The 144,179-nt window shown below is 45.7% G+C and overlaps 1 protein-coding gene across 1 annotated transcript; it reads right to left on the bottom strand.

Annotated features, from left to right (window-relative positions):
* Nucleotides 1-49,359: 49,359 nt before the first annotated feature.
* On the bottom strand, nucleotides 49,360-125,586 carry ZNF292 (zinc finger protein 292). Its single transcript, XM_044292272.1, is given in 9 exon segments — nucleotides 49,360-52,904; nucleotides 52,906-58,790; nucleotides 68,461-68,602; nucleotides 70,301-70,437; nucleotides 75,278-75,480; nucleotides 77,795-77,930; nucleotides 91,469-91,547; nucleotides 98,185-98,339; nucleotides 125,343-125,586. Coding segments are annotated over 9 exon segments (8,043 nt in total). The 5' UTR covers nucleotides 125,523-125,586; the 3' UTR covers nucleotides 49,360-51,778.
* Nucleotides 125,587-144,179: the final 18,593 nt, after the last annotated feature.

Below are 144,179 nucleotides of genomic sequence, written 5' to 3'. Positions count from 1 at the left end.
GGCACATTTTTACCCTGTGTTCTTATATGAGAACCTGTGTCTTGTCTCAGAAGTTCATAAAATATTGTACATTTTTTTATCATAATTTGGGATGCCAAGCACAATGGCTTCAAGGTGTAAAAGCATCTATTGCTTCTGGAGTGATGGTGAAGGGATTCAACTTGAGGCATGCAAACAAAAGGGGCCATTGTATCAGAGGCATTACGTATCCGGAGGCAATAATACTGTATACTGAGACTTTGGTTATGGCATCAAGTCTGGTCAGTAAGGCTCAGATGTTTAATGCCTAGCGAGTGACCTAAAATAGTGAGTGTTTGACAAAGTTGCAAATTCTCCTTTGAAGCCTTACATCCATTTGCAGCCCAAAAAAAAAAGTGATTAACTTTTCCATCATTGTTTCAAAACCTTCCACTGCTGTTTTCCTTTTCATGCGCTCAATCAATTTACATGCTGGGACGAAAGCGGATACACTAAGATCGCCCACACTTTATCTGGTCCCCAAGACAGATAAGCCTTGCAAGAACAATACTGAGAATACAACAGTTTCACCTACGGAGACCTCCTTTTGCTGGACTCCATTGTCCGCACTTCCTGTAACTCCTAGGACATATGTCTAGCCTTGCAAAAGTTCAAAACAGGGTTTTAAGTACCAAATGTCTCACTTATTGAGACAGACCTAGGCACGTGACACTCGCTAGAAGATTCTTAGTTCAGGGCAATCCTAATACAAGGTATCCCTATAACTGTGCTTTTCTTTTTTTTTTTTTTTTATATATTTTATTAGTTTATAATACAAAAATTCATATCCATATTACAATTATAATATTATAAAATCCTACAGTCCGTGAAATTTGTAATTTGCAACATGATTAAGAACAATTTCATACAAGTATCCATGCTTATGGAGACATCAAGAATACAAATGGAGATCTCCCTTGCTGGGGGAAATGCGGGATACGTCCGTCATCCACAGCCTAATACGGCAAAACAAACACACAAAACATCCCACTTGACATGTTGTTGTCTATACAGGGGGAAAAAAAAAAAAGGTAAGGGGCCCGCAGCCCGGGCGGCCCCCGGGGAGCGAGCATGTGCCCCGCGCTCTCTCCCCCGATCATGGGCAAGAAATTGAAAGGATTGACAGCTATATCACCATTCATCCGATACTCACATTAACCGTACGTAGCGGGCCTACTGCAATCTTTGATCGCAAGCATTTCATGAAACAAGTTTGGGGGTCCAGCAGTCTTCTTTCGCAGTGGAAAAGAAAACTCTTACATATTTTGCTGCCTCATCCCCATATAGTTAGTTTAGGAGTTTAATGCCCGCCTTAACCGTACCACACATATATCCACCTTAGTGTCTCACATGTAAACATGAGCACTACCTAAACCCTGGCTCTGTCCCGCTGAGAAAACACCTCTTGGTGCCCATACAACGTGTGTCATATCCCTGCCTAAAGTCGAGCCGCATGTCTGACAGAGAGAGCCGCGTCCCAGGGCACACCCAGTCGCCGGGCTGCCCAATATCCCGGGCTCCGGGTCCCCACCCATAACCGGCACGGTAGTGTGGTTCGATTAAAAATCATAGTTTAATGCCGGAAGGTACCGCCATCCCCCAGCATTCCTAGAGATACTCCAGTACCCAAATGCAGCTTCACCTCCTTAACCTTTTATGATTCATATAGAAGGGGCCGGACTAATAGGATCATCCCCAGCCCACCCCGCCAAGTGGAGTACAAATAAGTGATGCCTTGACTCCACACCAGCTCCTTATAACTAACCACGTCTTTATAGCCATTCTGCAAAAAAGTGTATACCCAGTCTGTGGGTTTGCTAAATAATCGGACTCCAATACAGTAAAAAAATCCGAAAAACCTGAGTCTTTCACCACTCTGTTGCAGAAATGGCTACTTTCCCAATCATTAAAAAAACAAAGTTGAGAGGCCACGAAATAGCCCTTAAAATAAGGGAGGTTAAGACCTCCCTGATTATAGGGCATAGAAAAATAGAGTGCCTTCAGTCTCACGCGCTTCCTCCCCCATAATAGATCATTAATCATCCGCTCTATCAATCTAAAATACTTGTCCGTGATCCATACAGGCGAGTTGCGCAGGACATAAAGAACCTGGGGCAGCACTACCATTTTTATTAGGGAGATTCTATCCGCTCTTGCGGGCAGGATTTTTTGCCATATCTTAATTTTTAGCCTCAGCTTTTTCAAAAGGGGAATCAAATTGAGTTGTAAGAATTCCTGAGGTTCGGCAGAGACTGAAATCCCCAGGTATTTTATTGAATCGGAAATTGTTAGCTGGTTGTCCCAGTCGCCTCGCAGCTCATCTATAGGGAGGAGAACAGTCTTCTCCCAATTAATCTGCAAACCAGACGGAGCAGAAAAAGAACCCACCAAATCCATTATTCGAGGGAGGGTGGTTTCTGTTTGATGGACAAAAACCAAGATGTCATCTGCGTAGAGGGATACACGATCATGCTTCCCCATTACACCAAAGCCGGACACCTGCAAGTCTTGCCTAATGCTAACTGCTAAGGGTTCAATATAAATGTTAAACAAGAGGGGGGAAAGAGGACATCCTTGACGGGTACCTCTTCCTAGGGAAAAACTCTCAGAGATCGTATCATTGATCCTAATCCTGGCAACTGGAGAGCCATATAATAACTGCACCATTGACATAAATCTCGGACCAAATCCCATTTTTTTCATCACCTCCCAGAGAAAAATCCACTCCACCCTGTCGAAGGCTTTAGTAGCATCCAGCGACAGGATGGAGCGGGAACCGCACCCCGGTGATTGAATATTCATAAATAACCTATGCAAATTATGATGGGTGCCTCTCTTTGGCATAAAGCCGTTTTGATCTGGGTGGATAATAGTGGACATAACCCGCGAAAGCCTCCTAGCCAGAACTTTTGATAGTAGCTTAGCGTCAGTATTTAGTAAAGAAATTGGTCTATAGGAACTCATTTCTATAGGGTCTTTATCCTTTTTGGGAATTAGAACAATAAGAGCTTCCATCATAGAGCAGGGTAAACCCCCTCCCTGTATTGCTTGGGAAAAAACCTCTAGTAGCTGAGGGAGAATCACATCGCTGTATTTGCGGTAAACCTCGTATGGAAGGCCATCCATCCCTGGCGACGAGTTCCCCGAGATAGACCCCAAGGCCTCCTGGAGCTCCGAAAGAGACAACTCCTCTTCCAGATACTCTATTTGGGCTTCTTCTTCAAGAACTGCGTCGCCAGATCAGATGACAAGCCAGGAGAGGAGCTATATATATGAGAGAAATATTTTAAAAAGGCATCTCTAATTCCTTCTGGGTCTGTTATAATTTCCCCCACTGTGTTACGAATCGAGACAATAGATTGATTTTTCTTATCTTGTTGTGTAATTATCCTGGCTAGAAGCTTACCAGGGCGTCCGGACTCCGAAAAATATTTTAAACCCTTAAAGAATACTCTATGGTTTGCTTTCTCTATTATATATTTCTCCAAAGAACAACTGGCCTTCTGCATCTCTTCCCTGTTATACTCGGAAGGTTGGCTGGTAAATCGTTCACTTGTGTCTGCAGCAACCTTGACCAGTTCCTCCTCTTTTTTCTTAAATGTTCTCTTTGCTGCAGCAATCTCACTTATAAACACCCCCCTCAGATATGCTTTCAGGGCGTCCCATACTATATTGATGTCAGCAGAGGGGAAGTTCACCTCCCAAAAGGAGGATATCAATAGTTTAATAGGCTGAGGGTCATTCATAATAGTAAGCCAGTATGGATTCAGCTTAAATCCTAGCCCCCTATTATCCTTATTCTCCCCAATGCAGACCTCAACCAGTACGGGCGAGTGGTCCGAGACTGTTCTTACCCCATATCGTATCTTCCGGATATTACACAAGTTGCTCTCATTAGTAAATGCTAAATCAATCCTAGACATTGCTCTACCACCCCGGCTAACACAAGAGTATACTCTCTTTCCTCCGCCAAGATGTTCCCATATATCCACCACTCCAACCTCTGAGCAAAACTGTGGCAACGGTGAATTACATAAATTCCTCCCTCGATCTACGTCTAATGTGAATCTGTCTCTGTTCGGGTCCATAACCGCATTAAAGTCCCCCATCAGGACTAGCCGGCATTCTGGCCTCCTTTCAGAAAAAAGCATCAACTGGGTCAGTGGGTACATTGAAAAAGGCGGAGGTATATAGAAAAAGGCAAGAATATAACTATGCCCATGCAGCTTACCATACAGAAAGATAAATCTGCCCTGATCATCTATATAAGATTCTATAAGGATAAAGTCCACAGAATTATGAATCAGCACTGAAACGCCCCTAGAGGAGCTGCTAAAAGTGGAATGGTAAGATTGAGAATACCATCCCGTTGTCAAGCGGGACACAGTTTCTTTAGTGAGATGAGTTTCTACTAAACAAATAACTGCTGGAAGGTATCTTTTTAATGCATCCATAATAGCTTGCCTTTTGACCCTTTCCCCAAGCCCTCTAACATTCCAAGTTACAATTCTAGTGGCCATCCTTCAGTACTACGGAAACAGACACGGGACAAACCAAAGAAAAAAGAAAAAAAAAAAAACGCCCCTACCTGCAAGGTGGGTTCCCTTTCCCCCCTCCCCTTTCTCCCCCATCCCCCCTCTCTATTGATCCGCCCAATCAGCGAACCTCTAACCTCTAGCCAATCTCCCCCCCCCCCGCTCCTTCCCCCCTCCAACATTTCAATCATAATAATGCACGATTTCAAATATCCCTTTGCTCCATCCAGTCCAGCGCTTGCTGTGGTGTTTCAAAAAAAAGAGAAGTCCCATTATGGATCACTCTTAATTTCGCTGGATACTGTAGGGAATATTTAATCCCCTTTGATGCCAGGCGTTTCTTTATCTCCATGAAATTTCTTCTTTTATCCTGAGTCTGCCGGGCAAAATCAGGAAAAAAGAGCAACCTAGTGCCCTGGTACTCAACAGGGGTGCATTCTCTTGCTCTTTTCAATATCATATCTCTATCCATGGATGATAATAATTTCATTAAGATTGCTCGCGGCGGCCTCCCTGGAATAGGTTTCCCTCCTGGGATACGATGGACTCTTTCTATCTGAAACATGGAAGAAAAATAGTCACTGCCTAAGTTATGCAAGACCACATCTTTAAGTTGTTCCTCTAAGTGTCGGCCTTCCGCTCCCTCTGGGAAACCAATTATACGGACGTTGTTTCGCCTTGACCTATTTTCAAAGTCCTCTAGCTTATTATGTAGTGCTTGGTTTTCTGAAGCAAGGGACAGAGTTTTGGATTTTAGCATGTTAATATCGGTTTGCAAAGAGTCCACTGTTTTTTCTACATTAAGGACTCGCTCGCGGATCTTTACCAGGTTCTCTCTTATTACAGAAATGTCACTCTGTACAGACCCTAATTGGATAGACATCTCCTGCACTAGAGTGCCATTGTGCTCTACGGCCAAGAGAATTTTATCCAGAACAGAAGGGTCATGTTCAGTTCGCATCTGAGCGGATAGGTCCTCCCCCCCTGCTTCCTGATCTACCTCCGCTAAACCGTCCTCAGAAAATTCGTCAGTTTGGGGAATTTTTGCAGATTTTTTCAGATTAGCAGAGGACTTTGTTTTGGCTAAGTTCTTTTCATTTAGGAAGGGCGACTTCAAGAACTTATCAATTTTATTCTCTGGGGTCTTGGAGCCCAGCTTTGTTACAGTAGAGTCAATCGACCGTCGTTTTGGGGCCATTCTTTTTTCCTTCTCTTTTTTTTTTTTTTCCTTTCCCTTCCCGACTCTCCTCTTTAGCCTCTTTTTACTCTTTTTTTTTTTTTTCCCCTTTGCTTTAATTTACACTCTTCTTTATGTCCCCTTTACTTCTTTCCCCTCTGCTCCTATTCCTCCCTTTTTACTTCTCTTTATTGGCCCTTTCCTTTATACTCTTGTCCCTCTATTCACCCCTTTAACCCTCCCTCTCCACCACCACACAGGGAAGGGGAACACCAGATTTCGGCTCCGTGCAGCCGGAAAACTTAATCAAGTAGCAGTAAAGTTAGTTTCTCACGTGGCCCGACGAGGGAGACGAGGATTCTCAGGATGAAAAAAGGATCCAGATGACAAATGGCCACTTCAGGGAGGAGGAAACTGCAGGCAAACGGTTTTCAGGTGAAAAAATGAAAAAATCCCACCGATCACCAGCAGGGGGAGCCAGCAGCAAGCGAACCAGGGGGCTGGTGAACAGCTGAGCAGAGAACGCCGATCCGAACACACCCACACCGCAGAGGAGAGAAGGCAGCAGAGAAAGGGAGACGGACGATCCGGACGAGGGAAGACCCAGCAGCAGGAACACAGAAGAGGAGACCAGCGTCAGGAACCGGAACCAGAGGCCAGAGAGGAGCAACAGGAGCCAACAACCAGCAGCCAAATCGATAAGTAGATCGCAGGGCCCCCTGCACTCAGAACCGCTAACGGCACTGAAGCATGGCAACACGCTGGGGGCAGTCGGCGCTCAGTCAGCGCCCTGGATCAGACGGAGCCGGGAGCTTGGAGGGGAGGAGGCATGCAGGGGGAGAGCGAAACGTGACGTGTTCACGTCATCACGCTACCCCAATGAACCATAACTGTGCTTTTCTAATCTGACAACATCCAGACAATGTGGATTACATACAAAACTGCACAGCAGACGCTGCTACTTCTTCATGCAGTTTCAACATACCAACCACAATAACCTTCGTCTGACTTTTCCTCCCCCGGCCAGCATGTGCAGTGGCAGGGTTTGGGGTGGTCCCAACGGTACACTGGGTCCCCCGGACACCGTCATGTTGCTGCTCTCCAGAAGGGATGGTAAGGAATGGTGCAATGGGAAATAAGTCCAGAGAGTCAGGGTCTGCAGTTAGCCAGTGTGCATCTTTACTGGAGGAATTCAGGTGCAAAATAATAAAGGGAAGGTATAGGGGTGGCTTCTCCAGTCTCCTGCCTGGCAGAAGAAGGGTTTGATGCTGAGGAAAGGCCTAAGCTAGCGGTCCCTCTTTCTCTCAGAAGTCTGGTACCCTGGTCAAAGGCCCATGGTCTGTAGCTCAGTAGTCCTGGTGGCTCCTTGGTCACAGGGCTTGTGACCCATGGTCTGTGGCTCAGTATCATCTCAGCGTCTTCTTCTGGTCACTCAGGCAGACTGGGTAGGGGGTAGAAGTCTGTTGACTGTCCCGGGTTTCGGCACAATAGACTGTTATAGAAATCCTCTTCTCTGGAATTAGCGAAATCTTCAAATGGTCTCCAATTCCTTTACGATGCATGGGAGACCTAGATACAATCTTTCCAGGTATCTTTCTCTGGGGAACAATGCCCTACAGAGAATTTTATTATCAGCAGACTTAATTAGGCATGATTGCAGTCATCAAATCAGTTTAAAACAAAACCACACATTTACCTGTGTTCTGTATGATGCACCGCATCATACCTGGAAGGAGGAGTAGTACCAGTCAACAGCTTCTCGTTCCACACACTCACACACATTACATTTGCATATATAAACAAGCTACAAAAGTAAGACCTAAAATGTAACCTAAAGTATTCCCGAAATCCAGTGCCCCAAATTTAGATATTTACTAGAACTGGATGTTGGTTGACAACCTTTTGTCTCAGACGTTATATAACACATTATTTAGAGACAGAGTCCTTTGTGGCAGAATGGTCAGTTCCAGCAGGCACACTTTCAGTGGGTGCATCACACTTGATGGGCATGGATAGGGTACAGGAAGCATTATACATATGTCCATACGGAAGTTCTCCTGGCCCCCAATCAGTATGAACTGATCTTGTCCAGTTTGAACCTTCCTATGAACTTTAAATAAGAGACGAAAAGGGATGTGTGAGATGTATGGCAAATGCAGAACTTATCTTTATCAGCACACTAGGAATAAATAAAAAGAGGTCTCTATTCTATTTAAAATATAAATAAAAAAAATAAAAAATAAATAGTGCTGTCTATGTGTAATAACTTAACTGTCAGAAAGAAAAGTTCAGCATTTTTACTTGCTAATAAAAAATAGCTGCCCAACATGTTTGTTCTTTTGTTGCATACTGCCACCTTGTGTGCACCAAACACATTACAATATTGCAGTATTGTAAAGGTTTCTGGCTGCCACTCAAATAGATGGATTTCAATACCTGGACTACTGCACAGCATTATTTTAAAGAGGTACAATCTGCAGGCAGCATATGAGAGCACAGGAAACTAAGAGGGGGCAATAACTTGCTAAAATGTAACATTTAATGATGTTAGTTAAAAATCCCAAGATCGGGAAAATAAACCCCTTACAAACAGACAAAGTAGAGAGGACCTTGAGTGCGTGTACCACACTAGGTCGCCTTTGATTGGGTCCCCAGCACCACCCCTTGTGAACTAAGAGTGGGTCTGACTGGACACATCACAGGTTAGTAAATACAAGACCACAGATATGTACTCACAATTGCTCAGAGCTGCGCACAAGGAGGGGACTCACCGTCAGAGTCCCGTAGTACAGTACTAGGTCTGGTAGCATGCCATACAGGCAAAAAAAGGGGCTGGTCTTACCGGTAGGAGGACAATCTAAACCAGCACACAGGTTCCAAATCAGATGTCCTTTAACGTGAGGAGGTCTTCGGGTCAACGGTCTTAATGGTAAGGGGGGAGGCCTTAGGGAGAAAGATCTATCCCTGTTGTGCCCTAATTGACCTGTTATACCCTTAAATAGCCTCATAACACAGGGTCCTTGCCCCGCCCAGAACCTCACCCTGATCTGGAATCCCTAAATGGCCCTGCCAGGGACTACATCTAGAGGCCAAGGGTAGAACGATGAATCCGGTGATATAAAGTAGATGTGGATAGAATAAACTGCGATATATTCACGTGACCCTACGCTTTTCATATATGAATATATCTAAGGGTAGGTAACTGTACATCTGAAGACCCCATAAATCATTAGGGGACACAGGGCTATAAACTTGGATACACCCACTGCTGAGGAGACTCAAATATAGCTGGGCGGGGGGAAAATTATGTTGGCACAGACCGTGAAAGGCGTATGGCCCTATTCCATAATGTCACCTGTAAACAGAGATACCAAAACAGAACCCTGTCAGGATAGTGGTCTAGCTACAACATAGTTTGTTGACATGCCAGAAAGGTAGTTATACACAGGGCCGGCGCCACCAATAAGCAGAGTAGGCCACTGCGTAGAGCGCACTCTGCCTGGGGGGCGCCGGCGCTCTGGAGTCCGAATCCCGACTAGCCGCCGCCCGCGCCACGCGCCCTACTTGTGATCCATCCTTCTAAGTTCTAACATCTTCTCCTGATTCCTAGCCGCCGCCCGCACCACGCCCCCTACCTGGCTGTCATCCATCTGACTCCTCCTGTTCGGCTGTTCCTGTACTTGCCGGCCGGTCGGATCATGGTGGATTGTGCTGCCCCTGCGAGCCTGCGCGGGCATGCGTTTGTTCAGTCACTTCGGCGCGAGATCGGAGGTCACAGGTCTCACGGGATCTCGCGCCAGTGCCAATACAACACACGATCGTATCCAACGTCATATCCGGGGGACGTCACAACAGGAAGTGACGTGACAACTGAAGGTATTAAAATATTATGGGGTAGGGAAATATCACTAGACAAGACGTACAGACTACAGGAACATCAGCGTCAGCGAGCGAGTATGGGGGGGGGGGTGTTTTGGCGGCAATTTCAAATTCCATAATGGAGCCTGCCTGGCTGGAGTGTGTACAGTGACAGTCTGTGGGGGCACTGGGGGGCAAATTACGTAATGGGCAGTGTGCAGTGAGTTGTGCACTGTCTGTGGGGGCAGTTAGTATTACTTAGTGGGGGCACTGGGGGGAAAATTACGTAATTTGCCCCCCAGTGCCCCAACAAAGTAATACTGCCCCCACAGACAGTGCACAATGCCCCCACTAAGTAATACTGCCCCCACAGACAGTGCACAACTGCACACTGCCCATTACGTAATTTTACCCCCAGTGCCCCCACTAAGTAATACTAACTGCCCCCACAGACAGTGCACAATGCCCTCCATAATGTAATTTGCCCCCCAGTGGCTCACTAAGTAATACTGCCACAACTGTGCACTGTCTGTGGGGGCAGTATTACTTAGTGGGGGCAGTGGGGGGCAAATTACATAATGGGCAGTGTGCAGTTGTGCACTGTCTGTGGGGGCAGTATTACGTAGTGGGCCACTGGGGGGCAAACACAAATACATAATGGAGGGCAGTGTGGGGGTCTGACTGGGCTGATCTGAGGTCTGATCGGGGGCTGTGTGGGCTAATATGAGGTCTGATGGGGGGCTGAGTTGGCTGATATGAGGTGTCTCTGCAGTGGCAGAGAGACTCACTGAGGCCAGCAGCAGCCATTTTAGTCAGATTACAGCCACTCTGCAGCTTTGTCTCTAATTTGAATGAAATGGCTGCTGCTGGCCTCAGTATCTCTGCGACTTCTGCTCTTAGGGTGACCAGACGTCCGGAGAGAGTGCTGGATTGCGCATGCCCACAACAGAACACCGCCATCCACGTTACTATCGGAGCATCATGTGGTGCGGCACGCTCCGTGAAGGTTCACGCAAGTGGCCCAGCAGGTACCCAGACTGACAGTACTGTGCGAAGCCTCAACGACATCACGGCGTAAGGGCGTCCTCGGGGCATTGCGCAACTCAGTACAGTGCTACAGGGAGTGGGAGGAGCTGCTACATCTGGCTGCTACATTCCCACTCCTGCAAGTACTGGGGGGACGTAGTGGCATCACCCTCCAGACTGGAACCAATATGGGGACATTGCAGTGCCAACCTATTGGCCTAGATAGGAAATTAATAATCGTAGACCAAGGAGTAAATACTAACTATTGGCATGGGGATATCTCTAATAGGAGTGAAGAGAAGTCACAGGGAATAGATTAGGGGATAAGTAGTTAGATGGGGCACATGATAAACTGCCCATCATCCTGCTACATAAAACGCCCAATATTGTAATGCAGAGAAGACATATACACATCAGAATGATAACAAATCACAAGAAGTACCCAAACTGTAACTGGTTATTCAGACCGTAGGGGTAGATGGTGTTGAGCTTGAAAATCCACCAACATTCCCTTTGGAGGATCCGTTTGTCCCAATCGCCCCCCCCCCCCCCACTCTTGATTAGTTCAATGCCTAAAAATGTAACTGCTGAGGTCCGGCCGCCATAAGCGGTATGGATTTGTCTCGCCACCGGAGTATCCCTATTATTGCGTATATCACAAATGTGTTCACCCAGCATGTGAGAGCATGAGATGCTATCCCAGTCTTGAGATTCAGTTTAACTAGTTATTAAAGAAAACCTGTCATCACTTTCTAAGCCGATTTATCCACTTACTTTTCTATAAATACATTTTAATACATTAATAATGATATTAAAATCAATTCTGAACGAACTATAAGTTCAGACAAAAACCTAATAAATGTTCCCGCCATATATGTAAATGCACCTTAGATGAGTCCTGTCTCCTCCATGCTTCAGAGATGAGTCCAGCATTCTCTGACTCTTGGCAGTGCAGCCATGCCCACAAACGAATAAGACACACCCTCTATGATTGCTCATCTCCACCCCTTTTCTTCCAAGTCTCGCAGCTGCACAGTATACATTATATGATCAGTGTGAGATGAGGAGTGAGGCGACTGGTTCTGCACATGCACGGGATTTGGGATGTGAGTTCGGGAGGAGGGTAGGCTCTTTAGATTCTGTCACTATTGTAACAGGAGATGGGGTTAAGAATGGGAAGTGATGAGGCAAGCATTTAATTTACATAACTTGAAAAAAGAGAAAGTGGACTATAAAAGAAGTACTTGGAGGTGTTTTAAAAAAAACAACAACCTAGGATGATTAGGGTGAGGGAGAATATCTCACGATGCCGATGATTCTTATGGTTAAAAACCAGTGACAGGTTCCCTTTAATACATTTAAAGATGAGGGATGAGCGGACCAGTGGATTTTCGGGTTCGCCAGCTTCGGCCGAACTCAAAGTTCGGTTTCAGGACCGGAACTTGAACCCGAATCATATTGAAGTCAATGGGGAACCAAACTTTTGTACACTAAAATGGCTGTAAAATAGTCATAGCAAGGGCTAGAGGGCAAAATGGGGGTAAGAGCAGGACAATTGCCCTGCAAACAAATGTGGATAGGGAAATTAATTAAAACAACATAGAATATAATTTTTTTGTAAAAATAATCATCTTGAACTAGGAGGCAGAGATCAAAGTGGAGTAGGAGGTTGAGTAGGCAGTAGATGTGGTGGTGTAGGTGGAAGAGATAGCCAAGACTGTTTTTGTCTTTTCCCCTTTATTTATAAATTTAGGAAGGCCCGAAAACATTGGGAAATGGAAAAGAGAACACAAAAAGAAAGTGTCCTGGAGTATAACAATGGCTGGGTGTGGCCGGTATACTTGTCCGTACCTTGTGCTAAATAGACAAGTCCTGTGGGATCCATGCCTAGTTTATTTTAATGAACGTGAGCTTGTCCACGCTGGCTATGATCACCCTCTCTGCCATGCTAAACACATGTTCGGACAATACACTGGCCACAGGGCAGCACCTCCAAGGCATAAAGGGCAAGCTCAGGCCATGTGCCTAATTTGGAGACGCAGAAGTTGAATGGGGCAGATCCATCAGTCAGTACGTGTAGGCATGTGCACTTGTACTGTTCCACCATGTTGCTGAAATGCTGCCTCCTGCTAAGACAGTCCATATCAGCTGGTGGTGCTGGTTGTTGTGGCAAGCTGACAAAGGTTTTCCACATTTCTGCCAGGCTAACCATCCCTTCTGAGGTGCTGGTGGTGCACCAGCTGCATTGGTGACTTCTTCCTCTTCCTTGTGCTTCCACTGAGCCCCTGCTGTCAGGTGGGAATGCCATCAGCAGTGCTTCTACAAGTGTGCGCTTGTACGCTCGCATCTTTCTATCACGCTCCAGTAACGGAATTAAGGATGGCACGTTGTCCTTGTAGCAGGGTGGCCACCCAGTAATCAGCACTGGTTAGAATGTGGGCAACTCGGCGGTAGTTGCGCAGGCACTGCAGCATGTAGTTGCCCATGTGTGCCAGGCTGCCCCGAGGCAATGACAAGCTGTCCTCTGTGGGAGGTGTATCCTCTGTATCCCCCCAGCCATGCTCCAGTGATGCCGATGAGCTGCTTTGGGTACCAACCTGTCAAACGTCCCAGGGAGCCAGTAGTGGGGTGAGGAACCCACTGGCAGTAAGCAGCTGACAGCCAAGAAATGCGGTACAAGTTTAGGGATAATCCAAGAGGGGTAGTCAATGTCCAATCCGGGTCGAGGCAGGCAGCGAAGGTTCAAGGCGGAAGACAGTCCAAGAGGTCAGTAACCGGGAAGGATACAAAGAAACAACAGGCAAATAGGAGGATCTGTAGGGAGGCTAGGTGTTCACCATAAGGTGGAATAACTCAGCAGTGAGTCAGAGCTCGGGCCAGGTCTTTATAGCCAGGGAAGGTAGGAACCACCCTCTGGTCCCCAAGGCAACCAGGAGGCCTCCCTCCCCGGGAACCAATGGCAGGCAAGGAAGATGGAAGGTGTGTACTGGGAACCTCCCCCAACAAGGCTCACACCTGACAGCCAGATAATGCAGGAATGCTATGCTCCCGGGAATGCGCATGCAGCCTGCGTACTGCGCATGCGCACATGCCGCGCACCCACACCTCGGGCACCAGGTGTTCTACCGAGCTGAAGGGGAACCCGCGCCCTGCCCGCGGTCCCCAGGTAGGGGTAACACCCCCTGCTTCCTGACAGAGCCCCCCACCAAGGAGCGGCCTCCGGACGCGACCCTGGGAAGGCCTCTCTGGGTGAGCGCGATGGAACACCCGCACCTTGGCGGCCGCATGGACATTCCCCGGGGGCTCCCAGGAACGCTCCTCGGGACCGTACCCCTTCCAGTGGATGAGATACTCCAGGACCCCACGCCGGCAGCGGGAGTCCAGGATCTTCTGGACTTCGTACTCATCATTGTTATTCACCTGGATGGGAGGTGGTGGAGCAGGCGCCCGGTCCGGGTTGGCACGGTGTGGTTTCAACAAGGACACGTGGAATACCAGGTGGATTCCCAGGGAAGTAGGCAACCGGAGCTTGGCTGCAACATTGTTTACCATACTCACGATCTCGAAGGGACCAAGATAACAGGGTTCCAGTTTTCGGGAGGGACAGGACAGCTCCAAGATAACGGGGTTCCAGTTTTCGGGAGGGACAGGACAGCTTGAGGTGCTGTGTGGAAAGCCACACCTTGTCCCCGTCTTTGTATTTGAGGAACTCTGTGCGTCTACAGTCTTCCTGCGTCTTGTGCCACTGCTGAGCGGCCTGGAGTTGTTGCGTTAGGGTCCGCCTCAGTTCTTGTAGGAGCCGGAGCCGTTGAGCCACTTCAGGTACCAGGACATCAAGGGGGAGATCCAGGAGAGTTGAGGGATGATAGCCGTAGTTGGCATAGAATGGTGAGAGCCCGGTGGAGGAATGAAGATGATTGTTGAAGGTAAATTCCGCAAAGGGGAGATGGCTCACCCAGTCGTCTTGTAGATGGGATGTGTAACAGTGAAGGAACTGCTTGAGGGTTTGGTTGGTCCTTTCGGTCTGCCCATTGGACTGGGGGTGATAGGCAGAAGACAGGCTGTGAGTGATATGAAGGCTACGGCAAAACTGGGTCCAAAAGCGGGAGGTGAATTGCGAGCCCCGGTCTGAGATGATGGAATCAGGGAGCCCGTGCAACCGGAACACGCGTTGGAGGAACAACTTCGAGGTTTGTTGGGCTGTCGGAAGACTGGAAATCCATGGCCTATGTTGCGCCATGGAAGGGTTGGCACTGGCAGAGGCTGTAATAACCCAACGGGTTTTGAGGTGGGAGTGCATACACGGAACAAGACTCGATGAAGGAGCGTACGTCGGCTGCCAAAGAGGGCCACCAAAACAGACGTAGGATGCATTCCGTGGTGTTGCGCCTACCTCGGTGGCCTGCTGTGGGGTGGTCATGGCGATGCTGTAGTATAGGCAGTCGCTGGGAGACTGGGATATAGATCCACTGTTGGTGGTAACGAAGCCCCTGCTCCATTGGCAGATGGGCTGCCTCCTCTAGAGCTGGTGTGCTGGCCCAGCCCAGGATCGGCTTGGAGGAGCACATACGGGACAAGGCATCAGTTGCCGTTCTTGGATCCCGGTCAATAGGTAATCTGGAGGCAAAAACGGGAGAAAAAGAGAGCCCACCTGGCTTGTCTAGGACGCAGTCGCTTGGCACTGCGGAGATACTCGAGGTTGCGATGGTCGGTGTACACCACCACAGGGTTTTCGGCTCCCTCCAGCAAATGTCTCCATTCCTCCAGGGCGTCCTTGATGGCAAGCAGCTCCCTCTCACCCACATCATAGTTGCGCTCGGCCTCGGTGAGTTTGCGGGAATAAAAGGCAACGGGATGGAGAAGCTGCTTCTCCCCTTGGACCTGGGAGAGAACAGCCCCGATAGCCCCTTCAGAGGCGTCGGTCTCCAGAAAAAACGGGCAAGAGGCGTCCGGTTGTACCAGTATAGGTGCCTGTGTGAACAGCCTCTTGAGGTGCTGGCATGCCTATTGGACTGTTGGGGTCCATTCAAACAGGGTGTTTCTCCTGGTCAGTGCAGTGATGGGAACGCAGATCGCTGAAAAGTTCTGAATGAATCGGCGGTAAAAATTGGCAAAACCAATGAACTGCTGCACCATCCGCCGATTGCGGGGAACAGGCCAATTCTGGACAGCCTGGATCTTCCTGGGGTCCATCTCCTCGGCCTGGGGATAGGATGTAGCCCAGGAACTCGATGGACAAGACTTCGAAGGTGCTTTTTTCAAGCTTGCCATAGAGACTGTGGGTCCGCAGATGCTGGAGCACCGATTTGACATGCCATTCGTGTTGTGGCAGTGATCTGAAAAAGACAAGGATATAGTCCTGATATACCACAACATGGGTATCCAACAAGTCACGGAAGACGTCATTGATGAAGCACTGAAATGTGGCAGGGGCATTACAGAGCCCGAAGGGCATGACAAGGTACTCGTAGGGCCCAAACCATGAGCGGAATGCTGTCTTCCACTCATCCCCCTCCTTGACACAAATCAAATTGTAGGCCCCCGGAGGTCGATCTTGGTGAAGAAATGGGCATCCTTGACTCTGTCCAGCAAGTCGGGAATGAGAGGGAGCGGGTACCAGTTCTTCTTGGTGATGTCGTTAAGGGCCCGGTAATCGACACAGGGCCGGAGAGCCCCATCTTTTTTCCCCACGAAGAAGATGCCGGCCCCGACTGGAGAGGTCGAGGGTTGGATGAACCCCTTTGCTAGGCTCTCCTCTATGTAGTCCTTCAGGGCCCTGGTCTCTGGTTCGGGCAGATTGTACAAACGCCCGTACGGCAGTGGTCAATGGGGCAATCATAGGGCCTGTGTGGCGGCAAGGCGGCTGCTCCTTTTTTTTCAAAAACGTCTGCATAGTCCCGATTTATGTCGGGTAGTTTGTGTTCAACGGTGCCCAGAACCGTAGGAGGGTTTGGAGCCGGAGACGCGTGAACAGGAGAACCGGAGGGGGGGGGGGGAGGTGTGAAGGTGATGGAGCCAGAGGTCCAGTTGATCGTGGGGTTCTGTCTCCTAAGCCAGGGGATGCCTAGAATGACTGGAAACGAGGGGGAAGGCACGATGTCCCACACGATCTTCTCGGAATGGTAAATGCCGATGCGGAGGAACAAGGGATGAGATTCCATAGCGATAGGTCCCGTCTTTAGAGTGCTGCCATCCACCAGATGCAGCTGGGATGGGTTCTTCTTAGGGCGCAATGGAATGCCTAGTTGGGAAGCCAGATCCTTGTCCATAAAACAGCTGCTTGGGCCCGAATCAATGATGGCAGAGAGATCAATATGGTGTTGCCCAGCTGCAGCGAAACAGGGATGGTGAAATGAGACGAGTTGTTATACATAGATAGGTTAATGCATACCGTGGGTGTCTCCGGCCTACCTGTAGGAGGTTTGATGGGACAGTCCTTCAGGAAATGGCCTGGTTTTGCGCAGTATAAACACAAATGCAGGGTTCTTCTCCTGGTTCTCTCCACCGTAGACAGTGGACCCAGAACAGCCCCGATCTGCATCGGCTCCTCCTGGTTACCGTCTGCCACCACAGGAACCGGAAGTAGAGTTGAGCGAACACCTGGATGTTCGGGTTCGAGAAGTTCGGCCGAACATCCCGGAAATGTTCGGGTTCGGGATCCGAACCCGATCCGAACTTCGTCCCGAACCCGAACCCCATTGAAGTCAATGGGGACCCGAACTTTTCGGCACTAAAAAGGCTGTAAAACAGCCCAGGAAAGAGCTAGAGGGCTGCAAAAGGCAGCAACATGTAGGTAAATCCCCTGCAAACAAATGTGGATAGGGAAATGAATTAAAATAAAAATTAAATAAATAAAAATTAACCAAAATCAATTGGAGAGAGGTTCCATAGCAGAGAATCTGGCTTCCCGTCACCCACCACTGGAACAGTCCATTCTCAGATATTTAGGCCCCGGCACCCAGGCAGAGGAGAGAGGTCCCGTAACAGAGAATCTGTCTTCATGTCAGCAGAGAATTAGTCTGCATGTCATAGCAGAGAATGAGGCTTCACGTCAGCCACCACTGCAACAGTCCATTGGCATATATTTAGGCCCAGCACCCAGGCAGAGGAGGGAGGTCCCGTAACAGAGAATCTGTCTTCATGTCAGCAGAGAATTAGTCTGCATGTCATAGCAGAGAATGAGGCTTCACGTCAGCCACCACTGCAACAGTCCATTGGCATATATTTAGGCCCAGCACCCAGGCAGAGGAGGGAGGTCCCGTAACAGAGAATCTGTCTTCATGTCAGCAGAGAATTAGTCTGCATGTCATAGCAGAGAATGAGGCTTCACGTCAGCCACCACTGCAACAGTCCATTGGCATATATTTAGGCCCAGCACACACACAGGCAGAGGAGAGAGGTCCCGTAACAGACAATCTGGCTTCATGTCAGCAGAGAATTAGTCTGCATGTCATAGCAGAGAATGAGGCTTCACGTCAGCCACCACTGCAACAGTCCATTGGCATATATTTAGGCCCAGCACACACACAGGCAGAGGAGAGAGGTCCCGTAACAGAGAATCTGTCTTCATGTCAGCAGAGAATTAGTCTGCATGTCATAGCAGAGAATCAGGCTTCACGTCACCCACCACTGCAACAGTCCATTGGCATATATTTAGGCCCAGCACCCAGGCAGAGGAGGGAGGTCCCGTAACAGAGAATCTGTCTTCATGTCAGCAGAGAATTAGTCTGCATGTCATAGCAGAGAATGAGGCTTCACGTCACCCACCACTGCAACAGTCCATTGGCATATATTTAGGCCTAGCACACAGGCAGAGGAGAGGTTCATTCAACTTTGGGTAGCCTCGCAATATAATGGTAAAATGAAAATAAAAATAGGATTGAATGAGGAAGTGCCCTGGAGTCCAATAATATATGGTTATGGGGAGGTAGTTAATGTCTAATCTGGACAAGGGACGGACAGGTCCTGTGGGATCCATGCCTGGTTCATTTTTATGAACGTCAGCTTGTCCACATTGGCTGTAGACAGGCGGCTGCGTTTGTCTGTAATGACGCCCCCTGCCGTGCTGAATACACGTTCAGACAAAACGCTGGCTGCCGGGCAGGCCAGCACCTCCAAGGCATAAAAGGCTAGCTCTGGCCACGTGGACAATTTAGAGACCCAGAAGTTGAATGGGGCCGAACCATCAGTCAGTACGTGGAGGGGTGTGCACACGTACTGTTCCACCATGTTAGTGAAATGTTGCCTCCTGCTAACACGTTGCGTATCAGGTGGTGGTGCAGTTAGCTGTGGCGTGTTGACAAAAGTTTTCCACATCTCTGCCATGCTAACCCTGCCCTCAGAGGAGCTGGCCGTGACACAGCTGCCTTGGCGACCTCTTGCTCCTCCTCTGCCTTGGCCTTGGGCTTCCACTTGTTCCCCTGTGACATTTGGGAATGCTCTCAGTAGCGCGTCTACCAACGTGCGCTTGTACTCGCGCATCTTCCTATCACGCTCCAGTGCAGGAAGTAAGGTGGGCACATTGTCTTTGTAGCGTGGATCCAGCAGGGTGGCAACCCAGTAGTCCGCACAGGTTAAAATGTGGGCAACTCTGCTGTCGTTGCGCAGGCACTGCAGCATGTAGTCGCTCATGTGTGCCAGGCTGCCCAGGGGTAAGGACAAGCTGTCCTCTGTGGGAGGCGTATCGTCATCGTCCTGCCTTTCCCCCCAGCCACGCACCAGTGATGGACCCGAGCTGCGTTGGGTGCCACCCCGCTGTGACCATGCTTCATCCTCATCCTCCTCCACCTCCTCCTCATCCTCGTCCTCCTCGTCCTCCAGTAGTGGGCCCTGGCTGGCCACATTTGTACCTGGCCTCTGCTGTTGCCAAAAACCTCCCTCTGAGTCACTTCGAAGAGACTGGCCTGAAAGTGCTAAAAATGACCCCTCTTCCTCCTCCTCCTCCTCCTCCTGGGCCACCTCCTCTTCCATCATCGCCCTAAGTGTTTTCTCAAGGAGACATAGAAGTGGTATTGTAACGCTGATAACGGTGTCATCGCCACTGGCCATGTTGGTGGAGTACTCGAAACAGCGCAACAGGGCACACAGGTCTCGCATGGAGGCCCAGTCATTGGTGGTGAAGTGGTGCTGTTCTGTAGTGCGACTGACCCGTGCGTGCTGCAGCTGAAACTCCACTATGGCCTGCTGCTGCTCGCACAGTCTGTCCAGCATGTGCAAGGTGGAGTTCCACCTGGTGGGCACGTCGCATATGAGGCGGTGAGCGGGAAGGCCGAAGTTACGCTGTAGCGCAGACAGGCGAGCAGCAGCAGGATGTGAACGCCGGAAGCGCGAACAGACGGCCCGCACTTTATGCAGCAGCTCTGACATGTCGGGGTAGTTGTGAATGAACTTCTGCACCACCAAATTCAGCACATGCGCCAAGCAAGGGATGTGCGTCAAATTGGCTAGTCCCAGAGCTGCAACGAGATTTCGCCCATTATCACACACCACCAGGCCGGGCTTGAGGCTCACCGGCAGCAACCACTCGTCGGTCTGTTGTTCAATACCCCGCCACAACTCCTGTGCGGTGTGGGGCCTGTCCCCCAAACATATGAGTTTCAGAATGGCCTGCTGACGTTTACCCCGGGCTGTGCTGAAGTTGGTGGTGAAGGTGTGTGGCTGACTGGATGAGCAGGTGGAAGAAGAGGAGGAGGAAGCCGAGAAGGAGGAGGTGGCAACAGGAGGCAAAGAATGTTGCCCTGCGATCCTTGGCGGCGGCAGGACGTGCGCCAAACAGCTCTCCGCCTGGGGCCCAGCTGCCACTACATTTACCCAGTGTGCAGTTAGGGAGATATAGCGTCCCTGGCCGTGCTTACTGGTCCACGTATCTGTGGTTAGGTGGACCTTGCTACAGATGGCGTTGCGCAGTGCACACTTGATTTTATCGGATACTTGGTTGTGCAGGGAAGGCACGGCTCTCTTGGAGAAGTAGTGCCGGCTGGGAACAACATACTGTGGGACAGCAAGCGACATGAGCTGTTTGAAGCTGTCTGTGTCCACCAGCCTAAATGACAGCATTTCATAGGCCAGTAGTTTAGAAATGCTGGCATTCAGGGCCAGGGATCGAGGGTGGCTAGGTGGGAATTTACGCTTTCTATCAAATGTTTGTGAGATGGAGAGCTGAACGCTGGCGTGTGACATGGTTGAGACGCTTGGTGACGGAGGTGGTGGTGGTGGTGTTGGTGGTACATCCCCTGTTTGCTGGGCGGCAGGTGCCAACGTTCCTCCAGAGGCGGAGGAAGAGGCCGAGGCGGCAGCAGCAGAATAGGCCGAGGCGGCAGCAGCAGAAGAGGTAGCAGGGGGAGCCTGAGTGACTTCCTTGGTTTTAAGGTGTTTACTCCACTGCAGTTCATGCTTTGCATGCAGGTGCCTGGTCATGCAGGTTGTGCTCAGGTTCAGAACGTTAATGCCTCGCTTCAGGCTCTGATGGCACAGCGTGCAAACCACTCGGGTCTTGTCGTCAGCACATTGTTTGAAGAAGTGCCATGCCAGGGAACTCCTTGAAGCTGCCTTTGGGGTGCTCGGTCCCAGATGGCGGCGGTCAGTAGCAGGCGGAGTCTCTTGGCGGCGGGTGTTCTGCTTTTGCCCACTGCTCCCTCTTTTGCTACGCTGTTGGCTCGGTCTCACCACTGCCTCTTCCTCCGAACTGTGAAAGTCAGTGGCACGACCTTCATTCCATGTGGGGTCTAGGACCTCATCGTCCCCTGCATCGTCTTCCACCCAGTCTTGATCCCTGACCTCCTGTTCAGTCTGCACACTGCAGAAAGACGCAGCAGTTGGCACCTGTGTTTCGTCATCATCAGAGACATGCTGAGGTGGTATTCCCATGTCCTCATCATCAGGAAACATAAGTGGTTGTGCGTCAGTGCATTCTATGTCTTTCACCGCTGGGGAAGGGCTAGGTGGATGCCCTTGGGAAACCCTGCCAGCGGAGTCTTCAAACAGCATAAGAGACTGCTGCATAACTTGAGGCTGAGACAGTTTCCCTGGTATGCATGGGGGTGATGTGACAGACTGATGGGGTTGGTTTTCAGGCGCCATCTGTGCGCTTTCTGCAGAAGACTGGGTGGGAGATAATGTGAACGTGCTGGATCCACTGTCGGCCACCCAATTGACTAATGCCTGTACCTGCTCAGGCCTTACCATCCTTAGAACGGCATTGGGCCCCACCATATATCGCTGTAAATTCTGGCGGCTACTGGGACCTGAGGTAGTTGGTACACTAGGACGTGTGGATGTGGCAGAACGGCCACGTCCTCTCCCAGCACCAGAGGGTCCACTAACACCACCACGACCATGTCCACGTCCGCGTCCCTTACTAGATGTTTTTCTCATTGTTATGGTTCACCACAACAACAAATATATTATTTGGCCCAATGTATTGTATTCAAATTCAGCGGGATATAAATTTGAGGCCTAGTATTTAGGCGCTGGGTGACCGGTATGGATTTAGTGACAGAATTAGACTTGGAAATGCACAGAAGCGTGTGTGTGAAGTTATTCTGAATGACCCTATGTGCACCTTCAATATGATCTACCCTTTTAGGGATAGATTTCAAATAGCTCTGATATAGCAGAAACGACTAAATTATGAAATTGCTAAATTGGGAATTGTATTTCAACCCAGAACAAAAAATGTGCTTTGACGGACACTAAATAACTTTCCCAGCCACAACAGGACAGCGGTAACGAGAGATTTAGCGGGATATAAATTTGAGGCCTAGTATTTAGGCGCTGGGTGACAGGTATGGGTTTAGTGACAGAATTAGATTTGGAAATGCACAGTAGCGGGTGTGTGAAGTTATTCTGAATGACCCTATGTGCACCTTGAATATTATATACCCTTTTAGGGATAGATTTCAAATAGCTCTGATATAGCAGAAACCACTAAATTATGAAATTGCTAAATTGGGAATTGTATTTCAACCCAGAACAAGAAATGTGCTTGAACGGACACTAAATAACTCGCCCAGCTACAGCACTAGGGACAGATTTAGCGGGATATAAATTTGAGGCCTAGTATTTAGGCGCTGGGTGACAGGTATGGGTTTAGTGCCAGAATTAGACTTGGAAATACACAGTAGCGGGTGTGTGTGAAGTTATTCTGAATGACCCAATGTGCACCTTGAATATTATATACCCTTTTAGGGATAGATTTCAAATAGCTCTGATATAGCAGAAACCACTAAATTATGAAATTGCTAAATTGGGAATTGTATTTCAACCCAGAACAAGAAATGTGCTTGAACGGACACTAAATAACTCGCCCAGCTACAGCACTAGGGACAGATTTAGCGGGATATAAATTTGAGGCCTAGTATTTAGGCGCTGGGTGACAGGTATGGGTTTAGTGCCAGAATTAGACTTGGAAATACACAGTAGCGGGTGTGTGTGAAGTTATTCTGAATGACCCAATGTGCACCTTGAATATTATATACCCTTTTAGGGATAGATTTCAAATAGCTCTGATATAGCAGAAACCACTAAATTATGAAATTGCTAAATTGGGAATTGTATTTCAACCCAGAACAAGAAATGTGCTTGAACGGACACTAAATAACTCGCCCAGCTACAGCACTAGGGACAGATTTAGCGGGATATAAATTTGAGGCCTAGTATTTAGGCGCTGGGTGACAGGTATGGGTTTAGTGCCAGAATTAGACTTGGAAATACACAGTAGCGGGTGTGTGTGAAGTTATTCTGAATGACCCAATGTGCACCTTGAATATTATATACCCTTTTAGGGATAGATTTCAAATAGCTCTGATATAGCAGAAACCACTAAATTATGAAATTGCTAAATTGGGAATTGTATTTCAACCCAGAACAAGAAATGTGCTTGAACGGACACTAAATAACTCGCCCAGCTACAGCACTAGGGACAGATTTAGCGGGATATAAATTTGAGGCCTAGTATTTAGGCGCTGGGTGACAGGTATGGGTTTAGTGCCAGAATTAGACTTGGAAATACACAGTAGCGGGTGTGTGTGAAGTTATTCTGAATGACCCAATGTGCACCTTGAATATTATATACCCTTTTAGGGATAGATTTCAAATAGCTCTGATATAGCAGAAACCACTAAATTATGAAATTGCTAAATTGGGAATTGTATTTCAACCCAGAACAAGAAATGTGCTTGAACGGACACTAAATAACTCGCCCAGCTACAGCACTAGGGACAGATTTAGCGGGATATAAATTTGAGGCCTAGTATTTAGGCGCTGGGTGACAGGTATGGGTTTAGTGCCAGAATTAGACTTGGAAATACACAGTAGCGGGTGTGTGTGAAGTTATTCTGAATGACCCAATGTGCACCTTGAATATTATATACCCTTTTAGGGATAGATTTCAAATAGCTCTGATATAGCAGAAACCACTAAATTATGAAATTGCTAAATTGGGAATTGTATTTCAACCCAGAACAAGAAATGTGCTTGAACGGACACTAAATAACTCGCCCAGCTACAGCACTAGGGACAGATTTAGCGGGATATAAATTTGAGGCCTAGTATTTAGGCGCTGGGTGACAGGTATGGGTTTAGTGCCAGAATTAGACTTGGAAATACACAGTAGCGGGTGTGTGTGAAGTTATTCTGAATGACCCAATGTGCACCTTGAATATTATATACCCTTTTAGGGATAGATTTCAAATAGCTCTGATATAGCAGAAACCACTAAATTATGAAATTGCTAAATTGGGAATTGTATTTCAACCCAGAACAAGAAATGTGCTTGAACGGACACTAAATAACTCGCCCAGCTACAGCACTAGGGACAGATTTAGCGGGATATAAATTTGAGGCCTAGTATTTAGGCGCTGGGTGACAGGTATGGGTTTAGTGCCAGAATTAGACTTGGAAATACACAGTAGCGGGTGTGTGTGAAGTTATTCTGAATGACCCAATGTGCACCTTGAATATTATATACCCTTTTAGGGATAGATTTCAAATAGCTCTGATATAGCAGAAACCACTAAATTATGAAATTGCTAAATTGGGAATTGTATTTCAACCCAGAACAAGAAATGTGCTTGAACGGACACTAAATAACTCGCCCAGCTACAGCACTAGGGACAGATTTAGCGGGATATAAATTTGAGGCCTAGTATTTAGGCGCTGGGTGACAGGTATGGGTTTAGTGCCAGAATTAGACTTGGAAATACACAGTAGCGGGTGTGTGTGAAGTTATTCTGAATGACCCAATGTGCACCTTGAATATTATATACCCTTTTAGGGATAGATTTCAAATAGCTCTGATATAGCAGAAACCACTAAATTATGAAATTGCTAAATTGGGAATTGTATTTCAACCCAGAACAAGAAATGTGCTTGAACGGACACTAAATAACTCGCCCAGCTACAGCACTAGGGACAGATTTAGCGGGATATAAATTTGAGGCCTAGTATTTAGGCGCTGGGTGACAGGTATGGGTTTAGTGCCAGAATTAGACTTGGAAATACACAGTAGCGGGTGTGTGTGAAGTTATTCTGAATGACCCAATGTGCACCTTGAATATTATATACCCTTTTAGGGATAGATTTCAAATAGCTCTGATATAGCAGAAACCACTAAATTATGAAATTGCTAAATTGGGAATTGTATTTCAACCCAGAACAAGAAATGTGCTTGAACGGACACTAAATAACTCGCCCAGCTACAGCACTAGGGACAGATTTAGCGGGATATAAATTTGAGGCCTAGTATTTAGGCGCTGGGTGACAGGTATGGGTTTAGTGCCAGAATTAGACTTGGAAATACACAGTAGCGGGTGTGTGTGAAGTTATTCTGAATGACCCAATGTGCACCTTGAATATTATATACCCTTTTAGGGATAGATTTCAAATAGCTCTGATATAGCAGAAACCACTAAATTATGAAATTGCTAAATTGGGAATTGTATTTCAACCCAGAACAAGAAATGTGCTTGAACGGACACTAAATAACTCGCCCAGCTACAGCACTAAGGACAGATTTAGCGGGATATAAATTTGAGGCCTAGTATTTAGGCGCTGGGTGACCGGTATGGATTTAGTGACAGAATTAGACTGGGATATGGCCAAAAAATAAACAGACTATTGCTGGTTAAATGCACTTGGTGTGACAGCTTCACCCTGATGTAGGCTTTAGCCAAAAAACAACCACACCATTGAGGGTTAAATGCACTTGGTGACAGGCGCAGCTTGCCCCTGATTTAGTATATGGCCAAAAAATGAACAGACTATTGCTGGTTAAATGCACTTGGTGTGACAGCTTCACCCTGATGTAGGCTTTAGCCAAAAAACAACCACACCATTGAGGGTTAAATGCACTTGGTGACAGGCGCAGCTTGCCCCTGATTTTGTATATGGCCAAAAAATGAACAGACTATTGCTGGTTAAATGCACTTGGTGTGACAGCTTCACCCTGATGTAGGCTTTAGCCAAAAAACAACCACACCATTGAGGGTTAAATGCACTTGGTCGCAGCTTGTGCTGGCGCACCACAAGACACAAAATGGCCGCCGATCACCCCAGAAAAATGTGACTGACAAACGGTCTGGGCAGCCTAAAAACAGTGAGCAATTGAGGATCAGCAGCTCAATGATCCACAGCTGCAGATCGATCAGTTAATCAAGTCCTTTGGAGGAGTTAATCTGCCTAATCTCGCCCTACTGTCGCAGCCGCAACCTCTCCCTACGCTAATCAGAGCAGAGTGACGGGCGGCGCTATGTGACTCCAGCTTAAATAGAGGCTGGGTCACATGGTGCTCTGGCCAATCACAGCCATGCCAATAGTAGGCATGGCTGTGATGGCCTCTTGGGGCAAGTAGTATGACGCTTGTTGATTGGCTGCTTTGCAGCCTTTCAAAAAGCGCCAAGAAAGCGTCACAAAAGCGCGAAGAAAGCGACGAACACCGAACCCGAACCCGGACTTTTACGAAAATGTCCGGGTTCGGGTCCGTGTCACGGACACCCCAAAATTCGGTACGAACCCGAACTATACAGTTCGAGTTCGCTCATCCCTAACCGGAAGCTGTAAGGACTCCGACCAGCGCTTCGGTAGAGGCGGGGTCTGTTATCGCTCCTGTCGTCTTTCCCGGAAGCGGCGATCCAGGTGGGTTACTAAGTCCATCAGGCCCCCCAAGGAGCCCAACACCCCAATGCGGACGAGCTCATCCTTGAGCTGCTTGGACAAACCGATGCAGAACTGATCAATCAAGGCCACCTCGTTCAAGCCCGTATCCGGGGCTACCTCACGGAATTCCATGATGTAATCCTCCACCGGACATCTGCCCTGGTGGAGGGTGCTCAAGGTACCCCTGGCGGTTGAAGAATGCAGGGGGTCATCAAAGTCTTTGCATAGCTGCGGCAAAGGACTTCCAAGATGCCAGCACTGGGTCATCGGCTAGTAGGAGTTGGTGAGCCCAGGTCTGGGGAGGCCCTGAGAGCAAGGAAATTGCCATGCGTACCATGATGAAGTCCGTGGCATATGTACGAAGCTTCAAGGAAAACAACAGCTCGCAGGAGATGATGAAGGAGCGGTACTTCCTCCGATCACCCGAAAACCACTCAGGGAGGCTGACTGATGGCTCGTTAGAGACCACTTCCAGGGTGCGGGCCGCTTTTGCGGGTTCCATGGTGTAAGGCTGAGTTATTCTGTCAAACGTCCCAGGGAGCCAGTAGTGGGGTGAGGAACCCACTGGCAGTAAGCAGCTGACAGCCCAGAAACGCGGTACAAGTTTAGGGATAATCCAAGAGGGGTAGTTAATGTCCAATCTGGGTCGAGGCAGGCAGCGAAGGTTCAAGGCGGAAGACAGTCCTAAGGGTCAGTAACCGGTAAGGATACATAGAAACAACAGGCAAATAGGAGGATCCGTAGGGAGGCTAGGTGTTCACCATAAGGTGGAATAACTCAGCAATGAGCCAGAGCTCAGGCCAGGTCTTTATAGCCAGGGAAGGTAGGAACCACCCCCTGGCCCTCAAGGCAACCAGGAGGCCTCCCTCCCCGGGAACCAATGGCAGGCGAGGAAGATGGAAGGTGTGTACTGGGAACCTCCCCCAGCAAGGCTCACACCTGACAGCCGGAAAATGCAGAAATGCTATGCTCCCGGGAAAGCGCGCAGCCTGCGTACTGCGCATGCGCACCCCGGGCATTAGGTGTTCTACCGAGCTGAAGGGGAACCCGTGCCCTGTGCCGCGCCCACCGAGTAGGGGTAACACCCCCTGCTTCCTGACACAACCTGCTATGAACATGGTTCCTCCTCCAGAACTGTGTCCTGGCTGGACAGTTGTGTACCTGGCCTCTGTTGGTGCAGGAACCCACCCTCCAAGCCACTTGTGAATGATGGCCCTGATAACCGTGGAACTGATCCCTCTTTCGCCACATCCTCTTCCATCACCCGAAGCGTTTTTTCAAAGAGACATAGAAGTTGGATAGTAACACTGAGTAGAGTTGAGCAAACACCTGGACGTTCGGGTTCGAGAAGTTCGGCCGAACTTCCCGGAAATGTTTGGGTTCGGGATCCGAACTCGACCCGAACCCCATTGAAGTCAATGGGGACCCGAACTTTTCGGCACTAAAAAGGCTGTAAAACAGCCCAGGAAAGGGCTAGAAGGCTGCAAAAGGCAGCACAATGTAGATAAATCCCCTGCAAACAAATGTGGATATGGAAATGATTCGAAATAAAAATAAAATAAATAAAAATTAACCAATATCAATTGGAGAGAGGTCCCATAGCAGAGAATCAGGCTTCATGTCACCCACCACTGGAACAGGCCACTGTCAGATATTTAGGCCCCGACACCCAGACAGAGGAGAGAGGTCCCATTGCAGAGAATCAGGCTTCATGTCATAGCAGAGAATCAGGCTTCACGTCACCCACCACTAGAACAGGCCATTGTCAGATATTTAGGCCCCGGCACCCAGACAGAAGAGAGAGGTCCCATAGCAGAGAATCAGGCTTCATGTCATAGCAGAGAATCAGGCTTCATGTCACCCACCACTGGAACAGGCCACTGTCAGATATTTTTAGGCCCCGGCACCCAGACAGAGGAGAGAGGTCCCATAGCAGAGAATCAGGCTTCATGTCATAGCAGAGAATCAGGCTTCATGTCACCCAACACTGGAACAGGCCACTGTCAGATATTTAGGCCCCGGCACCCAGACAGAAGAGAGAGGTCCCATAGCAGAGAATCAAGCTTCATGTCATAGCAGAGAATCAGGCTTCATGTCATAGAAGGGAATCAGGCTTCATGTCACCCACCACTGGAACAGGCCACTGTCAGATATTCTTAGGCCCTGGCACCCAGACAGAGGAGAGAGGTCCCATAGCAGAGAATCAGGCTTCATGTCATAGCAGAGAATCAGGCTTCATGTCACCCAACACTGGAACAGGCCACTGTCAGATATCTTTAGGCCCCGGCACCCAGACAGAGGAGAGAGGCCCCATAGCAGAGAATCAGGCTTCATGTCATAGTAGAGAATCAGGTTTCATGTCATAGCAGAGAATCAGGCTTCATGTCACCCACCACTGGAACAGGCCATTGTCAGATATTTTTAGGCCCCGGCACCCAGACAGAGGAGAGAGGTCCCATAGCAGAGATTAAGGCTTCATGTCATAGCAGAGAATCAGGCTTCATGTCACCCAACACTGGAACAGGCCACTGTCAGATATTTTTAGGCCCGGCACCCAGACAGAGGGGAGGTTCATTCAACTTTGGGTTGCCCCGCAATATAATGATAAAATGAAAATAAAAAGAGGATTGAATGAGGAAGTGTCCTGGAGTACAATAATATATGGTTAAGGGGAGGTAGTTATAAATGTCTAATCTGCACAAGGGATGGACAGGTCCTGTGGGATCCATGCCTGGTTCATTTTTATGAACGTCAGCTTGTCCACATTGGCTGTAGACAGGCGGCTGCTTTTGTCTGTAATGACGCCCCCTGCCATGCTGAATACACGTTCAGACAAAACGCTGGCCGCCGGGCAGGCCAGCACCTCCAAGGCATAAAAGGCTAGCTCTGGCCACGTGGACAATTTGGAGACCCAGAAGTTGAATGGGGCCGAACCATCAGTCAGTACATGGAGGGGTGTGCACACGTACTGTTCCACCAGGTTAGTGAAATGTTGCCGTTCCGTATCAGGTAGTGGTGCAGTTAGCTGTGGCGTGTTGACAAAACCTTTCCACATCTCTGCCATGCTAACCCTGCCCTCAGAGGAGCTGGCCATGACACAGCTGCGTTGGCGACCTCTTGCTCCTCCTCTGCCTTCGCTTTGGGCTTCCACTTGTTCCCCTGTGACATTTGGGAATGCTCTCAGTAGCGCGTCTACCAATGTGCGCTTGTACTCGCGCATCTTCCTATCACGCTCCAGTGCAGGAAGTAAGGTGGGCACATTGTCTTTGTACCAGGGATCCAGCAGGGTGGCAACCCAGTAGTCCGCACACGTTAAAATGTGGGCAACTCTGCTGTCATTGCGCAGGCACTGCAGCATGTAGTCGCTCATGTGTGCCAGGCTGCCCAGAGGTAAGGACAAGCTGTCCTCTGTGGGAGGCGTATCGTCATCGTCCTGCGTTTCCCCCCAGCCACGCACCAGTGATGGGCCCGAGCTGCGTTGGGTGCCACCCCGCTGTGAACATGCTTCATCCTCATCCTCCTCCACCTCTTCCTCGTCCTCCAGTAGTGGGCCCTGGCTGGCCACATTTGTACCTGGCCTCTGCTGTTGCAAAAAACCTCCCTCTGAGTCACTTCGAAGAGACTGGCCTGAAAGTGCTAAAAATGACCCCTCTTCCTCCTCCTCCTGGGCCACCTCCTCTTCCATCATCGCCCTAAGTGTTTGCTCAAGGAGACATAGAAGTGGTATTGTAACGCTGATAACTGGCGTCATTGCCGCTGGCCATGTTGGTGGAGTACTCGAAACAGCGCAACAGGGCACACAGGTCTCGCATGGAGGCCCAGTCATTGGTGGTGAAGTGGTGCTGTTCCGCAGTGCGACTGACCCGTGCGTGCTGCAGCTGAAACTCCACTATGGCCTGCTGCTGCTCGCACAGTCTGTCCAGCATGTGCAAGGTGGAGTTCCACCTGGTGGGCACATATGAGGTGGTGAGCGGGAAGGCCGAAGTTACGCTGTAGCGCAGACAGGCGAGCAGCGGCAGGATGTGAACGCCGGAAGCGCGCACAGACGGCCCGCACTTTATGCAGCAGCTCTGACATGTCGGGGTAGTTGTGAATGAAATTCTGCACCACCAAATTCAGCACATGCGCCAGGCAAGGGATGTGCGTCAAACCGGCTAGTCCCAGAGCTGCAACGAGATTTTGCCCATTATCGCACACCACCAGGCCGGGCTTGAGGCTCACCGGCAGCAACCACTCGTCGGTCTGTTGTTCTATACCCCGCCACAACTCCTGTGCGGTGTGGGGCCTGAGTTTCAGAATGGCCTGCTGACGTTTACCCTGGGCTGTGCTGAAGTTGGTGGTGAAGGTGTGTGGCTGACTGGGTGAGCAGGTGGAAGAAGAGGAGGGAGCCGAGTAGGAGGAGGAGGCAAAGAATGTTGCCCTGCGATCCTTGACGGCGGAAGGACGTGCGCCAAACAGCTCTCCGCCTGGGGCCCAGCTGCCACTACATTTACCCAGTGTGCAGTTAGGGAGATATAGTGTCCCTGGCCGTGCTTACTGGTACACGTATCTGTGGTTAGGTGGACCTTGCCACAGATGGCATTGCGCAGTGCACACTTGATTTTATCGGATACTTGGTTGTGCAGGGAAGGCACGGCTCTCTTGGAGAAGTAGTGGTGGCTGGGAACAACATACTGTGGGACAGCAAGCGACATGAGCTGTTTGAAGCTGTCTGTGTCCACCAGCCTGATCATAGGCCAGTAGTTTAGAAATGCTGGCATTCAGGGCCAGGGATCGAGGATGGCTAGGTGGGAATTTACGCTTTCTCTCAAACGTTTGTGAGATGGAGAGCTGAACGCTGCCGTGTGACATGGTTGAGATGCTTGGTGACGGAGGTGGTGGTGTTGGCGGGTGTTCTGCTTTTGCCCACTGCTCCCTCTCTTGCTACACTGTTGGCTCTGTCTCACCTCTGCCTCTTTCTCCGAACTCTGAAAGTCAGTGGCACGACCTTCATTCCATGTGGGGTCTAGGACCTCATCGTCCCCTGCATCGTCTTCCACCCAGTCTTCCTCCCTGACCTCCTGTTCAGTGCTGAGGTGGTATTCCCATGTCCTCATCATCAGGAAACATAAGTGGTTGTGCGTCAGTGCATTCTATGTCTTCCACCGCTGGGGAAGGGCTAGGTGGATGCCCTTGGGAAACCCTGCCAGCAGAGTCTTCAAACAGCATAAGAGACTGCTGCATAACTTGAGGCTCAGAGTTTCCCTGATATGCATGGGGGTGATGTGACAGACTGATGGGCTTGGTTTTCAGGCGCCATCTCTGCGCTTTCTGTGCGTTACGCAGTGCACACTTGATTTTATCGGATACTTGGTTGTGCAGTGAAGGCACGGCTCTCTTGGAGAAGTAGTGGCGGCTGGGAACAACATACTGTGGGACAGCAAGCGACATGAGCTGTTTGAAGCTGTCTCTGTCCACCAGCCTGAATGACAGCATTTCATAGGCCAGTAGTTTAGAAATGCTGGCATTCAGGGCCAGGGCGGCTAGGTGGGAATTTACGCTTTCTCTCAAACGTTTGTGAGATGGAGAGCTGAACGCTGCCGTGTGACATGGTTGAGATGCTTGGTGACGGAGGTGGTGGTGTTGGTGGTACATCCTCTGTTTGCTGGGCGGCAGGTGCCAACGTTTCTCCAGAGGCGGAGGAAGAGGCCGAGGCAGCAGCAGCAGAAGAGGTAGCAGGGGGAGCCTGAGTGACTTCCTTGTTTTTAAGGTGTTTACTCCACTGCAGTTCATGCTTTGCATGCAGGTGCCTGGTCATGCAGGTTGTGCTAAGGTTCAGAACGTTAATGCCTCGCTTCAGGCTCTGATGGCACAGCGTGCAAACCACTCGGGTCTTGTCGTCAGCACATTGTTTGAAGAACTGCCACGCCAGGGAACTCCTTGAAGCTGCCTTTGGGGTGCTCGGTCCCAGATGGCGGTGGCCAGTAGCAGACAGACTCTCTTGGCGGCGGGTGTTCTGCTTTTGCCCACTGCTCCCTCTTTTTCTACGCTGTTGGCTCGGTCTCACCACGGCCTCTTCCTCCAAACTCTGAAAGTCAGTGGCACGACCTTCATTCCATGTGGGGTCTAGGACCTCATCGTCCCCTGTATCGTCTTCCACCCAGTCTTCCTGTTCAGTCTGCACACTGCAGAAAGACGCAGCAGTTGGCACCTGTGTTTCGTCATCATCAGAGACGTGCTGAGGTGGTATTCCCATGTCCTCATCATCAGGAAACATAAGTGGTTGTGCGTCAGTGCATTCTATGTCTTCCACCGCTGGGGAAGGGCTAGGTGGATGCCCTTGGGAAACCCTGCCACCAGAGTCTTCAAACAGCATAAGAGACTGCTGCATAACTTGAGGCTCAGACAGTTTGCCTGATATGCATGGGGGTGATGTGACAGACTGATGGGCTTGGTTTTCAGGCGCCATCTGTGCGCTTTCTGCAGAAGACTGGGTGGGAGATAATGTGAACATGCTGGATCCACTATCGGCCACCCAATTGACTAATGCCTGTACCTGCTCAGGCCTTACCATCCTTAGAACGGCATTGGGCCCCACCAAATATCGCTGTAAATTCTGGCGGCTACTGGGACCTGAGGTAGTTGGTTCACTAGGACGTGTGGCTGTGGCAGAACGGCCACGTCCTCTCCCAGCACCAGAGGGTCCACTAACACCACCACGACCATGTCCGCGTCCTTTACTAGATGTTTTCCTCATTGTTACCGTTCACCACAATAAGAAAAAAATTATTTGGCCCAATGTATTGAATTCAAATTCAGGCCTTTTTTTTTTACAGGCACCTAACACTATCTGGCTATCTATTTAGGTACCGTATTACACTAATACAGGCACAGCAGTAATGACAGATTTAGCTGAATATAAATTGTAGGCCTAGTATTTAGGCCATGGGTGACAGGTATCCCTTTTTTGGACAGAATTAGACTTGGAAATGCATGGTAGCGTGTGAAGTAATTGAGAATGACCCTATCCGCACCTTCAATCTAATATACCCTTTTATGGATAGATTTAAACTTGGCCTGATACAGCAGAAACCACTGATTTAGGGAATTGCTAAGTTGGGAATTGTATTTCAACCCAGAACAAAAACTGTGCTTTGGCGGACACTAAATAAATTGACCAGCCACAGCATTAACAACAGATTTAGCTGAATATAAATTGTAGGCCTATTATTTAGGCGCTGGATGACAGGTATACGTTTATGGACAGAATTAGACTTGGAAATGCACGGTAGCGTGTGAAGTTATTGAGGATGACCCTATCCGCACCTTCAATCTAATATACCCTTTTATGGATAGATTTAAACTTGGCCTGATACAGCAGAAACCACTGATTTAGGGAATTGCTAAGTTGGGAATTGTATTTCAACCCAGAACAAAAATATATCCTTTGCCAGACAGCAGACAGTATTACAATTGGCTAGCCACAGCTGAAACACCAGATTTAGGGTACTGCTATTTTGGCAATTGTATTTCACCCCTCAATAAAATAGCAAGCACAGCCAAGCAACTGATGTAAGATATAGCAAAAAACAAAACAAAAAAAACACACTATTGATGGTTAAATGTATTTGGTGGCAGCTTGTGCAGGCGCACCACAAGACACAAAATGGCCGCCGATGACCCCAGAAAAAAGTGACAGAAAAACGCTCTGGGCAGCCTAAAAACAGTGAGCAATTAAATAGCAGAGGTTGAATGATTTACAGCTGTAGATCGATCACTTCATTAAGTGTTTTTGAAGAGTAAATCACTGCCTAATCTGGCCCTAACAGCAGCAGCTGGATCCTATCCCTACACTGATCAGAGCAGAGTGACGTGCGGCGCTACGTGACTCCAGCTTAAATAGAGGCTGGGTCACATGCTGCACTGGCCAATCACAGCCATGCCAATAGTAGTCATGGCTGCGATGGCCTCTTGGGCAAGTAGCATGACGCTTGTTGATTGGCTGCTTTGCAGCCTTTCAAAAAGCGCCAAGAAAGGTTCGGGTTCGCTCATCCCTAACACTGAGGATGGCGTTATCGGCACTGACTATTGGTGGAGTACTCGAAACGCGCACACACATCCCGCATGGAGGTCGACTCGTTGGTGGTAAAGGTCCACAGAGAGACTCACCCATGTGTGCTGCAGCTAAAAGTCCACTAACACCTGCTGCTGCTCGCACAGTCTTCCACCTTGTGGGTATGTCGCATATGAGGCGGTGAGCGGAAAGGCCAAAGTTACAGTGCAGACAGGTGAGCAGCAGCAGGGGGAGAATGCCAAAAGCACGCACAGACGGCCTGCACTTTTTGCAGCAGCTGACATATCGGGGAAATTTTTCAGGAACCTCTGCACCACCAAATTCAGCACACGCGACAGGCAAGGGATGTGCGTTAAACCAGCTAGGCCCAGAGCCGCTACGAGATTTCGCCCGTTATCGCACACCCCGCTGGGCTTGAGGCTCAGCGGCACCAACCACTCATCAGTCTGTTGTTCCATGCCAGTCCACAGCTCCTGCGCGGTGTGGGTTTTTTCCCCCAAACAGAGGAGTTTCAAAACAGCCTGCTATCGTTACCCCTTGGCTGTGCTGAAGTTGGTGGTGCAGGTGTTACGCTGACCGGATGAGGAGGTGGTAGAGGAGGAAGCGGAGTAGAAGGAGGAAATGAGAAACATCCTGCAATATTCGGTGGCAGAAGGACATACACCAAACTGCTATCCACCTCAGGCCCAGCCGCCACTGCATTTACCCAGTGTGCAGCTAGGGAGCTATAACGTCCCTGCCTCTGCTTACTGGTCCACGTATCGGTGATTATGCGGACCTTTCCACTGATGGCGTTGCGCAGTACACACCTGATTTTGTCCACCACTTGGTTGTGCAGGGCCGGGATGGCTCATCTGGAAAAGTAGTGGCAGCTGGGAACCACGTACTATGGGACAGCCACCGCCATAAGGTTTTTAAGGTCTCCACCAGATGGAATGACAGCATTTCAAAGATCAGCGATTTTGAAATGCTGGCATTCATGGCCAGGTATTGCTGGTGGGTACTTCCTCTTTCTGTCCAGTGTTTGGGGGATGGATAGCTGAATGCTTCCATGGCACAGTGTGGAGATGCTTGGTGACGGGGGTGGTGTTGCTACCACATCCTCTGTTTGCAGGGTGGCAGGTGCCACTGTCACTACAGAGGGGGAGGAAGAGGCCGAGACTGCAGCAGAAGGATCCTGAGATCTTTCGTGGTTTTTGAGGTGTTTACTCCACTGCAGCTCATGCTTTGCATTTAGATGCCTGGTAATGCAGGTGGTGCTCAGGTTTAGAACATTTATGCCTCGCTTCAGGCTCCGATTGCCCAGTGTGTAAACCACTCGCCTCTTGTCGTCAGCACATTGTCTGAACTGCCACGCCAGGGAACTCCTTGGAGCTGGCTTTAGTGTGCTTAGTCCCTGGGTGCGGTGGGCAGTAGCAAGCGTACAGGCTAGGGGACAAACATTCTGCTTTTGCACCCTGCTCCCCTTTTGCTTTGTGACCACCACCTCTTCCTCTGAACTGCACACGTCACTCGCATGACCTTGATTCCATGTGGGGTCTAGGACCTCATCATCCTCCACCCTACTCCTCACCCCTGCCCTCCTTGCTGGTCTGAACACGGCAGAAATCTGCAGCAGTTGGAACCTATGTTTCATCATCAGAGATGTGCTGCAGTGGTCCTCCCATGTCCACATCCTGCAACATAAGTGGTTGGGCATCTCTTCAACTTCTGGGGCAGGGCTAGGTGGATGGCCCACGGAAACCCTGCCAGCAGAATCATCAAAAAGCATAAGAGACTGTTTGCCTGATTTGCAAGGGAGTGAGGTGAAAGACCATGGGATGCAGGTGTCAACTCTGCACGTTCAGCAGGGGATCGGGTGGGAGACAATGTGAAGGAACTGGAGGCACTGTCAGCCACCGAATCTACTACCGCCTCTACTTTTTCTGGCCTCACGATTCGTACACCAGTATTCGGGCCTACAAAATAACGCTGAATGTTCTGTTGCCTATGTGAACCTGAGGAAGGTGTTTCATTTGGGCGTGTAGCTGGCACAGATCGACCACGTCTTCTCCCTGTAACAGGTGCTCCACCAACACCAGCACCACGTCCCTTATTTGATGCTCTTCTCATTCTTTGAGGTCACCCACTGAACTAACATATAGATTAACTATATTAAGTTTCCTGTCACGTATGCAGTGCAGGTGTACCTCACACCAAAAATGGGTAAATGTCACCCACTGAACTGACAAAATAATGATTATATTTTAATGTCAGGAGTACAAAGATTGCACCTACAAAAAAAAAAAAAATCGCTATAGGTCACCCACAGAATTAACAGCCATATTATTAATTATATTTCTGTCAGGGGTGCAAAGCTGGTTTATTGCACCCACAAAAAAAAATCACTATAGGTCACCCACAGAATAAATAGCCAGATGAGATTCCTAACACCCTCTCTCACTTCAGCTGCCTGCTTCCTGTCCCTGCACTACTTAGAGCTGTTGGGGCGGTGCTACACGTGATCCAGCTTGTATAGAGGCTGGGTCATACGATGCATCAGCCAATCACAGCCATGCCATTACTAGGCATGGCTGTGATGGCTTCTAAGTGCAAACAGCTTAAAAGCTTGTTGATCGGCTGCCCTGCAGCCTTTCAACAAGCTTTATTAATTGCCCGAACACCGAACTCGAACTTTTGCAGCAATGTTTGTGGTTTGGGTTTGCTCAACACTACTTGTTGCCACAAAATGCAGTGCCGCACAGTGGTTCATGGTGGGGTCCTAGGTTTAAATCAGACCGAGAACATCTGCATGGAGTCTATGTTCTTCCCGCGTTTGTGTGGGTTTCTTCCCACATTCCAAAGACATATAGTACCTATAAGGAGCTTAGACTGTGAGCTCCGCTGGAGACAAGAAGAAATTATAATGTCTGTAAAGCGGTGCAGAATATATGTCAGCACTATAAGTGAGTAAAATAAATAAAAATCTACATACAGTATGTTATAGAGCACAAGGAGCGGAGCAAATTGATATATAGTTTTGTAGGAAAAGATTCAGTCAAACTTTATTCGTGAACAGTATCTCACAAAAGTGAGTATACCCCTCACATTTTTATAAATATATCTTTTCATGGGAAAACACAACATATGACACTTTAAAACAATGTAAAGTAGTCCGTGTACAGCTTGTATAACCGTGTAAATTTAGTTTGCCCTCAAAATGGTAGTCTTGGAGGTGTGTTTGGGGTTGTTATCCTGTTGGACTACTGCCATGCGGCCCATTTTCCGACGGAAAGGGATCATGCTCTGCTTCAGTATCTCACAGTACATGTTGGCATTTATGGTTCCCTCAATAAACTGTATCTCTCCACACTCGGCAGCACTGATGCAGCCCCCAAACCATGACACTCCCACCACCATGCTTGACTGTACGCAAGACAAAATTGTCTTGTACTCCTCACCTGGTTGCTGCCACACGCGCTTGACACCATCTGAACCAAATAAGTTTATCTTGGTCTCATCAGACCACAGGCAGATATTCCCCCCCCCCCCCCCCTTTAACCTTTGCAGCACTCATACATCCATTTTGAAAAGACAACCTCTGGATAGGACGCTGAGCATGTGCACTCAAATTCTGTGGTCAGCCATAGTGAGGCCTGTTTTGAGTGGAACCTGTCTTATTAAAACTGTGTATGGTCTTGGCCACCGTGCTGCAGCTCAGTTTCAGGATGTTGGCAATCTTCCTATAGCCTAGGCCAAGGATGGGCAACCTGCGGCTCTCCAGCTGTTGTAAAACTACAACTACCACCATGCCCTGCTGTAGGCTGAAAGCATGCTGTGAGTTGTAGTTTTGCAACAGCTGGAGAGCCTCAGGTTGGCCATTCCTGGCCTACGGAATTTTTATGTACATCAACAATTATCTTCTTTTTTTGATCCACGGAGAGTTCTTTGCCATGAGGTGCTATGTTCAACTTCCAGCAACCAGTATGAGAGCGAGATTGATAACGCCAAATTTATCAAACTTGTAACACTAACGAGTCACATGACACTGTGGCTACCGTATTTTTCACTTTATAAGACACTTTTTTCCCCCCTAAAATAGGGTGGAAAAGTCAGTGCGTCTTATAAAGCGAACCTGCCCAGAAACATGGCTACAGTACGGGCAGGCTTAGTGAGGACCCAGTGTGCGGTGCAGGCACCGCACTACATATATCAAGAGGCAGGGCCTGGCCTACTGTTGAAAAATGTGGCGGCACATTGCTGGCTCATAACCAGGAGCACACCACCAGCAAGTGAAGTGGCGCCCTCTAGAAAAAAAAAAAAAAGTGTGGGGCAGGCGGCAGCCATTGAAGCCAAACGCCGTTAGCCTGCATGTCTTGTCTTCTGCAGCTGGGATCACACTCCAAGGCAGAGGAGGAGCGATTCTCCCTCTCCTCTTTAGTGCCACGCTGCATGTTACTGCCACTGCCGTAGGATATTAGGAAGGAGGAGGTAGGGAGTGTTACTGACCCTCCGATCCCCCAGCAGCAGTGCTATCCCTTGGGACTTCCTGGACTGTCTACACCTGAAGTAAATGGGTAAGTGACAGCCAGGATATGAAGGGGAGCTCAGGAGCCTAAATATACATGAAATAAGACTATTAAGCATCTCATTCACAGCAGTACATGGTTCATTTATATGGATTATGGGAGGTTATAGTCACATTGAATATAAATCCCTTCTCTAAACCCTAGGTGTGTCTTATAAAGCGAAAAATACGGTAATTCGGCACAATTTTGGAAACTTTCACTTAGGGGTGTATTTTTGCAATGTATTCAGTTTGAGCTAAAATCTTTTTAATTGGCCTCTAATAAAAATATAGTGGCCTTTTTTTCGGTACAGAACAGACATGCTCTAGTAGCACCCTTTGGAATTTCTGTCAGACAAGGATCTCTGCTCTCCTACATTATAAACACTCATTGTAGCTCAGTTCTTATCTTACTGATAAGAATGTGGCTTAAATAGGTGTTGAGGACCTCTCAGTAGTTTAGAGAGAAGGGTTATTAGAGACTGGCACAAAGTGAAAGTTTCAGTCACACAGCTATAAAAAAAAAAAAAAAATAAATTTTTTTTACAGAACAGCTCAATATTTTTAATAAAGGCCAAATGAAAAAAAATTTTTAGCCAAAAATGAGTAACATGCAATCACAAAAATAAAAACTGCTTTTAAGAGCACCCCCATCTATAGTCATCAGTGACTTATAGTTATCTATATGTGTAGTTAGCAATCACTGATTACACCTCCTCTGTGTACAACTGATGTGGATATTTAAATGTATAAAATTTGACATTTTACTAAATCGACATCCACAAAACTATATATGAATCTGCCCAGCTCCTCCTGCTCTATAACATGCAGATTACACTGCCTTGGTATTGTGAGAGGTCCTCTTAGAATTTCACACAAATTAGCCATTGGCTTACCAATCACTGCATATCCAATTTACCATATACAGTACAGACCAAAAATTTGGACACCTTCTCATTCAAAGATTTTTATTTATTTTCATGACTGAAAATTATAGATTCACACTGAAGGCATCAAAACTATGAATTAACACATGTGGAATTATATACATAACAAAAAAGTGTGAAACAACTGAAAATATGTCATATTCTAGGTTCTTCAAAGTAGCCACCTTTTGCTTTGATTACTGCTTTGCACACTCTTGATGAGCTTCAAAAGGTAGTCACCTGAAATGGTTTCCACTTCACAGGTGTGCCCTGTCAGGTTTAATAAGTGGGATTTCTTGCCTTATAAATGGGGTTGGGACCATCAGTTGCGTTGTGGAGAAGTCAAGTGGATACACAGCTGATAGTCTTACTGAATAGACTGTTAGAATTTGTATTATGGCAAGAAAAAAAAGCAGCTAAGTAAAGAAAAACAAGTGGCCATCATTACTTTAAGAAAAGAAGGTCAGTCAGTCTGAAAAATTGGGAAAACTTTGAAAGTGTCCCCAAGTGCAGTCACAAAAACCATCAAGCGCTACAAAGAAACTGTCTCACATGCGGACCGCCCCAGGAAAGGAAGACCAAGAGTCACCTCTGCTGCGGAGGATAAGTTCATCCGAGTCACCAGCCTCAGAAATCGCAGGTTAACAGCAGCTCAGATTAGAGACCAGGTCAATGCCACACAGAGTTCTAGCAGCAGACACATTTCTAGAACAACTGTTAAGAGGAGACTGTGTAAATCAGGCCTTCATGGTAGAATATCTTCTAGGAAACCACTGCTAAGGACAGGCAACAAGCAGAAGAGACCTGTTTGGGCTAAAGAACACAAGGAATGGACATTAGACCAGTGGAAATCTGTGCTTTGGTCTGATTAGTACAAATTTGATCTTTGTTTCCAACCACCGTGTCTTTGTGCGACGCACAAAAGGTGAACGGATGGACTCTACATGCCTGGTTCCCACCGTGAAGCATAGAGGAGGAGGTGTGATGGTTTGGGGGTGCTTTGCTGGTGACACTGTTGGGGATTTATTCAAAAATGAAGGCATACTGAACCAGCATGGCTACCACAGCATCTTGCAGCGGCATGCTATTCCATCCGGTTTGCTTTAGTTGGACCATCATTTATTTTTCAACAGGACAATGACCCCAAACACACCTCCACGCTATTTGACCATGAAGGAGAGTGATGGGGTGCTGCGCCAGATGACCTGGCCTCCACAGTCACCAGACCTGAACCCAATTGAGATGGTTTGGGGTGAGCTGGACCGCAGAGTGAAGGCAAAAGGGCCAACAAGTGCTAAGCATCTCTGGGAACTCCTTCAAGACTGTTGGAAGACCATTTCAGGTGACTACCTCTTGAAGCTCATCAAGAGAATGCCAACAGTGTTGCAAAGCAGTAATCAAAGCAAAAGGTGGCTACTTTGAAGAACCTAGAATATTACATTTTCGGTTGTTTCACACTTTTTTGTTATGTATATAATTCCACAGGTGTTAATTCATAGTTTTGATGCCTTCAGTGTGAATCTACAATTTTCAGTCATGAAAATAAAGAAAACTCTTTGAATGAGGTGTCCAAACTTTTGGTCTGTATGTATTTCTACCATTTTAAACTCTACTCTATTTTTAATCTTTCCACCTCCTGTCATTATGCTCACTACATAAGTGTTGCGGCGGGTGACTAGGAGCTGCTTGCACAATTGCGCTCCCGTCCACAAAAGGTGCCTGTACAATTGGCTGGTCGCACAGAGCTTCTAGTCACCCACAACACACGAAGAGATAAGCACAATGGTGGTGAAAGCTAGGTTTTTAAAATAATAATCCAATACTCCTCATTTATCAGGGGCAATTTGACTATTAGTAGGTCTTATTTAAGTTCCTGCCTTTTTCAGAGTTCAGTTGTGTGTGTAGAAAGATCAGAGATGTATATGTATAAATTTATAAGACTTATTGAATTATTTCCCACAAAACTATACATGAATCTGCTCAGCAACTCCTGCTTCATAATATACTTACTGCACTGCATTTTGTGGCGATAGGTTCTTTAAATGTATTAATGCAAAAACATGATTTTAGCTTTACTCATCATGCCTCCGTAGTTGCTAAAGCTTTGTTCTCGTTTTCCTCTCTCCACATGGAAAATGGTCCCACACAATGCCCCAGGAATTACACAAATAGCGCTATGGTAAATAACCCCCCCCCCCCCATATAAAGAGGAATACGTAATAAAAATCGAATATATTTATTCTGTGTACGCTGTAATAGTTCATGGATGAACCCCTCAAGCCTCGTTTTATTTCTAAAGAGTATTCAGCAGCACTTTTGAGGAAATCAAAAATAAAACAGTTTCAGAAAACTGCATTCATGGGAAAATATTAACTACCTATGTTTTTATTAATTAAAACCAGGTACTGAGTCTTTATCTCTTATTGCAATTTATATTTTTTTTTCTGTAACTAATTATGAGGTGACCATCTTGCTTGATTTGCTAATAGCATTCCAAAATATCCCTTACAGCAGCCACATGGATGCTAAGAACCTGCAGACTGACATCTATAGGAAAGTGTTCTATTCATAGTAGGGTTGTCACGATACCAAAATTTTGATTCAATTTCTATACCACAGAAAAGTATTGCAATACAAGATCCGATTCGATACCACGCGAGAAAAAAAAAACAAAAAACAAAAAAAACACATGCATTCTGCATTTTTTAATGGAACATCAGTCCCATAATAGAACAGTCCTATCCTATTTTGTGGGGGAACCGCCTTTTTTTTCAGTTACGGCATTCACCGCATAGATATTTTTTAATATTTCAATAGTTTGGACTTTTTCGTACGTGGCGATACCCAATATGTGTTTTTTTATAAGTACAATTGGGAAAGGGGGAGATTTAAAATTTTTATATTTTGGTTTACTTTTTATTTAATAACTATTAGCCCCCTTAAGGGGCTAGAACGTGGGATCTTTTAACCCCTTAAGGACTTGGCCATTTTTTGCAAATCTTACCAGTGTCACTTTAAGTGTTGCTAACTTTAAAATGCTTTGACTTATCCAGACCATTCTGAGATTGTTTTTTCGTCACATATTGTACTTCGTGACACTGGTAAAATTAAGTAAAAAAAATAATAATGCAAAAAATTTCAAATTTTCAAGTTTTAATTTCTTTACTTCTATAATACATAGTAATACCTCCAAAAATAGTTATTACTTTACATTCCCCATATGTCTTCTTCATGTTTGGATCATTTAGGGAATGATATTTTTTTGGGGGATGTTACAAGGCTTAGAAGTTTATGTTTAATCATATTTTATTAGTCTTTTCATAAGATCAAAGTGTACAATAAAGCAAAGGCACACCTTTGGATTAGGCGCTCCACATCAAACTATGATATTTCTGATCCATGAAATTACAGCATAAAGTACCAGATTAGGGTATATCACATAACATGTTTAAACATATCATGGTGTAATCCAGTGAACCAGTTTGAAAAGAACAGGAAAGGAGAAGAAGAAGAAAAAAAAAAAAAAAAAAAAAAAAGAGGGGGGAAGGGTAGAGGGAGGAGGTGAACAAGTGGATCTCCATTACGTGGAGGGATTTACAATATGGTAGTTTCATCTCAACTTGGGACATATTATACCGATAAAAGAGAGGAAGTTAGGGGACTCTAATGCTTCTGTCCAGCAGGCCCATATCTTGCAGTATTTAGTAGACAAGTCAGAAGCTTAGCTGAGATCTCCTCCATCCTAGCTATCTGTCGCATTTCCTGGAACCATTCCCTCATGGTGGGTACATGTCGAACGCCAGTATCTAGGGATCACTGTTCTAGCGGCCGTGATAAAGAATCTCAGCAGGGACCCCTTTTTAGGATGAGATAGAACCCGGGAGGATGGAGAGGAGTGCTATTTGAGGGGAATTATCAACTTGTTTTTGTGAGATTTTATTAAAGGAATAATCTATCCGCGAACTACCCTGTCCCTATATGAAACGGGGGAATGCCGATTTCGCTTTCCGGAAAAAGGATGGTGGTGAAAGGGGGATTGCCTGGAATATATATAGAAATTTGGGCAGGGTGTCCATTTTCAGGGCATTGATTCGCCCAAACCACGATAACTCCTTTTTATTAAAAGCCGCAAGGTCCTTCAATGTTACTATTTAATAAGGGAAAATAGTTTAGTTTCAGTAGGTGTTTACTATCAGCTGGTATGTAGATGCCTAAGTATTTAAGAGCAGAAGGTTGATGTTTGAATTTAAAAGATGACAAAAGACTAGCAAAATCATTGTGGGGGACAGTTACGTTGAGAATTTCGGATTTTGTGTAGTTGACTTTGAAGTTACTTAAGTGCCTAAACGGTTTGAATTCTTTTATAATTGAGGGAATGGAAATACGTGGCTGAGTGATATACAGTAGAAGGTCATCAGCGTATAATGCCATCTTGTACTGTTTACTTTTAACTGTAAGGCCGTGAATGGATAAGGCTTAGAAGCAAATCTTGAAATTTTTCTGAAATTTTCAAAAACCAAATTTTTAGGGACCAGTTCAGGTCTGAAGTCACTTTGCGGGGCTTACATAATAGAAACCACCCAAAAATGACCCCATTCTATAAACTACACCCCTCAAGGTATTCAAAACTGATTTTACAAACTTTGTTAAAGGGTTTCTACCACTTGCATATCACATATTTGGTGATCAGACACTAGCGATCCGCTAGTGTCTGATGTAGCTTACAAGCTAATTATTACCTTAATCCGTTCGGCCCATACCTCAAAAAAAGCACTTATATCTTTATGCAAATGAGCCTCTAGGTGCTATGCAGGCGTTTTTCCAGCACCTAGAGGCTCCGTCTACCTTTCAGTTTGCCGCCCATCGCCTCGCTCCAGCACGCCCATCTCTTACCGTATTCGATCCTCCCCCTGCTTCAGCCTTCAGAAATCCCGCGCCTGCGCCGTTCGTCGCGGCATTCGGCGCAGTCAATGTCTGACCGCTCTGTGCTCAGACATTTCCACTGCGCCTGCGCCGATGTCATCGGCGCAGGCGCAGTGGAAATGTCTGAGCACGGAGCGGTCAGACATTGACTGTGCCGAATGCCGCGACGAACGGCACAGGCGCGAGATTTCAGAAGGCAGAAGCAGGGGGAGGATCGAATAGAGTTGAAGATGGGCGTGCTGGAGCGAGGCGCTGGGTGGCAAACTGCAAGGTAGACGGAGCCTCTAGGTGCTGGAAAAACGCCTGCATAGCACCTAGAGGCTCATTTGCATAAAGATATAAGTGCTTTTTTTGAGGTATGGGCCGAACGGATTAAGGTAATAATTAGCTTGTAAGCTACATCAGACACTAGCGGATCGCTAGTGTCTGATCACCAAATATGTGATATGCAAGTGGTAGAAACCCTTTAACCCTTTAGGTGTTCCACAAGAATTAATGGAAAATAGAGATACAATTTCACAATTTCACTTTTTTGACAGATTTTCCATTTTAATCATTTTTTTCCCAGTCACAAAGCAAGGGTTAACAGCCAAACCAAACTCAATATTTATGGCCCTGATTCTGTAGTTTACAGAAACACCCCATATGTGGCCGTAAACCGCTGTACGGGCACACGGCAGTGCGCAGAAGGAAAGGAATGCCATACGGCTTTTGGAAGGCAGGTTTTGCAGGACTAGTTTTTTTTTTTACACCATGTCCCATTTGAAGCCCCCCTGATGCACCCCTAGAGTAGAAACTCCAAAAAAGTGACCCCATTTTAGAAACTATGGGATAGGGTGGCAGTATTGTTGGTACTAGTTTAGGCTACATACGATTTTTGGTTGCTCTACATTACACTTTTTGTGAGGCAAGGTAACAAGAAATAGCTGTTTTGGCACAGTTTTTATTTACAACATTCATCTGACAGGTTAGATCATGTGATATTTTTATAGACCAGGTTGTCACGGACGCTGCGATACCTAATATGTAGACTTTCTTTTTATTTATGTAAATTTTACACAGATTTAATTTTTCAAGCAAAAAAAAAAAAAAAAACATGTTTTAATGTTTCCATAATCTGAGAGCCATAATTTTTTTCATTTTTGGGACAATTACCTTGGGTAGGGTATGATTTTTGCGGGATGAGATGACTGTCTTATTGGCACTATTTAGGGGTGCGTGTGACTTTTTGATCGCTTTCTATTACACTTTTTGTGATGTAAGGTGACAAAAAATTATTTAGCAGTTTATTTTTTACAGTGTTCATCTGAGGGGTTAGGTCATGTGATATTTTTATAGAGCTGGATACAGACGCAGCGATACCTAATATGTATACTTTTTATTTATTTATGCAAGTTCTACACAATAACAGCTTTTTTAAAACAATAAAAATTATGTTTTTGTGTCTCCATATTCTGAGCCATAGTTTTTTATTTTTTGGGCGATTGTCTCAGGTAGGGGCTCATTTTTTGCGGGATGAGGTGACGGTTAGATTAGTACTATTTTGGTGGGCAAACGCCTTTTTGATCGCTTGCTGTTGTACTTTTTGTAATGGAAGGTGACAAAAAAAAAAGTTTATTTAGCAGTTTTACTTTTTACGGTGTTCATCTGAGGGGTTAGGTCATGCAATAGGTTTATAGAGCCGGTCGATACGGACACGGCGATACCTAATATGTATACTTTTTTTTCCCAATTTTTTTTTTTACTTTATTTGGGGAAAATGACATTTTTGTTTATTTTTACTTGAAACAAAAAAAAAAATTGGGGGGAAACTTTATTTTCTCAACTTCTTTTACTTTGTGACAGGATGCCCGCTGAATGATTTCAGCGGACATCCTGTTCCTATTAACCCCCGCCGCGATCTAGTTTTAAAGTTGACATACCGGTACGTCATGGGTCCTTAAGGACTCGGGAAACATGACGTACCGGTAAGTCACAAGTCCTTAAGGGGTTAATCCCTTGTCCTATTGACCATAATAGAGATCTATTAGGGTGAATAGGCTTTTTCGCTGTCCCTACTGCCCTGTGCTTTAGTAGCATCCTGACTGCTATGGTAGCCAAATCGGAGACCCGCAATTTCACTGCGGAGGTGCTGATCGGAAGCTGCCATAAATATATTTGGGTGGGATGCTGCTATGCCACCAATGATAATACTGTGGGGGGTGCACTGGCGCCACCAATGAATATAATTGACACGTTAATAGAAATGTGGGCGGGGCTGGCCATACCACACAGCTCAATGGGCCTCAATGACAGGGATCCCGCAAAGTGTCAATTAACCCCTCTCGTGCCCTGTCCTTGAGGTTAGATCACAAAGCCGACACCCGGCTGCCTACATTTGTGTTAACGGGTTAACTATATGCCTTGGTGGCACTGTGGCCACAGGCCCTCCCCCTCAGTACTTTATTCTCACTGAAGGCCAGCGGCAGCACCGTAACATCCCTCCTTCTCCACTGTGGCGGCTGAGGAGAACACAGGGCGTGCCACGGGCCAAACGCATACTCGTATGCGCTCAGTGCAAACCTGCTCTCATCTGGGAGGAGCACAGGACGCCAATGTCAAATCTGACAATCTTGGTGTTCTCTGGCAAATGCCAACCTGCACGGTGTTCAGATGTAAGCATACTGACTTGTGGACGTCAGGCCCTCATGAAGTCTGTTTCCGACAGTTTGAGCCACACATGGATATTAGTGGCCTGCTGGAGGTCATTTTGCAGGGCTCTGGCACGGCTCTTCATTGCTCAAAGGAGGAGGTAGCGGTCCTGTTGCTCTCCTATCTCCCTCTCCATGTCTCCTGGTATCTGCTCCACGTGCTGGACACTGTGCTGACAGACACAGCTAACCTTCTTGCCACAGCTTGCATTGATATGCCATCCTGGATCCGCTGCACTACCTGAGCAACTTCAGTGGGTTGTAGACACCGCCTCATGCTACCTCTAGGGGCCAGAGCAATGACAAAAAGCAAAAGTGACCAAAAAAAGCCAAAAAGGATGAGAACAGAGAAATGGTATGTGGTTACCTCCTACAGAACCACTCCTTTATAGGAGTTGTCTTACTAAATGTACCTCATTTCTACCTGTTCGATTTTCACAACAGCAGGAGAAATTGAGTCACAATCCGTGTTGCTTCATAATTGCACAAGTTGATTACCCAGACGTGCGAGTTACATTGTATTGTTTAAGTTTCCCTTTTTGAGCAGTGTATCTTACCTTGCTTAAGAGGAATTGGAAATGCAAAACCCTCAATGACTGGAAAATTCTCTATGCAAGAAAATATAGCTATAGATTTTTATATAGTAGATAATGGGATTTTTCATAACAGGTGGCTGCCATATTTAACAAAACTCTTGGATGCAAAACCAACCTTAAAAATAATTTTACTTACCTGTCAAAAAAATGGCATGGTGCATAAGGACTAAATCATTGCAACTGGAAGTATAAATTTCTTTTCCTGAAGACATGTACACAGGCATCCAACTGGTTTTCTCAATTAGAACGACTTGTGCAAGAAATCTCTGGCATAAAATACTGGGGGCTTGTGCTTCAGTCATGGAGGTAAGATGTTTATTGCATTCGCATGACTAAAGCTAATATGTGATTAGACTGGCTCAGGAGAAGCATAAAAGGCACACATTTATCACTTTCCTTGACTTAGTTATTGAGCAGGATATGTATACCCAGTAAGTAAAGCATATTCTGAACAGGTTTATTAAAACTATATAAACTTGCTGTACACATTCAAAATTTTTAAAGTGCACTAGATTTTTACTAATCTAATGTGCATGGGGAAAAAGTTGAGGAATTAATCTTGTCCAATCCTTTGATCAACAGGGGTGCCTGGCCGAAATTCTCAATCTCCTACTAAAGCAACAAATCCATCGAGCTTTCCTGAACCACATATTTATGGGAGCTTCACAGAAGCTAGCTGCAGGCTGAACATCTTATATGTATGGCCAGGTTAGCCATGAAAAATTAAAACAGAACTGAAACATAAAATCTATAAAACCACAAGTGCACTCTATATAATCTATTTCACAGGTTTGCATAATACTGGCCATAAAGCTATTAAAAATGCAAAAAAATATGCAAAACTGAATAAACAAATAAGTCTATAAAAATGTAACTTTTATTTAAGGCAACACTGGGCTACTTCACAAATCACCTGAAATATATACATTGCTTCACACAACTATAAATGTTCCAGGACATTCACAAAAGGTTCCCCTAACAGTGACACACGAAGGTTGTACTGCATACTTTCATTTCATGTTAAAATTGAGCATGGGTGTTCTTTGGTCCCTGGCCCATTACATAAGATTACCACTGCTGGGACTTAGTACTGCACTTCGAAATTCATGCCGGTAACAGCTCAAGGACAACCCTGTAACCGTAAAAATTGTATCCAGTATTAAAAGATGTGTGAATGTTCGCTGCTTTTATAGAATACTTTCTTTCAAACAAGTCAGGTAAAGTGCAATGTTACTAATAACCATCTATTGTTGTAACACAGATATACGCTTCATGAGCCAGAGAAACTGAACTTCACAGGTTGAGGATTCTGCACTTAAACTTAGGATCTGTGGTAATTCTGCTGGCAATGCAGGTGAATGTGTTTTTACCTCCACATTAACACATAAAAAGGAAAAAAAAAAATAAAAAATCTGTTCACATTAATGCACACTAAAAATGTATAATCTGCAGCATACTGCTGTAAAGCCACAGAGTTGCGCACTTAAATTCAATAAATTGTGTGTAATGCTAGTTTCACACTAGCGTTAAAACTATCCATCAGGCTGTTCCGGCAGGAGAACAGCATGGTGAAGTTCACTGTATTCGGCATAACCGGATACCGCCTTTACCAGCCAGAGCCCATGGACTATATTGGGACCCAACAGGGATCTGGCCCGTTTCCTGCAGGATTTGGCTAGACAAATACAAATACCAATGCAATGTCAAAAACAGGCCAGATCCCAGCTGTGTCCCATTATGGTCAATAGGGGCTGGTGGTGCTCCAGCCCTTTCCACCTATGCTGGATACAATGAACTCCAGCAGACTTAAATAGCTTGCCGGATAGTTTTAACGCTAGTGTGAGAACTAACTGTACTCTCTATGCATCAGTTGCAAAACCGTTCCAAAAACCACTGAAAATCCACAGTGAAACCTGCTTTTGTAAACCTCACCAGGTGAGCATGGCCTGGTGAGCATAACACTGTAGAAGGACCAGTCGGATGTCTAGCAATTACGGTAAATAATAATGAAACTCTGAATAAGCTTTGCATGAGGCCTTTTCTATAAAATCACTCTTTGACAAGGTACTTGAACCAAGGGATGTAACCTATGCAAAGTAGAAGCTGGAACAAATGTCATACTGTTTTTCTGAAGAGAAAATCCACCACAAATTTCGACGTGCATCTGTGGGGGGAAAATAACTGCAACAAATCTGCATTAAGATTTGCATGAGCTACATGCAGATTTCTTCCTCTGCAAATTGCCTGCAGCACGTATATGAGTATTTTTTTAATCTCTGCTGTTACTGCATTTGATTTATTCCACATGCAATTCTGCTGTAAAGGAATATACTGTAGTGTTAAAACTAATTCAAATTGAATTTTATCAACCTTGCACTTATACCGATGTACTGCAAAACTGGACACACTGTTACATGATGAGGTGGAAGCGGGATAAATGAGTGCAATTTTATTCAGACCCAAAGGGATACTGCTGATCTTTTGCACAGCATTTTGCCAAATGTAAAAACATCTAATAGTAAAACAGCACCCATAAAATCCATCTCTATCTGAAGGAAAAAAGAATCATAATTTCTACTGTATTGATTGTACATGTGTCAACCATATGGTCAGACTGGTTTGCAGCAATAAGCATTGTACACGTGTAATGCAACAAAGTTTTCAAGTATTTACATATTAAAAACTTTCAATAGATGCTCTGTTTAAGTAATTACATAAAATGTGCAACCCAAAATAATTTCAATACAAATTTTCTTTAAAAAAATGTGATTGCTAGATTAACAAATTAAAATCCGAATATAAATGTGTAATTTAATAGTTTAGACTTAGGCAGCAATGTGTTACATTGATATTTACAAAAAGAAAGAAAAAAAAAAAAACTGAACATCCCCCCCCCCAAAAAAATAAAAATATATATACAAATATCCTGTAAAACATGAGCAGTGAACCTGGCAAGTAAATCAAATTTCACGCAAAATACACAAAATTGTTAATTTTACGGAAATGACAATTTATCAATAGAAATAAAGAGGGTTTGGAACAATATTTACAGAACTTAATAAAATGCCTTTCCTTTAGTCCCATAGGGATAACATGGAATAAAAACATTGCATGACTTTAGCCATGACATTTTTTTTCTTCTTTTTTGGCCAATCTGTCACTTTCACAAAAAACCCTAATAAAAATACATTTATTGGCATGCGTGATAGCTTCTAGTTCACAATAAATGTACAGGCTTTGAATATACTAGGACCATTCTATAATGTTACTTTACCATCTTAGTCTATAGTTTGTTCCTTTGCAACATTAGGCAGTTCACTGCAGCAAATGTCACGTTTTAGAACCACAACAGGTTTCAGTTCATTTAGCTGCTTAAGCACAAGCTCAATGTAATCATTGAATGCTTCATTTAAAACTATTTTTACATTGTCCATGTTGGGTAAATGTGATGGGTTAGAAAAGAGCAAGTATATATCGCTGTCAAAGTCCTCATCAACAGAAAGACTTGGTCTCTTTTCAGTTGGCTGTGGTGCTGCCTGTGTGTCAGTCTTACAATTATCATTTTCTACAGTTTTCTTTTCTTTGACAACGGACTCTTCTAGAAACTTTAGGAATGACACTTCAAATCCCATTGGCTTGAAAGAACTTAAATCAAATGCTGGTGTCTCATCACAACTATCAGAAACTAATATGTCCTCACTGCTAAGCATGCTGTTAGTTTCAGCAACTAAAATTTCATCGTGCTCATCAGATTTTCTTTTCCGATTAGGAGTCCCATGCTTTTGCTTATTGGTTCGTTTTACAACATTTACAGGCCTCTGGGGCTCAGACTGACAAGAACTTGATTCCTGGAAGTCACTGCCTGCAATGGGTGAAGTCCTTGTTTGACTATCTGAGCTGGTGTTATCCTCATTGCTTAGTTTTGATATAAAAAGTTCTGTTAATTCGTCCATCTCATCCTTTTCAGTTTCACTCTGTTGGGAAGTTGAAATTGAGGACTCATCACTGCTTTCAAGTAAACTGGGAGTTTCTTGCTTTTGTTGAGGCAATGTTGTGTCACTGGGATCCTTATTAACCTCTGGCTTTTCAAGGTCTTCTGCAGACTCTAATTTGGGTGTCTGAGACACTGCTTTAGCTTTTGCCCGTCCAACCCTTTTGCATACAATTAGTGCTTTTTTGTGCTTTGCAACAAAAGGCCTAGATAGTTTGTGAGACTTGTAATGTCTAATCATATTATGTTCAGTGGCAACAATAGATGTACAACCACGGATCATGCATGGATACTGCTTTGTGTGAGAGTTTTGGCATTCTGCTAATGCAGCTTCTTTATCCTTCAAGGAGTATGTATGTCTGCCATATTTAAGAGTTGATGGGCCAGTTTTGCTTTTAGGATCTTTTTCAGCCATTGCTGACTTTACTTTTTTTTGCTTTAGGACCATCATCGTTTTCACACTTTTGTCTGGGTACTTTGTGTTTTTCTTTAGGTAGCTTGTCATCACTAGTGTCTTGATCATGTACACTAATTTTCCTGGGCCTGATCAAATGCTCCTTGTGTTTATCTTTGTGCTTGAGAAAGATATGCCGAAGCAAATTAGACCTAGTGGCATAAACACGGTCACAGCCTTCACAATCACACTTATACATTTCTTCTCCTTCCACTTTAGAAAGTTTCATTTTTAAGTCATGGACTTCCTCGAGGTGTTCAATGTATTGTGAGCAAGTGGTAAAAGTAGCTGCACATTGGCTTTGATCACAATTAAACTGTCCAATATTACTGGTGGAGATCACATTTTCAATTTCTTCTGCAATCATCTCATGAAGCTTCACATAATGTTGTATTAAACTTGCAAAACTGGCAAATATTCGAGAGCAGTCACTCTCTGTACATCTGAACTCTTTGATAATTGGTCCATTGCTATCCTCTTTTAGGTCATCTTCCAGAGAGAACTTAGAGTTATCTGACTTGTGAAAAGCTTGATAATGAAGCATTAGGTTCTGTTGAATTGTAAACGCTGCTGGGCAACCCTCGTGGACACACTTATAGGGTTTATAGGTTTTAGACCCACCTTGGATTAGTTTGGCATCTTTTTCTATTGCTTTTTTAAGCCTTTGTTCTTTATCTTTTGGCTTTCTCCGTCTTTTTTTGCTTTTTTGATCAACTGTAAGAGAATTTGACTCTACAGAAGGCAAATCAGAAGGCTCTTTCATTTCTTCAACCTGGGGGGCTTCTGTTGCTTGCGCTGTGGGTACTTCTTGGCACACCTCTGTGTTCTGGTTCATAGATTCAGCTTTTGTCATTCCTAAAGCAATTTCAAAAGGTTCAACCATCTTTTTTATTTCTGGGCTTCCACTTGGCATTTCTGGTGGAAGGTCAGTGCTTTCACTAGCAGATTTTCTACCATAAGGCCTTTTTATTTTTAACTGTACCATCTGTTCAGAGGTAAAATGATGCATGGACATACAGTGAGCACGTAGGTTTGAATTTCTGGTGAATGTTTTTGGACATGAAGGTACAACACATCTGAAGGGAGCAAACTTAAGCTGATGTTTCTTTATCTCTCCTAGTTTTTCTTCTGTGTAATAATGTACTTTAGTATAATGCTTGAACAAAGCATCTTTAGTCATTGCGCAATAGGCACAGCCCTCCTCTTGACAAATAAAAGGTTTATCATTGTACTTATCACCTAACAGTGAAGGTGCATCAGGTGTTTGTTCAGGTACTACACTTACACTTGGATTTGGAACTATTACACTAGACATTATGGGTAACTTTTCAAGAGGCGGACACTTCTCTTCTGTTACTACTTCTTCACAAATCACATTATCTACAAGCTGAAGCTTCTGTACCAAGTCCATGATCTCCAACACTTGCTCATCATACTTAACACTAGTGTCCTGGGTAGGAGACACTGAGCAGATGGGTATATTCATTTTGCTAATAGGACTGGCAACAGTGTTGGTAGATGTATGTATGCTATGTGTAACACCAGTTATATCATCATCCATACTGCTAGACACACTAGACTGACTTTGTGGCAAAGTAGAGCCAGTATTCTGAAAGTTACCATTAACAGCATAAACATCAGTGGAGTCAGAAGGCATAGGTTCAAATGTCTTTTCCCTAAAGTCCGTGTGGACGTTTAGATTTTCACCTTCTTTATGATCACAAGTGACTGCAGGGTATTGCAGTGTGTCATTTTTTTCTTGCTTTCCTGCAAGCTGGCATAATGCATGTGTTTCTGAGCTAGCCTTAAGGCTTTCATTGATGCAAGCCATAAACAGTTCTTTGTCAGCACTGCTCAAATGTTTTGCAAGGTTTTCCAATAAATCGGAACCATACGCCATAAAGTTTGGTTGCATATCGGTAGACATTTGTAGGTTTCCTCCCACAGCTGCCAAAATATTTTTGGCTAGTTCATGTGAAGCCTCTACGGCAACAGGAGGGTCTGTTTTTTTCTTCCTTTTGGAACTGTTACTCCTTTTTTTGGTGGTGGATACAGAACTCTGAGGTCCACTAATGACAGAAACTCGGGTGCTGCTTACTGGTGTGGATATGCAATGGTTTCCCTCAAATGAATTAGCCTCTACATCCGGACAAATGACATTGTCTGATTTAATTTGTTCCACTTTAGAAAGTTTAGATCTGCTAGCACAGTTATTCATAGCAAGGTTTTCTAGACTGTGCCCACCCTCAATGCTACAGCTAGTCTGTAAGACCCGTGTGGGGACAGCACTTGATGATTCAGCTGTGTTCATCTGATGACTAGCAGTAATGCATTCATCTGAATTTATGTTGGGAGGCAATTTTTTGGTGCTTATATTTTCAGAGGTTTCAAAGCTATGCTTAACAGGACTACTAATTTTGTTCTCAGAGGGTGAATAGCCAGATATGTTAGGATGTATAAATCCACTGTGCAAATACCGGGTGCTCTCATTGTCAGACTGAATAGGTGACAAAAAGGGCTCATCTTTAACTGTCATTTCAGGGCTAAAACTCTGTGAAGGAGACTGTGCTTTTTTCTCTGGACTAGATGAAAGAATCATACTTGCTAACATAGAGGGTTGGCTGTCTTGCTGTGAAACCACTGGAGAAAGGTCATAATCACCATGGGGCTTACACACAGCCCTTTTAGATAAATGGCCACCTAAAGAACGTGGATTATCAAACACTCTAAAACATCTACTGCAGATAAACTTGCCATCTCTAATAATTGCAGGGCACTTCGCACGAGGACTATGCTTTGATCTTCGATCTCTATTTTTGTTTGTCCTTTCAGCACCATTCTTTTTATCTGCAGAATTTGAAAGCATGGTAGATGATTTATCCAGATTAAAACTAGCATCCATATCAGTTCCATCAACCTGTTTGGAAAATGTTTCAGGATCAGCATCTTCTTTCAAAAAGTTATTAGCCTCACTGGCAGCCAGAACATGATCTGAACTGCCTCCAAGTTGAGAGAACATGGAATTTCCACTCAAAGATGACATGACAGGGAGGGGATCGTTTTCTGTTGGCATTGGAAGAAATGGGTCTGAACCATTTTCAAATTTCATAGGTAAAACTTTTGCTAAATCATCTATCTGTGATGTCAAGTTGGAATTGCTCAAATTTCCAACTTCAGGTCCTAAGAGTGTTTCTGACACATTTTTAGGTATTCCTTGGGACATATCAGTTTCTACAGCACTCAAAGGATTCACTAGGTTTCCAAGATGTGTAGGGAAGACAGGGTTTGGTAGATGTTGCAATTGGTTACAGAAACTTGGGTTGACATGCAGAGGTGACTGAAAACTAGAATTATTTTGACCTCCTGGCCCTAAAAGTATACAATAAGTAGGTTTTTCATCAGACAGCGTAGGTTTTTGTTTCTTTCTGTTCTTGCGCTCCATTTTAAAAGCATTATAATGTTCAGGGTGAGTACCTTTCATGTGTTTGCCAATGCTCTGAACTGAGTTATATATTCGTGTGCATCCCTCTACATTGCATTTGAACCTTTCAGTTGGAGCTGGGGGTACTGGGGTCACTGTGGCATCACTGACGGGAGGCAACACATTTGAGAGTGCATTACTTGTTTCAAGTGACAGCGGCAAAAGGTTTTCTGTCTTTACACTGTTTTCATAACTGGACATAACTAGATTATTTTCACATAGCTGGGCAGTTTGGTTAGCAACATTAAATGGCATTATGTTACTTATCTGCTGACCTCCTTCATTCTTTCTTTCAGTAGAATTTACAGCATTAGATTGAGATTTACTTGGCTGAATTTGATTGCTATTTTTTGCATTGTGAAACAATGAAAGGCACTGTTCTTCCATACTAGAATTTAATATAGTTTGTGCCTCTTCTGCAGGATCTGCACTGGTAAGTAGTTTATTTTCACTCATAAGGTTGTGAAATCCTTCAACAAGGGATGGCAATTTAACATCTCTAGATTCTGCTTGGAAAGTAGAATGAACCAACATGTCTGCTTTAGGTAAAGTATTCTGAGTCACGGGGTTGGTTGGTAAAACCTGACTTAACAAATCTGAATTAGGGAGCACCTCACTTGAAGATGGAAGTAGTTGATCGAGCATATGCATAGAATTCTCTCGTTCACTGGAACTCACTGGATTAGCTTTCTGGTCTAGCAATGATACACCAGGCATACGAAGATCTTTAGCCTTGGTTGAACTGGGAACATCTGACGAATGAGGAGACGGTGCAGTCAAATTTCTGTTTGCATTAGACTTTTGTAGTGATTTTCCTTTGACACTCACACACTTACTACCAGTAACAGTTTTTGTCATTTTAGGCAGATTCACAGACTTATCCAACTCTGGCACTGGAGAACTTGATGAATGCTCAGTTAAGTGCTGTTGTAGTTGAAGTTCGGAATGATATACTTTTCCACAGCCAGGGATTTTGCAGGTGAAAGTGTTGTAGTGTTGTGCTTCGTGGTCAAAAAGCATGTAAGCAGCAGAGAATATTCTTCCGCACTTTGGAAACATACACTTTGCTCTGAATTCCCGATGCGCCTTTCTGTGTGTTAGCAAATCTGCATAAGTGTTAAAGCTTGCCTTACACTTCATCTGTATACAAATATATGGTTGACTTCCACAGTGCATTTGTAAATGGTCATTTAAATGAGTTAAACTGACAAACTGCCTTCGGCAATACTGGCAAACTACCTTCTTGCTTTGTATCTCAAGGAAACGTGCAGCTTCTTCGCTGTCTTTATGCCCCTTTACATGTGCAATTAAATTTTTGAAATACTTGAATCCTTTGTTGCAGAACTGTACAGGACAAGGGAACTCATTAACTGGGGCTGTCTTGTCTGCTTGCCGATTCTCAGACTGATTATCTTTGCCATCATTTTCATCAGAGTTGTCATTGTCATTAAAAACTATGAAGTCATCAGAGTAGAGAGTGTTTTTCTTAACTTGTCGCTCTTGTTTTGTAACAGTCACAGGTTTCTTATTCTTACAAGTCTGTGTTTTTTTGGGCACGTTTTCCAATTTCTTGTGAGGCTGCATAGTTTCAAGTCTCTCTTTGCAAGATTGTTTAACATGTAATGTGACATGAGGGATAAAGGTTTCTTTAGTGGTATATTGTTTTGCACAGATTGGACAACTATAGATGCCTTCTATGCAGTGTTTTTGAGCATGTCGAATTATTCGATGACCCAGGAACTCTTTGTCACACAACACACAATACTGCATATAAGCTTGCCAATTTCTAAATCTTGCAGATATGGATCCACCTCCTTGCAATTTCTTAATACGTTTCTTTTTCTTCTTTTGTTCAAAGACCTCAGGGGCAGGAGAGGGGTCAGTAAAGCAATCAAGTCCATTTTCTGTAGCGTCTTTAGTCAATTCTTGGAAATCATCCAGTTGATCATATGCCTCATTGTCATTTAACTCATCAATTGAAGAAACAATAGATGCCTCTTCTCCCATTAATGCCAGACACTGTCGTTTCAAAGTTTTCCAGTCCCAAAACTCTGGATCAAACGGCCATCGAGTTTTCAAGACCAGCAACAACTCACAGCGCAAGGAGTTTGGTACAGGAAGACTTTCCTCATCATATTTTTGGTCTGGTTGGTTATAGAGCATCTCAACAGCATAGTATGCATCCACAGTAGGCTCCAAAAGGAATTCTGTAAGTTGGCAAGCTCTCTTGACCTCCAGATCATCAGGCAATAAACAAGAGATTGTTTTGCAGATGGAGATTTTCACTTTCGCATTGTCACTTGACTCTAAGCGAAGAGCCCGTACACAAAGTTCAATGCAAGTTGGAAGTCCTGCAGCCTCAGTCTGAAACAGCAACAGAAATAACCATTAAGAAATGAATAGTATGTGGCTGAAGAATAAACAATTGTTTCAATAAACCTATACATGCTTGAAAGGTTACCTAGACAAACAATGTATATCTTAAATATTTGAGAAGCTAAAGAGAATAACATATCAATAATGAATATATATAGCTGTACATCCCCCACAGGCAACCATTTTTGCCATTTCCTATGAAAAAAATATCTTGCAAAATAGGATTGTGCATCACCCTTTTAAGTTCCATGCAGCTAGATGTAAACTCTATCCTGGGATGGAACACCGGACCTTGAGATAATAGATCCTGCACCCAGGGAAACACCCCCAGGCTTTGGACTCAGAGGAGTTTAAGAAGGGGGAACCAGGATTTTTTTGGCCATAAAGGGGCTATCAAAATGACATGAGGTTTTTCCTGACAAATCTTTCTTAGAACCCTGGAAATCAGTGGAAAGGGAGGAAATGCATATGCAAGATGAAAATTCCATCTTTGGACCAGTGCATCTACCCCCTATGTTTCTGTCGACTGGGTTTAGGGAGAAACTTTTTTTTGGCTTTGTATTCTTTGCTGACACAAACAGGTTTACTTGGGGAGTTCCCCATCTGTCTATCTGGAGAAAAATCTGCTTTTTTAAACTCCATTCTGATGAATTTAGGGGAACCCTGCTTAGAAAGTCTGCTTTTATGTTTAGGGAGCCTTTTAAATGTACTGCAGGACAGGGACCTCAGATGAACCTCTGCCCAAGAAAAGATATTTTCTGCCACATGATTTAGGGCTACACTCCTTGTTCCTGCATGCCCATTTAGATAGGCCACTGCTGTTGTATTGTCTGATCTCACTTGTATGTCTTTTCCTTCTATGTTTTGAGATAGAGCATTTACTGCCTCCCAGACCGCAGTTAATTCCCTCCGATTGGAGGATAGAACTATTTGCTCCTTGGACCATTGACCTTGGAAAGAGTGTTGAGAGCGATGAGCTCCCCAACCCCACAGGCTTGCATTATTTCCAGGTGAATGGGACTCCAGGGAACCCCTCACTGTAGTAGAACTGGGTTTAGCCACCACAGTAGAGACTGAATTACGGATGGAGAAATGGAGAGTTTTTCTTCTAGCGAATTTAGATTACTGTTCCAATCCTCTAGTAGCCATTGCTGAAATACTCGAGAATGGAACTGGGCCCATTTTACCGCTGGGATACAGGCAGTTAGAGTGTCTAGAAGTTTCATGGCCCATTAGACTGTAATAAACGGACAAACAGGTATTTTTGAAACCTTGTCTATCACACCTGAGACTTTTTGAGGGGGAAGAAAGTTTTTTTGATGCGTTGAGTCTAGTAATACTCCTTTTACCTCTGTCAGATCTTTTAGACTGGAAGAAACCTCCCTTTTTAAACCTTGCAAAAGGGAAATTTCCTTTTATTTGTTACCCCCGGAAAGTCAGAAGCCTTCTCCAAAATCTTCCCCAGGTCCTGACCAAACATTACATTTCTGTGAAAAGGGAGACTACATAGCTTCATTTTTGAGCTTATGTCTCCCGTCCAAGATTTTAACCACGGAGCTTTTCTAGATACCACGGATAAAGCTGTAGTTCTTGCAGTCATCCCGACTCTGCGGTAGCATCTGACAAAAAAAATCTACTGCTTTGAATAAAAGAGAGAAGGAGTCCTTTAAGTAATCATAGGGAGTGTTTTCCTTCATAAGAGACTGATTGCTGCAACCATCTTTTAAGAGATCTGGCAGCCAAATTAGGCTTAAAAAGAGCTGCAGCTGATTCCCAGGATTCTTTCAGACACAGAAATATAGAATGTGTCGGCAGATAAGAACCATTTGGCCCATCTAGTCTGCCCAATATACTGAATACTATGAATAGCCCTTGGCCCTATCTTATATGAAGGATGGCCTTATGCTTATCCCATGCATGCTTAAACTCCTTCACTGTATTTGCAGCTACCACTTCTGCAGGAAGGCTATTCCATGCATCCACTACTCTCTCTCAGTAAAGTAATACTTCCTGATATTACTTTCAAACCTTTGCCCCTCTAATTTAAAACTATGTCCTCTTGTAGCAGTTTTTCTTCTTTTAAATATTCTCTCCTCTTTTAGCTTGTTGATTCCCTTTATGTATTTAAAAGTTTATATCATATCCCCTCTGTATCGTCTTTCTTCCAAGCTATACATGTTAAGGTCCTTTAATCTTTCCTGGTAAGTTTTATCCTGCAATCCATGTACCAGTTTAGTAGCTCTTCTCTGAACTCTCTCCAAAGTATCAATATCCTTCTGGAGATATGGTCTCCAGTACTGCGCACAATACTCCAAATGAGGTCTCACTAGTGCTCTGTAGAGCGGCATGAGCACCTCCCTCTTTCTACTGGTAATGCCTCTCCCTATACACCCAAGCATTCTGCTAGCATTTCCTGCTGCTCTATGACATTCTCTGCCTACCTTTAAGTCTTCTGAAATAATGACCCCTAAATCCCTTTCCTCAGATACTGAGGTTAGGACTGTATCACTGATTTTATATTCTGCTCTTGGGTTTTTACGCCCCAGGTGCATTATCTTGCACTTATCAACATTAAATTTTAGTTGCCAGATTTTTTTACCATTCCTCTAGTTTTCCTACATCCTTTTCCATTCGGTGTATCCCTCCAGGAACATCAACCCTGTTACAAATCTTTGTGTAATCATCAAAAAGACACACCTTACCATCGAGGCCTTCTGCAATTTCGCTGATAAAGATATTAAACAATATGGGTCCCAGAACAGATCCCTGAGGTACCCCACTGGTAACAAGACCATTGTCTGAATATACTCCATTTGACTACAACCCTCTGTTGTCTGTCCCTCAGCCAATGCCTAATCCATTCAACAATATGGGAGTCCAAGCTCAAAGACTGCAATTTATTGATAAGCCTTCTATGTGGGACAGTATCAAAAGCCTTACTAAAGTCTAGATAAGTGATGTCTACTGCACCTCCGCCATCTATTATTTTAGTCAATCAAAAAATATCAATAAGATTAGTTTGACATGATCTCCCTGAAGTAAACCCATGCTGTTTTTCATCTTTCAATCCATAGGATTTTAGATGTTCCACAATCCTCTCCTTGAGTATGGTTTCCATTAATTTCCCCACTATTGATGTCAGGCTTACTGGCCTATAGTTGCCCGTTTCCTCCCTACTACCTTTCTTGTGAATGGGCACAACACTTGCTAATTTCCAATCTTCTGGGACGACTCCTGTTACCAGTGACATAAATCAACCTTTTTATCCATGGAGTCTTTTAGGGGCCCCATGTCCTCAAAAGGAAGGACATTAGCGCCTTTAACAAAATTTTGAAAGGGAGTCTACGCTTAATTGTCCTGGGAATTAATAACTTTCTATCCGGAGCCTTCCATTCCAGTTTAATCAATTAATGCATGTTCTTATGAACCAGAAAACCCCTTTTTCCGTTGTTCAAGGCGACTAAACATTTCGTCCTGTACAGATCTTTGTATCTTCTCATCCGAGAGGTTCATGGTCACTCTGCTTTATTGACCGTATTTTTCGCTTTATAAGATGCACCTAGATTTTTGAGGAGGAAAATAAGAAAAAAATATTTTGAACCAAAAGGTGTGCCTTTTGTGGGGATTAAACTAATGGTGGTCTGTGGATGACGCACTGTTATTGGGGGGGGGGGGGGGGGGAATCTGTGGATGACGCACTGTTATTTGGGGGGGGGGGGAATCTGTGGATGACGCACTGTTATGGGGGGAGGGAATCTGTGGATGACGCACTGTTATGGGGGGAGGGAATCTGTGGATGACGCACTGTTATGGGGGGGGGGGGAATCTGTGGATGACGCACTGTTATGGGGGGGGGGGAATCTGTGGATGACGCACTGTTATGGGGGGAGGGAATCTGTGGATGACGCACTGTTATGGGAGGGAGGGAATCTGTGGATGACGCACTGTTATGGGGGGAGGGAATCTGTGGATGACGCACTGTTATGGGGGGAGGGAATCTGTGGATGACGCACTGTTATGGGGGGAGGGAATCTGTGGATGACGCACTGTTATGGGGGGAGGGAATCTGTGGATGACGCACTGTTATGGGGGGGAGGGAATCTGTGGATGACGCACTGTTATGGGGGGGAGGGAATCTGTGGATGACGCACTGTTATGGGGGGAGGGAATCTGTGGATGACGCACTGTTATGGGGGGAGGGAATCTGTGGATGACGCACTGTTATGGGGGGAGGGAATCTGTGGATGACGCACTGTTATGGGGGGGGGGGGGATCTGGATGACAGACTGTTACGTGATTATAACCCCCATTATCCTAAAGAATACACTGATGTACTGCAGGTGTTGTACACTGGTGTACTCTTAAGGATGAGGGGAGTTATAGTCAAATTAAATATGAACACTGTCCAGGGACTGTACCAACATTAGCTTACAGTAACTGAAATTACTACCGTATAACCCCCCTCATCCATAGGAATCCACCCATATACTGCAGTGTATGAGTGGATTCCTATGGATGAGGGGTGTTAGTCATTTAATATAGACACATGCCAATTACAGAACAGTCCCTGGCCAGTGTTTATATCATGGTAAATATGGTTATAACACCCCCCCCCCCCCCCATCCATAGGAATCCACCATTATACTGCAGTACATGGGTGCATTCCTATGGATGAGGTGGGTTATAGTCATATTTAATATAGACATGTAGGGAGCTAATGGAGGCGGGTAGGACGCACTCACCACCAATCAGCTGGATGGCCAGGCATCACAGAGGAGAAGGGGATCCTCCTGCTGCTTAAGCTGTGGCGAGTGAAGGACGTGCAGGCTAGCAGCAGTCCGCCCGCCCGCCCAACGATCGTGATAGTGAATGGAAGTGCGGGCTGCCGGCATCATTTAGCATTTAGTGAAGCCGCCAGCCCGCTTAAGGTGCTGCTTAGTGAAGCGATATATGCGTGGGCTGGAGGCTTCACTGAAGGCCAACTTCTTCTGCCAGCCCGCTCTAACTCCTGGCCTACCGCCCATAGTTTCATGGCAGCTCAGGACCAGTTAGTGAGAGCTCCTGAGCTGCTGCAGCCTGAACATTTGGGGTCACCTTTCGTTTATAAAAGACACACACTTTTTTTTTTTTTCCCTCCACTTTGAAGGGGGGAAAAAAGTGCGTCTTATAAAGCAAAAAATACGGTAATTGTTTAGTATCTTCAGAAGAAAAAAAGAAAAATTCTATATCAGACCCAGAGGAATCAGCCAAAACGAGACTCTAAATCCGAGTCCTGTTCTGAGCCTGAGGAAGAAAAATCTGAGCTGACAATTTTAGGATCCCTGCGTCTAGATGTAGAGGGACCAGGTCCAGAGATGTCCTGGATTCGTCGGTTATGTACCCTACAACCAGTCGGTTGAATAAGTATTATCTTTAGGTTAATTATGTGACTGGTCTATTTTAATGTCAAAAAATGTTACTTATACCTGTTCTGTATATTTCCTTCATAGGACCAGAATTGTCCAGTAGCGGATGGCGACTTCCGCAAAGCACACTTTACGGTCCCGAAGCATCCCAAGGGTGAATTCAAGACCACCCGGTTCTCTATCCACTGACGGATGGTATTATATTCCAACCTCATCTTCGGATACAGACCACTGTGCTAGTGTCCGATTTATAGTCATTTCTCTCATTTTGGTCTAATGTGGACGCCTATGTGATTGCCTTGAGTCTACCTAGCTCCATGGCCATCCTTCTCTGATGCCCCTGGAACTGTGTAGCCTGGCTGATGATTTCCTGTATTGGGTCATGTTTGTGACATTACTGTTCAGACCTTATTCATTATGTTATTTTTGTATTTCTGTAGACACATAACAATTTTGATAAGATGGCTGCTTAAATAACTAGATGCGCATGCACCACATAGGGACAACCCCCTGCCTTGCGCTCTATAATTGCCTCCTATCTAGCGCTCTCGCTAGACACTGTGCCAGCAGCTCCGCCCCCTTTACAGCCTTATTCTTCCCATCTTCGTAACCAGGAGGGCGGTCATGTGACAACATCACATGGTACACCAATCCCTTCCGCCTGCCTGACACGCACCCCGCTTCCGATTACGGCTTCTCCGATAACCGGAAGTGACATATCGGCATACTTGCCAGCAACAAGCAGGCCTCCTGCGTCCCAGACCTCATTCTGGCGATTGGATCCGCCCATCGCCTTAGTCAGGTGACCCAGATCCACCTACCACATGCCGCTAGGGCATATTTAAACATGGCGCGTCACATACCTAACCAAGCGCCGGCTGTACACACAGTGTGGTCCTCAGAGTGGTGAGTTACCTGCTACTTATGCTCAAATGTACTTTAGTCTGCCTTACTATTTAATATAGGTCATCCTCCCCACACCTCGAGATGCTCCTCCCGAATACCAGGATTTTTTTGCCCTAGCGGTTTTTATTATGCACTCCTAGGAGTTCCTCTTTTTCTTATATACTTTCCTTCATGTTGTTTCAGCCCCTTGGTAGGTGGCGTGGTACTCGAGGCCCGCCTGTGACAGCTCTCTCTGCCGCAGGTACGCCTTTGACTACCCCGCCAGCCTAAACACCCCAGTTTTTTATTCTATGGCTTTTTTCTACAACAGATGTTCCTGTGTGTTAGTGCATTCTGGGGCCATCCAATACCCCATTTTTTCTGTCCGCAGCCTGCACCGTGCACAGATCTTGCACTCACATACCTACATTGAGCACAGTTGCTCCTAGTGCTACTGAACATGATTTAGCTCTTTGGACCATTTGTTTATACTTGGTGACGTTCTGCCTCACCGGTTGCATCTTATGAAATATGTGACTGTAACATTATTGTATGAACCTCCCAAATAGTTTTTTAATCGTCTCTTGTTTATTAGTTGTATAATCATGTATTTATGCATCTATCTATACTATCATGTATTATTGATTTTTGATTGATGGCCGCCATATGAATTTTCTTTCTGTACATTATGTCTTGTCAGCCTGATGAAGGGCGATTATTAAGCCTGAAACGTTGCAGCTGACATACCACCTACTCCGGCTGAAATAATATTAAATAAAATCATTAATTATCACCAATTAGAGTGCTGTCTAAATATTTGTGACACTTACAGTTCTTGAGGTGGAGCTACAGAACACAACCAGGACGTGCACCCACCCTTGCCATTTTATGAAGAGAGTGCTGTGGCCTATTTACTTGAAAAGATTGAGGGACCAGGTAAGGATACAGGATTTTCAGTTCAGGCTAAACGCATTTCTTGTCTGATTAGGTCTCCTAGTTCTTCTCTAATAGAGGGCACTACCGGTAAATCCTTTGCTTATGTTAGAAGTACAGTTTTTGCAAAGTTTTTTTGTGCAGGATTCAGGTAATTTTAAAGAACAAATCACACATTTTCTAGGTTTAGGATTTATTTTTGCTCTCTGAGAGCTATCTTTATCGCTCTACATGAATACAGGGAGAAAGCAGAGGTAACAAGGGGGTTAGCTTAGGTAAATTATATAACCAGCATCTTCCCATGTGAACAGGCACTTACAACAGTCGGACCCATCGAGTCAGTCCCCAGTGCAGACATGCTGACTGGCTATCTACCACATAGTCCCCCTTATATATCTCCACCTTGATCAGCGCGGCAAATAAGCTTTGCTCACTCCATGCATCAACCCTTAGCCGTACACCGGAAGTGCTGCTGGAATGCACGTGGAACACAGGGTGGCTTCCTGCGATGTTACCGCTAGAGACGAACCTATCAGATTGTGGCAGAGGGCATGCACGTGACCAGAGGAACTCGCTGAGTGTCCGCTCTCCACATGGAATTCCTCGCCTGACACGCAGAGCGGGAGATGAGGAGCAGATGCCTGGCATGTAGCGGACAATCCATCACCACAGGTACCCAACTAGGAAACGGGTGCTGCCTTCCTCCCTCATGCGGTCAAGGCATAAAATAAAACGGCCGCCTCTGTCTGCCTCCACAGACGCGGTCCTGCAGCATTTGCCATGAGAGAGAAAAAAAAAGAGCCGGAGGAGGGTCAAATTGATTCTTCCTGTCCCTACCTAGTTTGAGGCGGGTCATCTCTCATTGTAATCCTATCATGGGAGGATGAAAGGTAAAACAACAGATCTCTGACAAAACTGATGCAAAATAAGCACAAAGGATGCTCAAAATAAAAGGACAATTTTTTTCTCTCCTTATGATTGATCAAAAGAACGGAAAGCAAAACGGTGATGTGAATGTGCCCCCCGCCCCCATTTTTTTAATGTAAAAGTAAAAAAACATGGCTCTTGAAAATGCAAAAGGCTCTGATAGTCTGCGTTAGGGTACTTTCACACTTGCGTTAAACTTTTCCGGTATTGAGTTCCGTCCTAGGGGCTCAATACCGGAAAAAAAAACTGATCAGTTTTATCCTAATGCATTCTGAATGGAGAGCAATCCCGTTCAGTATGCATCAGAAAGTCTTCAGTTCAGTCACTGTACGGTTTTTGGACAGAGAAAATACTGCAGCATGCTGCAGAATTTTCTCTGTCCAAAATGCCGGAACACTTACCAGAATGCCGGATCCAGTTTTGCGGTCTGGGCATGCGCAGACCTTTAAAAATGTAAAAAAGATAAATAACGGATCTATTTTGCCGGATGACAACCGGTATTGCAATGCATTTGTGAGACGGATCTGCATCCGGATCAGTCTACAAATGGTATCCGTTTGCATACAGATTGCCGTATCCGACAGGCAGTTTCAGCGAAGACTGCCTGCCGGAATCCAACAAAGTGTGAAAATACCCTTAAGGAAATAGCAAGAACTTAAAGGGGTTGTTCATGCTCTAAATATTCATGACTTATTCTTAGGATAGATCACCAATATCTGATGGGTGTAGTCCAACATTCAGCATCCACAGCCGCTGGAGATAACACAGTGGGCAGTGCCGGAAGCAGCAAGCTCCGTCCACTGTGTAGTGGTGATTAAGGGTTGGCGCGACTCAGCTCCTATTCACTCAAAAGGGAGATGAGCTGCAGCAACCCAGCACGGGATGTCCCTGAGAGTTCCTTCATGGTGTTTGGGGGACCATTACATAACAAAAATATAAAACAAAAAGGGTGATTTAGCATAACATCCATTTTCTTGTGCAAGCATTACCTGACCAATTAGAGCAAGTCAATAGTTAATTTAGTGTGAACCATGAACAGTATATAAAACTAAATAAAATGGCACAAAAAAATTCTATATTCATGTTACAAAGAAGTATCATTAATGTCTGTGTACTTCCAAACAGTACAAAAAAAATAATTTCTACCACAAATTATACAAAAAAATAAAATAATAATTATATATATATATATATATATATATATATATATATATATATATATATATATATATATATATATATTTTATTTTTTTTTTTTTTTTATGGTTGTCAAAATGCAGAAAGGAAAAAATTAGGCTTTTATTCCAGCCCATTAAGGCTTGATCATAACTGGTACAGCCAGTGGTTAACTGATCAGGCCGCCTAGAGTTTCCAGCACGTCAAGCTGGGACCAGGAAGTGTAAGCATCATTGAGGACGAGGATGGCTTCTCTCTTTCACATTATTTTTATGTGGATTAAAAGTGAGAAAAATAACGCTGCTAGACAACCCCTTTAAAAAAGGACTTACCTCTGACTGAATAACTTTGATGAGAAAGAAGATGTGATACACAGTTTTCGTTAACTGAGACAGCTGGCGACATATTTCTAAATACACTTGTATAGACGGTTCAACTCTTCTCTGCAGCTTGCTCCAAAACAATGTCAATTCCCTAAAACACATACATGTTCACTTAGAATAACATTAGGAACCAGACAGAGACAACAGCAGGAATATCACCAAGTTGTATGCCTTTAGCTTTGATGACCAACAACATAACTTTTGGAAAGCTGAATTCTGATGGTGACTATTAGTCCTAGCCCACTCTAATGCAACGCCTTTTTCTCATGCTTGCAAGACAGAGGGGAATTTCTTTCTGTAGCAATTTGAAATAAATGGTTTTATTCCACAAACAGTATATAGGGAACAACGGGCACAACTAAGGGCTCTTTCACACTTGCGTTCTTGTCTTCCGGCATAGAGTTCCGTCGTCGGGGCTCTATGCCGGAAGAATCCTGATCAGTTTTATCCTAATGCATCAGGATGTCTTCAGTTCAGGACCGGAACGTTTTTTGGCCGGAGAAAATACCGCAGCATGCTGCGCTTTTTGCTCCAGCCAAAAATCCTGAACACTTGCCGCAAGGCCGGATCCGGAATTAATGCCCATTGAAAGGCATTGATTCGGATCCGGCCTTAAGCTAAACGTTGTTTCAGCGCATTGCCGGATCTGACGTTTAGCTTTGTTACCATGGCTGCCGGGACACTAAAGTCCTGGCAGCCATGGTAAAGTGTAGTGGGGAGCGGGGGAGCAGTATACTTACCGTCCTCCGTGCGGCTCCCGGGGCGCTCCAGAGTGCCGTCAGGGTGCCCCACGCGCATGGATGACGTGATCGCATGGCACGTCATCCATGCGCTTGGGGCGCTCTGACGTCATTCTGGAGCGCCCCGGGAGCCGCACGGACTGTAAGTATGCCGCTCCCTCGCTCCTACTATGGTAACCAGGACTTTAATAGCGTCCTGGCTGCCATAGTAACACTGAAAGCATTTTGAAGACTGATCCGTCTTCAAATGCTTTTAGTTCACTTGCGTTTTTTCGGATCCGGCGTGTAATTCCAGCAAGTACAGGCCGAATCCGGACAACGCAAGTGTGAAAGAGGCCTAAGGGGTAAGATATCGAGATTTTCCTTGTTACCTCAGTTGGTTTGACCAACAAAACAAATTTCCCTTCAATTATGGAAACTAAGATATGCCATATAGGTGTGACCAGCAGGATGCAACCTGACCTCATTATTACTGTTCAGTGTGCAATGTTTGCAAAAACCCTTAAGGGAAATGTGTCACCTACATTTTTTTCTTCCAGTTAAAACCAAATAGCAAAACTATTTTCTTCCTAATCCGTTTTTATTTTTGGATTGTAGATTTTTTAAATTCTATTTCCTGGACATAATTATAGGGGCTGCCATCTTGCCAGATCTGTTCTTAACAGCATTTACACAGCATAAAGAAAATCGCTTTACGGCAACCCCATGGGCCATAGGCACAATGGTCACAGGGGAATGCATTGACTTCTATGGGAGACTTTTCTAACCATGCTCTGTGCAGAGGTCTGGAGGGAGCTGATAAGCTGTGATACCACCTATAGTGAATAGAGGATCATGTGTTATCTGTGCACAGAGGTATTATTTGTCATTCTAATCCTGCCTGTAAGAATAAGCGGTAAAGTGATCTGTACAGATCAAGAAGTGGCGTCTATTAGGCCCGTCTCATTTACCATTTTCTACACTTGTTTTAGGCGTAGAAAATAGTCTAACTGTAAGACAGCTAGGAAGCCGGTCCTAATAAATGTGCCCTTTCTTTTCTACATACTCACCAGGCGCAATACATTTCCCCAAACTGGAGCTGGCGGGATAGAAAGGCTGCACACAGTATAAGTGAGGTTTTTTCATCCCCTTCAGATTCCAGATTGCATATCATTTCCAACGCATCCTTGCAATCTACTTTGGCAATCTAAAAACGAAAAATAAAAAAATATCTAATTATAGTACTCATTATGACAATGGCAATTAAGGGCCCTTTAAATACATTAAAAAATGCTCATGCTATTGTTGCTTTTTTGTTGGTTTATCTGTGTAGCTACTGTGAATTGGATAGTGCTCTCATGAGACCCATTACACAGTGACTGTTATGTCATTTAAGTAGTTACATCCAAGTCTAAAAGCAGTAGCTAATATCACTAAAAATAAATAAAAAGTCCAGACTTTTAAAACTAAGGTATTCTTCTATTTCCTGCAAGTCCATTTTCTAACTATAATTTTCTAAAAAGCCAAGAATAGGACATGCTCTATCTTTTTAGCGGAGCTGCAGAACAGAAACAGATAGACCGAAAATGGTGTGCTGTCCGCATCTTTTTTGGCCCCATTGAAATGATCGAGTCCGCATCTGAGACGCCAAAAATGCGGATAGGATGTGGACCGAAAATACGGTTGTGTAAACGGACTTAAAACCAGATAAAAACATTTACATTTTTTCTAATCAGTTTTCATTTTCTGATTGCCGACTGGAGACGTTCATTGACACCTACAGGAGCATGAACTACATATGAGCTGTGACCATTAGAGATGGCCTTGCGGTTTGCCCGGCGGTCGTTTCGCTGCAAAATTAGCTTGTTCTAGATTTGCTCAATGTTTGCATGCACCGTATTCCTTTGCGTTATGCCGAACTTTAACCCATGACACATCCATCAGATGGGACAGGACAGCCAATTGAGATGTTTCAGCACATGGACACACACCCACCCTATAACAGAACCTAATCTGGCAGCAATTTAACATTCTGTATTTTGCCAGTGTAGGGAGAGACTGCTTTGTGGAGCACGGACAGACAGTTAGGTACAACAAACGCTAGCTAATAGGGCCACAAAAGTCCTTTTAAGGACCGGTATAGGTGTGATACACTTATAATATACTTTCTAACATAGAAAGTATATTATAGTGCATTTGTATTGTGCAGCAGTTGTGTGCGGTTCTGCTGCGATACCGCCGCACAAAATAGTGATTGAGGGGTGCGATATACCTGCTTCCACCAAATATTGATTGGGGCAGGGGTGGTAGGGGTCTGGCAGGTGCACCAGGCCGGAGCCCAAGTGGGAAGTTGGAGAAGGTGTGTGCGATTACACCAAAGGACGCACCAGAGTTGGTTGAGTAGCTCACTCAGTCTTCCGCTTCTGCACCCTCCTCCTCCTCCTAAGTATCTGCACCCTCCTCACTCTCTGCTGTGTGCACCCCCAAAGACACCACCATAGCCGCTTCACTCAAGTCAAAATAATTATTTTCCCATCCATTCCCAGACCTTACCGATGCGCAGCCATTCTTGGTATCAGATGAGGAAGTAGCAGCGACCCCACCCAAATCAGCCCAAGGAGGGTGCCCCCACTGTTGCTGCCTACTCCGAGATCTCTGTCAGTGGTGAAGGTGACGATGAATTCCAAATGAGGGGAAATTAAAAAAAATAAAATTAAAAAACGCAATTCCTTCACCGCTTTACAGGTTTTGTTCCCATGGCGTTTCCGTTCGCGGCAAAGCTGACCCATGCCCTTCATTCTCGTCAGTACGATTACAATGATACCTCATATGTATGTTTTTTTTTTTAATGCCCAACTAGTGTAAAAATAAATTTAACCACTTCCCGACTGCCCTTTGACTATAAACGTCCTTGGGCGGTAGGTTTCTCTCTGAATGGATGTTCTGGAACGTCGATTAAGAGATCGCAGCAGCATGCTAACCGTGCAGCTGCCGAGCGGGGGGCCCGCTGTCAGCGACAGCAAGGCAACCCAGAGAGAAGGCAGGGATACCTGGGAACTGTCGCTGTATACACATGTGACCACTAGGGCCGGGAGAGTGCAGGAGCTGTGGGGTCTTCCACAGACCTCGATCAGCCCTGCTCTGGGGGGTGTATTTCCCCTTTAACTAGGGCCATTATGTCAGAAGAAAATCAATAATAAAAAAGGTAAAAAGAACAGATGTATTTGGTATCTCCGCGTACGCAACGACCGGCTCTATAATAATATCATATGACCTATGCCGTAGAAAAAAATAAACATTGCGCCAAAACCTTTTTTTTTTTTGTGAGCTCACCTCCCAAAAAACAATGTTAATCAAAAAGTCATATGTACCCCCAAAATGGTAGCAATAAAAATGTCAAGCCCTCACACAAGACTATAGCCAAAAAATGAAAAAATAAATAAATAAGGCTCTAAAAAACTTTTTTATTTTTTAAGTTTTTATTGTGCAAAATGTAATGCATAATGACTGATCTATAAAAATATCACATGATCTACCCCATCAGTGAACAGAGTAAAAAAAAATTTGAAAAAAAAATGACACCCAACTGCTTCTTTTGTGACTTCACCTACCAAAAATGAAATAAAAAGCAACCAGAAAGCCAAATGTACGCCACAATGGTGCCAATAAAAACTACAGCTTGTCTCCCACAAAATAAGACCTCACGCTGCTCATTCAACAAAATAAAAAAAAAAAGTTATTGCTCTTAAAAACCATGACAGAAAATTTCATGTTAGAAAATCCAGATGACGCTTCCTCCCTTCTGAGCCCTGGCGTATCCCCAAATAACAGTTTACAACCACAATTGGTCAAAGTAATAAATATTGAGGTTTGTTTTGTTTTTAACCCTTGATGTGTTCAGAGAAAAAAAAAAAAGATTAAAATGGAAAATCTAAAAAACAAGTTACATTTTGAAATTTCACCTCTATTTTGCTTAAATTCCTGTGGAATCCCTAAAGGGTTATCAACATTTCTAAAACCAGTTTTGAATAGTTTGAGGGCTGTCATTTCTACAATGGGGTCATTTATGGGTTGGTTCTATTATGTAAGCCCCACAAAGTGACTTCAGAACTGAACTTAAGTTTCAAAAATTGCTTCTAAAATTCTAAACCTACTAGCATTCTAAAACACAAAACAAAAAAAAAAAAACACGTCTACTTGATGTTGCCATCGTTTTAGTAATGTGTTGTGAATGTTAATAAATATTTTATGAGGCATCACTGTCTTAAAATCAGAGATTAAAATTTTGAAAATAGTGAATTTTTTCGCATTTTTGTTTACTTTTGGATTTTTTTTTATAAATAAAAAGGTAAAACATATTGACTTAAATTTACTATTAACGTGAAGTACAATGTGTCATGAGAAAACAAATCTCCGAATGGCTTGGATAAGTAAAGGCGTTTCAAAGTTATTACCACATAACGTGACATGTCAGATTTTCAAAATTAGGCCTGGTCAGGAAGGGGGTAAATGGCCCAGCGTTGGAAGTGATTAAACTTTGGGGGAATTTTTTTTTAAAACATTTCTACATCACCATATTCTGACCTCAATAACTTGTTTTATAGTTATATCTACTGAGCTGAGTGGGGGCTAATTTTTGGCAGGACAATCTGTAGTTTTTATTGATACCATTTTGGAGTGTGTGCAACTTTTTGATCACATTTTATTACATTTTTTGTGGAAGAGAAGCAATGAAAAAATGGCAAGGTTCACCCTTTTTTCCGTAACGCCATTCACCATATTGGAAAAAATATTAATATATTTTACGAGTACGGGCGTTTTCGGTCGCGGTGACACCCATGTTTATATTTTTTGTTAATTTTTTTTATTATACGGAAAAGGGGCTGATTTAAACTAATTTATTTGTTTCAAATTTTTTATATATTATAAATATACATTTTTGTTTTACTTTTTTGTAATAATTTTGAAGCTCGTACAAGTGTACAAAATGCATTTTATTTTTATTTTTATTTTGAACACACATGGATTTTTAAAATGCATTTAATACTGACTATTGCTTATTTCTTATGTAAAATAAGAATTGCAGCATGAAAGCCCTCAGCATCTTCTGCGAGGCATAGTGCATTTAAATCAATGACCGGGATCCTTACTATCCACAGAGGACGCCGGTATCTGACCTTTGATAGACACAATATAAAAATAATAAATAAAAATGCACAAATGCACAAAACACTTACAAAAAAATTGTCGTAGTGGCATTTAAAAAGTCACAGCACTGTTCTTTTTTAAAAGAGTGTAAGGTCACAAGCTTCATACCTTCTAGTTGGCATTTTAAATCTAATACCCAGGCAGAGTAATTTACAATTAATTCTTTATTTAATGCTCTAAATGGAGCAGTTTTGTGCATGTACATATAATAGCAATGTAATATCTACAGAAACACAACCCAATATAAATATATGCTTAAAAGAGGACCTTTCACCGATCCTGACATTGTGAACTAAGTATACAGACATGGAGAGCGGCGCCCGGGGATCTCACTGCACTTACTATTATCCCCAGGCGCCTCTCCGTTCTCCCGCTATGCCCTCCGGTATCTTCGTCACTTAGTTATAGTAGGCGAAGTCTGCCCTTGTTCTGCTGTAGCGCTGGCCAATTGCAGCGCAGAGCTCACAGCCTGGGAGGTTATTTTCAACCAGGCTGTGAGCTCTGCGATGCGCTTGGCCAGCGCTTCAGCAGCACAAGGGCAGACTCCGCCTACTATAACTTAGTGACAGAAGATACCGGAGGGCATAGCGGGAGAACGGAGCGGCGCCCAGGGATGATAGTAAGTGCAGTGAGATCCCCGGGCGCCGCTCTCCATGTCTGTATACTTAGTTTACAATGTCAGGATTGTGAACGGTCCTCTTTAAGTGCTGAGAATTTGTTTTGTTGGGTAATAGCTATTTAAACAGCTTTTTAATTGTTATGCAGTTAATGCTTCAAACCTGGCTACAAACATTGCTGCCTAATCACACTTACACAAACCCTATAAGAGAATGACTAACCTCCTCTATGAGCTTTATATTTGGTGAGGCTGCACAGAGACATTTCAGGTACAGCTGTTTGAAGTGTCCTTTCTTGCTCATTTCTTGGTGGTCTGAACAGATCTTTGCCAGGCATGTTGCTGCTGCCACTCTACCAAGTTTAAGAAGACGCTTAATTCTCATTTCCAGTAGCAATGGGCCCTCAGAATGAAAAATCTCATTGGCTGTGAAAAAGGGAAGCAAAAATTAAAACATGGCATTTTTATTTAAATGCTAACAGGCAAGTGTAAAAGTTTACTATACAACTGAAGCGAAGCCACAGTATTTCAAGTGAAATGCGAATTTAAAAAAGTTAAAAGGGGATATACAAGAAAATAAAGGACTAATGTACACAACAGGTGAGAAGAACTACAAAGAGAATCAGTGAGGCATTTGCCAATTGCCTCACATCAGGAACCATCACTCCACTGTGTAGAAGCTACATAGATTCACTGCTCTTACAGTAAAGAAGACCCATCTACGACTATTGTGAAACATTTCATATCTTAGATCCTTGTCACACTTACAAGCCTAATAAAAAGATTATTAGAAAGCTAGCAGAAAATGAAAAGAACACCTAGAAAACATGCAATTGAGATTGACAAAGTATCAACTGCTAGTGGAGCTTGGTAAATTATCACACTACCAAGGCGGTCCACCCTTTATTTTAGGTTCTGCACCAGGAAATATGTTGAGGCAGGGTCACACTTTCTGCAGTACAGGCTGCCACTCTGAAGCTGGATATGCTCCTGTGGAATGACATTCCACGCTCATCCAGCTTGGAACTGTGGTTCAGCCAAGGTGGTCATTGGCTGCTGTGCATGGGAGATCCATCATCCCATCGAGGCCCAGACTTTCTTGATGAAGTACATAGCAGGTCGTGTAGTGTGGGCTGTGTGCCAATGGATGTCATTTTGTCTGAACACCACATCACCTGGATGAGTCAAAAAGGCAGAAGGACTGGTTCCACAATGGACATACTGAAGGCTTGTCAATGTTTTCTCCACGAATACCAGAGGGAAATGAGCATGGTTGCTAATGGCCCGCTCACCATAACAGCTGGTCTTGTGTGTCTCCACACTATGCATGACAGCCATCATTAGTACCAAATAACCACCTGCTTTCATCACTGAACATTATTGCTGGCCATTTCTGCCTCCAGTGCAGGTGCTCTTAGCGATCGGTCAGCGGCAAATGAGCTAGTGGAGTGCATAAAAGAGATTCTTATGGTCCGGGCAGTCACTACAGAGGCTACTGAAGAACCAATTTGTGATGCCATGGCGGTCCTTTGAGATACAGCAGCTCTTATATGAAAATCTTGGCATGCACCTGTCTGTCATCACCATCCAGAAGCCTCTCTACATGCGTGTGCCCCCCTTCGGACATGCTATAGAAACCTCTCAAACTCTTTCCAAGATTTGACGGCTGGACCATACAAATTCCTGAAGTCCTACTATTCGGAGTCTATTAATTGAACAAATGCTGCACTCCTTCATCTGGTAGGCATAGCAAACCGTTCAATAGCACCCAATGAACTGTCAGGCAGAAAACAGGGTCTGTGGCCCTTCTGTATGTAAAGTAATGAACATGTAACACCATCCAGCAGTGACATATTGTAAAAAAGACTATCTCAACGCCTTCTAGGTGTTTTTTTTCAGGTAGTGTACGTTTGTACATATATTTCCCCTAAAGCCCAAGTTTCACAATCTGTCTGTGTGCTATAATTCATGCACTCCCTTAAAGGGGTACACCCATCTTGTAAAGCACATGCATATAGCTACAATGTGCCCTAATTATTTGGACTCGATATTTATCGAGCAGCAAGTGAATAGGTTTGTGCCATTGCCTAGCAATTCAGATCAGCCAGACTGAAAAGAAGAAACATGGCTGGCACTATTCAGCAGCAGGTCAAGGATAACATAACAAATGATAAAAACTGATTTTGTTCCAGAATGAATCACTCTAAATAGAGGAATCATTGGGTTTGATCAACTATGGTAAAAAAATAATAATAAAAAAAAATTAATAAATAAAAACACAACATCTTGCACCAAGTGTATAGCTTTTATTAAAACATCACATAAGCGGTATCTTGCGTTCTGCAGGCCAAGTCATTGCCTATGTGTTATGTATAAAACATACAAAGGCACTTTATCACTGCCTGTAACCCGACATGTTTGTGAATATGCACAGCTGAATGTCAGCTTATAGCAAATGTATGAAACACAATACTAAAAGATTACATCAGCGGAAAGCCGTGATATTTTATGCCTGCAAGTGCAATCATTCTAATTGAAATTATGTTTGACTGCCTAATATTTATGACCCTGGCATCCCACGCAGTCAGATCAGAAAGATGACGTGCAGCAGCTTAGAAAACTACACTTTTATAAAGGCAATGGAAAGATAAAAGCTCAGAAGAAAAACAAAACCTACATTTCTTCTTGAAAGAGCAGAACATCTCCTTTCCACGTGACTATGAAGGCTAGCAGTGCTTACCCTGATAAGGATCCTGCATTTGGTCATTAAGAATTGCATCCAAAACTGGATCCCTCCACACGCCATCTTCTTGAGACATATTGTACAAGAGCGCAAGCTCATGGCTGCCATTTTCTGTCAGTCTTGTATGTGCGGCCTGAGAGAGAACACAAATTTAACAGGTGCTCTAAAGGAGAAAAGTGAAATACTAGTGAAAAGTCAGCACGTTAACCCCTGCAGATAGTGTTGATTCCACAAGTCACCATTAACTTATGTCAAGCTTCTTACAATTAAAGCTGAGTAGGTAAAAAGGGAAGCAGGAGCTACATCTCAAATTCCTAAAAGGGGTTATCTCACCTGAAACATTGGTGGCGTATAGCCAGGATATGCCACCAACTCTAAGAATAGAATGCTCAAAGTGAAGGAGAGCTGCCACCCTCCATTCATTTCTGTGGGATTCCCAAAAATAACGCAACAGCGCGCTCACCTATTTCCTGAAGTCCCACAGACATTGATGTGAAGCGCACCATGCATGCACCGCCACATTCACTTCTATGGAACTCCTGGAAATAGCCGAGCCAGTTCTTTTCAGCACTCCTACAGAAATTAATGGAGGGCTGCCGGGCATGTTGCAGTGCGCTCTTGTTCACTTTGGGAGCTGTGTTATAGAGACAGGTGCTGGACCCTCTCCTAGCGATATGCCACCAATGCTTAAGATGAAGCAATAACAGAACAACATTTTAATCCATGTTCTGGAGACACTGTGTGTGTGTATGTACAGTTGCAAGAAAAAGTATGTGAACCCTTTGGAATGATATGGATTTCGTGCACAAATTGGTCATAAAATGTGATCTGATCTTCATCTAAGTCACAACAATAGACAATCACAGTCTGCTTAAACTAATAACACACAAAGAATTAAATGTTACCATGTTTTTATTGAGCAATGTAAACATTCACAGTGCAGGTGGAAAAAGTATGTGAACCCCTAGACCAGTGCTTCTCAATCATTTTCTGTCATGCACCAGCCCCCCCAAGGAAGAAGAAAACATTTTGCGTGACTGTAAATAGTATCATTTGTCTATAAAATTGTTCTAAGTACAGCCCCCCCCCCGCCAGTAATGTTATGGGGGGGGGGGGAGATCTGTGGATGACGGACACTTATGGGGGGGAATCTGTGGACGACGGACACCTATTGGGGAGGGGGGGGGGGGTTTTGTGGACGACGGACACTTATGGGGGGGGGGATCTGTGGATGACGGACACTTATGGGGGGGGGATCTGTGGATGACGGACACTTATGGGGGGGGGGATCTGTGGATGACGGACACTTATGGGGGGGGGATCTGTGGACGACGGACACTTATGGGGGGGGGGAATCTGTGGACGACGGACACTTATGGGGGGGGGGGAATCTGTGGACGACGGACACTTATGGGGGGGGGGAATCTGTGGACGACGGACACTTATGGGGGGGGGGGAATCTGTGGACGACGGACACTTATGGGGGGGGGGATCTGTGGACGACGGACACTTATGGGGGGGGGATCTGTGGACGACGGACACTTATGGGGGGGGGATCTGTGGATGACAGACACTTATGGGGGGGGGGGATCTGTGGATGACAGACACTTATGGGGGGGGGGATCTGTGGATGACGGACACTTATGGGGGGGGGGATCTGTGGATGACGGACACTTATGGGGGGGATCTGTGGATGACGGACACTTATGGGGGGGATCTGTGGATGACGGACACTTATGGGGGGGATCTGTGGATGACGGACACTTATGGGGGGGATCTGTGGATGACGGACACTTATGGGGGGGATCTGTGGATGACGGACACTTATGGGGGGGATCTGTGGATGACGGACACTTATGGGGGGGATCTGTGGATGACGGACACTTATGGGGGGGATCTGTGGATGACGGACACTTATGGGGGGGGATCTGTGGATGACGGACACTTATGGGGGGATCTGTGGATGACGGACACTTATGGGGGGGATCTGTGGATGACGGACACTTATGGGGGGGGGATCTGTGGATGACGGACACTTATGGGGGGGGGGATCTGTGGATGACGGACACTTATGGGGGGGGGGGATCTGTGGATGACGGACACTTATGGGGGGGGGGGGATCTGTGGATGACGGACACTTATGGGGGGGGGGATCTGTGGATGACGGACACTTATGGGGGGGGGATCTGTGGATGACGGACACTTATGGGGGGGGGATCTGTGGATGACGGACACTTATGGGGGGGATCTGTGGATGACGGACACTTATGGGGGGGATCTGTGGATGACGGACACTTATTGGGGGGGGATCTGTGGATGACGGACACTTATGGGGGGGATCTGTGGATGACGGACACTTATGGGGGGGATCTGTGGATGACGGACACTTATGGGGGGGATCTGTGGATGACGGACACTTATGGGGGGGATCTGTGGATGACGGACACTTATGGGGGGGATCTGTGGATGACGGACACTTATGGGGGGGATCTGTGGATGACGGACACTTATGGGGGGGATCTGTGGATGACGGACCACTTATGGGGGGGATCTGTGGATGACGGACACTTATGGGGGGGATCTGTGGATGACGGACACTTATGGGGGGGATCTGTGGATGACGGACACTTATGGGGGGGATCTGTGGATGACGGACACTTATGGGGGGGGATCTGTGGATGACGGACACTTATGGGGGGGGATCTGTGGATGACGGACACTTATGGGGGGGATCTGTGGATGACGGACACTTATGGGGGGGGATCTGTGGATGACGGACACTTATGGGGGGGGATCTGTGGATGACGGACACTTATGGGGGGGGATCTGTGGATGACGGACACTTATGGGGGGGATCTGTGGATGACGGACACTTATGGGGGGGATCTGTGGATGACGGACACTTATGGGGGGGGATCTGTGGATGACGGACACTTATGGGGGGGGATCTGTGGATGACGGACACTTATGGGGGGGGATCTGTGGATGACGGACACTTATGGGGGGGGGATCTGTGGATGACGGACACTTATGGGGGGGGGATCTGTGGATGACGGACACTTATGGGGGGGGGATCTGTGGATGACGGACACTTATGGGGGGGATCTGTGGATGACGGACACTTATGGGGGGATCTGTGGATGACGGACACTTATGGGGGGGGATCTGTGGATGACGGACACTTATGGGGGGGGGATCTGTGGATGACGGACACTTATGGGGGGGGGGGATCTGTGGATGACGGACACTTATGGGGGGGGGATCTGTGGATGACGGACACTTATGGGGGGGATCTGTGGATGACGGACACTTATGGGGGGGATCTGTGGGTGACGGACACTTATGGGGGGGATCTGTGGGTGACTGACACTTATGGGGGGGGATCTGTGGGTGACGGACACTTATGGGGGGGATCTGTGGGTGGCACTGTTATATATGTGCCATCCACAGACCCCCCACCCCATAACTGTGCCATCCACAGATTCTGTGTGCCTGCCGCCGCCGTTTAAAGTTATTAAACATGCCCCCCTCACTCCTAATAGTACCGTATATCCAAATTTCTTCTGTATAATGCCGGCAGGCGGGCCGGCGCATCCCTCAGTGACGTCACTTGTCTGCGCCGCCTGCTTCAATCATAAAGCAGGCGGCGCAGGCACGTGACATCACTGAAGGACGCGCCGGCCGCCCTGCCGGCATTATACAGAAGAAATTCGGATATACGGTACTATTACTAGTATACTGGAGGGAGCGGTGGGGCGGGGCTATAGTACAGTGACCGCACCGCCCCACCGCTATTGCCGGCCCCCAGCTCCTACTCCCAGTCCCTCCCCCGGCCCCGTACTGCGCCGGCCTCTGATCAGAGGAAGGGAGATGAGCACTTCCACAATGGCCAGGCAAAAACGGGTTCCGCAGTTCCATGTCCGTTTTTCTTCCGTGGGTCTTCCTTGATTTTTGGAGGATCCACGGACATGAAGGAAAGTCGTTTTGGTGTCCGCCTGGCCGTGCGGAGCCAAACGTATCCGTCCTGACTTACAATGCAAGACAATAGGGATGGATCCATTTGACGTTGACACAATATGGTGCAATTGCAAACGGATCCGTCCCCCATTGACTTTCAATGTAAAGTCAGGAGTCCCTATTATACCATCGGATCAGAGTTTTCTCCAATCCGATGGTATATTTTAACTTAAAGCGTCCCCATCACCATGGGAACGCCTATATGTTAGAATATACCATCGGATTTGAGTTAGATCGTGGAAACTCAGATCCGACAGTATATTCTAACACAGAGGTGTTCCATAGTGACGGGGACACTTCAAGTTAGAATATACTACGAACTGTGTACATGACTGCCCCCTGCTGCCTGGCAGCACCTGATCTCTTACAGGGGGCTGTGATCAGCACAATTAACCCCTCAGGTGCCGCACCTGAGGGGTTAATTGTGCTTATCATAGCCCCCTGTAAGAGATCAGGGGCTGCCAGGCAACATACCCCCCTCCCTCCCCAGTTTTAATTTCATTGGTAGCCAGTATGGCCCCCCCTTTCTCCCCTGTATTATTTTCATTGGTGTCCAGTGCGGGCCCCCCCCCCCCCCCCTCTACTGTATTAATTTCATTGGTGGCCAGTGTGCGCTACTGCAGTCCTGGTTGCCATGGTTACTTAGCAATATTAGAGGCATCATACTTACCTGCTGCGCTGTCTGTGATCGGCCGGGAGCTCCTCCTACTGGTAAGTGACAGGTCTGTGCGGCGCATTGCTTAATGATCTGTCACTTACCAATAGGAGGAGATCCTGGCCTATCACAGAAGGCGTGGCAGGTAAGTATAATGCTTCTAATATTGCCAAGTAACCATGGCAACCAGGACTGCAGTAGCGGTGGCGTCCTGGTTGCCATGGTTACCGATCGGAGCCCAGCGATTAAACTGGGACTCCGATCGGAACTCTCCGCTGCCACCAATGATCGGGGGGAACTCACCTCCTCAGCACTCCTTCAGTGCGCCTGCATCGATGATGTCTTCTCTTTCGGTGACGTCATCGGCGCAGGCGCACTGAGTGAGTGCTGAGGATTATCTCAGAATCAACACAGGCGTGCGATTTTTAAAATGCTGACAGGGCCGGCCGGAGGAGGAGGAGATCGCGGCTGGCCGTGTCAATCAACAAGAGGAGGAGCGGTTTTCTGCGGCTGTTACCAGCAAGTAGACGCCCTACTTGCTGGTAGAAAAGTACTTTTTTTGCTAAATCTACTGAACGAAAATTATTAATAACGAGGTATAGCAATATCGCAGGATAGGGATTATCCACCTGAGGGGTTAATTGTGCTGATCACAGCCCCCTGTAAGAGATCAGGTGCTGCCAGGCAGCAGGGGGCAGTCATGTACACAGTTCATAGTATATTCTAACTTGAAGCATCCCCATCACCATGGGAACGCCTCTGTGTTAGAATATACGTTCGGATCAGAGTTTTCACAAAGTGAAAACTCAGCTCTGAAAAATCTTTTATGCAGACGGATCTTCGGATCCGTCTGTATGAAAGTAGCCTACGGACACGGATCACGGACGATAATCTTGTGTGCATCCGTCTTTTTTCACTGACCCATTGACTTGAATGGGTCTGTGAACCGTTGTCCGTCCAAAAAATAAATAAAAAATAGGACAGGAAACACTGATCACGGACGCGAATGAACAACGGTGCATTTTCCGAGTTTTCAACGGACCCATTGAAAGTCAATGGGTCCGCAGAAAATCACGGAAAACTGAACAACGGACACAGATGCACACAACGGTCGTGTGCATGAGGCCAAAGACTTAAAAAAGTCTCTGGCATATGCCAACTTCCCTGTTAGCGAATCTACGATATACGTAAAACACTAAACAAGAATGCTGTCCAAAAAAAAAAATAACATTGCTGCACGTGTACAGTTTGCACAAGAGCACCTGGATGTTCCACAGCAGTACTGGCAAAATATTCTGTGGACATGTGTGGAGAAAAAGAGGCACAGCACACCAACATCAAAACCTCATCCCAACTGTGAACTATGGTGGTGGGGGCATCATGGTTTGGGACTGCTTTGCTGCGTCAGGGCCTGGACGGATTGCCATCATCGAAGGAAAAAAGAATTCCCAAGTTTATCAAGACATTTTGCAGGACAACTTAAGGCCATCTGTCCACCAGCTGAAGCTCAACAAAAGATGGGTGTTGCAACAGGACAAGAACCCAAAGCATAGAAGTAAATCAACAACAGAATGGCTTAAACAGAAGAAAATACGCCTTCTGGAGTGGCCCGGTGAGAGTCCTGACCTCAATCCAATTGAGATGCTGTGGCAAGACCTCAAGAAAGTGATTCACACCAGACATCCCAAAAATATTGCTGAACTGAAACAGTTCTGTAAAGAGGAATGGTCAAGAATTACTCCTGACCGTTGTGCACTTCTGATCTGCAACTACAGGAAACGTTTGGTTGAAGTTATTGCTGCCAAAGGAGGTTCAACCAGTTATTAAATCCAAGGGTTCACATACTTTTTCCACCTGCACTGTGAATGTTTACATGGTGTGTTCAATAAAAACATGGTAACATTTACCGTGTTTTTCCCCCCCCAAAAGTGCAGTGACTCTAATCTAATTCACCGGGCCCCGCAACTGTTAAACATTCAATCTGATCTATACCTAATTGTATATGCTCTGTACGGTACTTACTGTAGTACCGTAAGTATAGCATTAAGACGGTGCAGACCGGCAGCTCCCTCTGTCATGCGCCGCCTGCCCCAGCTCCCTCTGTCATGCGCCGCCTGCCCGTTCATTCATTAAGTGAGATGAGCAGGCAGGCGGCACATGACAGCCACAGATCTCCGCCACAGTGCGCCAGCCACAGATCCCCACCACAGTGCGCCAGCCACAGATCCCCACAACCAAGCCTTGACTAGGCTGGCGCCCGATTATGACATACGCGTAATATCGCGAAATTTCGAGCGCTAGTTACAAGGCGCGAATCCACCTATTTAAAGAGCAGAATACATACCTTAATCACGCCAGCCATTCATTCACGTGAACGCATGTTGGTACCTGCCTTCCTAGGATATAATGGAGGCCATTTTGGCATCAAAAAATGACAGAAATTAAAGCAGGCCCAGCATGCATGTGGAACCTACACTTAGTGTTAGGAACCCGTCTAACTAGAGATCGCCTTGACGTGCGGCAGACGGGCTCATATAATTTTGTACAAAATGATTTTCCAAGCATCTCTAACTTATTAGTATAGCATTTGCAACTGTGACACAAATTTGTACTTTATTTGGTTTACAGTGAGCTGTTGCATTGTATGTCTTGTTTAACGATCTTGTTCTCAGCCATAGCAACGTGCTCCGGCGCTTTGGGATGTGCTGACTGACCCCCTTTTTCCTTCACATGAACGCATAAGTAGCCTGATGAAGGGCATGCTTTCTGCCCGAAACGTTGTCTGTCTCAAGAAGGACCACTATGTCCGGCTAATAAAAATATAAATCAATTAACCAAAATTGGAGTGCTGTCCAAATTATCCAATTATTCGTTTAAGCAGACCGATTGTCTATTGTTGTGACAGATGAAGATCAGATCACATTTTATGACCAATTTGTGCAGAAATCCATATCATTCCAACATTGTGGACCGGAAGCTAGTCTCTATTTATGCCTAGTATTAACATTAAAACTCTCATAGGAATGAATGTAGACTGTGTGCTCATGTAAGATATTGTGATTTGGAGAGTTTGGTTGCGGGTCAGATGAAAGCTATAGAATGGAGTGGTTAATACATGAATAGGTACTGGTAGGAGTGGGCGCTTAAATTAATTTGATTAATTCGTCTTTTTGCTGCCCGACAATTTTTATTATATACAGGTCCTTCTAAAAAAAAAAATTAGCATATTGTGATAAAGTTCATTATTTTCTGTAATGTACTGATAAACATTAGACTTTCATATATTTTAGATTCATTACACACAACTGAAGTAGTTCAAGCCTTTTATTGTTTTAATATTGATGATTTTGGCATACAGCTCATGAAAACCCAAATTTCCTATCTCAAAAAATTAGCATATTTCATCCGACCAATAAAAGAAAAGTGTTTTTAATACAAAAAAAGTCAACCTTCAAATAATTATGTTCAGTTATGCACTCAATACTTGGTCGGGAATCCTTTTGCAGAAATGACTGCTTCAATGCAGCGTGGCATGGAGGCAATCAGCCTGTGGCACTGCTGAGGTGTTATGGAGGCCCAGGATGCTTCGATAGCGGCCTTAAGCTCATCCAGAGTGTTGGGTCTTGCGTCTCTCAACTTTCTCTTCCCAATATCCCACAGATTCTCTATGGGGTTCAGGTCAGGAGAGTTGGCAGGCCAATTTAATACCACAGTAATACCATGGTCAGTAAACCATTTGCCAGTGGTTTTGGCACTGTGAGCAGGTGCCAGGTCGTGCTGAAAAATGAAATCATCTCCATTAGGGCTGCACGATAAACTGAAAAAATAATCGAATCGCGATAATCAGCAAATGCGATATGGCGATTTGGCCGACCCGAAAATGCCGCGATTATATATAAAAAAGGGGCCCTGGGCACATAACTGCCTTTTGCGTGTAAAGTGTTTTACTAGTGTGTGTGTGGGTGAAACAATCTCTCTCCTAACAGGTCCGGCCTTTGTACTCACTATGAATGCAATGCTCTGCAGCGAGCGGCAGCGAGGTGGCCGGCCGGCGCGTGACTGACGTCACTTAGTAACGCTCCTGGTTCCTGAAGTGGGAGGAGCGTTACTCGCGCCGGCCGGCCACCTCGCTGCAGAGCATTGCATTCATAGTGAGTACAGAGGCCGGACCTCTTAGGAGAGAGATTGTTTCACCCACACACACACTAGTAAAACACTTAACACGCAAAAGGCAGTTATGTGCTCAGTTTAGGACACATGAGGAGGACCAGCATAAGATGCTCTATGTCTTAAGCTGGTCCTCCACAGGTCCCCCACAACACAGCGTCCTCCACAGGTCCCCCACAACACAGCGTCCTCCACAGGTCCCCCACAACACAGCGTCCTCCACAGGTCCCCCACAACACAGCGTCCTCCACAGGTCCCCCACAACACAGCGTCCTCCACAGGTCCCCCACAACACAGCGTCCTCCACAGGTCCCCCACAACACAGCGTCCTCCACAGGTCCCCCACAACACAGCGTCCTCCACAGGTCCCCCACAACACAGCGTCCTCCACAGGTCCCCCACAACACAGCGTCCTCCACAGGTCCCCCACAACACAGCGTCCTCCACAGATCCCCCACAACACAGCGTCCTCCACAGGTCCCCCACAACACAGCGTCCTCCACAGATCCCCCACAACTCAGCGTCCTCCACAGATCCCCCACAACTCAGCGTCCTCCACAGATCCCCCACAACTCAGCGTCCTCCACAGATCCCCCACAACTCAGCGTCCTCCACAGATCCCCCACAACTCAGCGTCCTCCACAGATCCCCCACAACTCAGCGTCCTCCACAGATCCCCCACAACTCAGCGTCCTCCACAGATCCCCCACAACTCAGCGTCCTCCACAGATTCCCCCATAACTATGTCATACCCAGCCGCGTCAGCGGCTCATGTGGGAAAATCCAAGCAAATAGACCTCTAGCGCAATTCCTTTAAAATATTGCATTGCATATCGTTATCGCAATTTTTAGGGCCCTAATCGCAATCGCACAAAATTCTCCACAATCTTCCTCAGGGTCCGGTCACCTCTTCTCGTTGTGCAGCGTTTTCTGCCACACTTTTTCCTTCCCACAGACGTGCCTTGATACAGCACTCTGGGAACAGCCTATTCGCTCAGAAATTTCTTTCTGTGTCTTACCCTCTTGCTTGAGGGTGTCAATGATGGCCTTCTGGACAGCAGTCAGGTCGGCAGTCTTACCCATGATTGCGGTTTTGAGTAATGAACCAGGCTGGGAGTTTTTAAAAGCCTCAGGAATCTTTTGCAGGTGTTTAGAGTTAATTAGTTGATTCAGATGATTAGGTTAATAGGCCCTTTTCATGATATGCTAATGAGCTGTATGCCAAAATCATCAATATTAAAACAATAAAAGGCTTGAACTACTTCAGTTGGTGTGTAATGAATCTAAAAATATATGAAAGTCTAATGTTTATCAGTACATTACAGAAAATAATGAACTTTATCACAATATGCATTTTTTTTTAGAAGGACCTGTATATAGATATATATTTTTAAAAATTAAATACATTTTTTCTTCTTCTATCAGCGCAGCCTGTATACTCTTGACCCTGCACAGGTTGTGCTGACACAATTTTCACGCATGGTTGCTAAGGAGACGAGGGATGTATAACCCGGGACCCCATTTACTTTATTACTTTCCATTATAACATGGTTATAATGGAAAATAGCATTCTTTAATACAGAATGCAAAGTGAAAAGTCACTTGAGGGTTAAAAAATAATAAAAACATAAGTCACCTCATCCACTTGATCGCGCAGATAGGATCCTCTTTGTTCTTCTTGAAGGACCACGTGGTGAGCGTAATGAAGTCAGTAAAGGTCCCTTTGCAGGTCCTTCAAGAAGAACAAAGAGGATCCTTGCTGCGCGATCAAGTGGATAAGGGGAGTAATGTTTTTATTATTTTTTTACCCTTAATTGACATTATACTTCGCATTCTGTATTAAGAATACTATTTTATATTATAACCATGTTATAATGGAAAATAATAAAATCTACAGAACATCTAACGCCAACCCGAACTTCAGTGAAGAAGTCCAGGTTCGGGTCTGGGTACCACATTCAGTTTTTTCTCACGTGCGTGCAAAACACATTGCACTCGCGCAGGAAAAAAAAAACCTAAACAACGGAACACAATCGCAGTCAAAACTGACCGAAATTGCGTGCCTACTTGCACGATTTGCCCTGAACGCACCTGCATCGCATCCGGCCCTCACCCGCTAAAGCGTTTTGGCTTTCCGTTTGTGAGATCTGTTCAGGGCTCTCAGAAGCGGTCCAAAACGGATCAGTTTTGCCCTAATGCATTCTGAATGTAAAAGGATCCGCTCAGAATGCACCAGTTTGCCTCTGATCAGTAACCATTACGCTCTGGAGGCGGACACCTGCCTGCAGCGTTTTGCTGTCCGCTTGACAAAACGGAGCCAAACTGATCCATTCTGGCACACATTGCAAGTCATAGGGACGGATACTTTTTCTTGGACACAATAGAAAACGGATCCATCTCCCATTGAATTTCAATGGAGTTCATGACGGATCAGTTTTGGCTATATTACAGATAATACAAACAGATCCATTCATGAGGGGTGCATGCATTGTATTATTGTAACGGATCCGTTTTTGCAGATCCATGACAGATCCGCCCAAAACACGAGTGTGAAAGTAGCCTTAGGCTACTTTCACACTCGCGTTTTGTGCTGATCCGTCATGGACGGATCCGTTCAGATAATACAACCATCTGCATCCGTTCAGAACGGATCCGTTTGTATTATCTTTAACATAGCCAAGACGGATCCGTCTAGAACACCATTGCAAGCCAATTGAGGGCAGATCAGTTTTCTATTGTGCCAGATTGTGTCAGTGAAAACGGATCCCTCCCCAATGACTTACATTGTGTGCCAGAACGGATCAGTTTGGCTTAGTTACATCAGACGGGCAGCAAAATGCTGCAGGCAGCGTTTTGGTGTCCGCCTCCAAAGCGAAATGGAGACAGATCGGAGGCAAACTGATGCATTCTGAGCGGATCCTTTTCCGTTCAGAATGCATTAAAATGCAAACTGAGCCGTTTTGGACCGCTTGTGAGAGCGTTGAACGTAGACTTAGACTTTCTGCCATTTATCAGCACAGTGATGCTGCTGGTGCCTGAAATAACAAAGCTCCTTACAGCAAGGAGCCTTGTTATTGGTTGGTTTGGGACCATTCAGCTCACAGTTTGTAGATGTGGAGGCTCCTGCAGCAGTGCACGATCTTCAGCAGGAGGCGACCGGCAGGGTAAGCGTTCTTGCTTACTGGGCAGCCGACTTTAGCTGGGATCCCAGTTCCGAGACCCCTGCTGATCTCTATCGACAGAAATCAGTGCCCGGGCCCCCCGCATAACTAGTGCCTAATCCTCCCCTGTGTAGCTTGTGACATCATTCTTTTGTGCAGCCAAAAGCCGGGGGCCTGGACACTTGCAGCAAACTGTCTCATTCCCATAGCTTTAAAACCTTGTTTTTGGTGCTTTGGAGACTCTCACAAACTAAACAAAGTAACTTAAGTTTCATGCACTTGTGTCCCACAGAGCTATATAATCAGTTTAAAAAGTGTCAAGTAGGTGACTCTCTTTAAATATGAGCACATCTCTGAGTTGTTAGTTAGATTGTGCTTGTCTACACACACTGTGACTTAAGCCTGTATTAGACCTAGAGATCCTACAGGAAATTGTTGGGAGGGAAGCGTTCCTTCCTGCCAATCGCCTGCTTGCTAGCTGAGGAGATCGCTGCTATTACATACAATGATCTTCCCCACAGCATGGGGAGGAGCGATCGTTATGCCATTGCTCGTCCCCTTGCTGTCTATTTGTTTGCCAGCAGCAAATCGTGATCTTTTAGCATGCTGAAACATCAGGATTGCCCAATGAACGTTTGATCATTCATCAGGTAATCGGCGGCAGTATTACACTGCCAGATGACTGCTAACGAGCGTATATAGAACCTTCAGAAAACAATCAGACCACATTTCATTAGCAATTAATGCAAACAAGCAGGTAGTTCCAAAGTGTTCTCGCAACTATTTGGTCCCTTTCACACGGGCGAGTATTCTGCGTGGATGCGAGAGGTGAACGCATTGCACCCGCACTGAATACCGACCCATTCATTTCTATGGGGCTGTCCACATGAGCGGTGATTTTCACGCATCATTTGTGCTTTGCGTGAAAATCGCAGCATGGTCTATATTCAGCGTTTTTCACGCAACGCAGGCCCCATAGAAGTGAATGGGGTTGTGTGAAAATCGCAAGCATCCGCAAACAAGTGCGGATGCGGTGCGATTTTCACGCACGGTTGCTAGGAGACGATCGGGATGGAGACCCGATCTGTATTATTTTCCCTTATAACATGGTTATAAGGGAAAATAATAGCATTCTGAATACAGAATGCACAGTAAAAAAGCGCTGGAGGGGTTAAAAAAAATAAATAATTTTTTATTTAACTCACCTTAATCCACTTGATCGCGTAGCCCGGCATCTCCTTCTGTCTCCTTTGCTGAACAGGACCTGGGGTGAGCATTAATTACATGAACAGGACCTGTGATGACGTCACTCCGGTCATCACATGATCCATCACCATGGTAAAAGATCATTTACTTTTTTTTTTTCTTTTTTTTATACCCCTCCAGCACTATTTGACTATGCATTCTGTATTCAGAATGCTATTATTTTCCCTTATAACCATGTTATAAGGGAAAATAATGCAATCTACAGAACACCGATCCCAAGCCCGAACTTCTGTGAAGAAGTTCAGGTTTGGGTACCAAACATGCACGATTTTTTTCACGCGAGTGCAAAACGCATTACAATGTTTTGCACTTGCGCAGAAAAATTGCGGGTGTTCCCGTAACGCACCCGCACATTTTCCCGCAACGCCCGTGTGAAAGAGGCCTTTAACACAGACAAAACCTTACCTTTATAGCGCCTTGAAATCTTCCCCAGTGATCACTAGGTAACTCTTGGGGCAAACATAAGAGGAGTTCAACACAGCTTCTACAAAACAAATGAGAAAGTTTAAAGGAAGAAATAGAAAAACAAGAGACTTTAACAAGGAACTTGGGCAGGGTGGCAAAGTAAAAAAATAAATAAAAATGTATATATATATCTATCTATCTATATATCTCATCTATGGGTGTGCAGTGCCAAGCTCAAGTTGTTCTCCACTGGAACTTTGGCACCATGCTCGGCTTCTTGACCATGAATTCACAGTCTTAGAGAACCCTTTTAAAGGCTACCAACACTTTGGATTGGCTTGTGCAGCTAGCAGGTACACACAGTAGTACACAGCCAGCTGCATATTAACACACACTAATATATACAGTGCTGCCCATAATTATTCATACCCCAGGCAAATTTTGACTAAGGCTACTTTCACACTTGCGGCAGTGTGATACAGCGGGCAGTGATCCGGCACTAATACATTCCCATGGGAAAATAGGCATCTCTTCAGGTTTTTCGCCGGAGATAAAACTTTGCCTGATCAGTCAAAACGACTGAACTGAAGACATCCTGAACGGATTACTCTTTCAGAATGCATGGGGATATGCCTGATCAGTTCTTTTCCGGTATAGAGCCCCTGTGACGGAACTCTATGCCGGAAAAGAAAAACGCTAGTGTGAAATTACCCTTAAAGTTACTTTTATTCAACCAGCAAGTAATTTTTTTGATGGGAAATGACATAGGTGTCTCCCAAAAGATAATAAGACGATGTACAAGAAGCATTATTTGGGGGGGGGGGGGGGGGGGAGAGAATTCTCAGCTTTTATTTATAATTGAGCAAAAAGTGTCCCATTCAAAATTATTCATACCCTTCACAAACTGTCACAGTCTGTGGGAAAATCAAAAGTTCTATACCATTCCAAATAGTCCAAGCTGTTCTAAAGCATCCTAATTACCCTGATTAATTGGGAACAGCTGTTTTAAATCAACTCAACAGGTGAAAAACAGCAGCTCTCTGCAGTTGGTTTGTGGACAGTCATGGCTAAGACAAAGGAGCTCAGTGAGGACCTGCGGCTGCGCATTGTGGCTTCTCACAAGTCAGGAAAGGGCTACAAAGCCATTTCTAAATGTTTTCAAGTTCCAGTGGCTACAGTGCAAAGTATTATGAAAAAATACAAGCTGTTCCGCACTGTGGAAAATCTCAGAGGACGTGGTCGGAAGCCAAAAGTGACACCTGTGCTGGCCAGGAGAATAGTTAGAAAGGTGAAAAAGAATCCAAGGATCACCACCAAGGCCATCCTAGTGAATCTGGGCTCTGCTGGAGGCAATGTCTCAAGGCAGACAATCCAACAGACACTGCACACTGCTGGGTTCCATGGATGCAGACCAAGGAGGACGCCACTTCTCCAGATAAGGCACACAAAAGCTTGCTTGGCCTTTGCAAAGCTCATCTGGACAAAGACTACGACGAATTCTGGTCTTCTGTGTTCTAGTCAGATGAAACAAAAATTGAATTATTTGGTCACAATGCCGTTTTTTTCATTTGGCGTAAAAAAAAAAAAGAAAAAAAAAATAAAGGAGAAGCCTTCAATCCAAAGTACACCATCCCCACTGTCAAACATGGTGGTGGGAACCTAATGCTTTGGGGGTGTTTTTCAGCCAAAATGGACCAGGGAACCTAATTACAGTAAACGGCATGAGGATTCTCAACGACAACATCAGGCAGTCTGCAGAGAAACTTGGCCTTGGGCACCAGTGGACATTTCAGCATGACAATGAGCCAAACACACACAGCAAAAGTGGTGAAGAAATGGTTAGCAGACAACAACATTAATGTTTTGGAGTGGCCCAGCCAGAGTCCAGACTTGAATCCAATTGAGAATCTGTGGAGGGAGCTAAAGATCAGGGTGATGGCAAGAAGACCCTCCAACCTGAAAGATTTGGAGATCATTGCTAAAGATGAATGGGCAAAAATACCTGTGGAGACATGCAAAAAGCTGGTCTGCAATTATAGGAAGCATCTGATTGCTGTAATAGCCAATAAAGGCTTTTCTATTGATTATTGAGAAGGGTATGAATAATTTTGGACTGGACACTTTTTGCTCAAATGTAAATTAAAAAAAAATATTCCCCCCCCCCCGCCCCACAATAATGCCTCTTGTACATAGTCTTATTATCATACACACTAGGATGTTCCACCACGAGTCTCCCTTCTCTGACCTCTCCTGATCACTAAATGAAAGTTCAACTTTGAGGTTAGAGAGGGACTGGAGACCTGAGCCGGCACAGTCAGTCTGGTGGATAGTCTACATGCCAGCTGAGGTATTTTACTGATTACCTATCATCTGGATGAGTCGTCAGTTCCGACCCCCATTGATCAGCCGTTTGAGAAGGAGTCGGCGCTAGCAGTAGAACCTGGCCTTCTCAAAGCTTTCCGCAGGCCATGTCATGTTTATTGGCCACATGGCCCATTGAAGTGAATGGGGCTGAGCTGAGATACCAAGCTCGGCTGCTATACAATATACAACACTGTGCTTGCTGAGCAGAGAAGGCTGCAGCACTACTGCCAGTCCCACAATAATGAGATACTGATAACTTATGAGGATGGGTCATCTGTAAAAAGATCTAAAACCCTTTTAAAGAAATAAATAAATAAATACTGTCAGGGTAGGGCATCAATATCACATTGGTGGGGGGGGGGGGGGGGGTCTAACACTCTGCACTTCCATTTACTTTAATGGGAGCAGCAATGTAGTTGCTAGATTCATCCACTATACAATGAAGCTACCCTGAAACAGTTAATCAGATGTGTGGGGTGTCAGATCTCCAACTATGAAACTAATGGCCTATCCTGAGGAAAGGCCATCAGTATAAAATAACCGTGAAAGCTCCTTTAAGGCTATGTTTCTGAGACATTCACGGCCATTTCATAGGGTCAGCCAAAGGACTATTAGTGGTTCACCCCTGCATTTTAAGTTATTTTGTGTATAGGTGCCCCAGTTCACTGCTCCGCTGCCCTGACTGCTATCCCCTGAATCTAAACTAATCCATAAACTGGACTTGCCCGTTTTCAGCATTTCCACATTATCCTGGCATTTTTTCCCACATGAATGAAGCACCTCCAATTGAGGCTAGCGAGCTTCCCAACCAAAAACATTTTTTTCACTGCATACTGGTTGTACTGATACAGATTTCAGTACGTATTTACAGATACTGTACTTTGCAATTCTTACCTAGATAAAAATGCTCTTTTGAAGGTAAGGGCTGGCATATATCCAGACTTTACTGCAGATACTCATCCACATTTGTTGTACTGCACATTGTCACAAATTATTGGTGCAGAATCTGCCTGAACATGGCCTAACAACTACTCATTATTTGCTAAGCAAAGATTTGCTGCAGTAAATTATGCAGCAAGATCACCTGTTGTAGCCAATGAGCGCAGGTGTCACTTATATTACAGCTTCATCTAACTTAAGGTCCTTCCTTATACATGGAGCAATAATCAGGGTAATCATCAGGGATGAGCGTTCAGAGACCTGCTTGTTCCCAATAATTGGCCTGTGTAAATTGGCTGGCGATCACCCGATAAAAAAGCATTTTCTTGTCCATTGCGAGATCGTGACTTTTAGCCGGCACCTATAAGGCTGAGTTCACACGGGCGAGATTTCCGCGCGGGTGCAATGCAGTAGGTGAACGCATTGCACCTGCACTGAATCCTGACCCATTCATTTCAATGGGGCTGTGCACATGAGCATTTTTTTTCACGCATCACTTCTGCAATGCTTTAAAATCGCAGCATGTTCTATATTCTGCGTTTTTCACGCAGCCCTGGCTCCATAGAAGTGAATGGGGCTGCGTTAATAACGCATTGCATCTGCAAGCAAGTGCGGATGCAATGCGTTTTTCACTGATGGTTGCTAGGAGATGTTGTTTGTAAACCTTCAGTTTTTTATCACGCGCGTGAAAAACGCATCAAAACGCATTGCACCCGTGCGGAAAAAACTGAACAACTAAACGCAATTGCAGCCAAAACTGACTGAACTTGCTTGCAAAATGGTGCGAGTTTAACTGAACGCACCCTGAACGCATCCGGACCTAATCTGTCACGCTCGTGTGAACTCAGCCTAATACCTTTTTGTGCAGCAGAATGGACTATTTTACAGCAGTGCGTGCAGTCCAGAAATCATGCTCCATGTGTGATCCTCCGTTCTGGACACTGCTCGTCTTGCAAGAGCACACAGCATAAGGCCTCATGCACACGACAGTTTTTTTTCACGGTCCGCAAAAACGGGGTCCGTGATCCGTGACCGTTTTTTCGTCCGTGGGTCTTCCTTGATTTTTGGAGGATCCACGGACATGAAAAAAAAGTCGTGTTGGTGTCCGCCTGGCCGTGCGGAGCCAAAACGGATCCGTCCTGAATTACAATGCAAGTCAATGGGGATGGATCCGTTTGATGTTGACACAATATGGTGCCATTTCAAACGGATACGTCCCCATTGACTTTCAATGTAAAGTCTGGAGTTCTTTTATACCATCGGATTGGAGTTTTCTCCAATCCGATGGTATATTTTAACTTGAAGCGTCCCCATCACCATGGGAACGCCTCTATGTTAGAATATACTGTCGAATATGAGCTACTTCGTGAAACTCAGATCCGACAGTATATTCTAACACAGAGGCGTTCCCATGGTGATGGGGACGCTTCTAGTTAGAATACACTACAAACTTTGTACAAGACTGCCCCCTGCTGCCTGGCAGCACCCGATCTCTTACAGGGGGCCGTGATCAGCACAATTAACTCCTCAGGTGCCGCACCTGAAGGGGTTAATTGTACTATCATATCCCCCTGTAAGAGATCAGGGCTGCCAGGCAGCAGGGGGCAGACCCCTCCCCCCCCCCTCCCCAGTTTGAATATCGTTGGTGGCACAGTGTGCGCCCCCCCCCCCCCCCCCCCGATCATTGGTGGCCGCGGAGTTCCGATCGGAGTCCCAGTTTAATCGCTGGGGCTCCGATCGGTAACCATGGCAACCAGGACGCTACTGCAGTCCTGGTTGCCATGGTTACTTAGCAATAGTACAATAGTAGAAGATTCATAGTTACCTGCTTGCTGCTGCGATGTCTGTGTCCGGCCGGGAGCTCCACCTACTGGTAAGTGACAGGTCTGTGCAGCGCATTGCTAAAGAACAGTCCCTTACCAGTAGGAGGAGCTCCCGGCCGGTCACAGACATCGCAGCAGCAAGCAGGCAAGTATGAATCTTCTACTGTTGTACTATTGCTAAGTAACCATGGCAACCAGGGCTGCAGTAGCTTCCTGGTTGCCATGGTTACCGATCGGAGCCCCAGCGAATAAACTGGGACTCCGATCGGAACTCCGCTGTGCCACCAACTGATTTATTACACTAGAGGGAGGACGGGGGGCCCGATGGGGGGCGCACACTGTGCCACCAACGATATTCAAACTGGGGAGGGGGGGGGGGGGCTGCCCCCTGCTGCCTGGCAGCCCTGATCTCTTACAGGGGGATATGATAGTACAATTAACCCGTTCAGGTGCCGCACCTGAAAGGGTTAATTGTAGGATCACGGTCCCCTGTAAGAGATCGGGTGCTGCCAGGCAGCAGGGGGCAGTCTTGTACAAAGTTTGTAGTGTATTCTAACTAGAAGCGTCCCCATCACCATGGGAACGCCTCTGTGTTAGAATATACTGTCGGATATGAGTTTTCACGAAGTGAAAACTTAGATCTGAAAAAGCTTTTATGCAGACGGATCTTCGGATCCGTCTGCATGAAAGCAACCTACGGCCACGGACACGGATGCCAATCTTGTGTGCATCCGTGTTCTTTCACGGACCCATTGACTTGAATGGGTCCGTGAACCGTTGTCCGTCAAAAAAATAGGACATGTCATATTTTTTTGACGGACAGGATACACGGATCACGGCCTCGGCTGCAAAACGGTGCATTTTTCCGATTTTTCCACGGACCCATTGAAAGTCAATGGGTCCGCGAAAAAAAAAACGGCACAACGGCCACGGATGCACACAACGGTCGTGTGCATGAGGCCTTATACTGATTTATGTGCCTCTGCATGACCTTATTGCTACAGAATCATAGTGAGCGCTCTTTGTCAGTATGATCCTATAGAACAGGGCTCAGCAACCTTCAGCACTCCAGCTGCCGCAAAACTACAACTCCCAGCATACAAACTTGAAGCATTCTAGTTTCTGAATGGCAGGGGTGCCGGAGGTTGCTGATCCCTGCTGTAGAATGAAGGTCATGTAGAGGCACTTGCGCTACTGCAAGACGAGTAGTGTCCAGAACAGAGGATCAATCTCACACGGAGCGCGATTTCTGGACTGCACACACTCACCTGAAAGAGCTCAAAGGGTGCCTGCACACATGGCCGAACATTACGCCAGAAAATCCGCAGGTGCCGTCTTTTTTTTTTCTTTTTTCTAGAAAGTTGCAGATTTTTTGGTGTGAATTATAATGCAGATTTTGTTGCAGGTTTGTATGAGAATCTTTCCATTCCATTCATTGGAAAACACTGTGGAAAAATCCACTGCAAAATCTGCAGAGATAGTGTTGGATTCCTCCGCGCTGATTGATCAGCAGCATTTTCCACTGCAGAATATATATATATATATATATATATATATATATATTTCTGTTAGAAACACTTAAATACTTACAAAGCTAGCCGCTCAAGCACTAAGCTGACGTTTTCACACTGCGAGGTGAGGTATGGTCTGGCGTTGGAGTAACTTTGGATGGCCACAGTGTACACTTCCAGCAAGGGCAGAGAATCTTCGGAAGCTTTCCATTTTTCAGCATACTCAAGGAGAGTCTGTATGAAGAGGAGCACATTGTTAGTACACGGCTAATCACTGCCTAGTCAATTTGCAGTAGATCAGCATTAAGACTTCACGTATAAAAACTGCTCTAAGTTAAAATCTCAGTTTTGTCAGCCACAACTGATCGGATAATTTGTATATTTGCTTTCAGGGGATCAGCCGATATAAACATTTAGGGCTGACTCACTAGAATGTGCTGGGTCCACCGTCCACATCTCTCAGACTGACTGCATCAAAGTGTTTTATGATCGTTCCTATCAGATCGCAGGTCTATTGTACTGTACTGACACGATGATGTAAGGCTCCGTTCACACTTGCGATTTCCCTTTCCGCTATTGAGATCAGTCAAAGAATCTCAATAGCGGGGGAAAATGCTTCCGTTTTGTCCCCATTCATTGTCAATGGGGACAAAACTAAACTGAATGAAACAGAATGCATTCCATTCCGTTTAGTTGAGTCCTCATCGCACAGAATAACACTGCAAGCAGTGTTTTTCTGTCCCCAATGTGGTGTGAAGCAAGACGGATCCGTCCTGACACACAATGTAAGTCAATGTGGACGGATCCGTTTTCTCTGACACAATAGAAAACGGATCCGTCCCTCATTGACTTTGTCAAGTTCATGACTGATCCGTCTTGTCTATGATAAAGATAATACAACCGGATCCGTTCATAATAGATGCAGATTGTTGTATTATCAATAACAGAAGCGTTTTTTGACTGGTGTGAAAGACACACGGGGGGGAAGGGATTTCCCCAAACTAAGCACAGTCAACTTTTTGTACACAGCTATAGTACAAAGCAGGAAATTGACTGGATTTTCTGTACTGCGGCTGTCACTTGACAATTAGTCAATTAGAAATGCTACATACAGTCAGTCTAGTGTATCCCCAGCCTCAGGCCACTTTCACATGGTCGCTATTTTGCATCAGTATTTGTAATCCCTTAAACACTACCTGATGTTCAGGAAGATTAGCGCTAACGAGCATTCGTACAAATGCTCGTTAGCGATGTTCTACTGGTGTAATGGTGCAGCCAATTACCCAATGAACAAGCAAAACGTTCGTTCATAGGGTAACAGGATCATTGGTGAGCACAGCTGAATCATCATTTGCTGGCAGGTCGCACCATTCAAAACAGGCTCTGCTACAATGATTATGTATGGGGATGAGCTATGGTGGTAGTGATCACTCCTCCACATACTGTGGAGGAGATTGGTGCATGTAAATGCAGAGGTCTCCCCCGTAGACGAGCAGACATTTGTTGGGCGACTGCTTTAACTGCTCATATCTCTGGATAGGCAGCATTCCAAGCTTTCAAACAAGACCAGCATGAAAGCATTACCTTTACTACATGAGAGGATATCACTGTTAGGCCTCATGCACACGACCGTTGTTGTGTTCCGTGTCCGTTGTTCCGTTTTCTCATGATTTTCTGCGGACCCATTGACTTTCAATGGGTCCGTTGAAAACTCGGATAATGCACCGTTTGTCATCCGCGTCTGTGATCCGTGTTTTCAATCCGTCAAAAAAATATGACCTGTCCTATTTTTTTCGCGGACCCATTCAAGTCAATGGGTCCGTGAAAAAAAAAACAAAAAACGGATGCACACAAGATTATCATCCGCGTCCGTGATCAGTGTCCGTTTTTTTTTTTTATCATTTGCAAGGCAAACTTTACTTAGATTTTTTTTTACTTTCCTTCATGTCTGGTAGTCCTCCAAAAATCAAGGAAGACACACGGAAACAAAAACGGATTACAGAACCCCGTTTTGCGGACCGTGAAAAAATACTGTTGTGTGCATGAGGCCTTAATGGGATGCAGTGAATGTAGGTTGGAATGCCAGCTTTCAAACAAGACCAGGCCCATGTCTCTAGCTGCTGCCAATTAGGAGATATGAGCAGCTAAAGCAGACCTTCCCCCATAAGTTAAAGGGGATGTCCCCACAAAACACTCTACACTTTTCAAACCAGCATCTGGATCTGAATACTTTTGTAATTGCATGTAATTAAAAACTGTGCATACCCATTGAGTTATTCAATAAAATCTGTATCTGTATAGCGCCACCTGCTCCCCCCCCCCTCCCTTATTTCTTTGTCCTGCTCACTGAGAAGGCCGCGCATGCTCAGTTTCATCCTTCAGCTGCCTCCTGAGCTGTGATGGGGAGAGCTGAGACACGCCCTCTTAGGCTACTTTCACACTAGCGTTCGGGTGTCTGCTTGTGAGCTCCGTTTGAAGGGGCTCACATGCGGACCCGAACGCTTCCGTCCAGCACTAATGCATTCTGAGTGGACGCGGATCCGCTCAGAATGCATCAGTCTGGCAGCGTTCAGCCTCCGCTCTGCTCAGCAGGCGGACACTTGAACGCTGCTTGCAGCGTTCGGGTGTCCGTCTGGCCGTGCGGATCCGTCCAGACTTACAATGTAAGTCAATGGGGACGGATCCGTTTGAAGATGACACACTATGGCTCAATCTTCAAACGGATCCATCCCCCATTGACTTTACATTGAAAGTCTGGACGGATCCGTCTGAGGCTACTTTCACACTTAGAAATATTTTAACAATATAAGGCCCCATGCACACGGCCGTTGTTCACGGCCGTGTGCGGGCCAGTGGAACCGCGGCCTGGATCCCTCCTGAGAGCAGGAGCGCACGGCGTCACTGGTTGCTATGACGCCGTGCGCTCCCTGCTGCCGCCGCAATAGAGTAATACACTGGTATAGATCATACCAGTGTATTACTGTACTGTGCCGGCAGCAGGGAGCGCACGGCGTCATAGCAACCAGTGACGCCGTGCGCTCCTGCTCTCAGGAGGGATCCAGGCCGCGGTTCCACGGCCCGCACACGGCCGTGAATAACGGCCGTGTGCATGGGGCCAAATGCAGACGGATCTGTACTGAACGGAGCCACCGTCTGCATTATATGAGCTGATCCGTCTGAGACGGATCCGCTCTGAACGCAAGTGTGAAAGTAGCCTTAGGCTACTTTCACACTAGCGCTTGATCGGATCCGTTCTGAACGGATCCGATCATATTAATGCAGACGGAGGCTCCGTTCAGTACGGATCCGTGTGCATTAATAACTTAGAAAATTTTCTAAGTGCGCAAGATGGGGGACGGATCCGCTTGAAGATTGAGCCATATGGTGACCTCTTCAAGCGGATCCGTTCCCATTGACTTACATTGTAAGTCTGAACGGATCCGCTCGCCTCCGCACGGCCAGGCGGACAGCTGAACGCTGCAAGCAGCGTTCAGCTGTCCGCCTGTCCTGTGCTGAGGCGAGCGGAGCGGAGGCTGAACGCCGCCAGACTGATGCAGTCTGAGCGGATCCGCTCCATTCAGACTGCATCAGGGCTGGACGGAGGCGTTCGGGTCCGCTCGTGAGCTCCTTCAAACGGAACTCACGAGCGGACCCACGAACGCTAGTGTGAAAGTAGCCTAAGCTGCAGCAGAAAAGACACTCCCCCTCGAACTGTCAGCTTGATATAAATGTAGCAGAGCAATGAATGGGGAGATTTCTTGACCCATGTGAGGTACAGGGCTGGTTCTAGCTTTGTTAGAAAGGGATTGTCATGTACTATATGGTCTCTTTTCATTTTTTACACTACATTAGTCATGGAATAACCCCTTTAAAGTGCTTTGCTCAGAGCCCATGCTGGACTCAGGCTAAACAGGTGTTAGAGGACCTGTCACCTCTTCTGACATGCCTGTGTTAATAGCTTCATGCATTCCCCACGTAATAACTATTTTGGAGCCTCTACTCTTATGTCCCTATGTTGTGCCACACAGAGTAGAGGTTAAAAAATGAATGACAGGTTATACTAAATCTAAGTTACACTAGATCCTTTCCCACAAAACTATACATCAATCTGCTCGGCTCCTCCTGCTCTATAATAAGACTGTTTTCACAGTTACATGTTCTCTTCAAAAAGCTATTTATATCAAACTATTTTACGGAGCTATGAAAAATGTGGCCACAATTTCCATCCATGGCTCTGTAAATGACATCTGCATAAGCAGTGAGAAGGCAACAACTAATGCTGCAGTCACCCGGAGTTCTGCATGGGAGTAGTGAGAAGTAGTACACTCACAGTAAAGCCTGTATTACACAGCCCGATGTGGCAGATTGTCGGTAGGGGGAGCATTCGCCTGCTCGCTTGCGGATGAAACCACTGCTATTACATGCAGCATGGGGAGGAGAGATCACTAATGCATCGCTTGTCCCCATACTGTCTAGTGGTTTGCTGGCAGCAGATCTTTATTAGACACCACGATACGCTGGCGGCAAGCACTGATTTTTACACATACTTAAAAATCAGAATTGCCTGATGAACAAGTGTTTGCTCGTTAATCGGGAAATCAGCGTCAGTATTAGGGTGCTGGCACACAGTGCCGTTCTAACATGCTGTTAGGAAGCAGTTTTTTATTACTGCTAGATGAAGTTAGCACATCCACAATACCCAGTCCCCATAGCTCTGTGTGCTTTTATTGTGTAAAAAAAAAACGATTTGATAGATATGCAAATTAACCTGAAATGAGTGAGATCTTGAAAATATGACTTCTCTGGTCACACAAGATCTCACTCATTTCAGGTTAATTTGCATATGTATCAAATCTTTTTTTTTTATACACAATAAAAGCACACAGAGCTATAGGGACTGGGTATTGTGGATGTGCTAGTGGCGATCAAGCAACCCATGTCCTCAGCCCTATACACAAATTCCCAGTGACAGGTTCCCTTTAAATCATTCACACAATGCAGAACACCAGAGACTGCTAAACTGGCTAACTTGAAAACTGCACGCTGAAGGCATGGCAGAACTGTATGTGTGCCTTCACCCTTAGGCCTCATGCACACAAACGTATTTTCTTTCAGTGTCCGTTCCAGGGTTTTTTGCAGACCGTATACGGAACTATTAATTTCAAAGGGTCCGCAAATAAAAAGGAAGTTACTCCGTGTGCATTCCATATGTCCGTATTTCCGTTCCACAAAAAAAAAAAAAAAAAAATAGAACATGTCCTGTTATTGTCCGCATTATGGACAAGGATAGTGCTGTTCTATTAGGGGCCAGCTGTTCTGTTACGTAAAATACGGAATGCACACTGACGTATCCGTATTTTTTGCAGACTGCAAAATACATACGTCGTGTGCAGGAGCCTTACACTGCACGATGATTGCTAATTGGCTGTAATATCAGCCAGTGTAATACAGCCTTAAAGGGGTTATCCCATCTTAGACAATGGGGGCACATCGCTAAGATATGCCCCCCATTGTCTGATAGGTGCGGGTCCCACCGCTGGGACCCGCACCTACAAGGAGAACTGAGCGGAGAAAGTGGAGGAGGGCCCACTGCGCTTGCGCCGTCCATTCATTACTATGGAGCTGCCAAAAATAGCCATGCGCTGGCTCTGCTATTTCCGTCAGCCCCATAGAAATGAATGGGAGAGGTGGCCGTGCACGCATTGAGGGCGTGGTGTGGGAGGGGGAAGAGGACAGGCCGGTAGGCCTGTCTCATTCACCATTTTCTACACGTTTTAGGGATAGAAAATGGTCTAAAATATAAGACAGCAAAGAAGCGGTCTTACATTTAGAACTGGCGCTGGATGTGCCGAAGTTATGGAGAGGCCGGCTCCTCTTTATAACTTCGGCGGATCAACAATCCCCAACTATGGATCTTTATTAAGACTGGCGTCTAAAACGCCAGTCCTTACCGCCTCCGGACCGCCTAACGCAGGATCGCAGTCCGGAGGCGGCCGTCTGAGGCAGAGTCACACGTTGGTGCGTCATCTCGCGAGACGACGCTCAAAGCTAGAGGGGTATTACATCATCAGCCTGCCAATGATCATCGCTGGCAGGCTGATAATTTTCAAAAAAAATAATTACAAGTCATTTAACACCTTATATTTATAAATATAAGGTGTTAAATGGCTTCTCTGCTGGTCCTTTTGGTCGGTTGGTTCCAGCAGAGGAGCAGACATCACAGTGAGTACACCAATCACCCCCCCCCCCCCCAATCACCCCAATTAACCCCTTGATCGCCCCTGTCAATCACCTAGTGAAAGGGAAAAAAAGTGATCAGTGTAAACTGTCTTTTTTTTCCCCCACCGGTATTGACTGTTAGGTTTTAGGATAGTTTAGGCCCCTTGGTTAGGCAGTTAGCGATCGTTTAGCGCCCAGCCCACCACAGTCACTGATTAGCGTATCGCTAATCAGCATTTGTACTTTTATAGTATCTGTAAGGGCCGTTTCACACAAGTGGATGCCGTGCGTGACATCCGCTCCGTGAAAGTGCCAAAACCCGATGCAGACTGCAGAGGCACGGAGCATTAACATGACTGATAATGCTCCGTGCCTCTCTGTGACCTCTTTACTACGAAATCACAGTGACAGAGATCACAGAGAGGCACGGAGCATTATCAGTCATGTTAATGCTCCGTGCCTCTGCAGTCTGCATCAGGTCTTGGCACTCTTTCACGGAGCGGATGTCATGCACGGCATCCGCTCGTGTGAAACAGCCCTAAGTGATCAAAACTGATCACAGTCAGATCTATAATAGTATTAGTGTCACCTTAGTTCGCCCTCCACCCAAAACGCAGTGTTTGCCCGATCAGGCCTGATCGGTCGCCCACACGTGCGTTCACCCACGCCCACCCCGCCGGAGTGACAAAAAATAATTATTTTTTTGATCACTGCACAATCACTTTACACGCGCTGCGGCGATAAAAAAAAAAAAAAATAAATCTGTTTTGATATTTTTTATCAATCGCAGCAGCCTCCGGTACTTCGCTAGCCCCCCATTTGTAAGACAGGCTTGCCTTTTTTCTTGGGTAGTCTCAGGGAATACCCCCTAAATTTAGTAGTCCAAATGTCAAACAAGAGGTATTCTTCTGAAGAGGCCTACAGGCTTCTGACCCATTCGGATGTGGAATGGGAACCCTCATCTGACGAATCCAGCGGGTCAGAATATGAACCTGTAGAAAGCAGTGGCAGTCTGACCCAAAGTTCGGACGAGGAGGTTGAGGTCCCTGATACCAACAGGCGTACCCAGCCCTGTGTTGCTACAGCACAGGTTGCGCAGGATCCGCTTCAAGGGCAGCAGAGTGGGGCTGGCGCTGTCGGATTACGTGGTGAGGCATACACCAGCAGACCACCCTGGACCTAGTACCAGCACTGCCGTACAACATGGTGAAGTGGCGAGCACCAGAAGGGCAGTTGAAGCTGGTACGGTGGCAGGTGCAATAGTTACCCCGTCGCAGCCACCGCACAGAGTCCCTGAGGTGCTGGCAAACCCTTATTGGCAGCCCCCCAACTTCATCCGCACCAGTAGTTCCCCCTTTCACCGCCCAGTCTGGAGTTCGGTTTGAGACAGCTCAGATCGGTTCGGCACTGGGTTTTTTTTTTGCTGTTCTTGACTGCGGAGCTCTTGGACTTAGTTGTGGTAGAAACAAACCAATATGCCACTGAATTTATAGCCGCCAGCCTGGGAAGCTATTATGCCCAGTCTTTCCGGTGGAAACCTGTCCAAGTTTCCGAATTTAAAAATTTTCTGGGCCTTCTCCTCAACATGGGCTTAACCAAAAAGCATGAATTGCGGTCATGCCCATGTTCTCTGCTGCCATGTCCAGGACACGATTTGAGACCACCCTGCGTTTCCTGCACTTTAGCGACAAAAGCACCTCTCGTCCCAGAGGCCACCCAGCTTTTGACCGGCTCCACAAAATTCGGCCCCTCATAGACCACTTCAACACCAACTTTGCAGATTTGTATACCCCTGAGCAAAACATATGCGTAGACGAGTCCCTTATACATTTTACCGGGCGCCTTGGCTTCAAACAATGCATCCCAAGCAAGCGCACCCGGTATGGGGTCAAATTGTATAAGCTCTGTGAAAGGGCCACAGGCTATACCCACTAATTTCGGATCTATGAGGGTAAAGATCAGACCCTGGAGCCAGTCGGTTGCCCTGACTACCTGGGGAGCAGTGGGAAGACAGTCTGGGACTTGGTGTCCTCCTTAATTGGCAAGGGGTACCATCTTTATGTGGACAATTTCTACACAAGTGTGCTCCTCTTCAGGCATTTGTTCCTAGAACAGATTGGCTGCTGTGGCACAGCGCGAACTAGTCGCCTGGGCTTCCCCCAATGGCTCGTTACCACCCGTCTTGCAAGGGGGGAGAGGGCTGCCTTGTGTAACCAAGAACTGCTTGCGGTGAAATGGAGAGACAAGCGTGACGTTTACATGCTCTCCTCCATTCACGCAGACACGACAATCCAAATTGAAGGAGCAACCAGTGTCATTGAAAAGCCCCTCTGTGTCCACGACTATAATTCGCTCATGGGAGGGGTGGATTTCAATGACCAGATGTTGGCTCCTTATCTACTTTCCCGCAGGACCAGACGCTGGTATAAGAAGGTGTCTGTATATTTAATTCAATTGGCTGTATATAATAGTTTTGTTCTCTACAGTAAGGCTGGGAGAACAGGATCCTTCCTCAAATTTCAGAAAGAGATCATCGAGAACCTCCTGTATCCAGGAGGCTCCGTGGCCCCATCCACCAGTGTAGTGAGCCGTCTACACGAGCGACATTTCCCCCAGTGTCGTTGCTGGTACCTCAAACCGACCACCGCCGCGAAAAAAATGTGTCTGTAGCAGGAGTGGAATAAGGCGTGACACCCGCTATTTCTGTCCTGACTGCCCTGACCACCCTGCTCTTTGCTTAGGGGAGTGTTTCCAGAAGTACCACACAACGGTACACTTAGCATAGGGATTGCGTTTCACAGGACAGGCACACAGGGCTATTAGGGCCCTTTCACTCACAGCTGCTGCAAACCTCTCCATTCACCTGGGACAAAGTGCATAATGTACTTCGCCACATCTCTGGGCGCTTTGCGCTTTGCCTCATGGGGAAGGAGAGGTTTGTCCTATAAAAAGGTAAAAAAAAAATCACCAGTAAGCAAAAAAGTTAACGTTCTGTTCAAAAAGTTAAAGAAAGTTTATATGTTCCGTTCAAATGTTATTATAAAGTTAATAAGTTTATTGCGTTGCGGCCTGGTTTTTTATTTTTACCTTCTAGGTGGACCAACCGATCAACCAGCTGCAGCACTGATGTGCATTCTGACAGAAGCATTGCGCTGCTGTCAGATTACACAAAAGTCGGTGTATGCGGCGCTGCAAGACGAGATTTCTCCTCTGCAGTAAAAGGTACGTTTGCCGAGGCTTATGAGCTGAGGGGGCGGTGGTGTTCATATGCTTTGGCAAACACTTTGTATATAAAAAAATAAAAAATCCCGGCAATGATTTATTCATCCACATGGATTGATGTGAATGGAGAAATCGGGTTTGCCAGGGCATACGAGCTAAGTGGGTATGGATGTTGGGCGGAGCTCCTATGTCCTGGCAGACGCCTTTCCCCTCTTTTTTTTTTTTTTTGGCAGAGATTTTTTCATCCACATTGATCAATGCGAATGAAGAAATCTGTGCCGTTCATTTTTTCTTTCAGCCCAGAGGCTGAACGGAAAAAAAAATAATAATCTCATTACCCGTATGCTTAATATAAGGAGAATAGCAGATACTCCTAATGCTTGCCCTACATGTAATGATTGCGGAGACCCTCGAATACCAGGGCAGTACAAACACCCCACAAATGACCCCATTTTGGAAAGAAGACACCCCAAGGTATTCGCTGAGGGGCATATTGAGTCCATGAAAGATTGAAATTTTTGTCCCAAGTTAGCGGAAAGGGAGACTTTGTAAGAAAAAGAAAATAAATACAAATTAAAAAAAATCAATTTCCGCTAACTTGGGACAAAAAAAATAATAATCTTCTATGAACTCGCCATGACCCTCATGGAATACCTTGGGGTGTCTTCTTTTCAAAATGGGGTCACATGTGGGGTATTTATACTGCCCTGGCATTTTAGGGGCCCTAAAGCGTGAGAAGAAGTCTGGGATCCAAATGTCTAAAAATGCCCTCCTAAAAGGAATTTGGGCCTCTTTGCGCATCTAGGCTGCAAAAAAGTGTCACACATGTGGTATCGCCGTACTCAGGAGAAGTTTGGCAATGTGTTTTGGGGTGTCATTTTACATATACCCATGCTGAGTGAGAGAAATGTCTCGGCAAAAGACAACTTTTCCTATTTTTTTTTATACAAAGTTTGCATTTGACCGAGATATTTCTCTCACCCAGCATGGGTATATGTAAAATGACACCCCAAAACACATTGCCCAACTTCTCCTGAGTACGGTGATACCACACGTGTGACACTTTTTTGCAGCCTAGGTGGGCAAAGGGGCCCACATTCCAAAGAGCACCTTTAGGATTTCACAGGGCATTTTTTACAGATTTTGATTTCAAACTACTTTGCACGCATTTGGGCCCCTAAAATGCCAGGGCAGTATAACTACCCCACAAGTGACCCCATTTTGGAATAAAGACACCCCAAGGTATTTTGTGATGGGAAAACTGTAAATTTCGATTAATAACAAAAAAAAAGTTAAAATGTCAGCAGCAATGAAATACCGCCAAATGAAAGCTCTATTAGTGAGAAGAAAAGGAGGCAAAATTCATTTGGGTGGCAAGTTGTATGACCGAGCAATAAACGGTGAAAGTAGTGTAGTGCAGAATTGTAAAAAGTGGTCTGGTTATTAAGAGTGTTTAAGCTAGGGGAGCTGAGGTGGTTAATATTAAGCTACTCCACTACTAGGGTGATGTAAAAATCCTAGGTGGAATTTAGGGGGTCAGGGGTATTTTAATGCCATTTTTTGGCACATTTTTTCGCTCTCTGTCACAAAATGAGCAACATTTATCACAGGTCTTGTGACAATTTAATGAATTTGGCACATTCTAAAATGCCATAATTCCCCTAATGGTATGGGGCTTGAGGTGCCATTGTGACCTTCACAAACGTATCTGCCCTATTTTGTGTTTTGAAGGTGGATTTACACTGCCCGAGCCAGCAAATATCAATAAATCGCTGTTCCTTCCCCATAATTGCCTGCTCGTCAGTGGAGGTGAATCACCTCGAGTGAATGGGGACAAGTGATGGTTAATGCCATACAGATTCACAACCTAAGGGCTTGTTCACATGAACGTGCCATATCTTGCGGTCCAGAAACAAAACACAGATGCCGCACGTGTGCCTTTTCCGCAATTTGCGGAACGGACGGCCCTTTGTAGAAATGCCTATTCTTGTCCGCAAAACGGACAATAGGACATGACTCAATTTTTGAGGGGCCACGGAACGGAGCAACGGATGCGGACAGCACATGGAGTGCTGTCCGCATGTTTTGCAGCCCCATTAAAGTGAATGGATCCGCACCCGAGCCGCAAAGATGCGGAACAAAGTAGTGAATAAGTCCTAATGCTGAAGAAAAGATCATTTCACCCGATGGACGAGCGTCTTGCTCATTTATAGGGTGATTGGCAGCAAGTATCCATAGTAACATTTGCTCCCAATGTGTGCTGTAAATCCACCTCACACACAGCAGCGAGGCTATTGCTCAGTTACAGAGTGGATGTTTTGTCTCCTCTCCTCCCTCACTGTCCACAGCTACAAATGCTTGTACTAGTAACTGCCAAAATTAAAGGGGTTATCTGGGTTATCCCACCACCACTAAATGCCTTAACAAAAATAAAAAATTAAAATCACCCTAAATACTCTATACTCGCCTGTTTCTCCTGCTGTTAAGGCTGCATTGGTGACATGCAGGTATATGGTACGTGATCACTGCAGCCATCGCTCTTTCCTAAGTGGTACAAGGTGCAGGTGCACTGACGCCAATAATTGGCTGCAGCGGTCATTTGCCAAATGTCTGGATTTCACAACTGCGGACTTGTATTTAAAATGCGGGAGGAGAATCGAAACCACCGCACAGGGAACGGCGAGAAGAATCAGTATAGGATGCTTTTTATTTTAAAGGAATTGTGTCACTTCAGCAAATAGAATTTATTATGTAATACAAGCCACTTACTTTTAATATTGATGACCTATCCTCAGGTCATCCTACATAATAAATGCCACTTGCAAATGAGACAACCCCTTCAGTGGCCTTGGGCAGAGTTCAGGATAATTACGCCACAGCACACAAGCATCTTTTTAGATCCATCGAAAACAACCTCAATCAGAACCAAGAGACCAGATATACATACTGAGCATGTGGCCAACCTGCAATGGCTGTAACGATGGTCGTCCATGGCTGGCTACAGAGGACTTTTACTGTTAAAGGCTACATGCACACGACCGTATGTGTTCTGCGGTCTGCCAAAAAACATATGTATACCTACCATCCGTTTTTTTTTTTTTTGTGGATCCATTGTAACAATGCCTAAAACGGACAAGAATAGGACATGTTCTATTTTTTGGTGGGGCTACGGAACGGACATACGGATTGCGGACCCACTGAAATGAATGGGTCTGCATCCTATCCGCCAAAAAAACGGAACGGACATGGAAACAAACAACGTTCGTGTGCATGTAGCCAAACTGGAAACTATTGGGGGAAATTCATTATGACTAGCCTTTTATACGCCAATCTTAAGAATCATGCAGTAACGATACGCCAAATTTATTAGGGTGTGTCACCAGTGGCCTCCGCATCCAGCTGTTTGTATAGACTAGACAGTTGTGGTTCACCCGATTAACCACCTAAGGCCTCTTTCACACGAGCGTGACAGATTAGGTCCAAATGCATTCAGTGAAACTCGCACCATTTTGCGAGCAAGTTCAGTCAGTTTTGTCTGCGATTGTGTTCATTTTTCTCTGCGCGGGTGCAATGCGTTTTGATGAGTTTTTCACGTGCGTGATAAAAAAAAACTGAAGGTTTACAAACATTTTTTAGCAATCATCAGGGGGAAAAATAAATAAAATTGCACCCGCGCTTGCTTCCGGATGCAATGCGTTTTTCACTGAAGCCCCATTCACTTTAATGGGGCCAGGGCTGCGTGAAAAACACAGAATATAGAACATGCTGCGTTTTTTTTTTTATGCAACGCAAAACTGATTCATGTATAAAAAATAAATAATAATTATATATATTTTGAAGTGATTGGGTGAGGATTCAGTGCGGGTGCTATGCGTTCACGTCACGCATTGCATTCACATAGAAAACTCACTCGTGTGAAAGGGGCCTAAGGCCCCTTTCACACGGGCGAGAATTCCGCGCGGATGCGATGCACGAGTTGAACGCATTGCACCCGCACTGAATACCGACCCATTAATTTCTATGGGGCTGTTCACATTAACGGCGATTTCATGCATGCTCTATTTTGTGCGTTTTTCACGTAACACAGGCCCCATAGAAATGAATGGGAATTGCGTGAAAATCACAAGCATCCGCAAGCAAGTGCGGATGCGGTGCAATTTTCACGCATGGTTGCTAGGAGACGATCGGGATGGAGACCCGATCATTATTATTTTCCCTTATAACATGGTTATAAGGGAAAATAATAGCATTCTGAATACAGAATGCATAGTCAAATAGCGCTGGAGGGGTTAAAAAATATATATTTTTTTTATTTACCTCACCTTAGTCCACTTGTTCGCATAGCTCGGCATCTCCTTCTCCTTTGCTGAACAGGACCTGGGGTGAGCATTAACTACATGAACAGGACCTGTGATGACGTCAGTCCGGTCATCACATGATGATGGAACATGTGATGACCGGAGTGACGTCATCACAGGTCCTGTTCATTTAATTAATGCTCACCCCAGGTCCTGTTCAGCAAAGGAGACAGGAGGAGATGCCGGGCTACGCGAACAAGTGGACTAAGGTGAGTTAAACAATTAAAAAAATAATAATAATAATAATAATTAACCCCTCCAGCGCTATTTGACTATGCATTCTGTATTCAGAATGCTATTATTTTCACTTATAACCATGTTATAAGGGAAAATAATACAATCTACAGAACACCGATCCCAAGCCCGAACTTCTGTGAAGAAGTTCAGGTTTGGGTACCAAACATGCGCGATTTTTTTCATGCGAGTGCAAAACGCATTACAATGTTTTGCACTCGCGCAGAAAAATCACGGGTCTTCCCGTAACGCACCCGCACATTTTCCCACAATGCCCGTGTGAAAGGGGCCTAACTGTTTTGCCCGAGTCCAGCTCGGGCAGTGGGAAAAGTAGCTAACTGGAGGGGGAGGGCTGCTTTAGCTGCTGCTGCTGCTGCTGCTGCTGCTATCTCCTGAATGGTAGCAGCTAGAAACATGCAACTGGTCTTGTTCGAAAGCTGACATGCCAGGCTTTCATACAAATGACAGTCCAAGCAACAGAGGAAAAAATCACTGTTAGAAATCGAGTCAGGAATAATCTCGGATAAAACCAGTTTTTACTTTCACTTTCAGTTGCATTAACAGCATCCTGATTTCTATCAGTGATATCTTCCCCTGTACTGAAGATATTGCTGTCATTCTGGAATTGTCTGAAAGCTTGGACTGTCAGCTTTCACTCAGGAGATAGCAGCATCTAAAGCAGCCCTCCCCCCACCAGTTAGCTACTTTTCCCACTGCTGGAGCAAAACATTTAGGTGGTTAAAGCGCTGTTTTTCTGTGATTCACATCTGCGTGCTGACTTCACCGGATCCAGCATAGACAAACACACCCATGCACCGCATTGACTATAATGGCTTCCAGTGGTGGTCCGGCCGCTTTCCAGCATAAGTGAAGGCTTCAGCTGGAAAGAAAGTCCTGCATGCATGACTTTGTCCAGCCCAAGCTTGCACCTTTGGCGATAAAGTGGTCAGATGTCCTTATAGTCACTGGAGTCTATGCCTATCTGGTGAAGTCCAGAAGGCAGTTCCTCTGTTGGATGCAAATCATCCTGAACTCCAGGACAGAACCTCAGATCAAGAAAATAAAAACAGCGTTTTAATCAGAAGACCACAGGTATGTGTCTATGAAGATTCTTACATTTGGTGCCATCTTCGGTCAGGCCATATGTCCAAATAACAAAGCTACACCAGCTATATGCTGACATACATAAATGACAGCTCCTAGGACCAGAGCTAGAAGTCTAAGGTCAGCCATACACATTACATACTTGCTAAGGCTACTTTCACACCTGCGTTTTTTAGATCCGGCATGGGATCTCAAAACTGCAGCAAAAACGCATCAGTTTAAATAATACAACCGACTGCTTCTGTTCAGAAAGGATCCGGTTGTATTATACTGAAAATTAAGAATCGGATCCGGCATCAAATACCATAGTAAGTCAATGGGCACTGGAACCGTTTTTTTGGTGTCCGATGGATTGTTCATAAGTTTACTACGCCGCATACAAAAACGCTGCTGGCAGCGATTTTGTATACAGCATGGGAATGCAACAAAACAGACAGCAAAATGCAGTAGCCTAAGCTAAATAGATATTGACCTAATGGGGCAAGGGTCCTGGCTAGGGTTGTAGCAGGTATCGAATTATCGATACCCAATCAATACTTTTGTACTGGTATCGATACCAGGATTTGACATTTAGCCTAGTATCAGAACATGGCGCATGCTGCTCTCAGCATGCTCCACGTTCTCCTCAGCAGCACAGGGGAGAATGAGTTTCTCCCTCCCTCACCCCTATGCTGCTGCTGCCACCTATAAGATGAGAGAGGGGCGGAGGAGGGGAGGGGTTGTGGCCACTACGCCACCAATGATGATAATGTGCGGCACCTGAGGGGTTAACTGGCAAGGATCGCAGCGCCCTGTCATAGAGGTCGGGTGCCAGCTATGCGATTCTGCAGCCAGTACCCGCCTCCTGTATTTGTATTAAAATGTTACTGATTTATTGGTGGCAGTGGCCACACAGGGTCCCCTCCTCATTGGTGGCAGTGGCAGATTCTGATCGGAGCCCCAGCAGTGTAGTCCCGGGGCTCCGATTGGTTACCATGGCAGCCAGGACTCTACTGAAGCCCTGGCAGCCATAGTCAGCTCCCTGCTGCTGTGTGTACTATGCACAGGGCAGCAAGGAGAGTGTGAAGTCCTATTCACCCTGATAGAGCTCTATTAGGGTGAATGGGACAGGGGATGTAAAGATCCCAAGTTCTAGCCCCTAAGGGGAAAAGTAGTTATTAAATAAAGAGAAAAAAAATAATAATTAAGTTTAAAATCACCCTCTTTCCCAATTTTACATATAAAATATATAAATAAACATAACATATCGCCACGCCCAAAAAAGTATGAACTATTAAAACATATATAGGGAAGAAAAACAATTATAATCTATGCGGTGAACGCCGTAAAATAACATTTTTTTATAAAAACTGCGCAATTTGCAATTTTTTTGTCACCTTGTCCCCCCCAAAATATAGGATCGGACCGTTCGATTATTGGTCGGATGTTTCATAAAATGCAGAATGCACACAGTTTTTTGGGCGTTTTATTTTTTTTGTGTGGTATCGAATATCGCGATACTTTTTTATGGCATTGAAATTGAATCAAAATTTGAGTATTGTGACAACCCTAGTCCTGGCAATTGTTTACTCTACATTAGACACTTATCTAATGTTTAGGACCTGCTTAGGCTGGACGGACTGATAAAGACAACAGATACCGCTAGATATAAGGTCAGCATGTAGTTATACAAAAAGTAACAGCTTATGAAATGTACACTTCCAAACTAGTATAAAGGAACACTAGCTGTGCGGCCACACGTGGTGCACATAGAGGAACTGTGTGCGGGAAATCTGCAGCATTTACAGTGGCAGAAAACAGAACAAGATTTAAAGAGGTTCTGCAGTTCTTTTAAACTGACGACCTATCCTCTGGATAGATCATCAGCATCTGATTGGCAGGGGTCCGACACCCGGGACCCCCGCCGATCAGTTGTTTGAGAAGGTAGCAGCACTGGCAGTAGCGCCAAGCTCTGTTCACTTTAATGGAGCTTAGCCGCGCCCAGGCCAGTGATACTAGTTGTGACATCACCGGGCCTGCGGTAAACAGTGAGAAGGTCGCAGCACTACTGCCAGCGCCGCTGCCTTCTCAAACAGCTGATTGGCAGGGGTTCTGGGTGTCGGACTCCTGACGATCAGATGCTGATGATCTAGCCAGAGGAGAGGTAGTCAGTTTAAAAAACTGCAGAACCCCTTTAAATAAATCATCTACACACTGCATTACAAAATTGGCAGCGGAAAGTGACTTGTAATGTGGATTTTACATACTACGGAAATCACCCGTTACACAGCATAATGTGACATCTGCAGCACAATCCGAGACAAATCCGAAACATAAACCACAACAAGTTCCCCCCCAAAATTCTGAACATCCAAAGTGTGTGTCTGTACCGCAAACCTAGACGCAAATGATAAAATTAAAAAGGCGATAATGGGGACACATTTGTTTATACATTTCTCAGTTTTAGGCCTCATGTACGCAAACGTATTTTTGGTCCACATTCGATACAGATTGTTTGCGGGTCAGCTGCGGTCCCATTCACTGCAAAAGATGTGAACAGCACTCTGTATGTCATTCAGTGGCATCCGCAAAAATATAGAACATGTCCTGTTCTTGTCTGTGCTGTGTGGATCCACATGCGGACTATAACACAGGTAACGATCCTGTTCATGAGCCCTTAGGGTGCCCACAGCTGTGTCCATCTTGCAGACTGCCCTTCCATGTGCTTCCAGGTCCATGCAGCCCCAAAAGATAGGACATGACCTTCCTTCAGCCACATGTTTATCGCGGACCTATTGAAGTCAATGGGTCTGTACCGCGATGCGGGGTGCACATGACCGACGTCTGTTTTGCAGAGCCACAGTCTGCTGTCTCACGGACGTGGTCGTGTGAATGCACCCTAAATTGTGATGAGAAAAAACAAAACCAGAGAATGGAGAAAATGAAGGGGGAGGGGAACTGGAGTTTTGTCTTCATTTTCTGGTTTCCCTGTTTGGTGGTGTTTTAACGTACCTTTCACATCCGGTAAAATAAAATGCTGAAATTGTATTACCTTATTTTTCGCTTTATAAGACTAACTTTTTTTGGGGGAAAATGGTAGAGCGTCTTATAAAGCGATGGTTGACTTTTTACATGGCTGACACGCATGTATCGCCGGCGCTATGTTGCATCCGTTACAGTGCGGGGAAGGAGGGGCTGGAGGCAAGTCATTATTTTAATGAACAAATGTTCTTCTATTTATCTGTTTTATGCGATTTATATTTTATTTAATTTAGTAAAATATGTTTTATTTTGAAAAACACTGTGCATTTCAGTTCTTGAATTAAGCATAACTACATTTCAGCATTATCAGTAATTTGTGTGCGCTTTTGCCTTGAAAATCCAAGCAAATAGACCTCTAGCACAATTCCCTTAAAATATCGCATATCGTTATCGCAATTTTTAGGGCCCTAATCCAGGGCTTGACAAATTTCCTTGGAATCTAGGAGCCAGCTAAAAAAGTTAGGAGCCAGGCGGAGCCATGTCATAAAGCCCCTAGTAGGTTCCCCCATAGTGCTCCCCCCCCCCCACTTTTCCATAGAGCCCCCCCAATAATGCTGTATACCATGTTATATATACCGCCACTCCGTCCCCGGACCCTATTGACTATAATGAGGACGGGGCGTTGCTCCGGCGCAACACGGCAGTTCGTGGTGAGAAGCTGCCGGACTAAAAAGTTGGACATGCAGTACTTTTAGTCCGGCGGCCTTTCACCATGCACTGCTGTGCTGCGCCAGAGCTCCGCCCCTATTATAGTCAATAAGGACGGAGCGGTGGTCAGGCGAAACAGCGGAAGGATGGATCCGACAGGGTGAACAGCCTGCCGGATCCGTCCTGCCGCAAGTGTGAAAGTACCCTTAGTTATATAGCTACTGAATGAGACAGAAGAAGGGATGCCTTTAACATATATATCTCCTTGAGAAGCCAATTTGATCCTAAAGGGATAATTCAAACTGTAATCTAAACTCTGTCCTGTCACTTCCCTCATCTCTCTGCTCCTGTCCCTTTTAAAGGGCTTCTGTAACCCCACTAAACCTTTTTTTTTTTTTTGTTTACTTATAATCCCTACACTGCGATTTATGCCTACATAATCTAATTAATCATTTTGGTCCAGTAGATTTTGTTTAAAACGTGCTTTTAAAATATGCAAATTACCTTGCTACCAGCAAGTAGGACGGCTACTTTCTGGTAGCAGCCGCATCCTCCGATCCTAAAAGACGCCCCCTGCGTATGCTGATTGACAGGACCAGGGAACGGGATCGTCCTCTGCTGGCCCTATCTGCTATCAAGATCTCGCGCCTGCGCCGTAACGGTATTCAGTCGGCGCAGGCGCACTGAGAGGCGGCCGCTCGATCGTCAATGCGCCTGCACCGATGACGTTACATCTACACTGGTAGCAAGGTAATTTGCATATTTTAAAAGCACGTTTTAAACAAAATCTACTGGACCAAAATGATTAATTAGATTAAGTAGGCATAAATTGCAGTGTAGGGATTCTAAGTAAAAAAAAAAATAAAAAACACGGTTTAGTGGGGTGACAGAAGCCCTTTAATCTTATCACTGCTGCAGCCTGGTCATCAGCCTCAGTGTAAACTGTTCTAGTGACTGACTGTTCTTTTAACTCAAAGAATCGAATGAGTCACTAAGTCGGATCTTTAGATTCTTTTAACCTGTGACTCATTCGATTCTTTCTTAGACTCCCTGTACTTGTGTCAGTGACTCAGACTCAGAGCTGCTAGTGCTTGCCTTAGGGCTCTTTCACACCTGCGTTCTTTTCTTCCGGCATACAGTTCCGTTGTCGGGGTTCTATGCCGGAAGAATCCTGATCAGGATTATCCTAATGCATTCTGAATGGAGTGAAATCTGTTCAGGATGTCTTCAGTTCCGGAACGGAACGTTTTTTGGCCAGAGAAAATACCGCGCTTTTTGCTCCGGCCAAAAATCCTGAACACTTGCCGCAAGGCCGGATCCGGAATTAATGCCCATTGAAAGGCATTGATCCGGATCCGGCCTTAAGCTAAACGTCGTTTCGGCGCATTGCCGGATCCGACGTTTAGCTTTTTCTCAATGGTTACCATGGCTGCCGGGACGCTAAAGTCCTGGCAGCCATGGTAAAGTGTAGCGGGGAGCGGGGAGCAGCATACTTACCATCCGTGCGGCTCCCGGGGCAGGGCGCTCCAGAGTGACGTCAGGGCGCCCCAGGCGCATGGATGACGTGACCGCATGGCACGTCATCCATGCGCATGGGGCGCTCTGACGTCACTCTGGATCGCCCCGGGAGCCGCACGGACTGTAAGTATGCCACTCCCCCGCTCCTACTATGGCAACCAGGACTTTAATAGCGTCCTGGCTGCCATTGTAACACTGGAAGCATTTTGAAGACTGATCCGTCTTCAAATGCTTTCAGTACACTTGCGTTTTTCCGGATCCGGTGTGTAATTCCAGCAAGTGGAGTACACGCCGGATCCGGACAACGCAAGTGTGAAAGAGGCCTTAGCTCTGATTGGTTGGTGGGCAGGGAGGGGAGGGGCTGGCAGAAGCAGCTTCCACTCTAGGTTCAGATTACACTCCTCCCGAGTCCCTCCCCTCCCTGAAGCCAGCGTCTCTGCTATTGTGTGCTGTGACGGAGCTGTTTCACACGGTGCTGCCTCCGGACAGAACGGCAGCTCCGCACCCATCGCCTGGGCACCTTTGAAAACGGGCTGACAAATACCTAAGCGCCAGGACTAAATTCCTGGTTGCCATGGCGACCTGGGATTTGTCGAGCCCTGCCCAAACGCAATCGCACAAAATTCCCATATCGTGCAGCCCTAAATATATATATATATATATATAATTTTTTTTATATGTCAAGTCCATAAATATTGGGACATCGACACAATTCTAACATTTTTGGCTCTATACACCACCACAATGGATTTGAAATAAAAAGAACAAGATGTGCTTTAACTGCAGACTGTCAGCTTTAATTTGAGGGTATTTACAGCCAAATCAGGTGAACGGTGTAGAAATTACAACAGTTTGCATATGTGCCTCCCACTTGTTAAGGGACCAAAAGTAATGGGACAATTGGCTTCTCAGCTGTTCCATGGCCAGGTGTGTGTTATTCCCTCAATATCCCAATTACAATGAGCAGATAAAAGGTCCAGAGTCCATTTCAAGTGTGCTATTTGCATTTGGAATCTGTTGCCGTCAACTCTCAAGATGAGATCCAAAGAGCTGTCACTATCAGTGAAGCAAGTCATCATTAGGCTGAAAAAACACAACAAACCCATCAGAGAGATAGCAAAAACATTAGGTGTGGCCAAAACAACTGTTTGGAACATTCTTAAAAAGAAGGAACGCACTGGTGAGCTCAGCAACACCAAAAGACCCGGAAGACCACGGAAAACAACTGTGGTGGATGACCGAAGAATTCTTTCCCTGGTGAAGAAAACACCCTTCACAACAGTTGGCCAGATCAAGAACACTCTCCAGGAGGTAGGTGTATGTGTTTCAAAGTCAAAAATCAAGAGAAGACTTGTAAACCATTGTGAGCCTCAAAAACAGGAAGGCCAGATTAGAGTTTGCCAAACGACATCTAAAAAAGCCTTCACAGTTCTGGAACAACATCCTATGGACAGATGAGACCAATATCAACTTGTACCAGAGTGATGGTAAGAGATGAGTATGGAGAAGGAAGGGAACTGCTCATGATCCTAAGCATACCACCTCATCAGTGAAGCATGGTGGTGGTAGTGTCATGGCGTGGGCATGTATGGCTGCCAATGGAACTGGTTCTCTTGTATTTATTGATGATGTGACTGCTGACAAAAGCAGCAGGATGAATTCTAAAGTGTTTCGGGCAATATTATCTGCTCATATTCAGCCAAATGCTTCAGAACTCATTGGGCGGCGCTTCACAGTGCAGATGGACAATGACCCAAAGCATACTGCAAAAGCAACCAAAGAGTTTTTTAAGGGAAAGAAGTGGAATGTTATGCAATGGCCAAGTCAATCACCTGACCTGAATCCGATTGAGCATGCATTTCACTTGCTGAAGACAAAACTGAAGGGAAAATGCCCCAAGAACAAGCAGGAACTGAAGACAGTTGCAGTAGAGGCCTGGCAGAGCATCACCAGGGATGAAACCCAGCGTCTGGTGATGTCTATGCGTTCCAGACTTCAGGCTGTAATTGACGGCAAAGGATTTGCAACCAAGTATTAAAAAGTGAAAGTTTGATTTATGATTATTCTGTCCCATTACTTTTGGTCCCCTAACAAATGGGAGGCACATATGCAAACTGTTGTAATTCCTACACCGTTCACCTGATTTGGATGTAAATACCTTCAAATTAAAGCTGACAGTCTGCAGTAAAAGCACATTATGTTTGTTTTATTTCAAATCCATTGTGGTGGTGTATAGAGCCAACAATGTTAGAGTTGTGTCGATGTCCCAATATTTATGGACCTGACTGTGTATTGCATAGGAGGGACCCTTACAAAGTGTACTTTCTCGTGTATCAAAGTTCATACCAAATCCACGCAACAAACTTGCCACATATGAACCTAGCCTCAATGGTCCATTAAAAAGGGGGAAAAGGAGTTTCAAATACATTTTATCATGTGGATATGACCGAAAGGTGGAGAGGAACTTTTTAGCGCTTCCACGCTTTGTGCCCACATTCCCCATGCAGCAAACATCACATTCATCAACAGGGTATTGCATGTGTTTTAGGGCTCATTCAGACAGGCGCGGACCCATTCATTTCAATAAGTTCCATATGGCAGAGCCACAAAAAAAAAAAATATACAGCATGTCCTATTCTTGTCCACAATCGTGAACAAAAAATAGGAATCTTCTATATAGTGCCGGCCATGTGTGGTCCGCAAAACACAGAACGAACACAACAGGTATCCGTGTTTTACTGATCTGCAATTTGTGGGCAGCAAAACACGGCACGGTGGTGTGAAATGCAACCTTTAGGGCTCGTTCACACGACCGTATGGCTCTTTCAGTGTTTGGCAGGCCGTTTTTTGTTTCAGATTCCGTTCAAATTTTCTGTACGGCATATACAGTATACAGTAATTACATAGAAAAAATTGGGCTGGACATAAAATTTCCAATAGATGGTTCCACAAAAACGGAACAGATACATTTCCGAATGTGTTCCTTTTTTTTGTGAACCCATTGACTTCAATAGAGCCACGGATCACGATTTGTGGGCAATAATAGGACATATTCCATCTTTGAACAGAACAGAAAAATGGTAATACGGAAACGGAATGCATACGGAGTACATTCAATTTTTTGGGGGCGGAACCATTCAAATGAATGGTTCCGTATACGGAACGCAAAAAACGTTCGTGTGAACGAGCCCTTATGCTGTAGATTTCACCTTCTCGATTGCAAAGAGTGAAATCCATGGTGAAAATCTACAGCGTAAACGGATAAGCTGCAGATTTCAAATCCACACCGAGGGTCACTCTACGCTGTAGATGTCTTCTTAAAATCTGACCCAATTTGTTGGTTACGTACAATGCAGAGGATATGCCGCATGAAAATCCATTACCTCCCAGCCGTAGCATTGCCGTCACACGTAACCTAAACCACACCACACAAACCGCTCGCAGTTTACCATACTGCATGTATGGTGCTATTTTTTTTCCCCCAAAACAAAAGTGTGGATGATATTTTTTCTCTCTATAGATAAGAAAAAAATAAAAAATAAATATGAAGCACCACAGATAAAAAATAAAAAAAAGATATAAGACCCGATTTAAAGACCAGCGTGTTTTATGCCGGTCTTGGCTTGATACAGCCACGGAGGAGGCATTTTATGATGGGCGCAAAACCTTAAATTAAAGGGGTTTTCCAAAATTGTCATACAGTATCTGATTAGTGGGGTGATCCCTGTGGATCAGCTGTTTGAGAAGGTAGCAGGGCCGCTGCGAGCCTTTATGCTGCTTCTCCTAGGTCAGTGATGACACGTTCATCGGTCACGTGGCCTAGGAGGAACTCAGCCCCATAGAAGTGACTGGGTTAAGCTGCGATACTAAGCACAGCCGCTATACAATGTACGACGCCGCGCCTCGTAAGCTGAGAGAAAGCAGAGGCAGCTGACCAGTGGGGGTCCTGGGTGTCAGACCCCCTCCAATCAGATACTGATGACCTATTCAGATTTAAAAAAGTCATCAGTGTGAAAATCTTGAAAAACCCTTTTAAATGCCTCCCGTGGCAGTTCGGTGGCCAGCCTGAAATCTACTCCACAGCTTGAAGAAGCCGTCGCGTGCAGTCATGGTGCAAAGCAGGCATCTCAAACTGCGGCCCTCCAGCTGTTGCAAAACTACAACTCCCACAATGCCCTGCTGTAGGCTGATACCTGTAGGCTGTCCGGGCATGCTGGGAGTTGTAGTTTTGCAACAGCTGGAGGGCCGCAGTTTGAGGATGCCTGGTGTAAAGGATAAATGTACTGGGGCCAATGGCACCGCCCACACCCTGTCCTCCTCACAGCTCCTTTTTGGAAACCAGCGAGGACGGCATGAAGTCACAACTTGCGACTAGCTTAATGCTGGGTTCACACCTGAGCGTTGCGCAAACACGCGTTTTACGCGTGTTTTTGTCGCACATTTTTATGCACGTTTTTTGTAATAGTAAACGCGCGTTTGACGCGCGTTTGTGTGATTGACTACAGTGTCCTATGGCCACAAACGCGCGTCAAAACGCCCCAAAGTCGCTCATGTACTTTTTTGAGCGTCGGGCGTTTTACATCGCGATCGTACGCACTGTAAAACACCCAGGTGTGAACCATTCCCATAGGGAATCATTGGTTTCTCCTTGTTGAGCGTTTTACAGCGCGTAGGAACGCGCTGTAAAACGCTCAGGTGTGAACCCAGCCTTAGTCACAAGTGTTTAAAAAGTAGCAAAACCAGGTTTTGTGACTATCCTTAAGCCAAAAACACAGCGTATGGAATGATAAGCATCTCCCAAATAGGGGAGCGTTATTAGGCTGGGGCTACACCTAAACTGTTTTTAGTTTATGGAGCAACTTCGGCAGCGCACAAGATTGCATCAAATGTACTGCTTCACACTGCAGCGCAGGGATTTCATCATTTGCCAACATGGTGACAGTTCCCCGGGCACGGACCCCCGGTTGTGGATCTTCCGCAGCAGCAAATTATGGGGATTATTTTGGAGAATTTGTTGGAGATGCTTGGGTTTGCTGCAGATTACACCCTCTGCGTTAGGGCGCATTTACACGACCATAATCTTTTGTGGTCCGCAATTTGCAGATCCGCAATACACGAATACCAGCCCGTGTGCGTTCCGCAGTTTGGAGAACACACCTGGCCTGCACTATGATAAAAATGCCTACTTTTGTCTGCAATTGCAGGACCGCAAAATGGAACAGTGCGTCTCTTGCGGCCCCACTGAAATGAATGGTCTGCACCCGTTCATACAGTCTGAATGAGCCCCAACACATCCCCCTCAGAAATGTGCATGCTGCCGATTATAAAGCCACCCTGCAGGTCACGGTATACGCAAATTTTGTTGCAGAAGCTTTCGGAAGTGAGTGGGTGACATTTATTAAAATATTTGTCAGCGATAATTCAAAATCTTGGACAAGCCCTAAAATAACGTTTTACGCTCACACCTTTCTTAGGCTACTTTCACACTGGCGTTTTGGCTTTCCCTTTGCGAGATCCATCTTGGGCTCTCACAAGCGGTCCAAGGCAGATCAGTTTTGCCCTAATGCATTCTGAATGGAAAAGGATCCGCTCAGAATGCATCAGTTTGCCTCCGTTCAGTCACCATTCCGCTCTGGAGGCGGACACCAAAGCGGTTTTCTGTCCGCCTGACGAAGCGGAGCCAAACGGATCCATCCTGGCACACAATGTAAATCAATGGGGACGGATCAGTTTTCTCTGGCACAATAGAAAACGGATCCGTCCCCCATTGACTTTCAATAGTGTTCAAGACGGATCTGTCATGGCTATAGAAGACATAATACAACCGGATCCGTTCATGACGGATGCATGCAGTTGTATTAGCGTAACGGATCAGTTTTTGCAGATCCATGACATATCCGCCCAAAACGCGAGTGTGAAAGTAGCCTTTCAGTTCTTCTGCCATTGTTTGTTTACAAACTGCAACAGTGTCATACCTGGAAACATCACATGACTGCTGCAGCCAATCAGTCTTCAGAGGTCACCAGCAGAGGACAGTGACTGGCTGCAGTGGTCATGTGCCCGGGTTCAGCTGTCTACCGCTGAGGACAGCGATTACACGAGTATGGCGGCGAGTATAAGATTTTTGTTTCGATTTTAAGGCTACTTTCACACTTGCGGCACAGAACACCCTGCCAGAGATCTCCGAACCCGCCATGGCAGGATTTTATTTTGAAACGTGCCCGCCAGACCCCAGAGACTATAACTGGTGATGTGACTTGGAGGGATGGCAGAACTGGGCAGGTGTCAGAGGGCAGCAGTCATTTAGGGGGTTAACACATAATCCCCTTATGCTGCGGCAGCAACTGGATCAAACTTGAATGGAGAAGGGAGGGGGTGTGAGCAAAATGCCATTTCTCCCCTCACAATGCAAACCTCCCGAGCAGCAGACACTCACAGGCGGGGGTGGAGGCCCCCCTCTCACAGAATAGCGTCCCCTCACCATAATACATAGGGCTCCAATGGCCGGCCGCAGACAGAAGGCGGGCGGCTGCGGATCCCAGCAGGAGGGGCGTGGAAACCTATGGAGGATGTTGTCGGGGACACTGGGGCCAGGGAGGTCACCAGCAGCACATACAATGGCCTTCCTAGCAGGGCACACCCAGCGGTGGGTACCACATGAGCCCCGCACACATGACGGGAAAGTTAGGACCAAGCCTCCCGAGCACAGGCTGCGGACACTGACAGGCCCGCACATGCATGTAGCATGTAAACACACAAAGGAGCCCGTGATCCCGCCCAGTACAGTAGCCACCATTACAGCTGCGGGGAGCCCACTCGTATCCCATCCCCGCAATGGCCGGGCGGCAACGGAGGAGCAGGCGGGGTGTCTGCCTGAGGCGGCCAGTCCCCCAGCAGCTCCACTCTCACTGACCTGACAGAAGCGCTGGCAGTAGTCGCTGGCTGCCTGCAAGGCCTCGTCCTCTCCCGCGCCTCCTACCATTCGCAGGTTGCTCTCTAGCTCTTGCAGTCTTTTCTCCAGGTGAGGGAGTTCGGTAGAGACGTCGGGACCGGAGCTGAGGCCGCTCTCCCTTTCGGCCTCCCCGTCCGCCATATTCACACCCCGCTCCGTCTCGTACACACAAACTCTCTCTCACACACCGCCACTCGGCGGCCGCGTCTAGAATGGAGTTGCGCCTGCTAGGTCTGACGTGGGGGTCACGTGCTAGCCCGCGCTCACGTGACTCCGCTGGCTTTCCTTTCTTATTCAGTTAGCGGCCTGCGGGAAGAGTGCGAGCTCGGGGCTGGAGTAGTGTGGCAGCTCCGGCGCTGCGGTGGGGCTGGGGCGTCAGTGTGCGGACTGCGGTGTATGAGGTGGCTGAAGTGAGGGCACCAGACCGTGTGCCCTGTTGTCAGGTTGGGGCCGTGTGGTGTATGAGCCCCTGTTGTCAGGTTGGGGCCGTGTGGCGTATGAGCCCCCGTTGTCAGGTTGGGGGCCGTGTGGCGTATGAGCCCCTGTTGTCAGGTTGGCGCTGTGTATGAGCCCCTGTTGTCAGGTTGGGGCCGTGTGGCGTATGAGCCCCTGTTGTCGGGTTGGGGCTGTGTGGTGTATGAGCCCCTGTTGTCAGGTTGGCGCTGTGTATGAGCCCCCGTTGTCAGGTTGGGGCTGTGTGGTGTATGAGCCCCTGTTGTCAGGTTGGCGCTGTGTATGAGCCCCTGTTGTCGGGTTGGGGCTGTGTATGAGCCCCTGTTGTCAGGTTGGGGGCCGTGTGGCGTATGAGCCCCTGTTGTCAGGTTGGGGCTGTGTATGAGCCCCCGTTGTCAGGTTGGGGGGCCGTGTGGCGTATGAGCCCCCGTTGTCAGGTTGGGGGCCGTGTGGCGTATGAGCCCCCGTTGTCAGGTTGGGGGCCGTGTGGCGTATGAGCCCCCGTTGTCAGGTTGGGGGCCGTGTGGCGTATGAGCCCCCGTTGTCAGGTTGGGGGCCGTGTGGCGTATGAGCCCCCGTTGTCAGGTTGGGGGCCGTGTGGCGTATGAGCCCCCGTTGTCAGGTTGGGGGCCGTGTGGCGTATGAGCCCCCGTTGTCAGGTTGGGGGCCGTGTGGCGTATGAGCCCCTGCAGGGATTGAACAGACAGTGTAAGCCATTCTTTCCCTTTGCAGATCTGTAGCAGCATTGAGCAGACGGGTTGATACTATGTGGTGTGTGGCACGATATGTGACGTTCGGAGCACTTAGAGCTGACCCTTGCCCTTTGTGCTCTTAAGTTCCATCCCTCTTGTCAGTAAGCCCCTTCTTCCCTTTGTTGATGGGCGTCTGTATCCTGCTCTCGATGGGCCCCAGCATTTCGGAGCAAGTGATTTTTCGGCTCAGTACTGCAACAGATCTACAAAGGGAATGTGTCCTCAGAAAATGACCCATAGTTTAACCCCTTTAGGACACAGCCTTATTTCACCTTAAGGACCAGGCCATTTTTTGCAAATCTGACCAATGTCACTTTAAGTGGTGATAACTTTAAAATGCTTTGACTTATCCAGGCCATTTTGAGATTGTTTTTTTCGTCGCATATTGTACTTCGTGACACTGGTAAAATGGAGTAAAAAAATTCACTTTTATTTATAAAAAAAATACCAAATTGGCCCAAAAATTTAAAAAAATTAGCAAATTTCCAAGTTTCAATTTCTCTACTTCTATAATACATAGGTCGTCGGCTGTCGAGTGCAAATGCGAAACATGCAAAGTGAGTGGAGATGCGCCCCAGTCACCCCACACCTTATCAAATTTCTGTGGGCATCCCCTGTGTTTATAGACAATGTTCTCCATGGAGACCGCATCATTCACCAGAGAGAGCCACTGTCTCTTTGAGGGAGGGGAATCACCCATCCATCGCAGTTCAATCGCCTTCCTAGCAAGGAACAAAGTCTCCTCTAAGAAAATTTTGTGGTAATGTGTCCAAGACTCGTCGTCCACTACACCCAAAACACACATCTTAGGACATAGCTGCAGCGGCAGAGGGACCAAGGCTTTGAGAACCTCCAGTACTGCTGAATGATTAGGCAGTCCCATATCATATGCCAAAAATCGGCACTCTCTGCTCCACACCTATGACACCTGGAATGATCGATCCTACCCATCCTGTGAAGTCTAGTAGGAGTCAGATAACTACAATGTAGAAAAAATAGCTAAGTCATTTTATTGTTAATGGAGGGAGAAACTCTAGTTGGGGCTATTAGAGCATCCTCCCACTCTTCAGGGGTTAAGGAAGGTATGAGCATCTTCCACCTGCCCTCGACAGCCAACAGGGCCCCCAGCATACAACAGTTGAGCAAGTGCGTATAGAGGGCTGACACGATCTCCCTAGGACCCTGAGATCTCAAAACCCCAATGAGGGGATACTTAGACAAGTTTCTGTTTCCGCCCCGGAATTGGGCCTGCAGTGCATGACGCAGCTGTAGGTACCTGTAGAAGAGAGTGTGCGGCACCAGAAATCTGTCTTGTATCTGTAGAAAACTAATCAGCTGACCCCCCTCATATACATCCCCCAACACTTTGATTCCATATCTCCTCCACTCTGCCACACCCTCTAACCGTGACAAGTGAGGGAACATACAATTGTCCCAAATAGGAACCTCACTAGGTAAATCCTTATATGTGTTCAATTTGGACGCCTGCCATATCTGGTGGGCTAGTTTGTGAACTGGAAGGGTGCACTTTTGTAAATGCCCAGATCCCTCCATAGGGTGGACACTTGCAGATATTTATGCAGGTAGGTTTCCGCATTTGACCCAGGGGCCTCAGTGTCCCAGGATCGCAAAAATCTCAGCTGACCTGCTATAAAGTACAGAAAAAAAATCAGGAAGGGCAACACCCCCCTGCAGCTTTGACCTCTGAAGAACAGAGAGGGAGAGCTTTCTTCTGGATTTTCCCCAGATAAAGGCCGCATTCAGAGCATGAATGCGTTTAAAGAAACCACGAGGGATCGGGGTGCAAGCATGCAACAGCAAGTACAGACCCTTGGGTAGCAAGATCATCTTCACCAGGTTCAGCCTTCCCATGACTGACATGTTTTAACCTTATCCTGAAACAGGGCTTCCAGGGGCTCAATATTCAAGGCATAGGAGAGCTGCGGTTCTTTGGTGATCATAACACCCAGATACTTAAACCTATCTACCACAGGCAAATTGTGATGACATTCCGGCCAGTCGTGCGCCCACAAGGGCATGATGGCTGACTTGCCCCAGTTTATGTGTTGCCCAGAGTATCTCCCAAAGGATGCTATAACTGCAATCGCTCTCGGGAGGGACACATATGGATCAGACATAAACAGGATCAGATCGTCCGCATACAATCCCACTCTATCCTCTCTGCCCCCCGCAGACACCCCAGTGTAGATTGGATCCTGTCTGAGTCTGATTGCTAGGTGTTCTATTGCTATTGCAAACAAAAGAGGCGAGAGTGGGCATCCCTGCCTCATACCCCTAAGTAGAGAGATCCTATCAGAGCACGAGCCATTAAGCTGGATATATGCCGAGGGCTTGCTATAAAGGATGTCAATCCATCTAATAAAATTAGGGCCGAAGCATCTCAACACAGCAGTTAAAAAGGGCCACTCTAGAGAGTCGAAGGCTTTAGCTGTATCTAGAGAGGCTAGGGCACACCTCGCTTCCTCAGCAACTCCCACTTGCGCAATAACCTGCGCTCTTCTAATGTTATCCGAGGTGGATCTCCCTGGCATAAAGCCAGACTGGTCAGGATGAATCACAGATGTTATCACCTTATTCAGTCTATTAGCTTAATCCTGGTCAGGATTTTATAGTCCAAATTGGATGATAAGATCCACAGTCCAACGGATCCTTGCCGGGTTTTAAAATCACAATAATGGAGGCATCATACATCGAGTCCGGCAACTATCTGCAGGAGTGTGCCGCTCTATAAAGCTTCAGCAGCTGCGGACCCAGGCTATCCCTATACCTAGAGTACACTTCCACCGGGATGCCGTCCGGACCCGAGGCCTTTCCAGATGGCAGATCCATAATAGCCCTCTCCACCTCCTCTAGCGTGATATCCTCTTCCATAATACCCCTGTCCAGATCATTCAGTCTAGTATAGGACACCTTGATATGCCTTCAGCGTCTCCCACAATAATAAGGGATAAGTGGAGCCACTCTGGACCTCAAAAAACATATTCAACTGATCAGGGATTCTATCAGAAAGGCCAAACAAAGTGAGCCAGAAAGGGTGAATACGCATTTTACCCACTACACTATGAGAGCTTGAGATCTGCAGCTCAGCCAGCAATGGGGCATGATCAGAGGGCCCATGCGGACCGTGGCGAATATCCACCAAGTCGGTGTATACTATGGAATTACCGAATAAGTAGTCTATTCTAGACAGCACCTCTAGAGGGGGTAAAACAGGAATACTCTCTAGTGTGTGGGTTCCTAGCCCTCCACATATCTATCCATCCCATCTCGTGGGCAATTCTAGCAAGGGTTGTGCAGTCTCCTCCCCTCCCACTCCTGTCAGTTCTGCTAAATCTGTCCAGGTCCTCACTCATAACCTGATTGAAGTCCCCCATACACAAGAGGCGAGCAGTGGGGTAAAGGGTCACGAATCCCACAATTGCCTGCAGCAAGGATAGAGATGCAGGAGGTGAGTTATACAGGTTGACAATCACATAGGGAATACAATCAATATGAGCAGATATGCAAATATACTGTCCCCCAGGGTCTCCTACTGAGCAATGGATCTCACACCTGAGGCTTCTATGAAACAGGAGCGCAACACCTCTGGAATGAGAGCTACCGTATGCGCTAAATAAATGCTAGGCCCAGGGTTTTTTAAGCCTATTACCAGTTTCCGGGGTGAGGTGGGTCTCTTGGAGCCCTATTATATGTGGGTTAAAGGATCGAACCTGTGAGAATACTGCAATCCTCTTCTTAGGTTCCCCGAGACCTCTGACATTCCATGACATAATTCTCAGGGGGGCCATGATAACACCAGTGTTGGATCAATGACTTATAACCTCTCACCCCTTGCGTGTGCCAGCGGCGCAGACACCAGAACCATGTGAATCAGCACCTTCCCCGCTAATAAGTTGAAAGTATTTGGCCATACTTGACATAAGTAAATTTGAGCATACATTAACATAACGTACAACAATAACATAGGTACCCTGAGAGCGTCAGGTACATAACCACATAACTCGGTGGACCTAAACTCGGGGACCTGCATGGTGTAGGTAGGTGTTATTACCACACAGGTGATGCCCCTTCCCTCTTCACAGCTAGATATTAAAAAAAAAGCTGCCAACAGAGACATTAGATGCTGGAACATGCTTAAATAACGTCCACAAGATGATTATATGGACCACGTAGGCCAAAGCGATTCATCCCTAAAGCACAGCAACGTGGTGCAACCATCTTAAAGCAAGGCAAAAAGTTACTATAGCACTTGGGTATGTCTGGGCAACTCAGAACAGGGCTCACCCATGAACAACACGGGGAGCGAGTGATACTTGCTGTATACAGACAACGCATGGATCAGCGCGGGGGAGGACCTGCATGGTGTAGGTAGGTGTTATTACCACACAGGTGATGCCCCTTCCCTCTTCACAGCTAGATATTAAAAAAAAAAGCTGCCAACAGAGACATTAGATGCTGGAACATGCTTAAATAACGTCCACAAGATGATTATATGGACCACGTAGGCCAAAGCGATTCATCCCTAAAGCACAGCAACGTGGTGCAACCATCTTAAAGCAAGGCAAAAAGTTACTATAGCACTTGGGTATGTCTGGGCAACTCAGAACAGGGCTCACCCATGAACAACACGGGGAGCGAGTGATACTTGCTGTATACAGACAACGCATGGATCAGCGCGGGGGAGGACGCACCACTTTCCTCGAGGCCCAGTCCTCTGCCTCCCTGGGATCACTGAAGAAAACGGTCTTGTCGCCGTCGATTACCCTAAGGCGAGCTGGGTAGGCCATAGAGTACTGTAGATTCAGCTTCTGAAGGCGGCGTTTGACCGCAACAAACGTGGCCCTTCGCTTTTGAAGATCAGCCGGGAATAGGGAAACCCTTGCGTTGTCATGCCGGATATCTTGCTTGCTTCTAGCCTGGCTAAGGATGAGGTCACGGTCCCTCCAATTCAAGAGGCGCGCCAAAAGTGGTCTCGGGGGAGCCCCGGGTGGGGGTTGTCTAGCTGGAACCCGATGAGCTTGTTCCACAGCATATGCAGGAGTGAATGGCGCCTCGGGAAACTGCTCCTTGAACCATGCCTCCAGAAACGCCGCTGGTAGGCCCAGAATCCGCACATTGTTGCGACGCGATCGATTTTTCCAAATCGTCGCATTTCTGTTGCCACTGACCCACCGACCTCTCCAAGTCCTGTACCCTCCCCTCCAAGGTCCTGGTCAGGTCTTCCAGGGCGGATACCCGGTCCTCAGTGGTCTTGACCCGGTCTCTTAATTGCTGCATATCATGGCGGAGCAGGCTAACATCCACTCTCACCTCCTCCAGCTTCCCGGTGAGAGAGGACTGGCACAATGATATCGCCATCAACAGCTGGTCATAAGCGGCTTTGAGGGTAAACTCCGGCTCGGTAGGTTCCTCCACCTCTGCCTGGTGTGCGGCCTGCCCACGGGTGACCGCCGAGCGGGATGGTGATGTGGTTGCGGCGCCATTTTGAGCCTCTGACCTGGCGAACTCTTTCAGCCTCTCAGCGGCTGTCTGCGCTTTATTGGGCCCCATATTCAGTGTGCGGGCTCTCCTCTTACGTTTACACACCGTCCACTCTGTTCCTGGAGTCGGCAGCTTGTCAGGATGGGACAGGATTGCAGAGGGTGAGCGGAGCTGCTCTCAAACGCGTGCTCTCATGCCGGCAGTTGGCCATGCCCCCCCCCCCCCCCAGATTTTCCATTTTAATATATTTTTTCCAGTAACAAAGCAAGGGTTTAATAGCCAATGAAAACTTAATTTTTATGGCCCTGATTCTGTAGTTTATAGAAACACTCCATATGTGGTCGTAAACTGCTGTACGAGCACACGGCAGGGCGCAGAAGGAAAGGAATGCCATACGGTTTTTGGAAGGCAGATTTTGCTGGACTTGTTTTTTGACACCATGTCCCATTTGAAGCCCCCTGATGCACCCCTAGAGTAGAAACTCAAAAAAAAGTGATCCCATTTTAGAAACTACGGGATAGGGTGGAAGTTTTGTTGGTACTAGTTTAGGGTACATATGATTTTTGGTTGCTCTATATTACACTTTTTGTGAGGCAAGGTAACAAGAAATAGCTGTTTTGGCACTGTTTTTTAAATTTTATGTACAACATTCATCTGACAGGTTAGATCATGTGGTATTTTTATAGATCAGGTTGTCACGGACGCGGCGATACCTAATATGTATACAATATTTTTATTTAGGTAAGTTTTACGCAATGATTTCATTTTTGAAACAAAAAAAAATTCATGTTTTAGTGTCTCCATAGTCTGAGAGCCATATTTTTTTCAGTTTTTGGGTGATTATCTTAGGTAGGGTCTAATTTTTTGCGGGATGAGATGACGGTTTGATTGGCACTATTTTGGGGTGCATATGACTGCATTTGATCACTTGCTATTACACTTTTTGTGATGTAAGATGACAAAAAATGGCTTTTTTTTACACCGGTTGTTTACGCCCAGCGGCGGTGATCGGAAATACACAGGGTGTACAGGTACGCCCTGTGTCCTTAAAGGGAACCTGTCACCAGTTTTATGGTGTCCTAACTAAGGGCAACATAAATAAGTGACTGATTCGCTTATCAAAATGCTGGGTCACTTTCTTTAAATGATCCAGTCAATCTGCCAACATCTTGTATTGAAAAGCTCCAGCTGATAATGATGAGTCATAAATATTCATGAGCTCCTGACTCTCCCCGCCCACCTGCTGCTGAATGACAGTTTGTTTCCATAGGAATCAGCAGCAGGTGGGCAGGGCAGTGGCTATAGCTCTGAATTAAATATACGCTGGACTCGATGACCTCACGCCGGACTCGAAACAGCTCATTAGCATGCGGCATCTTTGTGTGTGTAATATGAGGTAACCATCTGTCACACCAGTAAGTGAATACATCTAAGGCACTTTTTAGTAGTTAATGATTGTATATAATAAGTTAGATTATAATCAAATATCCACATGACAGGTTCCCTTTAAGTACCAGGACATCAGGGAGTACCTGTACGCCCTGTGTACTTAAGGGGTTAAATAACGGTTTTATGCCAAGCATTTTTTGTTAGTTTTTATTTTTAATTTTTAAAAAAATATGTAATCCTGCAATTTTCTCTCTGACCTCTAGGTCTAATAGGTTGTGATTTCCTCTTCTGTGCAGTTAAGCACATCAGTAGCTATCATGTTATCATCATAGGCAGAATTACAATCGCTGGTATAGATAAAGCTACTCTATCTACACTCGCGTTTGGTGCGGATCCGTCATGGATCTGCACAAACGCATCAGTTCAGATAATACATCCGCATGCATCCATTCAGAACGGATCCGTTTCTATTATCTTTAACATAGCCAAAACGGATCCGTCTTGAACACAATTGATAGTCTTTTAGTGACGGACTCATTTTCTATTGTGCCATATTTTGTCAGTGAAAATGTTTGGCTCAGTTTTGTCAGACGGACATCAAAACGCTGCTTGAAGACAAACTGATGCATTCTGATCGGATCCTTATCCATTCAGAATGCATTAATGGCAAAACTGATCCGTTTTGGGCTGCTTGTGAGAGCCCTGAACGGATCTCACAAATGCAAACAAAAACGCCAGTGTGAAAGTAGTCTTACACAGGATCCACCATTCACAGTAGGTGATATCACAGCTTATCTACTCCCTCCTGACCTCGGCACAGGTCACAGAGCATGCCTAGAAAACTCCCATAGAAATCAATGGGGTGAGTGCCTGTCCATTGTGTCTATGGTGCATGTAGCTGCTCTACAAAGACAGGAATTCTTAACATATTTTACGCCTAGTGGCCAGTGTGAAAATGTATCTACATACAGGTAGATACATGGAAAAAAAATTCTGATATATCTTTAACATAAAAACTTAATTTAAACAATAGGTCGTTTTCTGACGGTGAGGTAGAGTTTAAATATAGTGGACAGAGGTTCTGGGTTTAAAATAAAGTGAATGTTGAGGGGGTTATCTGTGCAGTAGGTGTGATAAAAGAGTTTTCCATATCATCACCACGACAGCACACAAGGGGATTGACCCCTGACCTCTGTAGGGGCAGGAACAGAGAAGGGTTTAAATCCTCCCCTCCCAACACCAGTGTTTCCTGTCCCTACAGAGGACAGGGCGGAGAAAGGTCTCCCTGTGCGCAGGGAGATTAAGATAAGAGTTCCTACCATAAAACCATATCCCGTACCAATGTGGAGGGGGAGGAATCAGGAGGGCTCGCTCCGGTTGATCTGGAGCCTGCTCCCGGGGCGGCGTCTCCTGCCTTGCCCCTGGTGGGTTAAGCCAGGTTTGGGCGCCCAGCGCATTCGGCGCTTTGAAAATACGTCACTTCTGGGAAGTGACTGGGGCGTCGTGCGGCATTCTGGCTGGCATCAAGCAGAGGAGCCACACTGATCTGAGGTCTGGTACATCGTGGCTGCATGTCAGGACCGGAGCCGCGTTCACCATGGGAGCCGGATGCTACCCTCCGTAAGTTCCCCCTGTGGAGAGAAATAATTTTAGATTTCGCTCACTATGTTCCGGGTGCACTATGGTCAGGTCAGGGAGTCATTATTGATTCCCCTCTCCTTTTCTAAACACAGGGGTGTCTCACCAGGGTTAAAAAAAAATAAATAAATAAAAAAAATATATATATATATATATATATATACACACAGCATTCCAGCATAGGATAAAACAAAATCCAAAACCATCCTAAAAAAATACGCATTGACTCTATTGCAAGTTTTGTTAGTGAGGAACATCCCTCACTAATAGACGAATTTAGGGCTATGGTACAGGAAGAAGTTAGATCCTCCTTATCTAATTTGTCTACGACTCCTAGTGGACCTCTTCCCCCTAAACGACAAAAGATTAAGATTGCCCTCATCCTCAGATTCTGAGGACTTGGGGGAGGATGCCTCCTCATCCAGGCATTGGGATGAAGACCTTGCTGCAGAGACAGAATTCTCTAAGGACGATAGAAAATTCTATTTAGCTGTGGACGAAATGCCGGATCTATTAAAAGCGGTGAGGGCCACTGTGGGGGTGGAAGAGGTGCAGAAAACCCATTCCATCCAAGACGAAAAGTTGGGGGGTCTAAGGGTTAAAAAAAAACTGAGTATTCCCAATTAATGAGAACATAAGAGAATGAGATCCCAAAAATAGACGTGCAAGTGGCAAAGAAGACGCATCCCATGGAAAGGAAAGCTGACAGTCTTCAGCAGCGATGTTTAACCTTAAATCAAATATCGCCGCAACATCTGTTGCTAGATCTATGTTCCTTTTGCTCAACAAACTTGAAAATCATATTGGGGATAAGACCCCTAGACAGGAGATTCTAAACTCTATCCCCTACTGAAATCGGCCACGGCTTTCCTTGCGGATGCATCTGCTGAGTCGGTAAGATTCTCAGCCAAAGACGTGGGCCTCTCCAACGCGGCTCATTCAAAGATGAAACTGTGCTCCATTCCCTTTTCGGGGGAATATTTTTCAGGCCCGTGCTAGATAGGATCTTGGAGAAAGCCTCAGACAAGAAAAAAGGTTTTCCCGAAGATGTACCATATAGGAAAAAAATATCCCTTTTGTTCTTCCTCGGGCCAGGATAGTTTGTATAGAGGAAATGTAAAATCGGGATGCTGGAGCTACCCCAAAGAGGGCAGAGGAAAGGGTTTTCTCCCTAAACCCCCAGAACAAACCCAGCAATAAACAATGACGTAAAACAAGTTCATTGTGTCCTATCTCAGATCTCTGACGGCTCAGAACAAGATCGAGCAGGGAGTGGTAGTCAAAGTCCCGTTTCCAGAGCAAGGAAGAGGATTATACTCCAATCTATTCCTAGTAAAAAAAGAAACCATGATAAATCTAAAATCCCTGAACAAATTAATATCTTACCGAAAAATCTGGATGGAGTCCCTAGTGTGCATAATACCCTTGATAGGAAAAGACGCCTTAATGGGCACTGTGGACTTGAAGGACGCCTATTACCATGTTTCAATTCATGTCAACTCCCAAAAGTTCCTGTGGTTCGTCATCAGAGACCACAGAGGGTTAATACATCATTATCAATTATTCCCTTCCATTTGGAATTTCCTCCATTGCCAGGATTTTCACTAAACTCGTAGTCGAGATAGTGGCATATTTGAGGGGAAGAGGAATAATCTTAGTCCCATAATTAGACAATTTTCTCCTAATTCACGATACTGCAGACCACCTATTGGCAGATTTAGACACCTTCTTGTCAACACTGGGAAAACTAGGGTGGATAGTGAGCATCAACAAAAATGTTTCCTGGGGGTGATTCTAGACTCTCATATTCAATCCACTTTTCTTCCCTAAGACAAAATGAAATCACTGCGGGAGAAAGTCAGAATGTTTCAAAAGAAAAAAATCTCCATAAGGGAAGCAACGAGTCTTTTGGGCTATCATGTATACCCTCAGTACCTTGGAGTCAACTGCATTTTCGCCCTCTACAGACTTGGATTCTCAGAGTTTGGAACAGGCAACAGATTACTCTAGATTACAGAGTGTCCATTCCTCACATGGTAAAAACATCACTATGTTGGTGGACAGTCTCAAAGAACCTCTCCAGGGGAGTAGTATGGAAGCGAACTTCCTATGTACAAATCATGACGGACGCAAGTCAGTCAGGATGGGATGTGAAAGTGGGAGATTATTACTATCAGGGGTCCTGTTCTCAGTCGTCAAATTTCAGAGAACTGAAGGCAGTATGGGAATCCCTAAAGATAGCGGAAGAAAATCTTCGGGGCTCCCACCTAAAAATTATTTCACACAACACGACGACCATTGCCTACCTCTCCCATCAGGGAGGCACAAAGTCGAAAAATCTCCTGTAAGATCCATTTCGGCGATCCATCTCAAAGGGTCGCTGAATCTAGAGGCGGACTATCTCAGTTGGAGGACGTTAGACCAGACAAAATGGTCTCTAAATACAGAAGTCTTTCAAATGATAGTAGACAAATGGGGTGTTCCAGAAGTGGACTTGCTTGCTTCAAGGGAGAATATGAAGGTGGCAAGATTCTGCTCCCTAAACCCTGGGATAATCAGTAGATGCATTTGCCCTAGCATGGGACTGGGGTCTCAGTTACGCCTTTCCACCGCTTCCACTCATTCAAAGCATCCATCAAGACAATATAACAATAATTTTAATAACCCCATTCTGGCTGAAGAGAAGCTGGTTTTCCTCCCTCAAGAAACGCCATCTCGGATCCTTGGCCTTGTCCATCCAGGAAGGACCTTTTTCATCAGGGACCAATTTTACATCCCAATCCAGAGTTCCTGAGACTAACAGCTTGGATCCTGAGATCACGATACTGAAGTACCAAGGTCTTTCAGATAGAGTGATAACCACGCTTAGAGCATGCGGGACAAAAGTAACTTCCGCCATCTACCTGAAGATATGGAAGAAATTCTGTTTCTGGTTGGGGAACCCGTCTCCGAACCTGAAAGGACCAAATATCCAGATAATCTTGGAGTTGTTACAGCTGGGGCTTAGACCATCCACCCTCAAAGTCCAGGTGTCGGCTGTTTCTTCGACTCTGGTCTTGCAAACCACAGATGGATAAAAAGATCTATGAGAGCAGGTCCAGGCTTCGACTGTCTCTAAAATCTCGTGTCCCCTCCCGAGACCTTAATATTGTTCTTACTGGCCTAACACTATCTCCCTTTGAGCCACTAGATAATTGTTCTATCAAACTAATATCCATTTCCATTAGAGAACCTTACCTGCGAGTTATGGAGGATAGAATTGTACTCAGATTAGATCCAGGGTTCCTCCCAAAGGTAGTGTAAAATTTTCATTGTGACCAGGAGATCATTTTACCATCTTTTTTATAGTAACCCTTCAAACAACAAATACGTTTTTCATACCCTGGACGTCAGACATCCATTTTTTGAGGCTACCAAAGGTTCAGAAAGTCTGATAGCCTTCTAGTTCAATTATCGGGGAGAAACAAGCGTCAACATTTTTTGAAATCTTCTTTAGCCAGGTGGATTAGGAAACACTATTTCCCTTTGCTATGAGATTCAGGACCTTCCCTGTACTGACAACTTAAAAGCTCTTTCAACCAGGGCCATGTCCTCTTCTTAGGCTGACATTTGCAGGGCTGCTACATGGTCTAGGGTAATATATATCTTCTTGTGTGCCGTCGTGATGATATGGAAATCCGAAATTGGTCTTACCGGTAATTCAGTTTCCATCAGATCACCATGACGGCACATTATTCCCTCCCAGTTTTTTTTTTTTGGGAGGACTTTCTGGTGGGTATGAGGTAATACCTTCTAGGTTATATTATCCCTTGTCTTACTATGTGTTAACCACCACCTTTTTTGCTCTTTGTAATTTTGGAAACACTGGTGTTGGTGGTGGGAGGGGGGATTTAAACCTTTCTCTGTTGATGCCCCTACAGAGGTCAGGGGTCAATCTCCTTGTGTGCCGTCGTGGTGATCTCATGGAAACAATTACTGGTAAGACTAAATCCGGATTTCTGAGATTTGCATACGGATGTCCTATTCTCAGGATAGGTCATCGGTATCTAATCGGTGGGGGGTCTGACACCCGACTGATCAGCTGTTTAAAAAGGCATTGGTGCCCATGTGAGAGCTGCTGCCTTCTCTGTGCTCACCAAGCATAGCGCCGTACATTGTATAGCGTCTGTGCTTGGTATCACGCTCAGACCCTTTCCCTGTCTTGTATTAAAGGAGGTGATCTGGAGAGACACGGTTGCCAGGGAGCAGGTAAATATAATGTATCTAAGGGGCGGGGGGGGGGGTCATTATAGAGGTTGGATAACCCCTTTAACTTTCTCTACCTGATAAATGCTATTTGCTGAAGTGACACAACCCCTTTAAAGCTCTCTTAAAGGGAACCTGTCACCTCCAAAAAACATCTTAAGCTGCCAGTAGTACTTGAGAGTAGCGAGCAGTGTGTTTCTGACGATTGTTTTGTTCCTGGTGCGCTTCTCTAGACATGTTTGAAGTCAAGTGGGCAGCGGCCTCCTTGCTTCAAGTCAAGGTAACCACGCCCCCTTCCCTGCCCCTTCGCTTTGACTGACAGCCGGCAGTTTGGCTGGCTTTGCCGAACTCTCTGAGCGCTGTCAGTCACAGTGTAGGGGCAGTGAAGGGGGCGTGGTTACCTTGACTTGAAGCAAGGAAGCCGCTTGACTTCAAGCACTGGCAGGGGATAAAGGAACGTTTTCAGAGCTTTTGCATATCTGCCTTCAGAAACACACTGCTGGCTACTCTGAGGTACTGCTGGCGGCTTCAGATGTTTTTTTGGAGGTGACAGGTTCCATTTAATTCCGGGAAACCAGTATCCTAATTACATTTTTTGTCAGTAATCTTATTTGAAGCCAAAGAGGATTCTTTAAGCATAAGATAAATGGAAGAATCTGCCTAGGCTGTTCTTTCCATGCAGGTAGGGTTGAGCGAATAGAGCAGTGATGGCGAACCTTTTACAGACTGAGTGCCCAAACAGCAACATAAACCCACTTACTTATCGCAAAGTGCCAACACAGCAATTTACCTTGAATGCTACAGTCCAGTATAGTATGTCTTCCATGTACTTTATCATTTATTTACAATATCCTGCCTACATTCAGTGCGCTGCCTGTGCTGTTCATAGTGCGCCCTGTGCTGCTGAATGGCAGGAAAAGTCTAAGGCATATTGGTACAACATAGACTTTTCCCAGGGTGTGGGTGCCCACAGAGAGGGCTCTGAGTGCCGCCTCTGGCACCCGTGCCATAGGTTCGCCATCACTGGAATAGAGCATAGAAAAATAGATCTGAAGTAGATTAGTTCAAAAACATTGTTGTTAATGCTGTTGCCGTATGGCATTAAAATGTGTGGGCTCCTTGTAGCTGTTTGTATCGACCGAAGTCACATGAGACTTCAGTGAATGACTTCAGTATTTATATGGTCTGCGTATTTAAAAACATTTTGAAATGGCAATCCAAAATCTGCTTTGGTACCGAGGTACCAGCCAGTACCAAAGCGGACTTCGGATTCCTATTTTAAAATGCTTTTAAAGACGCAGATATGAATACTGAAGTCATTTACGGAAATCTCGCGCAACTTCTGGCGATATGATGTTTGGCTACACAGAGCCAATACATTTTAATGCTGTACGGATCACTGAAGCCTACATGCGAAATTCCATGGCTATGGCTGATTTCTCACTGAGAGATCTTCCTCTTGCTTTTACCTGCATTTACCACTTTGACATCTATTCAGCAAGGGACATTTGATATATGAACTAGGGTCCTGTGACCCTGTCTAGCTATAGAGGTTACAAAACAATGTCATAAGGGCGCTTGTACACTGGAGAACTATAGGTCCACATACCCTTTGAGTTGTAAGGAAGCATACCGCATAACAGCAGTATGCTTGCTCTACCCAGCCATAACAAACCTGGATACATTCAGAGCACCCCAAGTCTCTTTTGGTAGCTGGTATAGATGAAACTGTTATTTACACAGTTATAATGCTATTTCCTGGAGTCTCAAGTAGATTAGTTAATGACTATTTTAAAGGGGATTTTCCAGGAGTTCAATATTATTGGCCTATCCTCTGGATTGGTACTCAATAACTGATCAGTGGGGGTCTGACACCCAGCACTAGAGATGGGAGTCTTCTCCCCCCCCCCCACCCACCTTGATTGACCATGTCAAAGATCTTGCCTGGCCTCCTTGGATATCATGCAGAGGCTCGTCTACTGTTACCGGAGCAGCGCAGATGCTAACTATAACCAGACGTGTAACAGTGCATGCACAATGCCTCTGCGTATGTGCCACTTTGTGGAGTAACAGTGCAGGCGTGAGATTGACGGTTTCATGTGAGATGTATGGCCCTGTCAATCAGGGGATGGGGGGGGGAAGCTCTGGAGCAGCGAGGCCAGCTCCTCACTGGTCAGGAACTCTAATAAACAAATTGATTTGCTCACCTCTGCCCAGCCAACCAGCCATTTTAAGTGTCCATGGCATTTCAGTGAGCGCTGCACCTTCTTCATCTTACCAAGTACATAACTATACTTTTTACAGCAGCTGTGCTTTGTATTGCAGCCCAGGCACATTCACTTGAATGGGATGGAGCTGCAAATAGACCATGTGACTGATGTTATGTAACCCTTAGAGGTCTGGAATGTATTGGATAACACTAACATAATGTTGTTAGTGTTATCTAATACATTCCAGAACTGTAAGGGTTACATAGCATCATAAATCAATATAATGCTATGCGACCCCTGCAGTGCTGGAAGTTTAGGACTGGTGCTACGCTGTGGGTCCGGAGCGTGAAACTCGGTCGTCTGACAGCAGCCTAATATGTTAATTGCTGATGCGGCCAACGTAGGAATTGCAGTTCTAATATGCTGGGTCTTATCAGAGAGACCCATCTTATTAGAATTCATTATTGGCATCCCCAGTCGCTGCACGGGGATGCTGGTTCTGGTTTTTCACCCTTTTAAATGCTGTGAGCACACTTGATCACTGCATCTAAAGGCTGTAAAGACAATGATTGGCATTATTATCATTAGATGCGGGGCTTTGCTGTTTGAAACGCAGAGACTCGCCGGCCATGGCGCCCACTGCAAGTACGAGCTAGCACCATGTTTAAATATCGTTCCAGTGCCATAAATGTAAGGCGCTGGTAGCGAAAGGGCTAAACGCACAGAAAAGCTGTCACGGCAGACGTGCACTCAGACTCACAGATAAACCACCAACCAGGCTCTAGGTGAGAGGCAGGGGAAGGGTCACCTCCTAGCTAATCCCTGACCTCTCTCCCTGCACTGCTCAGCCCACATGCAGACCTTGGTGGTAGGTATGATGTGTCCCCGTGCCTGGGCTGAAACACCCTAAATTCCCTGAGATGGTGAAGAGGGGAAATAGGAGCAGCCTGCTCGCACAGAACCTGGATGGGAGAGATGACACAAAACAACCAAGACAGCAAACAACAAAACTAGAAACCACACTTATCTTTCTGAGCTGGAACAGACAACCTTCCTTCCTAGCTTCCAAGACCAAAGTGATTCCTATAATCCGCTCAGAGCACTGGGATGGAGTGCTATTTATGACCCCACCCAGTGCACCTGATGAGAGGCGGATCCAGCTTGGCTCCAAAACAAAACACTAAACTCGTGCTGCTATTCTGGCCGACCTCCACACATAGTCAGAGTGGGGCATGACAAAAGCACTTTACATTGTAATACAATTAAGTAGAATACTGTGATTTATAGTTGCTCTTTAACACTTTCCTGACACAGCAATTCATATTCTTTATTATCATATATGACTATGATTAAAAAAAAAACTCTCTTGATACGTCCTGCGGAACTAACCCCAAGCCTGTCTCTAATCTCCCCTCCATCTCTATACTCCAGAAGCATCTGGTCTATTCTCCCCTCATCTCCTACCTCCTCTGTTAACTCTCTCTCTCATTGATCCATTACAATCTGATTTCTATACTCCACATTCTACAGAAACTGCCCTCACCAAAGTGACCAATCACCTCCTGACGGCTAAATAACACAGTGACTACTCTGTACTAATTCTCCTTGATCGCTCTGCAGCAATTGATACTGTAGACCACCATCTCCTCACAATGCTCCAATCTATCAACCTTAGGGCTCATTCACACAAGTGTATTTTTTTTCCACGTGAAATCCCCATTTTTTCGCAGATCGGATGCAGACCCATTCACTTCAGTAGGGCCGCAAAAGATGTGGACAGCATCCGTATGTCCGTTCTGTGGCCCCACAAAGAAATAGAACATGTCCTATTCTTGTCCGATATGTTCTGCAGATTACATGACCAGAACTAAAGGAATATACAGGTCCTTCTAAAAAAATTTGCATATTGTGATAAAGTTCATTATTTTCTGTAATGTACTGATAAACATTAGACTTTCATATATTTTAGATTCATTACACACCAACTGAAGTAGTTCAAGCCTTTTATTGTTTTAATATTGATGATTTTGGCATACAGCTCATGAAAACCCTAAATTCCTATCTAAAAAAATTAGCATATCATGAAAAGGTTCTCTAAACAAGCTATTAACCTAATCATCTGAATCAACTAATTAACTCTAAACACCTGCAAAAGATTCCTGAGGCTTTTAAAAACTCCCAGCCTGGTTCATTACTCAAAACCGCAATCATGGGTAAGACTGCCGACCTGACTGCTGTCCAGAAGGCCATCATTGACACCCTCAAGCAAGAGGGTAAGACACAGAAAGAAATTTCTGAACGAATAGGCTGTTCCCAGAGTGCTGTATCAAGGCACCTCAGTGGGAAGTCTGTGGGAAGGAAAAAGTGTGGCAGAAAACGCTGCACAACGAGAAGAGGTGACCGGACCCTGAGGAAGATTGTGGAGAAGGACCGATTCCAGACCTTGGGGGACCTGCGGAAGCAGTGGACTGAGTCTGGAGTAGAAACATCCAGAGCCACCGTGTACAGGCGTGTGCAGGAAATGGGCTACAGTTGCCGCATTCCTCAGGTCAAGCCACTTTTGAACCAGAAACAGCGGCAGAAGCGCCTGACCTGGGCTACAGAGAAGC

The sequence above is a fragment of the Bufo gargarizans genome, chromosome 4 (assembly GCF_014858855.1).
Source record: "Bufo gargarizans isolate SCDJY-AF-19 chromosome 4, ASM1485885v1, whole genome shotgun sequence".
Lineage (NCBI taxonomy): Eukaryota > Metazoa > Chordata > Amphibia > Anura > Bufonidae > Bufo > Bufo gargarizans.
The sequence above is the reverse complement of the archived record's forward strand: the minus strand, read 5'-3'. Positions and strand labels throughout refer to the sequence as shown.